We start from the raw sequence: 144,179 nt of genomic DNA, 5'->3' as shown, positions 1-144,179 counted from the left end.
CTCTAACAGGTAACTACAGAAGAAATAGAGTCCTCTGCATTCCCAGAAGTAGTGAAAACCTATCCAAGAACAGCAATCTTGATGTATGCCAAGTGGTGAAAATACAGTCGATGAAGACTTTGGCCTGAGGCAACTTTTTTGGGAACCACCATAATGAGGATTTCTCCTCATCCGAACCTGTATGACTTGCAGTCAGAAGATGGTGATCCTAGTAATGGCTGGACAGATGAGCTTGATGATGACCCAAGTCTCTCTACTTGGGATTCAGATTCAGAACTCCTAAACTTAGACAGTTGGACCTTTAGCGTAATACCAAAATCAAAATGAGAGGATTTCAAGTCATTTGGATTACCTCAAGACCATGCATCCACCCTTTGGGTCAATTCAAGCCTCCAACACCCTAGCAAGGTGGTCGAAACCCCCTTGTTGGATACAGGCCTTGAAACCTTTGATCTAGATGTCTTTTTCTCTGGTCTGACGTTTAATGCAAGTACCCCTTGTGTAGTAGAAGAACAACTATCGGGTGAAAAGGCTGACAATGGATCCAGTCAAGGGGAACAACTGGCTAGAAATACCTAGACCTCTGGATGTGAGTCTAACCTGGATTTGGGACAATACCATTTCAATATTTAAATAAAAATGAAAAATAAAAAACCCTAAAACATTTTTGTTTTTCTTTCTTGAGATGCTACAATTCTCCTCCAGATCCAAAACTTCCTTGTGTGCGAGGATGGGATCCTTAAAGTTTGTGTGAATCCTCCTTTTTTTTGTTGATGCTTCTTATTTTTATTCAAAAATCTAAAAAAATGAGAACATTTCCGTAAAACCTATAATTTTTTAAGATTATAAATAAATAAATAAATCATTTTTATCCTCAAGTTAGAAATGTGTTTCTGACCTTTAAATTTCATTTATTGATATTTTACATGCTCAATTGCACATTTCTTGCCAATAAAGGCATAATTGATATTTTTAAAATTATTTTCAACAAATAACTATTAAAAACATTTAATCTATAATGAAAACTACATATTTTAGTAAGGTATGATTTGTCAAGGTGTTTTCACATTGTTTTGAACTTAACTAGATGTATTTTGGAAGTTTGAGAAAGAAATTCTATCAAAAAAGTATTTTGGTCATAAATAATTTAAGTAGAATATTTTAATCAAATATCATTTATCAATTTAGAAGTACAAAAATAATGAACTATTTAGAGTTAGAATAGTTATTTTGTTTCAGCAAAAATATAAGATTTAAATTTGGAAAAGAAATAAACTTTTAAAATGGACCCAAGGTCTCTATGGGTTTGGACCCAAATGGATCGACCCCAAATTAGGGTTTTTTTTACGTATTTTATGATAAGAAAAAGTTTATAATAAATTCTATTTATTCTATTTTGAAATTTAAAATGAAATACACATATATTATATGGTACAATGGTTGTATTAATTCTATATATTTTAGAAATTGAATTAGGGTTTTATATCATAAAGGATCCAAACCGGTTTGGGGAGGTGGGTGGGGCCCACTAGGGCACCCCAATCCCCATTTTCCCATTATTTTATCCCCATAGAGGTTGACACCTCTTTCTTCCTTTCATTCTTTTTTAGGTTCTGAGAAAAAACCCTCTCTTCTCTTCCTTTCTCCTAGTCGACTCCCTTGCTTAGGGGGATTTGTGCCAGATTTTTCTTGAGATTGGAGCCATCCATCGCTGCTACAGCGTGAAGGTGAGTACCATCTCCTTCTTCATTCTCTCTTTCTCCTTTTTTGAGGGGTTTTCTCCTTGCTGATTTTACTTAAATTGAGAATTTATTGGGATTTGTGCCATTTTAGCCTTGGGAACTATGTTCCTAGCAAATCTGAGTAATCCCACAGTGCATTGACGTGTTGAGGTTTGTATTCATCATCTCCTCCATTGTTTTTCTATTTATTTTTTATCTTTTTTCTTGTCGATTTTTCTAAATAGAGTTTTTCTTGATTTTTATGCCTTTTCCACCATTGGGTAGCGTGCAGCCGTTGTTGCAAAGTCCTGAGATTTCCATGCAGACGCTAAAAGGTGCCTAGTTACAGTCATCCAACGAGCCTTGACGGCATGGGTGTTGTTCAGGGCTGATTTTAGGGAAATCGCCCTACCTGATTGTTGTTTTCATTGTGTATTTGCTTTCCAACACTCTATCGAATTTTGTGCTTTGTTGGAGAAGTCTCCGACAATGAGAGGACGGTCCAGCTGAACTGATTATTGTTGTTTTGTTACTTGGTGTTGCACACGCATATTGTTAATGCCCTACAATATTACAAATATCATCTTAGAGGACTAGGCGAAGAACAGGTTGTTACAAACTTGAGAAAACTATCGTACCCATTATGATCTCTCTAGATCCAGACTTTTGTTTACATTTAAATTGTTAAAAAACATTAAACGTTACTTTTCTATTCTAGATCATTACTCCTTTAAAGACTTGTAAGTACTTTGGAATGAGATTTTCTTGTGGATGATGTCCTTTATTCAATGCAATAGTTAGGAATATGATTGCAAATCTCAAACTTTTACGTAACTCCTCAAATGTCTAAGCCTTTAAATAAATTGTCTTTTGTATTTTTATATGTGATTTTTCTTAGAGTAATAACTACAATCGGGTTGTGTTTAGGGATGATTTGGTACTGCATCTGATACTGAGAGGTTAATATACATTTGCACTTGTGCTCAGACAGGTTGTCAAGTATTTGGAACGTGACCGTAGATGAACTCGTTGACACATTACCCTCGGGAGTCATGTAAAACTTTATAACAAATGAAAATTTTAAATTTTTTCAAAATTTTGGATTTTGAAAAAAGTTTTAAAAGGTTTAATTTTTTAGGGATGTTATAATTTCAAAATCCAAAAAAATGAAAAACTTTAAAAAATGTAGGCTTTTGTGTCTTTTGTAAAGGAGTCGAGTCATGCATGGACGAAGGAGAGCCAAAGTTTAAAAGAATTTTTGAAAGGCAACATAACTCATCTCCAGACATTAGGGAAGATAGTGTAGAGGTTAACCTACGCACTCCAGAAGATCCCAAAGTGGTCAGAATATAAACTTCTTTGAGTCACTAATAAAGAAAAACCTTGATAGACTTTCTAATCCAAGATAAGGATGTGTTCACATAGTAATACTAGGAGATGTTAGGCCTGGATCCAAAGCATGTTCAGCACTCCATTATTTTGTACCAAAATGCTAAGTATAACAAGCAAAAGTTTAGGAAGATTGACCCTAGGGTGGAACTCAAAGTCAAAGCTAGCTTAGAGGACATGTTTAGAGTCAAATTCATTAGACTCATAGACTATCTTGAATGGTTAGTCAGTATTGTAGTGATCCTAAAGCCCATTGATAAAGTTAGTGTTTGTATAGACTTAAGAGACCTAAAAAATAGCACACTCGAGGATGACTTCCTTCTCTCTAACCTTGACCTCATAGTGGATAGCATTGTGGGACATTAGATGTTCTTGTTTATGAATTTTTAGGATATAATCAAATCAAGTTAGCTATCTCTTACCCGCTCAAAACAATGTTCACTGCACCCTGGGGACACATTTTGTTACAATGTCTTACATTTTGTTCTGAAAAATGCTAAAGCAACCTATTAGAGGGCTATGGTTGTCATCTTCCATTATCAAATACATGATTATCTAGAAGTCTATGTAAATGATATCCTAATCAAGTCTAGGACTAGAGAGAGTCACCTAGGGTCTTTAAGAAGGGTTTTCGAACACCTAAGAAAATATAAACTCTGAATGAACCCTTAGAAATGTATATTTGGTATCAAGTCGGTTAAACTTTTTGGCATTATTGTTAGCAAAAGGTGCATAGAGATATATCTTTCCAAAATTAAGGCCATCACTAAGATGTCTCCACCGACTACTCTAAAACAACTTTAAAGTGTCCAAAAAAAGATACAGAAAATTAAAAAGTTAATCTCAAACTTATCCACTAGGTGCGAACCCTTCAAGCTTTTGAGAAAATGATGAATTTATTTGGGATAAAGAGTGTCAAGCCTCTTTTGATAGATTCAAAGAATGTCTCTTGAACCTACCTATTTTGAAACCTCCTCTCATAGTTAAACCCATGCTCATGTGCATATTCGTCAATGATATGGCCCTAAGATGTCGTCTTGCTCAATATGATGATGATAAGAGGATCTATTACATAATCAAAACATTTGTAGAATATGAAAAAAAATATAATATATTGGAGAAAGCATGCTTAGCTTTGGTTTGGGCGACTCAAAAGTTAAGACATTATATGCTAGCATGTGAGGTTAAGGTAATATCTAGGCTTTATCTGATAAAGTATATTTTTGAAAAAACTGCCTTAACTAGGAGAATTGCAATATGAAAAGTGTTGCTCATGAAATTTGACCTCAAGCATGTCTCTCAAAAGTAAATCAAGGGGCAAGTCATAACAGACCATTTAGTTAACCTAGACCAGACCCGAGTTTCTACTAAGATTCACAATTTTTCAACGTGAAAACCTCTAAAAAAGCACTTAAGGAGTATGGATCAGTTTGGTTGTGTAATGTTTATTAGATTTGTGTATGTTTTTTTATGAAAGATCTGGACATATTTGGATCTTGGATTGATAGTTGTAGACAACCATTTTGGTGGAGGTTCGACCAGTTGACACTCTTATCTAGGCATACTTGAATTTACTTTCTTGAGCATAAATATGAGGTTTTTTCACATTTTTAAACATTTCACAAAATGGCTAAAAATAAATTTTTAAATGATATTTTTATTTTTTGCACTTATTCAGGAAAAGAATTTATATTCAAAGAATTTAAAGACTATCTCAATTTACATGGCATCACACATCAAAGATCTTGCCTACACACACCACAACAAAATGGCATGGCCAAACGAAAACTTTGACACATTATGAAAACCACTAGGACTTTATTAATAACAAATCAAGTTCCAAAAGGTATTGGGGTAGAAGTTGCCTTAACTACTACCTATCTCATTAATTAAACATCATCTTCTTCTTTGAAAATATAACTTTGATTGAAAAACTTGTTAAGTTATCTCCTGACTACTCTAAATCAAGGGTCTTTGAATGCAAATATTTTGTTTTCACCAACAAAGGTGATAAACTCTCCCCTTGAGCCATACCTTGTGCCTTTATAGGTTATGCAGATAATCAAAAAGGCTATATGTGTTTTGATTTTCAAAATGAAAAATTGTATATATCAATAAATGTATTCTTCTTAGAAAATGAAAGTTTTTTTTAATTGGAAAAGCCCAAGAAAATAACTGAATATTCTTTTTTGATAGATTTGACTTCGAAATCCAATGAATATGATCATGAATACAATTTAGACGATGATCAAGGTATTATTGATTCTGAACTTAATGTTGATAATGAAGAGCAAATCCATAGGGACATTAGTTTACAATATTCAAGACGTAGAGAATCAAATCTTCCATGTGCATTAGAAAAATACTGTGAAGCACAAACCAAAAAGGTCATCCAGAATTTCTAGACCTGAAAATTTTATGTCCTATGAATCTTTTTCACCCACATATAAGGCATTTATTGCATTAATATAGTCATATGTAAAATCGTCATCCTATACTAAAGCCAAAAACCATATTGAATGGGTAGAAGCCATGAAGGCACACTTGGACTATTCAAGATATTCCTCTAGGCAAAAAATCTATAGGTTGTCGGTAGGTTTACAAAGTTAAAATCACGAGTGACGGAACTCTTGAAAGGTATAAAGTCAGATTAGTGGCCAAGGAGTATGCCTAAGAGTATGGTATCGACTACGAAAAAACTTTTGCTCTAATTGCTTGAATGACTACTATTAGGACATTGATAACTTTAGCCGCTATTAGAAAATGACTCATATTTCAAATGGATTTGAAAAATGTTTTTCTCAATAAAAATTTAGTTGATGAAGTTTATATGAAAGTTTCACCTAGTATTAGTATCCTTAAAGGTAAAGCTCTTCACTTAGAAAAGGTTCTTTATGGTCTTAAACATACATCAAAAGTCTGGTATGACAGGTTTAGTCATGTTATGCGTGATATTAGATTTCAATATTGTTTGACTGACACTGCTTTATTTATTAAGAATTCTGATGCAGAAATTATTATTATTTTTCTTTATGTGGATGACATAATTATCACCGGAGATGACAAACAGGGAGTTGAAAACATTAAAAGGCTTTTTAAAACTCATTTTGAAATGACTAATTTAGGGTTGTTGAGATATTTCTTACACATTGAAGTTGCTTATTCCCCTCCTGGGTATTTGTTATCTCCATCTAAATTTGTTTTTGATATTGTTTTCAGGTCTAAAATTACAGATGATAAGAAAGTACACTCCAAAAGTTGTCAACATCAAAATGAGAATCGATGATGGAGAACCTCTTGATGATCTCACTCCTTACAGATAGCTCATTGGAGCACTTTTCTATCTTTCCATTATTAGATTTGATATAGCACACATTATACACATAGCTAGCCAGTTTCAGCATGCTCTCACTTTTGTTCATATGAGAGCAGTTTTGTTTATTGTTAGATATATAAAAATCCTCCCTTTTACGAGGCCTCTTCTTGTCTGCTTTATTTTCATTAGATTTAATTGCTTATATTGATGCTGACTGGGGAGGTGATCACAATAACAGACACTCAACCACTGATTTTTGTGTTTTCTTAGGTGAAACTGTAATTTTGTGAAGATGCAAAAAGCAACATAATATCTCTCTTTTGTCCATCGAAGCTGAATATCGATCCATAACCACCACAACAATGAAAGTAGTTTAGCTTATACGTCTACTAGCTGACATGAGAGTTGAATTAACACAAACTCTACGCATGTGTTGTGACAACAAGAGTGATCTATATTGCCATCAACCGAACATTTCATGAATAAACCAAAAATATTGAAATGGATTGTCACTATGTCAGAGAGGAATATCTACATGAAACCATAATATCAATTAGCGAACTTCTTCACCAAACCTCTCGTTGTTCTTAGATATAATTTCCACTTAAACAAACTTTCACTCATTGTACCGTAAGTTTGAGGGAGAGTGTTAAAAATACATTATGTGTAATATATGTAATATAATAATAAAATAATATATATTTATATTTTTTATTTCCTTTTTTTTCTTTATTCTTTTTTCTTTTTATTTAGTTCACTTTGAACTAGTTAGTCAAGATCTAATTAGATCTTGACTAACAATGTAGTCGTTGAACCCAGTCCAATGGCTATAAATAGAGTCATTGAATTAGGTCTAACGACTCTTAGGAAGAGCTCTTCTCACTCCTCTCTTTTCTTGTATAAATAGGGGTGACACCCTCCTTTGTAATTCAATGCTTCTTAAGCATTTCTCATCAAAAATAAAAGTGTATTGTTTTTATCTTGTGTTTTTTCATTTATACCCTTTTGTGGGTTGTGCTTGTATTGTCTCTAGTAGACACCCATTGTGAGTTTTTTGTGTTTCGTGGGAGATCACCATTTCATTACACTATAAACAAGACTGGAGTTGTTAGTGAGACACAAAGTTCTTAACATGATAATTTTTTCTCAATGCAACATGGAGGAACCAAAGATGCATTGTGCCCATTTCCTAAATGTTGGTAAGAAGTTGTTGCCAACCCCTAGCTCAAAGTAGTATCGTGTGGACCAAGTTCACATCCATATGTTGACCTTAATCTGTAATTATGCATCCTTCAGAGCAAATCCATCTGACCGGTCTATTCAATCATCAAGAACTCCCAGCACATAGAGATGGTAATGCTTGTTCCTTTGCTTATAAGCCATTATTTTTAGTCACATTTCCTCTCTGATTCTAAGTCTTTCGAACACAATTTTAGTTCTAACACAAAATGTACCTTAGTTTCTAGTGCAGCAAGTCAAAATGAACATTTCATTTCTATGCTTATTCTTATATTGTAGAGTAAGATCCTCAGATATATCAGATTAACTTTAGTGTCTGGTGAAGGACGTAACAGTCCCTATTGGGTTCAATAGCACCCTAGAAGCCAGCCCAGTTCCCATCGAAGACTGACAACTCTGCTGAGTTAGCGCATTGTCAGTGCGTGTTTGATGCCAGAGGAGAAGAACTTCCCCTGGGAGAAAAAGTTGTGAGGGGTACCACACTACTTTTTCTCCCATATTTTTGGGGAGAAACTCCCCCCTTAAAGTGGGTGGAGTTTCTTCGGTGCTTGTTGAGCATGTTTTCCCCAGTGACTGAAAAAGGGGAGAGGGTGTTATGTATTCTCCCCAGAACACAAATTGCGTGTTCCGGTGTGTATAGAGGAATATTTTGGGACCCATGATAATTCATATGCCAATGTTGCCCATGATGACTTTATAATAAAATAACATATAAAAAAGGTAGATCTGCTTTTGACGAAAATGTTCTCCCATAAGATAGATATGTGTTGGACAAAAATGTCCTCCCGCTCCCCATAAATAGATTTGCACGTTCCGCCTTTGTTTTTAGCTTGTGTTACAACACATGGTCGCCTTCTCGTTCATGCCTTGTGTTAGATAGAAAAAATTTTCGGGTTCGTTCCTACCTCATGGAGATAACTATAAATTGAATGATTGGTTCGATCATTGGTGGGCGTCATAGGGGGATTTGTCATCCATCTCTTTTTACAGTCTTCTCTTCTTCTTCATTTTTGTTAGGCAGTATGGAAAAAAGCAATGACTCATAAACATTCTAACAAGTGCCATTAAAGCAAGGTGAGTACATTTTCATGTCATCATGCTATTGTTGAAGAACGTATGTCATCGTGAGTGTCATTAAGGCGTTGTTTTGTTATTGCAGGTATATTTTATTGTTTTAACAGTTGGAAACTTAAAAGCCTTTTATAAGATTCCTAGACCTGTTGACAAGAATGCTTGGTTACAGATGCAAGTAAAGGCCTCTACCCCCATTCGGTATCATCCATTCACTCAGTATATGCAATGTAACGCAAATCATGGTTATAGTAACACGTATATTGATTTGTGAGATATTGTTTTGTTTGTTAATATCGATTTATAATATATTATGTTGAATTATTGTATATCGGTTTGTAAAATATTATGTGTTTTCTAGTGTCGATTTGTGAGATATTGTTTTTCATGATAATATTGATTTGTAATATATTATGTTGAATTATCGTATATCGATTTGTAAGATATTATGTATTGTCTAGATTCGATTTATGAAATATTTTTTCAGTAAAAAATCTTGATTTGTAATATATTTTATTGAATTTCCGTATATCGATTTGTAAGATGTGATGTGTTTTTCAGTGTCGATTTGTGAGATATTATTTTGTTTGTTAATATCGATTTGTAATATATTATGTTGAATTACCGTATATCAATTTGTAAGATGTTATGTGTTTTCTAGTATCGATTTGTGAGATATTGTTTTGTTTGTTAATATCGATTTGTAAGCTATTATGTTGAATTGTTGTATATCGATTTGTAAGATATTATGTGTTTTCTAGTGTCGATTTGAGAGATATTGTCTTATTTGTTAATCTCGATTCGTAATATATTATGTTAAATTGTTGTATATCGATTTCTAAGATGTTATGTGTTTTCCAGTGTCGATTTGTGAAATATTGTTTTGTTTGTTAATATTGATTTGTAATATATTATGTTGAATTGCCATATATCGATTTGTAAGATATTATGTTTTCTAGTGTCGATTTATGAGATATTATTTTGTTTGTTAATCTCGATTTGTAATATATTATGTTGAATTTCTGTAAATTGATTTGTACGATGTTATTTGTTTTCCAGTGTCGATTTGTGAGATATTGTTTTGATTGTTATTATCGATTTGCAATATATTTTGTTGAATTGCTGTAAGTGTATGCGTTGGTTAATGCAAATTGATGTTTTGCTCATGACAGTGTTGAGCATATCAACTGGTTATAGTGAAGATGATGTGTTTCAATCACTGGAAAGTCATGAAGCAACGGACGTTTGTACTATCGACGCACATGAAGAAGTGAATATGTGCACTATTGATGCACATGATAAGAAGGATACAGGCATTGGATTCACTCTAGACTTGAATATTCCAGCAGACGAAATGCAATTCGATATTAATATTCCATCAGACGAAATGCAATTCGATAATGAGGTAGACGATCATGACAGTGCACTTGACAAAGGTGCAGGAAGCTCAAGTCTACATGATATTATACTTGACTTTGTTCCCATAGAGGGAATGCAGTTTAATAATGAGGAAGTTGCATACAAATTTTATAATGATTATGCCTTAAAACTTGGCTTCAGTGTTAGAAGGTATTCTTGGGCAAAAAATGCTCAGGGTGTCGTGTTGAAAAAAGCATATGTTTGTTCTAAGCAAGGTTGGAAGAAGTCAAGTGAAAATCCAACAAGGAGCAAGTCAGATTCAAGATGTGGTTGTCCGGCGAGAATGGTGTTAAAAAGACTTTCGAATGGGAAATATGTATGTCGTACTTTAATCAATGATCATAACCATGAATTATCCCCTTCTGAATGACTCCTATATTAAGGTCACATCGTAAAGTAACCAAAGTGCATGATGTAGTTGCTAAAATAGCTGATAGTGTCGGCATTGCACTAAAGAAGACATACAATTTGTGCACGCGCATAGATGATGGTCGCGAGAATGTACCATTTACACCTATGGATCTATGAAACCATTTGAGAAGAAGAAGTCAGATAACATGAAGAATGGAGGAATATGTTCTTTGGTTGATACCTACAGAAGAATTCAAACAATGACCTTGGTTTTTTTAGTGCAATGCAACTGGATGAAGATGGGTATGCTATGAATATGTTTTGGGCATATTCAAAGTCAAGATTAGATTATGAATGCTTCAATGATGTGCTTGTTTTTTATACGACAATGAAGATTAATACGGAACAGTGGCCATTTGCGCAGTTTGTTGGAGTGAACCATCACTCACGGAGTTGCATATTAGGCGGCGCTTTTTTGTATGACCAGACCAAGGAAACCTTTGAGTGGTTGTTAAGAGTATTTACACATGCAATGAATGGAAAGCACCCTGGAGCTGTACTTACAGATGGTGATCATGCAATTGCGGCTGCAGTGCCTTATGTATGGTCATATGCACATCATCGCCTATGTTTGTGGCATATCTTTCAAAATGCAGCAAAGAACATAAGACACATTTTTAATCAGAAGACAGGGTTTGATAAAATGTTTAGAAAGTGTGTACTTGAGAGCATGGACGAGGTTATTTTTTTGTCTGATTGAGAGCAAATGATTCAGATGTACGACCTTGAAAATTGTGTGTGGTTACAAAATTTATATGCAGACAAAGAGAAGTGGGAATTAGCATATGGAAGACAATACTTTTGTGTAGGTATGATAAGCACACAAAGAAAACCCTCGTCGGAGGTTATCGCTTTTACGTATTTGTCTTCGATATACTTTATGACAAATACGTAAAAGAGATTTATGATATAGCCTTTTCAAGGGGACAGTGCCTGAGCTGAAGTTTGTGAAGCATATTCTTAAGGTGCACCATTGCTAGTCTTTATCAGCCTCAGCCTGTGGGAATTGGTGCAGTGGCCTGCCATTACTAATAAGCTTATTTTCTTGGAGATGATGTATCCGTAGTTGCACATAGAATCACTTTGCAGCAGGAAATGAACTCAACGATGAGCGATACAGATGTTTTGGTGATCTCTTCTGTAAAAATGGGAGTCTCAAAAAGATAAATATGCGTTTGACGAAAATGTCCCCCCATAAATAGCTTTCCACATTCCCACACCTGGATTGTATTAGAAGCACATCAGTATTTTGGACATGGGTTTCATACTTGTCATGATATTTGTTTTCTTTCTTGATGATGGTCATGTATTGTATCTAAGTCAAACCATTGGTCATGATGTATTGTATCTAAATACTAATATTTTTTGTATATGAATGTGGTTTTAAATCATGTGGAATTGTAGTTACAAAATTACGGCGAGAACGATATGTGTTTGTGAACGAAATCGATTTGTATCGTTGAAGTAAAACCCAAAATCCTTAAACCTAAAACCTAAACCCCAATCGCTCATAAAAGCGATTAGGAAATATCGTAGACATAGACATAGCCCATAAAAGCAAATTGGGATTGCACGTAGCCTTCATACGTCATTGTGTAAATCGCAATGGTATAACGATTTACACAATGACGTCTATGTCGGCCACATCTGAATAAAAATCATGGTGCATGAGTACAAATCGCGTTTGTGCAAATCATTTCAGTTGTTTATCAAAAATTATGCAAAGTGATTCATTACTAGTATGTTGCTTTTGCGTTTCATAAGTCACTGTTTCAGATGTTTATTAACTCAAATGTGTAAATCACAATAGGAACAGCTCGTAAAAGCAAATCAGTGGCATTTTCACTGTACACAATGCTAAACGATTGTTTGATTTTTATTTACGAACGTCGATCATTACAACGATTTGTTCAGTGACAACGGTTTAGTCTATTTGCCTTTGTTACGAAAATATTGTCATAGTATAACGCAATTCGATGATCAAACATCATACAAATTGATGTGGAAATTTTTTTTGATAGCTTATAAATCGATATACAGAATCAGCATATAACTCGATATTTTGAATCATAACAATAGCATATAAATCGATATTAAGAATCAAAACAATATCTTAAATCAATATCAAGAATCAGCACAGAAATCGATATTAAGATTTAGAACAATATCTTAAATCGATTTGGAAATTCGTTTTGATATCTTAAAAATTGATATTTAGAATCAAAACAATATCTTAAATCGATATTAAGAATCAAAACAATATCTTAAATTGATATGGCATTTCCTATTGATATCTTAAAAATCGTTGTAATGTTTAGTCGATTTGCCTTTGTTACAAAAATATTTTCATAGTATAACGCAAATCGATGATGAAATATCATACAAATCGATATGAAAATTCTTGTTTATAGCTTATAAATCGATATACCGAATCATCATCATAATTGAGGGTTTAGGTATAGGGTTTAGTGTATAGGTTTTAGGGTTAGGGTTTAGGGTTTAAGGTTTAAGGTTTAAGGTTTAAGGTTTAAGGTTTAAGGTTTAAGGTTTAGGGTTTAGTAATATATTAAGGGTTTATGGTTTAGCATTACGGTTTAGTAAGATATTAAGGATTTAGGGTTAGGGTTTAGTGTTTAGGGTTAGGGTTTAGTAAGATATTAAGGGTTTAGGGTTTAGGTTAAGGGTTTAGGTCTAGGGTTAGGGTTTAGTAAGATATTAAGGGTTTAGGGTTTAGGGTTTAGGGTTTAGGGTTTAGGTTAAGGGTTTAGGGTTAGGGTTTTGTAATATATTAAGGATTTATGGTTTAGCATTATGGTTTAGTAAGATATTAAGGGTTTAGGGTTTAGGTTAAGGGTTTAGGGTTAGGGTTTAGTAAGATATTAAGGGTTTAGGGTTTAGGGTTTAGGTTAAGGGTTTAGTAATATATTAAGGATTTATGGTTTAGCATTACGGTTTAGTAAGATATTAAGGGTTTAGGGTTTAAGGTTTAGGGTTTAGTAATATATTAAGGGTTTATGGTTTAGCATTATGGTTTAGTAATATATTAAGGGTTCAGGATTAGGGTTTAGTAAGATATTAAGGGTTTAGGGTTTAGGGTTTAAGGTTTAGGGTTTAGTAATATATTAAGGGTTTATGGTTTAGCATTATGGTTTAGTAAAATATTAAGGGTTTAGGGTTAAGGTTTAGGGTTTAGGGTTAGGGTTTAGTAAGATATTAAGGGTTTAGGTTAACGGTTTAGGGTTAGGGTTTAAGGTTTAGTAAGATATTAAGGGTTTAGGGTTTAGGGTTAGGGTTTAGTAAGATATTAAGGGTTTAGGGTTTAGGTTAAGGGTTTAGGGTTTAGATTTAGGGTTTTAGGGTTTAGGGTTTAGGTTAAGGGTTTAGGGTTTTAGGGTTTAGGGTTTAGGGTTTAGGTTTAGGGTATAGGATTTAGGTTTAGGTTTTAGGTTTTAGGATTTAGGGTTAGGGTTTAGGCATTAAGGGTTTTAGGGTTTCTGCTTTAAACGTATAAATCACTGCTTCAAACATGCAAATCGATGTAGAAATCGCACCCTTTATAAGTACATATAGTTGTAATGTTTGGACTTCAACATTAAACAGCGTTATACGATTTATCAAACTTGATTACAAATCTTGGTAACTTTATAAATCATAAATCTCTACTGCATCAAATGTATAAATCGTTGTTGCTTTAAATGTGTAAGATTTAATTTTGCATGGTCGGTAGGAAGAAATCTTTTTGCCTCATAAGTGCGCATAGTTTTCATTCTCCTCCTCCTTCTTCCTTTGCTTTTCCTTCTCTTCGTCATTCTTCTTCTTTTTCTTCATTTTTAGTTTTTCCTCATCTTTCTTCGTTTGCTTTTCATCTTTAATATTTGATGGATCAGGCTCTCTACATAATAAATATCCAACAAATTGTTCATGTCTTCTCATTCTCAATGTTCTTTACATAACCCTCATATATATCAGATTGGCGGATGATTTCTCCAAGAGTCATCCCCTCAAACGGCGAAGGCTTTCTTGTCTTACGAATTATAGTCATTGATAACTTGCACAACACATAAATTTAACCGCATCATTGTATGTTATAACCGCTTTTCCAAGTATATATTATTATAAATTATCACATTCTTTACACAATCACCAATATTACAAGCCATCATAATATTTGGCTTCATAAATACACATCATAGTACAATTTAGCAAAATTAAATACAAATCGAGGTAACTTCATAATTACACATCGCTACTGCATCAAACATATAAATCGTTGTTGTTTCAAACGTATAAATCGTTGTATAAATCACACCCTTTATAAGTACATATCGTTGTAACGTTTTGGCTTCTTAAGTAAACATCGTAGTACGATTTAGCAAACTTAAGTACAAATCGTGGTAACTTCACAAATCATAAATACATATGACTACTACTTCAAACGTATAAATCGTTGTTGCATCGAACGTACAAAGTGCACCTTCAAACGTACAAATCGTTGTAGAAATTGAACCCTTCATAAGTACATATCGTTGTAAATCATAAATCGCTATTGCATTAAATGTATAAATCGTTGCTGCTTTACATGTATAAATCATGAATCATAAATCGTAAATCGCTATTGCTTCAAACGTATAAATCGTTGTTGCATCGAACAAATCGCTATTGTATTAAATGTATAATTCTTTGTTAATTTCAAACTTACAAATCGTTGTAGAAATTTAGCTTTCATAAGTACATATTGTTGTCTTTCACGACTCTTGTTTCAATATGAAAATAGGTGTTATTTAGCATGTATAGTACAACCACTTGTAAGATTTAGCATTCAGATTTACAAATCGATTTGTTTACATAACGAAAACTTACACAAAACTCACCTTCTGGGACACAAGTTTTGTTAATCCGACAGTGGAGGAGAAACACCTAGAAGGTAGATGCAGCTGATGGTGGTAACGGTGCTCCGACTACGCTCCAACGACAGCAGACAGTGGCAAAGGGTTCTCCAATAGCAGCAGACGACGGTAAAGGGTACTCCGACGGCAGCAGACGACGACAAAGGTTGTATCGTCAAAGGAAGCTCCTGTTACAGCAGATGGTGTGTCATCAAAAGGTGATCCAGAATGTTTAGGGCGACATATTGCGAGGAGCTCCTATTAAAGCAGAAGAATTTACTTCTTAGGGCGAAAACGATGATAATTTTAACCCTTTCTGATGGGAGGACATTTTTGTCCTTTACTCGAAACGTCTTTGTATGGCGCCAATGGCAGGAAAGGGTACTTAAGTATTTGCAAACTCTGGCGGGAGAGGACATTTTTGTCCTTTACGTAAAACATTGTTTCATGACGCTAATGGCGGGAAAGGGTACTTAAGTCTTTGCAAACCCATCAGACTTCGATGCTAAGTGATGCAAACACACATGGGAAAACGAGCCCCACATGCTTACATGTGTGGCGCTCATTCAGACCCGAGAACACTCGCCTGCTTGTTCGGGAGGAACATATAACCTGCTTCGGAAAAAGGGAGGGGGAAGTTCCCCCAGCAGAACTTTTCCCCCGGGCATCAAACGCACCCTCATTTAAACCACTATAACCATGTACCCCATTGCTAGTATCTACGCTCAAGGTCAGTAGACATTCTTATTCAACATGAAATATGGTGCAAAACCAACCAAAGTTGTTAAAATAGGTAAGCAAACAAACTGCTTCCCTTGTAGAATATGTTCATTCAGATGTTCTGGGCGAGGGGCTTCCCATGTGATGTGACCCTAGTCTTTCTTACATTATAAATACCTCTAGTTTCAGCACGTACATGTGAATCCATGCCATAAAGCTAGGCCAGGTACTCTTGTATCAGATTCACAAAGCATATCAGGAAGCACCAAATAGTTGTAAGGATCCTCGAGCATTTTATCAACAAAGAAAGGGCTGGTAAAGGAACATTGAAAAAATTATGTACACGGGCAGCCACCTGAATCAAGCATCGGCGATGAACCTAGTTGTTTCACCACTGATGATATGATTCACAGCATAAACTACGGAATTGCTAGAGGCATCTCTCCGACAAAAGAAATCAATGGCAATCTACCGTACACTTAATGCAGACATGAACAAGGAGTTCAGATACAAAAAAGCAACCAGAAAAAGTTGAGCTCTGTTCATCAGGACAGACCGGCAGCCATAAGAAGCTAAGAAGATCACGGCAGAGAACAAGACATAAAAACAGAGTCGACGAAAGCCAGATGAACATATAAAACCGACGGAAAGTCGTCACCACCAGTTCATTTTTGCACATATATAAGCTTCGAGTCCTTAAGCTAATATCTCATGGTAACAGAGGACATGAGTTTTTGGAAAGCAGTAACAGGTTAACAAAGTAAAGAGTTTTATTTCATGTGAACAAATCCATGGTTTAGAAAGAGCTAAGGAGGGCTCCGTCTTGAACCCGAATCGCTCTCAACCATAGTATCTACTATCTAACAGACCTTCCAAACTCCAATCGATTAAGGCATCGCTGGCTCCACTGCCGCTTCCTCTTGCTGCGGCACCAAGGGTCAGATCAACTGCCCGATCCGGCCCACTCGCCGCCACCACGTCTGACCCTCCACCGGGAGAACGGATGCACAGATGCGACATCGACGCCGTGAGGGAGGTGGAGGCAGACGGTCCGCCCGCCGGGCGGCCAATGAGGGGGTTCCTCCAGGAATCCCAGGAGAGGGCGCTCTTGCCGTAGAGGCGGACGAGATCTCCCTCCACCTTCTTCAACGTCGCCGGGTCTTTCAGGATGTTGTCCTGCTCGAGATCACGTGCGTAGAGGTAGGCCTTGGGTCCGTAGTGGCGAACCAACTCGGGTTCCACCTCCTCCTCAGTCATTATCGTGAGGTACTGGCCATAAAGGAGGCGACAGATCTGCTGCTTCAAACCATGGTGGTGGTGGTGGTGGGAACGACTCTTCTTCTTCTGCGTGGAGTGGAGGGATGAAGAAGGGTCGTGGTGGCGCCCTTCCTCTACTGATGAGCACTGTGCCATCACGCTTGCAGGGTGGTCTCTTCCGCCATGCGTTTCCGTTCCTTGGGTATCACGATGAGGGTTGCTCTCCTTCACCATCTCTCTCTCTCTCTCTCTCTCTCTCTCTCTCTCTCTCTCTCTCTCTCTCTCTCTCTCTCTCTCTATAACTTCCCACAACGAGAGACCTTTCAAGATACCCCAAAAATCCTCAAAATAAGCAAAGACCGTTCCTTTCCCTTTTCTCAGTTTCTTCGGAGGTAAATGGGTCGGATATCCGAGAGTTAGAATATTATTTCCCGATTTGGATTATGTGTATTCGGGTCGGATTCAGATCCATATAACCATACTACTTTCGGATTTTGATCACTATTTTCATTTGAATCTTTAATTGATCCGAATCAAAGTCCCACCAAGTTCTCATCTTTTACATATAAATAGCTTGATTTTCTTCTAATTTTTTTGAATCTAGAATTAGGGATGAAAGTGGACTGGGGCAGGGGACAAGGTCGCCACCCCCACCCCATCTCAAAATTCTGCCTTCCATTACTGCACAGATTTTGATTTTAACCTCCATCCCTGGCTCGATCCCCGTTTCATGTCCTCCATCCTCAGTTCAAACTGGGCGAGGCAAGGCGGGACCTCGTTTCCCTTTGATCCAATGTCATCCTTAAAGAAGGATTGGGGATGGGATGGAACGGGGCGGAGTGGGGTAAGGCGTGGATCGGAACGGAGACGGGGTGGGGTGGGGAAAAGCGTAAGTCCATCCATGCATGGGTTTTGATTTTAACTTTCATCCCCATTTCTTGTCCTCCATCCCTGGTTCAAACGGAACGAGGCGAGGCAGACCCCATTTCATCAGATCTAATTAGGATCTAATGTTTGCATTTCAGATTAAGATTAAAATGTGGCAGAATCCAACCTGACTCCTACTCTTACGGTTATCCTTGTGATAGTCATCAACCAATAGAAGTGGTATTATGAGTATCTTGTATTACTCAAAGGGGTTGTTTCATAGCTTCAAGGAATGTTGTCAAGATCAGGTTCCCCATCAAATTGCTTTTTGAAAAAAAAAACTAATTGGTACAAACCGAATTGAATTGTTCTGAATGGGCTTATTAAAAAAAATTTAAATAAACTCAAGAAAAATCAAGAACATCACAATAAGTCAAAGGATGACAAAGCCACAACCACTCCAAGATGAATGCCCTGTTCAAATGAGCCAACTCCTTAACACCAAGGCCCACTAATTCCATTGAGGCCGATGTGATTTCCCAAACAGTTGCGCGGGGAATATGGTCTCTACTGCTTTTCCACAAGAATTTCTGAATATCACCCCCTTTTTTATTATTTTATGCACCTCTTTAGGCATAGAAAAGATTTGGATGAAGTGTGGTGGGAGGCTGGTGAGAACATGCTTAACCAGAATTAGGTGACCCAGGGTAGACACTTCAATTTTGATCAATCATCATTTTATAGATTTTATTCAAATGTTTGTTTTCTTAAAGCACCCATGTCTTTTGTCCAAAATTATTAGATTTAGTTCAAATGAATTTATGTAAATTGGACCTATGAGAATTGAACCTCCCAAAATCTTGGAGTCATATCCACGTGTAACAATTTGAATCTATGTAAATTGGCAAAACTATTCTCGTTGGTTGACGAATCCTAATTGGAGGTATTTGATCGAAGCAAAGTAGTCTCTGAGAAGCCAAATTAAAGAACCGATATCTTATTGGACATGTCGAAAGTGGGTGGAAATACTACCCATGAGAAGCTGCAGGTTGATCCTAGTGCTAGCATAAGCTCGAATCCTTGGTCTATCCCAAATCCAGAACCTGACCCCTACTTGAAGGGCACCCCTACTTAAGATACTACCATGAACCTAATCGCACCATTTGGAAATAGAGGCTTCGGTCATGAAGAGTTCTTCAATCACAGGTTGGTTGGATCTGGACTGTATTGGCTCTCCAATGATCTAAAGATCCTGTCATCTCCAACTCGAAGAAATCATGTTAATGTCGGGTACCACAATTGAATCGGGTAATACAGTCTCAAAGAGTAGATAGCTTGGAAGAAAATCATCCAAAGAGAATACCAGCAAAATCTCATAAAAGAAACATGAGAACAGTATTTCCAAAGAAGGCTGGAACAGTTAACCCCAGAAGAGTTTCAAACTTTGAATGAAGGTCACCCAGAAAAGAGAAATAGAGTTGGAAATGCGATGAGAACAATATATGAGCATGATCAGCTATCTCCTTCTAAACTCCAAGAGGGTTATGAAAGACCAGAGAAAATATATGAGCATGATCAGCATCGACTGGCCTGACCTTGACCTTTGCCACCACCACCCCGAGATGTTCGAGTCTTTGGAAATCAAATTGGATACCGAGATTGGATAGGATTCCCTATTCCAAAAAGGGAGGTCGAAGAAACCTTTGAGGCATTGATGAAGCAGGTATGGAATGACTTTCAAGCTGAACCCATACAAAAGCATTACAAGCATTATCTTCAGAGGTGTCTCTAACAGGTAACTACAGAAGAAATAGAGTCCTCTGCATTCCCAGAAGTAATGAAAACCTATCCAAGAACAGCAATCTTGATGTATGCCAAGTGGTGAAAATACACTCGGTGAATTGATGATCTGGATCGCAGATATCTAGTGAAAGGAGAATATCGTGCTTGGGAAGCAAGGCGATGGGAAAGATATACCCATAATCCCATAGTGTCCACCTAGGAGCATCAACTTTGGAATGCGCTTTAGAGCTTGTAAGGGCAGACAAGTATGCATGGTCAGTCTAGCCAAGGTAACTTTGAATAAGAAGACTTTGGACTGAGGCAACTCTTTTGGGAACCACCATAATGAGGATTTCTCCTTATCTGAACCTGGATGACTTGCGGTAAGAAGATGGCGATCCTCGTTATGGCTGGACAGATGAGCTTGATGATGACAGAAGTCTCTCTACTTGGGATTCAGATTCAGAACTCCTAAATTTAGACAGTTGGACCTTTAGCATAATGCCAAAATCAAAATGAGAGGATTTCAAGTTGAGAGCCCTGTTTCAGGAAGGCGAGGATTCCTCCAAATTGAGTCATTTGGATTACCTCACGACCATGCATCCACCCTTTGGGTCAATTCAAGCCTCCAACACCCTAGCAAGGTGGTCGAAACCCCCTTGTTGGATACAGGCCTTGAAACCTTTGATCTAGATGTCTTTTTCTCTGGTCTGACGTTTAATGCAAGTACCCCTTGTGTAGTAGAAGAACAACTATCGGGTGAAAAGGCTGACTATGGATCCAGTCAAGGGGAACAACTGGCTAGAAATACCTAGACCTCTGGATGTGAGTCTAACCTGGATTTGGTACAATACCATTTCAATATATAAATAAAAATGAAAAATAAAAAACCCAAAAACATTTTTGTTTTTCTTTCTGGAGATGCTACAATTCTCCTCCCGATCCAAAACTTCCTTGTGTGCGAGGATGGGATCCTTAGAGTTTGTGTGAATCCTTTTTTGTCGATGCTTTGCATTTTTATTCAAAAATTTTAAAAAAATGAGAATATTTTTGTAAAACCTGTAATTTTTTAGGATTATAAATAAATAAAATCATCTTTATCCTCAAGTTAGAAATGTGTTTCTAACTTTTAAATTTCATTTATTGATATTTTACATGTTAAATTGCTCATTTCTTGCCAATAAAAGCATAATTAATATTTTTAGAATTATTTTCAACAAATAACTATTAAAAACATTTAATCTATAATGAAAACTACATATTTTAGTAAGGTATGATTTGTCAAGGTGTTTTCACAGTGTTCTAAACTTAACTAGATGTATTTTGAAAGTTTGTGAAAGAAATTTTATCAAAAGGGTATTTTAGTCATAAATAATTTAAGTAGAATAATTTAATCAATACTATTTATTAATTTAGAAGTACTAAAGCAATGGACTATTTAGATTTAGAATAGTTATTTTGTTTTAGCAAAATGTAATATTTAAATTTGAAAAAGAAATAGACTTTTAAAATGGACCCAAGGTCCCTATGGGTTTGGACCCAAATGGGTTGACCCCAAATTAGGGTTTTTTATGTATTTTATGATAAAAAATGTTTATAACTAATTCTATTTTGAAATTTAAAATAAAATACACATATATGATATGGTATAATGGTTTTATTAATTTTCTATATATTTTAAAAATCAATTTAGGGTTTTATGTAATAAAGGATTCAAACCGGATCTGAATTGGACCCGGTTTGGAATAGGCACCTAACGAGAGGCTGAGTGGGGCCCACAAGGGCACCCCAATCCTCATTTTCCCTGTCTTTTCTCCCCATGGAGGTCGACGCCTCATTCTTCCTTTCTTTCCTTTTTGGGTTTTGAGAAAAAAACATCCCTTCTCTTCCTTTCTCCCAGCTGACTTCCTTTCCTAGGGATTTGTGCCAGATTTTTCTTGAGATTGGCATCATCCATCGTTGGTACAATGTGAAGGTGAGTACTGTATCCTTCTTCTTCCTCTCTTTCTCCTTTTTTTTTAGGGTTTTCTCCTTGTCGATTTTACTTAAATTGGGAACTTCTTAGAATTTATGTCATTTTAGCATTGGAAACCATGTTCCCAGCAGATTTGAGTCATCCCACAACCCATTGACGTGTTGAGGTTTGTGTTCATCATCTCATCCATCAATTTTCTATTTATTTTTTAGCTTTCTTCTTGCCGATTTCCCTAAATAGAGATTTTCTTGATTTTTGTGCATTTTCCTTCATTGGGTAGCGTGAAGACTTCTGGGATTTGTGTGTAGATGTTGGAAGATGCCTAGCTACAGTCATCCAGACAGCCTTGACATTTTGGGTGTTGTTCGGGGCCAATTTTGGGGAAATCTCTCAAATTGATGGTTGTTTGGGGTTGTTTTCGTTGAGGATTTGCTTCCCAACACTATCGAATTTATTGCTTTGTTGGAGCAGTCTCTGTCAGCGAGAGGACACCCTAGCTGAACTGGTTGTTGCTATTTTTTTACTTGGTGTTGCACGTGTACATTGTTAATGCCCTACACTATTACAAATATCATCTTGGATGACTAGGAGAAGAACAGGTTGTTGCAAACTCGAGGGAACGCTCTTACCCATTATGATCTCGGGGAGATCCAGACTTTTGTTTACATTTAAAGGGTTGTAAAACATTAAATGTTATTGTTTTGTTTAGGATTATTACTCCTTTAAAGACTTGTAAGTATTTTAGAATGAGATTTTCTTGTGGATGTTCTCATTTCTTTTATGCAATAGTTACGAATATGATTGCAAATCTCAAACTTTTATATAACTTCTCAAATGTCTTCGCCCTTAAATAAATTTTGTCTTTCAGATTTTTATATGTAATTTTTTTTAGAGTAATAATCTCAATCAAGTTGTATCTGCAGATGGTTTCATATTGTATCTGATATTGAGAGGCTAATATATGCTCGCGCTTATTCTCAGGTGGGTCATCCAATATTTGGAACATGAACGTAGATGAACTCGTTGATACCTTACCCTCGAGAGTCATGTAAAACTTTATAATAAATAAAAATTTTAAAATTTTTTAATTTTTTTGTTTTTTGAAAAAAGTTTTAAAAGGTTAGATTTTATAGGGATGTTACAATTTTAAAATATAAAAAACTTAAAAAAAAAATGTAGGCTTTTGTGTCTTTCTTAAAGGAGTCGAGTTATACATGGATGAAGGAGAGCCAAGAAAAGATATCACAGAGTTGCCAAAGTTTAAAAAAAAAATTGAAAGGCAACATAACTCATCTCAAGACATTAGGGAAGATAGTGTAGAGGTCAACCTACGCACTCCAGAAGATCCCAAAGTGGTTAGAATATAAACATCTTTGAGTCACTAATAAAGAAAAACCTTGATAGACTTTCTAATCCAATATAAGAATGTATTCGCGTAGTAATACTAGGAGATATCAAGCATGGATCTGAAACACATTGAACACTCTATTATTTTGTACCAAAATGCATATATCAAGCAAAAGCTTAGGAAGATTAACCCTAGGGTGGAGCTTAAAGTCAAAGCTAGCCTAGTGGACATGTTTAGAGTCAAATTCATTAGACCCATAGACTATCTTGAATAGTTAGTCAATATTGTAGTGGTCCTAAAGCCCATTGATAAAGTTAGTGCTTGTATGGACTTTAGAGACCTAAAAAGGCCACGCTCAAGGATGACTTCCTTCTCTCTAACCTTGACCTCGTATTGGATAGCATTGTGAAACATTAGATGTTCGCGTTTATAAATTTTTAGGATATAATCAAATCAAGTTAGTTATCTCTTATCAGCTCAAAACAACGTTCACTACACTCTTAGGGCACGTTTTGTTACATTGTCTTACATTTTGGCCTGAAAAAATGTTGAAGCAACCTATTAGACGGCTATGGTTGTCATATTCCATGATCAAATCTAGTGTAAGCTTTATAAAATATATTTTTAAAAGGATATTCTCAATAAAACATTTATGCAAACCGAACACCAAATAATAAAAACGGGTTCATACTAATAGTGAGATCTGGGTCGAACATAGGGAACGGGAACGAAATCTAAGTATTTCAAACAATTTTATACCTTTATTGTCTTAAAATAAAAATTAAAATTAAAATATATCATATAAGCACGAAAACCTATTACAAGATGTTCGAGCAGAAAGGAAATTAGTACAACTCAATTAAAAGTGGCCTAAGGCCCTATGTAACTAAATAGAAAAGAAAAGTGTAAAGGAAAATGCCTTTGCTCATGAACCATAATCCTTGTATGCGGGTGTCGGGGATCTTGGTGTGTTCATCTCAATGCCAAGCACCCAACCTTGCTTCTTGCTCACGGCAGCCACCTGCACAAACACAACCACACAACCAAAACAATGAACTACACACAACCGGGTTAGCGACAAATAAAGAAATGAGAGCATTAACATAAAATAAAAGAAAAAAAATCTAAACACAGATCCCAACATGATTTTTTTAATGGTTTCTAAACTAAAAAAGGGTGTCATTTGTTTTAGGACACGACACTCACTAAAAATTTCACAAAACAATACTTAAACACTGAAAAAATGATAATTTTGCCCCATGTGATTTAGATAATCGCCTCTTCTAGACAGATTCTCGTAAAACAGCAAGACAACCAAGTAAACAGCGTCGGATCCTAATAAAATTTTGCAGAAACATTTCTAACACCCTTAGGAAGCCAACCCAATTTATGGAATTGAATAACTCTACAAAAAGTTACATAAAATGATGATGACAAACAGAAAAACATAAAACTGATAAACAGGATATTTCTAGACAGAATTCAGAAAAACAGTATGAAAGTCTGTGAAATAGCTTCAAATTCTGACAAAATTTTTCAAAAATATTCTAGAGTCGTCCAGAGACCTAACCCAATTTACGGATTTGAAAAATATTTCTGAAATCTCCAGATACTCACAAAAGAATGTCAAAAAACAAATAAATTCACAAACTCAAAACTCACAATTTTGCTATAACTCGACAAATGCTCTCACAAATTATTTTTCTGAAAAATAAATTCTAACTAATGAAATTAAAAGAAAAAATGAATGAATTAATATCCTAAAAGATAGAGAAAATAAGAATAAAAAATACAAAAAATAAAAGAAAACTAAATAGATCTACCGACGGCTTAGGTTGAACGATGGCCAACTCCAGCCGTCGGTTTCTCTTTTTTTCTATCAAAAAAATCACAAATAAAAATCCATAATATATACTAAAAAATAAGATTAATTAAACCTAATCTAATCAAGAAAAATCAGAAAATAACATAAATTAAAAACTAGATCTAACAATAGAGAGAAGAGGGGAAAGAGGTATCAAATCGGTGTCTCCCGACGAATTGGGTTGAGAAAAGAGCGAGTGTTGGCCTCGTGAAACATGCAACCACCTCTCAGAGTTGTTTCTCACGTGAACCTGCAAAAAATTGGAAAGAAAATAGAGAAGAAGGAGGAGAAAAAGAAAAGAAAAGAATAATGAAGAAGAAGAGGAAGACGTTAGGTAGAAGAAGATATGAGGAGAAGAGGGGTTCATGTGAGGGAGAAAGAGGGGGAAAAAAAGAGGGGGCGGTTGTAGAGAGGGTCAAGCTGCTCTTCACGCCCCTCTCTCTTATTATTTATATTTGCTTTTTAGGTTAAAATAAAATTTACTAAAAACTAACCTAAGTTAAAATTAATTCAAAAACATATTTGCCATGCATACTTATATAATTTTTGAAAACATTAGACAATTAGCGATATTTTCAACAAGTATATTTCATGAAATCACATTCTTTCTCATTTTTTGAATAAAAAACGCCTCTATAGTAGAAAAAAATTATCTATTTCTTTAGAATTCAAGATTATCTATGCTTTGTTCTTAGATAAACTTGCTTACTCATGTCATCATCTACTATCATTAAACAAATGTTTTTGCACAGTTTTGCAAAAAAACTCAAAGCAATATTTTTCTTTAAGCTCTTATTATATTTTTATTTATTTTTCTTTTGAGCACTGTGTCAATTTTCGGATTTCGTAACCCATGTAACGAGCTTTAGGCCAGTGACTCCCAGGTCAGACGACCTTAGAGCACTGGACACAGAGTGACTCTCAGACTTAATAACTCGAGTCACTACACCCTAGATTTTCATAGCTACTTATAGTTTGTCTCCCTGTCGTGTGCAATGTTTTCGTTGATCGGGCTTTCTAATGGATCCATGTAATGAGCTTTGGGTCGGTGTCTCCCAAGCCAGATGGATTTAAGGCACCAGGTGTAGAACACCCCTCAAACTTAATTGGTTGAATTCAAAAGGCCTCATGTGTTGGCTAGACAGAAAGTTTTGATAGTCCTAACTGCCTTATTTGCGTGAGCACAGACACTTCAACTCGTGCCTGAACCCAGCTACTATGGATCATATTCACATGAGCGTAGGCACTTCAACTTATGCCCTAGCCCAGCTATTAAGGATGATACAGCTAAGAAAATCAAAATATTACATGTGTGCTCTTTCTTTTCTTTACTTACTAACATTGCTCATTTTCTAAAAGTTAGTGTATCTACATCCGTATAAATCAAAGTAGAATCTAACAATTATAAACAAGTATTTTCTTCAAAAGCCACATAAATAACCTATTGATCTAAATCCATTTCAAAAAAATATCTACATGTGGCTTAAAAATCATCTCAAAATGCCAAAGACATGAAAAAACACTCATATATTGTTAAAAATTGTTTCAAAAATGCCTAATTTTATGAGTTTCAAAAAAAGTAATACATTGACAGAAATTTTGAGGTATGCATCATACCCTAAAATTTGAGGTATGCCTCATACCATCCCCTGATGCTTGAATGTCACTGTCATCAGTGGCACTCTCTCATGCTTAAATGAAACTATATGAATGCATGGGTGCATACAAAGAACAACTCACAAAAAAAATAAAGAGATACGACCTGACATTTATGCTGGAGCTCGCCTGATAAGATGCCTCGTTCTGCACTACCATGTGGATGCAGGATTCCTCAATGTCCTGTATTCTATAAAAAGAAAACTCATATATGTTAAAGCACATCAAATCATAATAGATGCATGACTCTATCTTGATCCTATCTAAAATAAACCAAAATCAGAAAAATCATCCTATCTACCATGAGTTGCCTCTCATGCAACGCTAAGTTTTAAGTCTTCAACTAGACTTAGAAACTGCTAGCCCTCGCAGTTGATAAGATCGATGGACTAAATGTCATGTCCCTCTCCAAGGTCTGAGATATAGGGCATCAGTCTTTATCCATTCACTTTGAAAAACCTACCCATTATAGGGTCCATTAAAGTAACTGCACCGTGAGGAAATAGCGTATGGACCACAAACAGGTCATCCCATTTGAACTTAAGCTTCTCTGGGAAGAGTTGCAACCACGCATTAAATAACCAAACTTTTTGTTCAGACACAAATTCCTTCCTAAGGATATGCTGGTCATGGAAGGCCTTAGTTCGTGCTTTATAAATTTTGGTATTGTCATATGTCGCGCTTTGAAGCTCGTTAAGCTCACTCAATTATAATTTGTGATCTTTGCCAGGATGGGCAAAATCAAAGTTGAATGACTTGATCGCCCAAGAGGCCCTATGCTCCAACTCAATAGGGAGATGGCATGTCTTTCCAATGATCAGATGATAGGGGGACATGCCAATCGGAGTCTTGTAGGCGATCATATTTGCTCATAAGACATCATCAAGGAACTGAGACCAGTCCTTATGGTCTGACCTGGTCGTCTTTTCTAAGATCCTCTTGATCTCCATGCTGGAGACCTCAACTTGACCACTGGTCTGTGAGTGGTAAGGGGTAGCTATCTTGTGTTGTACATATTCTTGAAGTGCTTTCCCCCATCACTTATTATAGCGTGTGGCATACCGAACCGACTAAAGATGTTGTGATGAATAAAATTAAGCACTACCATATGATCATTGGTCCGAGTAGCCACTGCCTCCACCCACTTGGAGACATAATCCACTGCAACAAGAATGTAAACAAAACCATACGATGGTGAAAACAGACTCATAAAATCGATCCCCCAAACATCAAAGATCTCGACAATCAGAATGGGGATTAGAGGCATCATGTCCCTCTTGGACATGTTCCCCGTCTGTTGGCAATGCAAACATTTGCGACAAAACTTGTGTGAGTCTTTGTGTAGTGTGGGCCACCAAAATTTGACTATAAGACCTTAGTTGTGGTCTTTCTGCTGAAAAAAGGCCTCCACAAGCCAAGGAATGGCAAAAGGTCAGAATGGAGTGGACCTCCTCCTCAGGCATACACCTTTGAATCACCTAATCTGCATCAAATCTAAACAGTTTTGGATCCTCCCAAAAATAATGCTTCACCTGCACCATAAACCAATCTCTCACAGTCTTTCTTAAATGTGCACGAAGCTTTCTGGTCACCAGGTAATTAACAATATCAGCAAACCAGGGAAGACGTTGAACACTCAAGATCTGCTCATCCAAAAAGGAGTCATTGATTGGCCTCAGCTAAGGGGATGACTTCACTGTCAGTCTCAATAAGTGATCTGCTACTACATTTTCACTACCACTCGAATCTCGAATCTCGAGATCGAACTCCTATAATAGCAAGATCCATTGAATGAGTCATGACTTGGTTTTCTTCTTACTCATCAAATACCGCAAAGTGGCATGATATGAGTAGATGACCACTTTGGAGCCCAACAAATATGACTAGAACTTCTCCAGAGCGAACACTACTACCACCAGTTCCTTCTCTGTAGTGGTATAATTCAGTTGTGTATCAGAGAGGGTCCTACTGGTGTAATATATCATATATGGTTTTTAGTCAATCCTCTGGCCAAGAATGGCTCTTATAGCATAATCGGATGCGTCACACATTATCTCGAATGACAATGCCCAATCTGAAGATCGCAGAATTGAGGATGAAATCAAGGTTGTCTTAAGCATAAGGAAAGTCTGCATGCAATCTGAATCAAAATGAAAGGGCGTCTCCTTTGAAAGTAAAGCACATAAGGGCTGAGAGATTTTACTGAAATCCTTAATGAATCTTCTATAAAATCCAGCGTGCCCTAAGAATGAACAGACTTGGCTTAATGAGGTAGGTCAAGTGAGTTAGGCAATGGTCTCCACCTTAGCCTTATCTACCTCAATGTCTCTCTGGGACACGATATGGACCAACACTATGCCCTGTTTCACCATAAAATGGCTCTTCTTTTAACTAAGCACCAGGTTTGTCTACATACATTGTTTCAATACTTGAGACAACTTTTAGAGACAATCCTCAAACGATGAGCCATAGGCCGAGAAGTCAACCATGAAAATCTCTAGGACGTTGTCCATTATATTCGAAAAGATGGCCATCATGCACCTTTGAAAAATGGACGGGGCATTGAATAGCCCAAATGGCATACGTCTAAATGCAAAGGTGATATAAAGACAAGTGAAAGTGGTCTTCTCCTGATCCTCAGGGTGGACGACCACTTGATTGTAACATAAATATCCATCCAGGAAACAAAAGTAACTCTGGCTTGCAAGTCACTCAAAAATCTGGTCTATAAACGATAATGGAAAGTGGTTCTTCCTCGTCATGTTGTTCAATCTCCTGTAATCTATGCAGACTCGCCACCCTGTGGTGGTTCTCATGGGGATGCTCTCTCCTTTCTCATTCAGCCACTTCACCACCTCCTTTTTTATAACCTTCTTCATATTCAGGTTTAGCCTCCTTTGCATCTCTCAGAAGGGTTTAGCGCCTTCATCCACTATGATGCTATATATGCAAAAGGAGGGGTGTATCCCTTTCAAATCAACGATAAACCACCTTAGAGTCATCTTATGCTCTTGCAAGACTTAAATCAACTGATGTTCTTGATCGCTCGTCAAGTCGGATGCAATGATGACAGAGAGTGTTTGTTGGTCACCTAAAAAGGCATTCTTGAGTGAAGTCGGTAAGGGCTTCAGCTCAAGGACTGGCAGACACTCCACTAAGGGTTTGGCAGGTAACTCTGTCAGGTCCAGGAGGGGCTCAAAAGTCCAAGCCAATCGTCTCTCGCCTGGTAAGACCATCATCACATCATTCAGCTCAGGCTCATCCTCTCGGAGCAACACATCATCCTCATCCTAAGGGTGGTCACTCGACAACTACAACAACTCTGCTTCAACCCTGTCCTGGAGACAATGTCTACCTGAAAGCAAGCATCCTCGCCTGCAGGCCCCATGGTAGCATTGATGATATTCAGTCTCATCTTCTTGTTGTCAAAGGACACGTCCATGGCTCTAGTGTGACAGTTTATGCAAGCATTCATTGTCACCAAGAAAGGTCGTCCCAAAATAATGGGTGTCTGTCGGACATGATCCACGCATTTTATGTCCAAAATAATGAAGTCTACAGGGAAATAGAAATCATCCACCTTGATCAAGACGTCATCAAGGATCCCTCACGAGACCTTGACAGATCTATTTGTTAAATGCAGGGTGATCGGTGTAGGATTCATATCTTTAAGCCCAAATGTATCATAGAATAAACCTGGCAAAATATTGACATTTGCCCCAAGATCGAGCAAAGCACGCTCAATGGTAATGTTTTCTATGGCACATAAAATAATCGGTAACCTGGTGACCTTAAGATTGGGTGGAGTCTGATGTAAAAGCATTGAACTCACCTGCTCAATCAGGTATACTCGCTTGGGTACACTAAACTTCGACTTCCACTTCTGAGTGCAAAGCTCCTTGAGAAACTTCGCATAGGCGGGAACATGTTGTATGACATCTAGCAATGGGAGGTTTATATGAACCTGCTTGAATAATTGAAGCATCTCGTTCATTTTCACTCCCTGCTTGCCTAACGACTTAGGTGTCTTTAAAGCCTAAGGAAAAGGGGCTCTAGGTATATAAGAAGTAGATATCTCAGACTGTGTGCCCTAGTCGCTTTCCTTGGGCCTAATAGGAGAACTCGACTGGTTTGTAGTACCAACATTGCATTCCTCAGTCTCCTCCTGATCTGAGTGAAGTTTTTTCCCACTCTAAAAGGTCATAACTGACTTGGTCTGCTCTTGATGTGACTCTGTCATGTGCAGGTCAGAGTCAATGGGGTCCTTGCCCCTCGGTTTGACAATAGGCTGACTGGGAAGGCTCCCCTTGGTGCGCCTGCTCAACACCTGGGTCAGGTGCCTCATCTGAGTCTCTAGCTTCGCTATCAACTGCGTGTGAGAGCTGAAGTTGGCCTTGATATCTGAAAAGGCCTCAAGGAGCTTCTCCTGAAAAGTCTAGCTCGATGTAGGTTCTTGGGGAGAAGGTTGGCTAAACTGGGGTGGAGCCTGTAGGAATGTGGGTCTTGGGTAACTTTGTTGGTAGTTATCCGGTCTAGCATGTGTCCGGGCAGGAACAGAGGGTGGGCTTTGTGGATTTCTCTATAAAAATTTGGGATGGTTTCATCTTCCTGGGTTATAGGTCTACGAGAAGGGATTATTAGCCGACCCAGCGAATCCCTGCGCCGCCTGAACTTGTTTCTAGACAAATTTAGGGTAGTGTGGCGTCACGGGATAGTCCATGATTTGATGTGCTCAGCTAGCACACAACGCATATACCTGTTGAGCTAGGAAAGAGCTAGAAAGAAGGTGATCCAATTTTTGGGTTAACATGTCAACCTTGTGATGCAACTCTAAGGAGGCCCCTACCTTGTATATGCCCCCTTTTTTGGGTTCTCCAGTCGCAGATGTTGCCCGATCTGCTCTTGAGGTTGCGGTATGGTGCAGCAAACTTTTACTCATTGTCTCAAAAAGGGCCTATGCCTCATCCTGACTCTTGAGCATAAATGTGCCCTCACACAAGGAATCAACCATCTGCATGTCTTTCTCAGTCAAGCCATCATAAAAATATTGCACAAACTGTCATTTAGGCACCTGGTGGTGGGGACACTTCTTGAGTTGGCCTTTGAGTCTATCACAAGTTTCATGGAATTGTTCTCACTTGATCTAACTAAAGTTGATAATGGCCTTTCAATACTGGTTCGTCTTGCCAATGGGAAAGTACTTTTTCAAAAATTCTTTTTATAATTGATCTCATGTAGCAATCTTTATCGTATCTAAAGACTTTAGTTAGTGCTTAGCTTTGTCCTTAAGGGAGAACGAAAAGAGGGTCAACCTAAGTGAGTCATCTCCAAAGTTATTGATCTGCACAGTGGAGCAAATCTCCAAGAATTCGTCGAGATGATGATAGGGGTTCTCGTTGCTAAGGTCATAAAATGAAGATAGCATCTGGATAACATTGACCTTAATCTCATACTAGTTCGCTCATACATCAGGTCTCGCAATGCAGGAGGTGGGAGTCAATTCAGTAGGGATGAAATACTCCCTAAGAGGACAGGTAATCTGCTGATCTTCAGCCATGTGGTCGGATTTGTGGGCTCGCCTAAGGATGGACTCTGGGTCCTCTAAAGGTTCAATAAGCTCAGGGTCTTGCGAGCGTCGTCCTTGAATACACCTTGTGTAGAGACATGCAGGAGGTGGGAGTCTATTCAGTAGGGATAAAATACTCTCTAAGAGGATGGGTAATCTGCTAATATTCAGTCGTGTGGCCGGATCTGTGGGCTCGCCTAAGGATGGACTTTGGGTCCTCTAAAGGTTCAATAAGCTCAGGGTCTTGCAAGTGGCGCCCTTGAATACACCTTGTGTAGAGACCAGTGTAGCAAACGTCTTAATGGGTGATTTGCCTATCTATCCTAACGTACAAGCGCATAAATCACACCGCGCAAGTAAGCAGAAGCAAATAAATAAACACATAAGTACGCGCTTGTACCCAAACAGTTATCTTATAAAATTCAAACTAGATGCACGATAACCTATGAAATGGGTACCCTATTAGGTAGGTCATGCAAGAAAAGTAAGATAACTCTAAGGATAACAAACAAAGTGGTCATAACAATCCTAAATAACTTGCAAAAGCAAACTAAACAATCCTAGATATCGGCAGAAAAATAAACTAAGCATTCTTAATAAAAATATAAAAAATCAAATTAGCAATCCTAACAACACGTAAACAAACATTGGGCAATAAAGTGAATACTTAGTTCTCGAGCGTCATTTCCCATCAACGGCGGCAAAAAATTGGTGTAAGCGTTATAAAATATATTTTTAAAATGATATTTTCAATAAAATGTTTGTGCAAACCGAACACCAAATAATAAAAACCGGTTCAGACTAGTGATGAGATTCGGGTCAAACTCAGAGAACGGGAATGAAATCTAAGTATTCCAAACAATTTCATACATTTATTGCCTTAAAATAAAAAAAGTAAAATATAGTACACAAGTACAAAAAACCTATTACAAGATGTTTGAGCAAAAAGAAAATTAATACAACCCAATTAAAAGTGACCTAAGGCCCTACATAACTAAAAAAAAGAAAAGTGTAAAGGAAAATGCCTCTGCTCGCAAACCATGATCCTTATATGCGAATGTCGGGAATCTTGGGGCGTCCACCTCAATGCCAACCACCTAACCTTGCTTCTCGCTCATGGAAGCTACCTGCACAAACACAAACACACTACTAAAATGATGAACTACACACAACTAGGTTAGCTAAAAACAAAGAAATGAGAGCATTAACATAAAATAAAAGAACAAAAAACTAAACACATATCCCAACGTAATTTTTTTGTTGGTTTCTGAACTAAAACAAAGTGTCCTCTATTTCAGGACATGACACCCACTAAAAAGTTCACAAAACAATACTTAAACACTACAAAAATGATAATTTTTCCTTACGCAATTTAGAGAATTGTTGGTTCTAGACAGATTCTAGTAAAATAGCAAGACAGGCAAATAAACGACATCGGATCCTAATAAAATTTTACAAAAACATTTCTAACACCTTCAGGAATCCAACACAATTTATTGAATTGAAAAACTCCATAAAAAGTTACATAAAATGACGATGACAAACAGAAAAGCATAAAATCGATAAATAGGAGATTTCTGTACAGAAATTGAGAAAACAGCACGATAGTCCATTAAATAGCTTCAGATTCTAACAAAAAAAATCAAAAATATTCTAGACTCATCCAGAGACCTAACCCAATTTACGGATTTAAAAAATATTTCTGAAATCTGTAGATACGCACAAAAGAATATCAAAAAACAAATAAATTCAGAAACAAAACTCATGATTTTGCTACAACTCGACAAATGCTCTCATAGATTATTTTTCTAAAAAATAAATTGTAACTAATGAAATTAAAAGAAAAAATTAATGAATTAATATCCTAAAGGATAGAGAAAATAAGAATAAAAAATACAAAAAAATAAAAGAAAACTAAATAGATCTACCTGACGGCTTGGGTTGAACGATGGCCAACTCCAGCCGTCGGTTTCTCTTTTTTTATCAAAAAAATCTCAAAGAAAAATCCATAATATATACTAAAAAAATAAGATTAATTAAACCTAATCTAATCAAGAAAATCAGAAAATAATAAAAATTAGAAACTAGATCTAACGATAGAGAGAAGAGGGAAAAGAAGTATTGAACTGGTCGATCCAGCGTCTCCCGACGGATTGGGTTGAGAAGAGAACGAGTGTTGGCCTCGTGAAACATGTAGCCACCTCCCAGAGTTGTTTCTCACGTGATCCTGCAAAAAAAAGAAAAGAAAATAGAGAAGAAGGAAGAGGAGAAAAAGAAAAGAAAATTAATAAAGAAGAAGAAGAGGAAGACGTTGGGTAGAAGAAGATAAGAAGCAAAGAGGGGTTCACGTGAGGGAGAAAGAAGGGGGCGGCTGTAGAGATGTCCAAGTTGCTCTTCACGCCCCTCTCTCTTATTATTTATATTAGCCTTTTAGGTTAAGACAAAAATTACTAAAAACTAACCTAAGTTAAAATTAATTCAAACTAATACCTAATTCTATCTTAATTTACACAAATAAGGGTGGCGCCTATTGTGAGGGACATTTTAAAAAATTTCACAATGGATTTGGGTTGAATGGATTGTTGAACATGTGTGGGTCAGATCAAAGATCTATAAAGTGGTGTTTTGGGCTGGATCTGGAACCGGTTCTCCTTGAAATTTGATCCAAAACCATAAAATGGCTATAACTTCGTCATTCTAGCTCTTATTTGAACAAAATTCGAATAATGACTCCTTGACACCTGAAGCACCATAAACATGGGCATCAAAACAATAATAGACACATAAATGCATGCATGAATTAAATAGTAAGTATGAATGCATTTTCATGCATTATCAAAATCCATGATTGTCTAGAAATCTACGTAAATGATATCTTAATCAAGTCCAGGACTACAAAGAGTCACCTAGAGTCAATGAAAAGGGTTTTTGAACACCTAAGAAAATATAAACTTTAAATGAACCCTTATAAATGTATATTTGGTATCAAGTCAGGTAAACTTTTTGTTTTTATTAGTAGCAAAAGGTACATAGACATATATCCTTCCAAAATTAAGGTCATCACTAAGATGCCTCCATCGACTACTCTAAAACAACTTTAAAGTGTCCAAAAAAAGATACAGAAAATTAAAAAGTTAATCTCAAAACTTAACCACTAGGTGCGAACCCTTCAAGCTTTTGAGAAAATGATGAGTTTATTTGGGATGAAGAGTGTCAAGCCTCTTTTCATAGATTCAAAGAATGTCTCTTGAACCTACCTATTCTGAAACATCCTCTCATAAGTAAACACTTGCGCATGTGCATATTCGTCAATGATATGGCCTTAAGATGTCTTCTTGCTCAATATGGGGATGATAAGAGGACAGAGTACGTCATCTATTACATAAGCAAATATTTGTGGATTACGAGAAAAAATATAATATGTTGGAGAAAACAGACTTAGATTTGGTTTGAGTGACTCAAAAGTTAAGACATTATATGCTAGTATGCAAGGTTAAGGTAATATCTAGGCTTTATCTGATAAAGTATATTTTTGAAAAGCCTGCCTTAACTAGGAGAATTGCAATATGAAATGTGTAGCTCATGGAATTTGTCCTCAAGCATGTCTCTCAAAAGTAAATCAAGGGGCAAGCAATAACAAACCATTTAGTTGACCTACCAATAGATGAGAATATAAGAGTCAATGATGAATTTCTTGATGAAAATATCTCGGCTATAGAGGAAGAAAGTTAAAAGAATATCTAAAAATTGTATTTTGATAAATCTCATATCAATGGGTCTGGGATCAGATTTTTGGTCATTAGTCAAGGAGATAAAAATTTAGTATGCTCTTAAATTAGACTTTGAATGTACCAATAATGTTGCAAAATACGAGGCTTCAATCCAAGGTTGAAGATTTTGATTGATTTGAAAGTCAAAAAGGCATGTGTCAAAGGTGATTCGATGTTGCTAATCAAACAAGTCACTGAAGAATGAAAAAACAAGCATAATAGGTTGATCCCTTTCACTGATTTGGTTTTGGATCTTGTAAAGAATTTTCATCTCATTGAATTCTCTCATATAGGAAAAGAACAACCAATTTGTTCATAACATTGTCAGTCCTGCTTCCATTATTAGAATGGGGAAGATCAAAACTTTGGATCCTTTTTAATTGGACAATTAAAAATGTCGGCAAATGATAAGAGAGAAGACAACTTCAAAAGAGGTCAACTATCATTTGTCAAAACCTGGAAAACCATGGTTCCATGACATTGAAAATTTCTTGAAAAATAGGATCTTTCTTGAGAATGCAGAGCCTTGAAATAAGAAGGCTCTTGTAAGACTTTCACAGGGATATTTTTTAGGAGGGGTCATGTACAAAAGAGGGTATAGTCAAGAACTCCTTAGGGATCTGGATAAAGTGGATGCTCCAAAGGTATTGGAAGAATATTACGATGGAATTTGTAGTTGTCACATAAGCATTTAAATGATGATCAAGAATATTTTGAAGTCAGGATACCATTGGCTCACCATGAGTTTTGATTGCTACTAATATGTCAAAAAGTATTAAATTAATGGTCATGTCATTCATGCACCTTCATCTGAACTGTATTCTATTGCATCCCATTGCAGTTTGATGTCCTAGGTCTTATTCATCCTCATGCATCAAACAAACTGTTACATTCTTGCAGCGACAGAATACTTCACCAAGTAGATCGAAGTTGTTTGGTGTCATCATTCATTTGTCAAAAAAGAATAATGTGTTGATTTGGTGTCCTCAAGGATATTGTGAGTGATAATGGTTCTTATTTAAAAAATGAGAATGTGTGGAAAGCATGTAAGAAGTTTGTCATAACCCAACATAAATAAGCTAGAAAAGGAACTCAGGTATTTGGGGTTAGATTTGTTATTGTTAGGCTTTCCTTATATGCTCATTTTTTTCAAAAATATTTGAGACAACAAGCTAGAAAAGATGGATTAAAATAGATACTGCTTTAAGCAGACTTTGCCCAGGAGAAGGGATGATGCAGGATGAGTTTAGGAGTGGTTTGAGTGAATCAATCCTCTTCCCCTGCACTTTCAAATGATATTCAACAACAATAACAAAGATGACCAACAAGAAGTGCATTTTAAAACTATTATCTTGTTGAAGCCTAAAAAAAATCAATAGGTTTTACATAATAAAAAGAAAGATCTCCGCTAGGAGATAAAGTTTCCAGACTCTCAACTCCACAAAGTTCATGCATACAAAATCGTAAAGGTTTTCTAGTACACTACAGACAGACATATTGGCAATGAAAGCAATTTCCTAACCACTTAATAAGTGAGGCATATACTTGTGATAACGCACCGCTGATTTCCAGCCGCTAATAACCGAGGCTCCTTATAGATTGGCAAACTGACCTGCCCATGAAGCTTTCTCTCAAGAGATGCTGTTCATTGAGGAAAAGAGACTTCATTTGTAAAGCTGCTTCAATCTTCGTGAGGCTTCGAGTATATTTTCTCTATGTCCAAAGGCACTGACTCTGATAAATCCTTCACCTGCAGGGCCAAACCCACTGCCAGGAGTTGTAACTATATTTGCCTTCTCAAGAATTTCTGCAAAAACATCCCATGATTTGCGCCCTGGAAAATGCACCCACACATAGGGTGCATTCTTTCCTCCATACACCTTATAACCAAGCGATGTAAATGTATCTACTATAATTTCAGTGTTAGCTTTGTAGAAACCAACCACATCACGCATAGCCTGCAAGTCATAGTGAAAAACTTCGAATTAAATCTCTATTTTCCTTTACCAAATGCAAATGAAATAATCATTTCTAGACTACATGATCATACAAAAGCAAGGGAAGATGAACATATGCAGAATAATCAGCAGGGAAGCTGAATGATAAACACTTAACAATCCTGCACCTGAATGGCAGCAGAAATAATTTGACTGGGCTTTAATTTGCCTTTAACGAGCTGAGCAAATATAGAAAATAGAATCATGGGATAAGATTGAAACTGACCTTTAATCCCTCTTCAGAAAGGCATGCCGATCCTCCAGCTTGAGAGATGTTTGACGCACCATTGAAGCAAGTACAAACAATTCGGTTGAAGTCCTTGGCTACAGGAAAACCATCTGAAAATAGAAGTTGTTTGGGAACAACTGTCCAACCAAGGCGCACGCCTGTGAACCCAGCATATTTTGAAAAGGATGTGGTCTCAATTGCAACCTTTAAAATAGCAAGTCAGATTGCCTTAACTAGTGAGTCGTCTTCAAGTAAAACAGGAAACAAATGAATCATCCGATTTAACTATTGAAGATAAGTAGGAAGCATTCGCTGGATCATGGAACAGATTCAGTCCTTGTAATAGGCTGAGTCCACTAAGGGCACATTAGTACTCTTTATTCTTTCTTTTTTTTTGTCCTTTTCTGTTTTTGTAAGGACTATTTGATCAAATACTAAATAGAGTTGAGGTCTCCCTCTCTCTTGTGTATGTATAAGTAAAGGCTTTTATCACCTTTCATTTATTAATGCTTCTCTTAAGCATTCATGCTCAATAAAATGTATATTTTTTATATTCTTGTGTTTTTTTAATTCCTTAATGTCTTGTGCACTTAGTGTTTGTGTAGTGATCCAGGAAACAAATGATTATTAATTCCTTTTTTCATATATATATATATATATATATATATATATATATATATATATTATTAATAAAATGCACATAAGATGCAAAAAAAATTATCAATCAACGTTTTTTCATATAAGTAGAAAAAGTTTAAAAATTTTATGAAGAGATTTTAAAAATCTCACACAACAAAAAGAATGATATCGGCAAATCTCAATAATAGTTCGACTACCACAAGCAATCACCTCACTAGACCTCCAAACCTCAAAAATCAAGTGTATCAGCTACTAGAACAAAAGTATAATCACAATGTCACTAATAGGCTAAAAACACACAAAAAATATGAATAAAAACACCTCTTGTCTACATAAAATGACACGTAAACAAGTGTATCAGCTACTAGAACAATAGCATAATCACAATACTGCTAATGGGATAAAAACACAAAGTGTGAATAACCAACATCTCTTGTCTACATAAAATGATACTTAAACAAATATAGCAGCTACTAGAACAAGAGCATAATCACAATGTCACATGTGGGCAAAACAAATACACAAAAAGTGTGAATAACCAATGAGTTCACATAACTCACCACACTTCAAAAACATTTGTCTATATAAAATGACACTTAAATAAGAGGCATAACACAAGAGATAAAAGTGCTTGTAATAAAACAAACCAATGCCATCAAGAAGAATAAGAATAACGATTTTAACAATCTTTCAAAACTCCATGGTTCCAAAAACATAACTACCATCACAGGAAAATCAAGATATCAAGCATCCAATATTGTAAATAAATGAATAGTAAAACACACTCATAGAAACTGAGGTCAATCACCTACCAGTTAGATACATATATATACTGACAAGAAGACATGAGGTGCACACACAACCCACCCCAATGACTAACTCGGATTTCCAATAACAATGAGTTCAGAAGCCAATCAACCATCAATCAGACCCAAGGCAAATAATAATACATCATTTATAACACCTGAGAATCTAGACTGATAAGATGACATGAGGTGCACGCATAACTCACCTCAATGACTAACCCTGACTCCACAACATTGAGATCCACAAGAAACAAACGAGTGATACAACACAGTCATATAACCAAAGGTCAATCAACTGTCTATTAGAACAAAATAATTTGGCAATCTATACTGACAAGAAGACAAAGGTACACATATAACTCATCTCAACAACTAACTTTTGTCTCACAATATAGAAGTGCATACAACTCACCTCAATAAAGCCAAACAAATAATAATGGATGTATCGAAAGAAGAGTGATGAACTTACAAAGCCAAATAATAAAAACCTTCAAAGGCACATTTCAAAGAACAAAAATTGTCAAGTCAAAGAAATCCTCGAGTAATGAAATTATAAAGCCTTCAATCACTAACCGAAATGTCCACCAATATTAAGTAGATAAACAAAAAAAATGTTCTCTAACGAACATTCTCACAAAACCCACAAAGGGAGACACAAGAAGTCTCACAATATAAAAATCGATATTTTATTGAATATCATAAGTATGTAATAGAAACATAACACTTAAAACTCATGTGAGGTATCATGATGCAAATAATTTTTAGTAAAAACATACAATCATACGGCAAGATAAAATGTCCACCAATGAGAGTCTTCAATTACTAACAAGCATATCAATAAATAATGGACAATTAATAAAGTGAACCACGAAGGAAACACTTATAACACTCACAAAGAGAAAGCACAAAGAAGGTTCTCATAATTCTCAAATTAATATTTTATTAAAACTAAGTATGCAAAAAAGCATAATATTTAAATCTCATGCAAAACATATAAGATAATGTTCATTAAAGAACCATGACACTAAGAAAATAACACAATCACAAGGACCACAAAAGGACCAACAAGATAAACACCCAATAACATAACTATTTTTAATCATTTTAAAAGAAAAACATATTTAAAAGGCATTTATAAAAGTGAATGGTTCTCATAAGAAATCATGCTCAATACCTTATGCATGAATAGATAATCTTATTCATCATGTAAGACAATCACAAGTGCACAAGGATCTTATATGAATAAAAAAATTATCTCAAAATTCAAAAATAGCAAGGTATCCATGATCACTAAGATCCTAACCATATATAATTTTTAATACTTTATAAAATATTTTATGTTTCACATAAAAATATATCAAAGAGAAAAGAAAAAAAAATCAAACACAAGTTAAGCAAAATCTCATAAAAACATACTTGTGAATGACACACAAAACCATTTAAAATTAATATTTCAAATTATTTTTAAAATATTTGACAATTTTTCAAAACAAACTAAAACAAAGTTCAATACAACAATAAATACGAGCATGATTTGACATTTGTCTCCATGAAATGTTTGGCATTTAAATGCCAACAACACATGCTCAAAATTACTAGGTCATGTACAGACATTTTAAATAAAGCGAATTCAAAAAAATCTAGGATTCAAAATAGATCTCATGGAAGTACACACATATATCATTTCACAAGATCAAACAAATATTATAAACCTTATAAAATATTTAATAAAAATAAACCCAACAATAATCTAAAAAGCATTTAGAGATTTTAGTTTTTAACAAAAATAACAAATAACTTTTCAAAGAGAAAAAAAATAAGTGTTTCCTCATGCATAATACATGAGATAGATAACTCAAATAACACTAAAGGTTCAATATATATACCGGGTCAAGATTTTCCTTGAATTCAAGCCACACAATAATCACAAATCCTTCATGGAGCACGAACTCTAACCAAAGAATCTCAAGACCCAAAAAAAAGCAAAAATACCAAGATTTTTTTGTTTTGATACCATGTAATGAAATATGTGGAAATACAAAACAAAGGCCTCTAATGGCTTCCATGATTATAAACACAAAGTGAGCACATGCACAAGTCCAACTAAAGGACAATCAAGAGCACTAAGTGCATACAAGACATAAAGGAATTAAAAGAAGAATACGAGAATATAAAAAATATACATTTTATTGAGCATGAATGCTTAAGAGAAGCATTAGAAAATGAAAGGGGATAAAAGCCACTATTTATACACATACAAGAGAGAGGGATTCCTCAGTAGAGTTGTTGGACTATTCCAATAGCTCTATTGACTAGTCAACTCTATGTTGACTAGTCAAAAAAGAACCCAACTGCCCTATTTGTTATTTGACCAAATAGTCCTTATACAAATAGAAAAGGACCAAAAAAATAAAGTAAAAGTACTAATGTGCCCCTAATGGACACAGCCTATTACAAGGACTGAAATAACCAAAATACCCCTAATGGGTATTTACCTATTACATCATTATAAATAATATATATATACATGTACAGCTTAACAAGGGCCGCTCTCAAAACCAAAAACTTTTTATAGCAAAAATTTCTCCATCTTTAAGATGGAGAAACTTTTCTTGTCAAAAACAAGGCAAACTAGAAATTTTTCCTTTCAAAATGAATGGAGAAGTTTCCACTTTTCCTTTCTGACTTGCATTTCTCCAAGCATTTTCCAACTTCCAGTGCCCTAAGTGAGTCATCAAGAGTGGTAAGCTTGTGCACAGATTTCAAAGTGTAAATATTATTTTAACTGCAATTGAGATAAGAAAAGATGAACAGATACCCTAGCAATCCCCTCCATGCTACCTTCTCTCCAACAACCCCAACATCCCCTCATAAAACAAAGAAGGAAAGCAGTGAGGAAAGAAAAAAGGATTTTGTAGGCAGTGAGAGTTGAAAGAGGTGAGAAGGCTTCTCAATAATCTGACTGCTGATTTCTGAATTGAAAAAGATAATAATGCTACCAAAAAGTTGCTATTTGATATAATATTTTAAAGGAATAGAGAAATCTTGAAAAAGAGAAATGCACACAAGTATTGCATATACCTCTTCAGCTCCAGGAATTTCATAGATAGATCGGGGACTGTCATCTGATATATACATTGCATAAGCAGAGTCATAAACAATGATAGAGCCATTTTCTCTTGCAAATTTTACTAGCTGAAGTAGTTGCTCTCTTGTTGCAGCAGCACCCGTTGGATTGTTTGGTGAGCAGAAAAAAATGACATCAGTTTTTGAAATCGTTGACAGATCAGGGAAGAAACCATTATCTGGTGTACATCTCATGTATTCTATGTTTGCATATTTCTCAATATCCTTTTCATACAGGCCAGTTTGGCCCATAATTACACTTGAATCCACATATGCCTGTCAGCATGCAGACATGACAAATATTAGTATCATATCATGGATCAAACTGGAATGAAGCACGCTGATAGGAATCATGTTAAAATCATGATTAGAACTCAGGGATAGGGAAAAAATTTCAAACATTCATAAACTGGCTATATAACAAAAATTATGACGGATGATCATGAACACGTCATAAAGGAGATACGACATACCGGATATGAAGGATCTTGTACAGCAATCTTCACATTAGATCCAAAAAGGAGCTGTATAAATGAGAAGATTGTCAAATGGCTTGCATTAGTTTAACGTAATTCAATAGAGTAACTATTGCTAATCAAGTCACAAGAAATTGAAATGGCAAAATTACAATATCATGCATAGCAACTATTGCTTATGTCACAAGCACATGGAATGGCAATATGTCAAAGTTGCACAGAATGTGTCTAGCTATAGCTCATACAGATACTCAAACTAGCCATTCTGTGATTTGTCCAAGATCTGTGTGAATCATTCATCCCTTCTATACTGAATGAATATAGTAAGTTCAGAATAAATGAATACAACCTGAAGCCGGGATATATCACATTTTGCACCATCTGACACAAAAATTTCTGATTCATCAGTTCCAAAGCTTCCATAAAATGTCTCTGCTATGGCCGCCCTCAACTTCTGCAATCCAGAAAAAAATCATGTTTTTTCTTTATTTTTATAACACAAGCTTCTTGGATGATTATTCAACAGTGAAAAATAACAAGTCAACCTCATCAAGTAATTATGTCATCATTAAGTTTGCTTAATTACAATAGAAGTGCACTTCCTTTTCTGCATTGTGAAGGTCAAAGAACTACCGCAGATGTGCATCCACTACAGCAGGCCACCACTCAAAAACATATTCTATATCCAAAGTTGAATAGGTCAAAGATAAATAACGCCTCTTTTACAACATCCAAACAGATAACAACTTAATAGGAGGTCATGTTAGGGCATGCATTTTCAGTATTCTGTATTATGAATTGGTAAATTTCCTAAAGAGTCATATACATCAGCAAATTGCAAAAAAGGGACTTCCGTAGCTAGTGAACACTCACTTTCCTTAACAATGTTGACATGGTATCACATTTACTCAGGAGATGCACCTCTTCCAAACATCTAATCTTTTTTTATAGCTTGGAAGGAAAAGATTATCATTGGAGAAACCAGTGGACACCCATAGAGAAATATTCTTGTACCTTAACCATGCCTATATACAAGAAACCTTTTGCACAACAGAATCTCCAGAAACCAAGGGTCAAATAAAAAAGGCAGCCTGTCCATTGCCAGCTTAGGCCTGAGCATGCAGCGAAAAATATTCAGGTACCTTAGTCAACCTTGCCAAACACCAGAATGTTCCTCCAACACGGTCTTAATTAGCATGGCCCCACTACTCATCAGGGTGAGACGGCATCCATTACCATTTAAAAATCAAAGTTGTTCTCATCAAACATAAATCCCCGACATCCATGCTCCCTCTGCTTCTAGGTTGAGTGGCTTCCTCCAGAAGACTGGTGAAGCCCCTTCCCTCCCTATTACCCCCTCCAAAGGAAATGATTGAAAAGCTATGGTACCCAAACACTCCATTTTGCCCTCCGAAACCATGTCGACACGCATATCCCCGTGTTGACATACATAGACACCTGGACACGCTATTTTACCCTCTGTACATACAAGTTTGTATTTAATTTGTAATTTAGAATTATATTTTCAGTTTATAACTTTATATTTTCAGTATATAATATATATTTTAGATATAGCATATATATTTAGATTATATTCAGTTTATTTTGAATTCATTTTATATTTATGTGATATTTAATATATATATATAGCTGTGTCCCCGTACCCACATCTTTTGGAATTGCCATGCCGTACCCTCCATACCCGTACTCGGGTGACATAATTGAAAAGCTTGTTCAATTTATTTCCATTCTTAGGCAGAAGAAAATAGCCATCAAATACAATGACATATGTGCCAGCATGTTTTGAACAAGAATCAACCTATCAGCTAGAGATAAGCAACCTTCTAAGACTGCAGCTTCTTAGCAAATTGGTCCTCCACCACTCTCTGATGGACATCTCCTGAAGTACCCTTCAAGACATTTTATCAATGAAGCTTCTTTTTTCCACCTCAAGGAGAAGAAACTTCAGCTTTCTATGCATTTCATGAAATTTCAGTGGAATAGTTCTAGGAGTATCTGGAAATTTCATAAATCCTATAATAGGTCATAAAAATGTTTCAAATTAATCAGACAATGAATATAAGCATTTCAATGTATTTTAAACCCATCAACTCCGTTAAACCAATTAATTCAACGTACTGATAAAATCGTTCACCCATACTTTTGGTAGATTCTCGTAATCTACTAAGCATTTCATCATTTTTTAAACCATCAAATTGTTTAAACTGGGTAGTTCAAAGTACCAATCAATTGGGTACCATACTTTTGGCAGAATAATCATGAAACTTGAATTTATTAGAAAATATGTCATGTATGTAATAAATTAGTTATCAAAATGATAGAATATGAGGTAAAACTTAAATGTTTGGGTACATAAATCAAACAAAAAGTTGAGAACCAAATTCTTCCCATGCTATAATAGTCTTGTTCAAGAAAAGCTTCAAAGGATGCTGAAAATTTATCTCAAAAAAAACAAAGATTGATGTTTCCTTAAACATTTCCATTTTGTTACTTGCAGGTCTACTAAGATCAGATCTAGTCCATGCAATCACTATAAACATCATCAAAAGTTGTCCCAAACTTTATATTTGGCTTTGATTCAAGGAAGGTATCCTCAAATAGGTTCTACAATATTCCAAGAATATATATGCAGCATATGGATGCAAGCTTAAAACAAGTATAAACTAGCAGTAGTGAATATCATATTGACAAGGCTTCCTTGCAAAACTGCACCATCTTAATGGGAAATAATTGAAAAAAATAAGAGACTATAGTACTCTGTACCCGGTCACCCTGCTCTGCACCGTAGCCACTGTAACCATCAATTGTAGACAATGCATGTGCCCGCTGCAAACAGCCACGCAATGGAGAGCAGAATTATATGATTAATTTCAAAAGGAACTTATAAATAGATGAAATTAAATGCAAAGTTTTCTTGTTTTGATCATGTTATACTAGTTTTTCCTTGAGAAATGTTACATGAGACAAGATGTGATGAGGGATTTGTCAAGAAACTCATCCTAATAGATTGTCTTTCAATGAAAAAATGTAATCATTTGGATTTACACTTAATTTTCAGATCACATAAATAAAAGAAAATAAAACATAACTAAATCAGAAAGGGAAAATTACCACAGTAGCCAAGAAGAAGTCAACTGGCATAGGAAAAACAACTGAAAGCCATCACATAATTACCTTTAAGACAGGCCATACTTGAGTTTCTGGGCTATATATCCTTATATGATAAACATTTACCACTATACCATTTTAAAATGGGACCATGCAACTGCCAGTAAGTTGGATTTAGGAACCAAAACCAAAGCTTTCAAGGGGAGTTGGATATTTACTTGAAGATGGTTTCACTTCTATGTCAAGATAGCAAAAAAATTAAGCCCTGTAGAAAGGATTGGCTATTTAGAGATATAGGTCTGGCTCTGAATCAGGGAAGCTCCATCTTCTAACACATTAGCCTACAGTTACACACAGAAGCCAGCACACATGCATGTCTACGAGTTCAGTTACGAATGGAAGGCACAAGTGAGAGGAGAAACATAACTTTGAAGCTTCATTCCTTTCTTTTAAGGTATATACCAAGTATATAGGGGTTGACTCCCCGTTTACAACAAGCACTTGCCTAAAATGCCCCTCACAACATAAGTAATACAAGAGTAAATAAAAGTGTAAAATTCTGGACAGATTTGACTCTCATCTTTTACTCTAATTATACACATGTACAACATTATATTACATTTAACCTTCAACACTCCCCCCTCATACTCGATATAATGTAAAGATAATCATCCCGAGTTTGGTGAGAAATGACCAAAATAGAGATGTGGACAAACATTTAGTAAAGAAATCTGCAACCTTTTGAGATGTGCTAATGTATGACAAAGATATAATATCTTCTAAGTATGCCCTCCTTCTGAAGTGACAATCTATCTCAATATGCTTTGTGTGCTCATGGAACCGTGGATTTTTGGCAATATGAATAGCACTTTAGTTATCACAATATAATATTGTCCCATTAGTCAACTTCACTCTCACATCTTCAAGCAACCATCTCAACCAAATTATTTCAGTTATAGTTTGAGTCATGGCCCTATACTCTGCTTTTGTAGTAGATAGAGTTATTCTTTGTTCCTTTTTACTTTTCCAAGATATCAGTGAGTTACCTAAGAAAATACAAAATCAAGATGTAGAATGACGATCCTTAGATGAAACCCCAAGGTCAGAATCGTAGTAACCACGTAGCTCCAACTTTGACGATGTTGAGAAAAACAATCCATGATGCATGGTACCACAAATATAACGTATGATTCAGAGGATGGTTGTCAAATGTAATGTTCTAGGTTCACTCATGAACTGACTTACCACATGCACTGCAAATGTAATGTCAAGTGAGGAGAGAGTCAAATAGATCAAGCTCTCCACTAATTGTCTATACACATTTGGATCCTCCCATACTTCACCATCATCATGACGCAACTTAACGTTGGGCTCTATAGGAGTATCAACATGCTTCCAATCATCTGCCAAACTTGACATGATTAACAAGTTAGTTGCACACTTGTGTTGGATTAGAAAGTAACCTCTCTTAGAATATGCAATTTCAAGCCCCTGGAAATACTTCAATCTACCCAAGTCCTTCATTTCTAATGCCTCGACCAACTTCTTTTTCACATTCTTAATGATGCAAGTATCATCACCTGCAATAATCATGTCATCCACATAGAGTAACAATAAACAATATCCAGTGTTTGACACATATACAAATAAAGCTTGGTTCAAACCATATAATGCACGTTTGAGTCTGCAAACTCTTTATTCCTGATCTACTACTCAATGTAGCAACTCCATAATACCATATATACCTCCTCTTCAAGATCACCATTTAGGAATGCATTCTTCATATCCAACTGCCATAAATCCTAATGGTGGTAATATGTGCCAATGAAGCAAACGTTTCAGCAAAATCTATGTCATATTGTTGGTTATAACCCTTGGCTACAAGTCTTGCCTTATATCCTTCAATTTTTCCATCAGCTCTTGTCTTCACCTTATACATCCACTAGCAACCTAGGTTCTCTCCTACTATAGATCACAAATCTATTTTCCTTCTCTATACCAGAATTTTCAGGAAAAGGGATAAAAACAAAAGGTCTATTTCATTCTTATTGTCTTCCTTCTCAAAACAAAAGTATGGACGATTATCTACGAACTCCACATGCCTAGATATCCACATGCCTTTTTTACACTAGATCATAGCACTTGTATCATTTTTGTCCCTCTGGATACCCCAAGAAACAACATGTTACATTCATGGGGGACAATTTATCTCTTTGATATGAAGGCACCAACACAAAACATGTACTTACAAAAACTATCAAAAGTCGTAATCAGGTTTCTTCTCATACAACTTTTCAAATGGAGATACTTTCCTGAGAATACTTGATGGCATACAATTGATCAAATATATTGTTGCTCCTGTAGCTTCAGCCCAATATATCTTAGGTACACGACTAGAAAACAACAATGCAAGAGTAGTCTCAAATATGTGTTTGTTATTTCTTTCTGCAACATCATTTTGTTCAGGAGTATATGGACATGACTTCTGATGTATAATTCTCATCTTATGCAACAAGTCATGTAACTTAAGTTTGATGTATTCTCCCCCTGAATTTGAACGCAAAATTTTAATCCTACCAGAGAATTGGGTTTCAACAAATATGCAAAAATTTTGAAAAATTTTAAAGTCACTTTTATATTTCATAAAATATATTCAATTTAATCTCGTACAATCATCTATGAAAGTTATAACATTGGTACAACCTCCCTTAGATTCTATAAGAGAAGATCCCGAAACATCAGAGTGCACAAGATCAAACGGACTCTCAGACTCAACCTCTCTAGATGGAAAAGGGCATGACCTTTAGTAAGTCTACAACTCTCACAACACTTAAAGACTCTAGACTCCCCCTGAATATCATTTGACATAACATGTAGCCTGGAACTAGAAGTATGTCCTAACCGACAGTGCCACAAGACTGTAGGATCCAAAACTCGACTACACAACTTTTTGAGACTCAAAATCAAGATGATCCACATAGTAGAGGTGTCCCCTCCTACGCCCAGTCTCAATCCTCCTCCTTGTAGACTGATTCGGCACAAAACAATCAACAACAATAAAAATGTAACAATTTTGTTTGGTAATTTGCCCAACAGAAATTAAGTTCATGGCAAGAGAAGGAGCATGATACACTCTTGAAATGTTCAATTTACTTTTGGGACCAGAGATAGGAGTGATAGAACTAATTTTTAAAACATTCATAGTAGATCCGTTGGCAGTGCAAAAATCTCCACCACTCGGTCTATAGTTGGTTAGTATAGACTCATAGGTGATATGACATGAGGCCCCTAAATCTATTAGACAACCTAAATGCATACAAAAAATACATGCAACAGCACTACCAAAAGTGGAAGGGCACAAGAAGACTGAATATGAGAAGTAGCAAAAACAGAAGACTAATGTCGAATATGTTGCATCTCCTCTAATAGTTGAGCATGGGTCGCATGCTGAGATCCAGATGATGTAGCTGCCATCAAAGAGCCCACTACCGCACCAAATGATGGAGAAGTAGCAGCTACACTAAATTTTTTCTTTCTGAAAATCGAACATGTATTCATTGTGTCCTAACTCTTTACAATAATGGCATCAAACACCACTCATATCTCTTCTAGGCATCCCAGCTGAACCTACACGAGCACCTCGTGCCCCACTCCGCCTAGTAACTACTAACACCGACTCATCAAATTATTTGGTTCCAAGAGACTTTATCTTTGTCTCTTCAGTTATGAGGTCAGAGAATGTTTGGGTGAGAGTAGGTAAAGATGCCTTGTGCAGAATGGCACTCCTTGCATTATCATACTCCGAATGTAGCTCCATCAACAACTTGATGAAATATGTCATTTCCTAAGAATTGTTGTCCAATTTCATGCATTCCTTGCAATCTTTGCATTTTGCATATCTCTCATTAGGCTCAATGAGCGCAAGAGAATCCCATATCTGTTGAATCTATGGAAAAAAACCTCCAATAGTCTTATTTTCTTGCATGAGATGCCTAAGCTTCAAAATCGATTGATACTCCTTTGCCCAGTTCTTTTGCTTATACACTTGTTCCAAGAAAGCCCATGCATCATTTGCTTCTTGGAACTGAGAAAGGTTCATGGCAATACGTTGCTCTACTGAACCGAGTATCCAAGAAGTCTTACCGGGGTCCACATAAGTAGAAACAGCCGCACTAGAGGGAAGAAGTTTGATTCTTGAATAGTGGTTGTAGTGCCTCCATTAGTTGAGCAAGTGACATAAATCCAATACTTTTGGAGCTTTCATCTACACCACTTTTCTCAAATGACGGCCCCACGAAAGTCACTCTTTTCTTTTATCTTCTTTCTTCCTCTTTGGGCAAAAGGGCTTGATGCAGCCCAGCTCATTGCAAAAATGACATGATTTAATTTATAGAATCATAGTCATTGAAAGTTCTCCCAAAGTGTGGAGGCGTGTTGGTTCTTGTGTGGTTTTCGGGTCTTGACATAACAAGAATGAAATCTTTATATTTGGTGGATGTGGGGTTTTTTAACCTATTTTCTTCCATGGTTAATTCTTCTGGAGTTTCAACTATGGAAGGCACACCTCTTCTATGAAGGAGGACAAACTTAGTCCCCTCAAACTCAAGCCTAAGTCCAATTGCAAATTGATAGAAATGCTCTGATTTGATTTATTTTTCACAGAGTTTTATGTCCATAGGACAATGTCATTTAAGCTCTAAGAGTGCTAACTCATCCCAAATGAGAGATAGAGCATTGTAATATTCTCTTATGCTTATCTCTCATTGAGTCATAGTTCTCACTTTATTTTAGAGTTATGTCATAGGGACTCGGCAAACCGGGTGCCGCACCCGCGTCGACGTGACGCGATGCGTGTGCGCGTGCGGCACCCAATGCGGTCAACTTGACCCTGGGTGCGGTCAAGACACCAGGGTCATTTGTGTCTAATTTTTAGACTTTAAAAAAAAATTACGCCTGATGAAATACACTGCGATGGGTAGGATTAGGGCAAATTTTTTTTGCCCTAATCCTCCCGACCTCTCCTCCTGAAGCCTCCGCCGGACCCCGACGTTGTCGTCGACCGCTCTGCCTCTGCTCTCCTCCTCAGGTACGCTCTCTCCTCTTCGACTCCATCTGCTCTCCTCCTCTTCTCTCTGACTCCCTCTGCTCTCCTCTTCGACCCCTCCCCTGCACAAAGAGGGTGCGGGGAGGGGGCTCGGCCCCTCCCTTGCAAAAAGAGGACGCATGGAGGGGGCTCGGCCCCTCCCCTGCACACAAAGAGCGCAGGGAGGGGCTCAGCCCCTCTCCTGCCAACAGGGAGCGCAGGGAGGGGGCTCGGCCCCTCCCTTGCACACACAGAGCGCAGGGAGGGGACTCAGCAACTCCCCTACCAACAGAATTTTTTTACATATATATATATATATATAAGCAATGTTAATGGTTAAAACTTCAAAATTATATATATATATATATAATTTTTTACATTTTTGCTCTGTCACACCCCCACACCCAAGGTTTTTTAAAGTGTCGCATCCCCGCACCCGCACCCATGTGACATAGTTTTAGAGGTTACATACATGAGCAATATCTTTTAAGGAATACATATCATGGAGATATTTCAAAGCATCGCTAGTAAAATTTGGCTAAACAAGAAAACTTTTTATATCAACACTATTAATAAATCATGCTATAATCTTGGAATGACCCATCTTCTCTTATAATTGGCAACGGCTTTAGTCATGTCATCACCTTGAAGCACCATTTTTTATTCGTTGTCATTTTTTGTAAGCTCAAACTTTGGCCCCTTCTCGGTGCAATCCACCAAACCCCATAAGCCCTTACTCCAAATTTGATGTTTCACAATTGATGCCCGCATCACATAATTGGTGTCATTGAGGCTCACGGGAATGATGACAATGGTCTCTCGGTCATCTTCCATAGTAACAAGGGAGAGAGAGTGACAGACAAAGACAAAGAAAGAGAGAAGAAGGAACAACACTCTTTTTAAACACCACGAGCCCACGATCACACGATTCACGAACTCACGTTCACACCAGTACAAGATTCAATATACTAAAGCTCAGATACCATGTAATGAAATGAAGAGCTTTCACACCTTACACAAGGGGCAAAACACAACCCAATGGGTTTAGTCACAAGAGACACTAAGGGCCAAGAGCACATATAAAATAATAATATATATTTGATGGAAGAATGTACAAAACATGCATTAAATTAGTATAATGCATGTTTTGTGCATTCTTCCATCAAATGTATATTGTTTTTTATGTGCTCTCTTGGCCCTTAGTGGCTCTTGTGATTAAACCCATTTTGGGTTGTGTTTTGCCCCTTGTGTGAGGTGTGAAATCTCTCTTCATTTCATTACATTCTGAAGACAATTAATCAATACAACTTGAGGGTGCATAATATAAAGCTATCTTTTTTTCTGCTATTTTTTCTAATACATTCTTTGTCACAGGGATTCGGCTAGCAGGGTGCCTCATCGACGCAACTCAATGCGGGTGCAGGTGCAGGTGCGGGTGCGGGTGCGGTCAACCCGACCCTAGGTGTGTTGACCGCACCCAGGGCCATTTCAGTCCAATTTTTTTGGATTTTTTAAAAAAAAAAATTGCCCTATGAAATGGGTTGCGGAATTTTAAAAAAAAAATCTGCTGACCGTGCAGCGGGACCCACCCCTTGCTGGATTTTGATTTTGAATTTGGCCTTGATAGCTTTTGTCTCTTTAGTTTAGAGTTGCCTATTCCCGGACGAGGACTTTCAAATTCTTCACCTCTCCCCACCCCTTGCTGGATCCCTGCAGGTAGTGATGAGAGAATGAAAGGACGGAACAGCCGAAGCGTGGATGCTTGCTTGTTGCTGCTCTTGTTTTATAAAAGGGCACTTGTGTCCACAACATCTGACGAGCTTTGTTGGCATCCCATGCTATTCCTGCCTCCAAACAACTAATTCGCAGTGTTGGAAAACATACTATTAACTTGGAAATGATGATCCATCTTCCTCAAAAATTAAAACCAGAATTCAAGAGCCTTTTGAAGTATTTATCCTTCAACCATCCAGATCCTTCTTCGTCAAGGATTTTCTCTCTCCATAATAAATGATAATGGTGGTGGTAGCCTTGGTGGCTATTAGTATTCACTTTTCTCCTGACGAGATGGGTGCTCTAGTTGTAGCCTTGTGTAGACCTCTCTTTTCCACACGTCAAATCCAATAAATTTCTTTTAGCTGTCATCCAGAGTCCAGACCGGAGATCTATGTGCAACTATATATAAAATGAAATTTGAAGAACCCTAGGTAGTGGTGTGGCAGTGGCGGTAGAGCCATTGGCCTCGTGAAGACTCTCTCTACAACAAACCACATCAAACCTTTCGCTTATATTTTTTTTCATGAAGACCAGGGAGTTTCAGACATGATTGAATCATGACAGTGAGCAGAACGCAGCAGGCTGGGTCAATCAGATTGCCAATCCTTTCGGTTCATCAATTTTGTCCCGTTGCACCAAAGTACACAACAAGCAGAACGTGGGTAACAAGTCTTCAAATAAACACACCAGCAAAAGAAAACTGGACCCCCGACCCGTGCCGGGGGAACCCCCGGAATATATATATATTTATTTATTTATTTATTTATTTATTTATTTATTTATTTATTTTTACATTTTTGCCCCTGCCACACCCCCGCACCCGGGTTTTTTGGAAGTGCCGAATCCCCGCACCCATGTGACATAGAATACATTACTTTAGAGAAGGAGAAGTCCCTCAGAAACAGTGGATAGAAGTTGATAGAAACACTCCAAAGGATCAAATGATCCTAAACTGGGTGAAAGAGTGCCTAAATAAAATTGGTGACTGCTGGTGCATGTGTGCTGCTCTTAAGTTCAGGCACAACATAACATGTACCCATTGTAGGTTCAAACTCAAAAGAAATAATCCATTCTCAGAATATGTTGACAGCTTACCAAGAGAAGGAGAGCACAGCCAAAACCAACGACTGTCTCTTCTGGCCCAGCGCTTAAGCCTACCAACGTCATGCTGGAGGTAGCTGACAATCGCAATCACCACATCTGATGATTGGGTATGGATTAAAATCTTAACAACCTCTAGCTTGCCCTGAAGATTTTCAGGCAGCATCTGCCACAATTCAGGCATGCAGTCAGAGAAGACATACAACTGATTAGAAACTCCCTCCAGTAGACAAAAGGTTTTGGAATAGTGCCAGCATACGTGAGACTTAGATCCTTTGGAATAGTTGAAGGCATCTTCAAGCTGCCAGGCATCCACCTTTTCAGGGGTATTCTCATTACTCTATAACATTGTGTCAGCACCACAGACTTTTCGACTGGTTTTCGAGGGGAGAAACCCATATGCCTTTTCGGTAAGTTGGCCAACATGGGCTCCAGAGAGAAGTGGTGTCTTTGGATTGGAAACCTGATCCACAAATGCCGTGTTATCCATAACCATAAACAGAAAGGAAGAAGCGACCCTTCAGGATCCTGACAAGGCTGCCCTCTTATCCCTACCCTTTAACATGGTATTCTAAGGGTCAGGGACACTTGGGGAACTCATTGAGGGTCTTGCCTCACAAGGTCACTAGCCGATTAAAGATATCCTTAAAATTTGCTACAATGCCCATGGTAGTGTAAATGCATGAAATCACCATGTCATTTTTTAGTATGTTAGGGTATAATTTGTGGAACTTTTAACATCCATAAAACGGTGTGGAAGTTAACATCTCTCTCTCTCTCTCTCTCTCTCTCTCTCTCTCTCTCTCTCTCTCTCTCTCTCTCTCTCTCTCTCTCTCTCTATCTATCTATCTATATATATATATAGATAGATAGATAGATAGATAGATAGATAGATATATATATATATATATAGAGAGAGAGAGAGAGAGATCAGTGTGTGTGGATGGATGGACAATATAAATCAAGCAATAGACCTATAGACATAAACAGATTTTCTAATAAAATTAGTGTCCAGTTGATACCAAATGAAACATAATGCAACAAAATTCAAAGTGAAATTCTCAACCATAGCAAGTCATACTTGTCTCATAGAGGAGTACTTAGCTATTCTTGGTCCTGGTTAGAATGAAGTTTATTTACTTACAAACATTCCGTTTTAAAATTAACATGCTCTAAAGGAATGTAATAGCAAGCCAAAGCAAAATGTGTGCAGAATGTATGTGAGTACACCAAAAGGAAGTTTAACTGTTTGGGTCAGCACCTTGTCCATAACTGATGTTGATCAATCTACTTGCAGCAGATGGTCAAAAGTAAATTCAGTAACAAGATTCAAACTAATATAACAACAATAACCAACAATGTAGTGCATCTGCATTACTAGATCTTCATGAAGCAAATTCTCAAGTCCTTACATGCCATCAAACACCATTGTTACCTTTGCCATGGCAGAAGTTATAACATCTGGAATCGGCTCAGTTGTGTCCCCAATCCCAAGGCTTATGATTTTAGCATCAGGATGCTTTAATAGATGTGCAGACCTTCTTCTAGCAATCTGATTTGAGGAGTGTATCAAAAACAATCATATCAACATCTAGATCAGGAATTTCCCAGAAAGGAAAAAGAATACTTCAATTTGAAACCTAGCAAATGCAAGTCAAAAAGCTTACAGGAAGAATACCATCCACCAAAAAGACATGGAATTATTAGTGACTAAATTTCAGAAAACCCCAAAATTTGGATATTCACTTTATAATTTTCCAACCATGAAATGCTTCTACATGTTTGCAAACATTTAAGGAGATTGGACAGAAAGGCACCAAATCACATATGAAAACAACATGCAATTTGTATATACATGAGAATGAGTCCTCTAATGTGCTACATTAATGCTCTAGTTAGAATTTATAGAGAAAATAAACAAATTAACTCACAATAAGTGGATGATAGAAAATGAGCTAAAGCATATAGCATACACAGGATACTTTATCACGATAAGGCCGCTAATTGTCTAAGCATGAGCAGTGAAAGAAAAAATCATCATGTTGATGCTAAAATAAGATCAATCAAATGACTTCTACACTTGTTCTAATACCCAATAAGATCATCCGCTAGAAACAAAAAGAAGAAGGATGGAAGAAGAGAAAAGGAATTATACAAAAAAAAAATTAAACATCAGATAAATTTGAAAACTAAAAATATTTCATGAAAAGATCAAAAACTATCTTGATTAACTAGTTTTCAACCTCCTATGCATCTAAATGTGAGGCATCTACAGTCTGGTCATGATTATAACTCCATGGCCTCTAAAATAAAAATATTTCCACGTATGTTAAGACATGATGTGCCCAAAATGATTATGATCATTAAATCTCCCATATCATATCACCTAAAAGATACTCTGGAATAGGTCAGTCACCTTGGCAATCATGACATTCACAGTGTCCTAAGCACCATTAAAAACCATTAATTGAACTCGTCTGAAAGTGTAATGGCAAAGAAGACAGTGCATGTCATGGAAATCAAAGATTCCTCTAATGATACCTCTGGGAACAAATAACCAGCCTGCAGCTTTGACATATTTGGATTCCGAGAAACCTTTGTCTTGTAAGCTTCACAACAGAGTAGATATATGCTATTAGTTAATTTAGCTAACCAACCTGATGGTCACAAACATGTTCTAAGACAAACAACATAGAATGTCTGAAAAATATCGTTTACTGCAATACACTAAGGAAAACAGCAGTAGCAAATGGGAGCTAATTTGAACAAAAGGTCTCTGATAGTTCATATGACATATGCACACATACTACATTTAACACCCCACTCCCCTCCCCACCCAAAACACACAAACATGCACATTCTTAAACAGAATACGTGGTTCATGTATTAGGTTTTGATTCCCTCTTATTTGTGCATATATAACATAGTATGAGTGTGCATGGAAAGAAAAACAATCTAACAAAATAAGCTTATCTGTCTTTTATATATGATTTAAAGTTTAAACCTCAAGCAAGAAAGAAAGACATTCCTAGATTAGCCTATCAATTTGATATAACAAATTCAACTGAACTGGATCACATTGAAAGGAACTCCACAGCTTCCAGAAAATCCACAGCAGCATAAAAATAATGAATTTTAATATTGCATGGATAATTTAGGAGTTGATCATACAATAGAAGAACATGGCAATAATGACATTGTTGGTGAAGAATAAAGACTGCCTAACACGAAGACTTCAACACAGATTATTCATTTATTTGCCCTGTCGCAAGGCCATTATCATGCCTAACATTTTTAGATACAAAAATGAATGTATGCCATGTTTTTTGAGAGAAAAACTTCATGTCTTTTCCTACAAAACCAACGTATGCCATGTTTTTTGAGAGAAGAACTTCATATATGCCTGTAAATCCGACTTTATTGCTTTCCTTCAGCTTTCTCAACTTGTTAAACAGGTCCTAACTCTCAAGCATTGAAGTGTTTCTCCTGAGAACCCTGCCTCTTTGATAAAAATTGCATGACATCATTTGAGGACTGGATTAATAACATATCATAGAACTCTGGTTCAACCATTGTAGAATAGATAATTTTAGTGTGTCCTAACAAATACCATTTAAAGTTGCAAACAAAAAATAGTGCCCACATATGTTTGCTGTACTGATCAGATTACAGGAACCAAGGTTTGAACAAGAATCCATCAGGAGACTGAAAAGTGAGGTTTGAATATTAATTAATCAAAACCATGATGGGTGCGCTTTGTTCCATGTGCTGTGCTGAATAAATTCTGCTTTTACACGGAAAACATAAAACAGCATTGCCATGATAACCATCGGTAGGCAGCCTTTTTCAACCTCCCATACTTAGAAAAGGGAGCTTTTTTCAATTGCAGCCTTTGAGCATATGCTGAAACCAACAAAAAAGACACTCTGAGGAAAATTTTACACAGCAATTTCAACTTTGAAAGGTAAGAAGTCCCATCTGTTCCTGCGCCTCATTCCAGCTTTGACATGGGGGAAGGAAGCATTTTGTTAACTGTGCCACCCTCTCCATCAGCCTGCCATTAAATGTCTGTGTTGGTTGCACTCGATGAAGGGCAGCTTTCTAGCACTCCCATGCACCCAAGACCAGAATGACATCAGATCAGCTAACGAGTAGAAACGCACATGGATCTTTAACATGAGTTATCTTTGGCGTAGTTCGTTCGCAAACTGCGACTTGAATAAGTGAAGATTTTCTCTTGTGCATTCAGTAGATCAATAGGAATTTCGCTCTTCCTGGTGGTCTATTGTCGAAAATAGACGAATTATTTCAGTACTGTAATCAAGCGATCCTAATAACGAAAAACGATCATTTCCCTTTCCATTGCTATGAACATTACTTTGTTTTTCCCCAAATGAGCAACAGGGCAGGCAAACAAAACAAAGACTTAAACTGTAGCATAAAGCAAAACCAAACAGAAAGGCTAAAGAAAAAGGCAAAAAAATCTGCGATCTCAATCAGAAAAGTAAGAAGAAAAACCAACCAGTGGGCACATTAGACTTCTCGATCGGCTCGGCGATGCATCTAAAGTTTCCCTTGCTCCCGTTAAAAGCCAAACTCTTAGAAGAACTGCAACTGCCAAAACAGCAGCCTGAGCCCGAGAAATCAACACGAAAAAACGATGCATTCGAGGGGTCGATGCCAACAGATGAAGATGAAAAATGAACAATCGAGAGTACCTGGAATTCAAGGCGTTGTAGCCAAGAAAAACAGACGAGGAAGACGAAAGGTTTGCGGAGGGAAACGCGAAAGACGACATCGCCGCTCTCCCTTCAGTCCTACTTCAAACCTTCGAGCTGATGCTGAAAGAAAGATATGTGCCATCAGCGACAGAGAAGGATATAGTAACATCAATGAGTAGCTTGCCGCACAAGATGAAGCTTGAGCAAACAATTTCGGGCTCGGCGGCCAGCAAACTCTCGCCGGAAGATTAAGCAAAGGTTGCTTCTGAAAAGAAGCCCCAGAGTACGAGTCCCGAGCATGATGAGACACGGACACCAGCACACACATGCACATGTCACAGAGAGAAGAGGAGGAGAAGAAGAGGAAGGCTAAAGGAGGTACGTACCTGACACGAAGGGAAGTGGGAAGAGAGCTCCGGCAAGCGAAACTGCCTAGTGATTTGATGCAGTGCTGGAGCGATTGCGGGAGACAGCCGTCGAGCTTTTGTGGAAGCAATGAGAGCACTGCAGTCTGCCTCCCCAATGCTCTCAAGTCTCGACGACCAGATACCTCACATCAGGTAGGGTTGTACATGGATCTCGGGTTCGGATCTTAGTCCGAACCGCGTAGCTAAACGAAGTAAAAAATCTTAAACCTTCAACCTATTATTTACCATGACTGGTAATCTGGGAACTTTGTCTCATATAACATATGACCCAATCAAAATTAGAGAAAAACAACCCTTTTCTTTTATCATAGTAAGCATAAAGCAGCCCACGCTCATTAGTATAAAAAATCCATACCTTCCTTTACCAATACCAACAAGGAGTACAATTAGGAAAAAAAAATGATAGTCGGTAAAGAAAAATGGTTTTTTCAATTGTTTCGATAATGGGTTCTCGTACAATTAAGAGCAATTAAAAATCATTGAAACGAAGACATCTGATTTGTATAAGCAATTGCGTAATGAAATGTTTAATGATTGTGAACAATTTTAATAGCTATCAACACACTTAATTGATCAAAAAATTGATTTGAGCAAAAAGTTTAATGATTTTTGACACTGACGCAAGTTTTTAAAAGATTATGACATTATGAATAGCTACAAACAAGTTTTTTAAAGAGTTACAATAATAAATTCATCATATGCATGAGGAAGAACACTCATATGACAGTTGATTGCCCTTGAAAAAATTATTATACAAAGGTACACAAAGCAGGTTTTTTTTAAGTGAAGAGGTATGATAGTGAGCATATATATGATGGAACAATGGGCAAGGGTACAGTGGAAAAAATGTCTTTCAAATAGATTTCAAGTATTATTTACAAATGCATGCACGATAACCTAAATATAACTTCAAGAGAAATCATGAATGATAACAGTCATGAGAAAGGTATGGATGCCACTTACAAACAAGCATGGCATATACGGGAACATACTAAGGCTGCATTATATGGTTCATTCGAACAATCCTTCAAGATGTTTTTGGCCTATTTGTATCATCTTATGATTGCTAACCAAGGATCGCTAGGGTATATTAAGATTGATCAGAATTATCAATTTAAGTACATATTTTTATCTTTTTTGTCAAGCATCAATGGTTTTTTAAAAGAATGTCCTTCAATTCTTATAGTAGATGACATATTCCTAAAAGAAAGATACACAAGTATATTGTTGTCGGCTCATAGTATTGATCCTCATGGTGAGGTTTTTTTTTAGCATTTGCAATTGTTAATAAGGAGTCCAAAGATTCATGGGCATGATTTTTAGAGGTATTAAAACATGAATTCATACACTTCGATGAGTTTAGATATATAGGAATACTTACAATTATCTTAGATAAACATATAGGTTTAAAGTCTGTTGCCCCCCACATATTGCACATATATCATATTAGATTTTGCATAAAGCATTTAACGAAGAACTTTTTGAAGAAATTTGGTTCACCAATAAGTGCACTATATTGAAGTGTAGCTTGAGCATCCACGAAACAATAATACAATTATCTTCTTGACAAAGTTAAGGAACAAAGCAACTGTATACAATTATATTGCCATTGACATGTATTCAAAATATTGAGCTAATTGTCGTTTTTTAGCAAAAATATATGGTTGCTTAACATCTAATACAACAAATAACTTTAATTCACAGATTCTCGCCATATGTGACAAACCCATAAATTCACTTATTGAAAAACTTTGTCTCATGTTGATGAAACAATTTAAGAAAAAAAAAGTTTGCGAAAAAACATATGAAAGACGTTATAGTGTCGAAGGTAAAATAAAAACTTTTGGAATTGAAGAAAAAGGCACAACAAATACATGTGCACATAGAGCATTGCTTCTAATAATTATACAAAACTCACAATTGATCTCATGGTTAAAGTGTTTATCTTTAGAGTCGCTTATGCTCTTATGAAGAGTGTCAAATTAACAAGATTTCTTGTGAATATGTGATCACATGCATTTTATATAAAAAAACCTAAAAAAAAGATTACTGTGATAAATTCTTCAAGGTTGAATTGTATCGAGTCACGTATAATCAATACATACTCTTATATTGTCTATCAAGCAAAAGTGATTTGCAAAGGAGAGCGACCTAAGGTTAATAGACGAAAAACAAAATACATGAATGTTGTGTCGTACAAGTACAATGTATATGGTGAGGTTAGTCATAACAGACAATACCATGAATAACAATATGTATATATCTAGTGTTGTTTAATGATTTGCTTCTTTGTGTATATATTCAATATTTTTTAATTTTTTGCTTCTTTATATGTATATTAGGTAGTTCGAGATATATGACCATACACGTTCTTGCAACAAAAAAAAGACTCAAAGGGCTCTAACTTTTGAAGAGCAAGGAACAATCGGTCATATATAAAGCACAAGCAATATCTTGAAACATGTGTGTATATTTGATAATTGTATACAATTTATTTTTGTTATTAAGAACCTGTTAATGAGAAAGGAAATGCTATAGAAGAGAACACTCTCAGTTGAAAGAGTATGAGTTTGGCAAAGAAATTCTCTTGCCAAGTGACGTAAGCATTAGTTTTGCATATTGATTTATTTGTTTTTTTGTTACTTTTGAATATAATTTTATTTGTTCTTTTGTTACCATACTATATTTACTATGTAGCGTATAGCAAGATTTATAGAAAGGCTCAAAGTGTCTTGTAGCAAAGATAGAGAAAGAGACAACTTGTCGAAGACCTTTTACCTTACCCCGTATTTCTCCACGAGTCCGAAAAGCGATGTTTATATTGTTTTACTACCAATTGATAAAAAAATAATTGGTAAACCTTGTCTGATCACGATAAATGATAAAAACTGAAGGGCAACAGCAAGGTGGGGCAACAAATTGCTTAAAGAGCAACGACTTGCTGTATCATTTTCTTAATGTTGACAAGACATGTTTTTACACAACTTTGCATACTTACAAATAAATTTCTATATACACAACAACGTTGCACTAGATTTATGATATTGTTCTTAATTTTTTTTAACTAGGCAAAGAACACTGGTTATTTGGAAAATGAATATGAAATAAAATGACTTTGGGCTATACAATTCTATGTTGAACACATATTTAACAGATAAAAACTCTAAACAAACAATATGATAACACAACTTACTAAAAAATATATTCATTTTTTTTTTATATGTTATCATTTTTTTTATGTTTGTTATCTCCTTTTTTGTACATTTGTGTTGCAAGTTCATTTTTTTTAGTGCAATTTGGGTTTGATTGTTACAAAGACTAGACAATGTAGATGATGAAAGTTATTCCTCAAAAATAGAACAAGTAATGACTTTGCATTCGTTTGCTAACTCATTTCATATATGTACATATTTTTTACTTAGTGTTTTTTTGTTTTACATTTATGATTGTGGTATATCTGTCAGATAATATCTACAGTACTTTGGCAGAAACTAAAGATTGAACTTAACATAGGTATATGTTTATATGTTAGTTATTTATTAGTTTGAGATGTTCACTGTAGTTATTTGTTTGCTAATAAAGGGTTATTTTTAGCAAGATGTCACATATATAAAGAATTGTATGATCAAGTTCTACAAGCAAATGAATGAAAAGATTTTCAAAGTGCAAACGACAATGAAAAGGTGAAGACATCAGTTAGAGAGGTGCTTAAAGAGTTTGTTCAACTAGCTGAGTTATGGATAATTATGCTCGTTTATAATAGGTCAAGTTAAACGTATATTTGTGATTTGATGGATCAAGTTAAACTTTATCTATAACTTTGTAATGAAGCCTATCTATTGAATGTAACTTTGTAATTGCTAAACTTAAAGTTATTTTATTTTGTGTAAACCAACTATATTTAGTTATGTGTTAATAATATTGACTTGTCTATACATGGAGAAACAATTTTATGAAAATTTTCAGTTTTTGTCGATAGGATTTTCACAAATATGCTTCACGAGATTTCAGAACATATATGAGAACCAGTATGATATACGTAAATGAATTAAAAATAGTTGTCAAAAGGAAAGCAGGTAAGTAACCACTGATTAGAGAGAAAAGATAAAAAAGACCATAGATTATGTATGATTAAAAAAAGCCATTAAAATAAAAAATATTGTATATTTGTCATAATTTCATAAATATTTAAGTACGATATTTTTGATACCTAGAAATTTGCAGATAACTTCACGGGAGAGCATGCAATATATGCAAAAAAGTAAGTTATTTACAAAATTAGTGGTAAGTATTTAACACATAAATTTATGTGATTTTAAGAAGTGTATGCGAAAAAATAAGATATTTACAAATATATTTATACAAAATATTTATCTATATGCAAAATAGTAGGATATTTACGATTTTGGTGATTTTAGTTTCACTGAAAATTCACAAATAAATTTATGCAAGTTTGTAAGGTTTAAAATCGTTGTGATTCTAGATTTAAGTGTGTGTTGGACATATTTGATAAACGGTATAATTTTTCCGCAAAATGCCTAAAATTGCAATTGCAAAGTATAAAAGGCTCTTAACGATGTTGGATATTTGTGATTTTGGACATCGAGAGAATATACAAAATTATATAGTTTTTAGATAATCTAGTCAAATTACCGATACAATACTGTTATTTTTCTTATGGTAATTCCATTACATGTAAATAAAGCACATTTGATATCTAATTTTGAATTTGTTTAGCCAACATCCAACTAGTCAAGTCTAGTACGACCATACATCCTTATTTTGTATGAAGACTTTACTCATCCAATCTAAACATATATGGACCGAATGCCAATCATATATAAAGGTCAAGAATCAATTTGGATAAAAAGGTCTGTTATTCCTTTATTTTTTCCAGGTCAAGATAAAAATCATCGTTAGCACAATGTCAAACCCTTAATTGGTAAAACCCTTGAAGTCTTCCTTACCTATAGGAAACTGCACCTAGCTTTGACTTTACAAGAGACGGTGCCTCATGGGTTTTGAAGCAGAGTCATCTCGTGCAACCACAGCCATCCCTGTCTAGGAAGGCAATGCCCACGAAGGTACTAGCTTACAAACAACTAGTAATAACTTGGGCTTTCTGTCAGATGGTAGCTAAGGATGCACTTACGCAGATGTTTGAAATACAGCTGAAAAGCTGAAATTAATTCCTGTAAGACATCTTTTGTTCTACCAAATCCCTGTAAGACTCTGTTTGGAAGCCAATGTTGGAGAAGACAAACAACAACAACTACTACACCTTCATCCCAAAACAATTGGGGTCGGCCATATGAACCAACAAAGAAAATCATTCTGGGTCTTCCACATGAATCCTTCTCCTCCATTCATTTCTATCCAATGTTGGAGAAGAGTGGATAAAAAAATGAGTGATCAGGTTGGTGTTATCTCTGCTCTTAACTCCATTCTTTGTTCCTTTTTGAAAGGCAAGCTGGTTAGGGATGACAGTGGACTGGGGTGGGGGGTGAGGGCGGGGGACAAGGTCTCCAACCCTGCCCCATATCAAAATCTTAGCTTCCATCTCCACCTCCATCTCGGCACGGGTTTTGATTTTAATCTTCATCCCTGCCTCCATCCCCGTTTCATGTCGTCCATATCCGGTCTAAAGGATCGAGGCGGGGCGGGATCTCATTTCTCCTGGGTCCACTGCCATCTCTAAAGAAGGATCAGGATAGGGACAAAGCCGGGATGAGGGCGGGTCAGGAGAAAGCTTAGGTCCATCACCACCTCCATCCCTAAGCGGGTTTTGATTTTAACTTCCATCCCCGCCACCATCCCCATTTCATGTTCTCAATCCCCGGTCCAAACAGGGCGAGGCGGGGCGGGCCCGGTTTCCCCAAGTCCACTGCGATCTCTAAGCTGGTGTTAGGCAGATCCTACCAATTATACAATTATACAAGCCTACCAATTATACAATTATACAAGCGAGATTTGAACTTCCCAACACAAGGTAATGTGCACTAGATGCTCATATCAGACCACAAAACCCGATCCAAATTTGAACTGTTGCATTTCTACGTAAAACCCTCGCTTCAAAGGAGACACCACAAAACCCTCATTTCCCCACCGCGGTCCCCACGATTTATTTTAGAGATGGTTCCGATTAAAAGCTGATGATTGCAGCGATGGGTGGAAGTCCCGCTCTTCTTCTTCCACTCTCTTCTGCGACCCCCAAACTCCATTACCCATCTCTTCATAGCACCATTCCCCACCACCCAACGCCCCTCTTCTCATTCATAACCAATGGGAAGAGAAGGAACGGTCTCAGACTCAGAGTTTGTTCGCTGGGAACCGACCCACTGCCGGTGCGGTCGGCCGCGGATTTGGAGAGCTTGGATTCCGACGAGTTCCCCGCTCTCCGAACCTTCGAGAACAACCTAGGCAGGCTCTCCGTGATCGGAGACGTCAGTCTGCAGCAAGCCCTCCCCGCGGCTGCGGGCTACGGTGGCAGCGCTGCCGACGAGCACATCGCCGCTGGATTATCCGTCATGGTTGTGGAAACGGTCTTTCCTGGGCACCCCGGCGAACACATCACGGTTGCTACAAGATTGGTGGGTTTTGCAGATTTTGATTGTTTCGTTGAGACCTCTTTCTCTATTTATAAAAATCGGGTTCAGATCTTATTGTCGAACTGTTTCCATCTGCTTCTGATTTCTCTGCGAGTGGTTACATGTTGAAACTTCTTAGTTGATCATCCTCATACTATTGGGGATGTTGGCGTGCATCCACTTGTATAGAAAAGTGGGGTAAGCGTTGGGGAGAAACCAAATCTGAGGAAGCAATTCCCCTCCATGTGAATCTCTTAGGAAATTCAACAAACACTTGGTAGGAACAATCACATAAAGCCAAATCCAACCCAACAATAAGTTGGGTTTTTTGCGTTGTGGAGGTTGATACAATTACACCAACTTGTCGAGAACAGTGGGATAAATTGGGACATTCTAACATTAAGTGTGATACGACTTCCTCTGTTATCCCGTTATTTTTGGATAATTGGGTGGCATCCCAAACACCCACTAATTGGATGGTAGTGTAGTGACTTCTTAGTTTTAGGTGCTAAGGCTATGTTGTCATCAGTTTTTGCCAGCTAGGAAAGTTATAGAGAAAGTGAAGGAACTGAGGAGTTCTCTCACTGCTGACATCTCATCGGGTTTGACCTCTAATACCATACTGGCCATGACATTCAGGCAAGTGGTCATTCAGCGTTTGTGGAGTTTTGAGCTTGCATTGTTCCAACCAGGAAATGAGCGCGGCGTGAACGAGCTTGGCAATCCCAGAGAGGTGTTTAATTATCTGAATTGTCCATTGGCATTTTTGTTCAAAGTTCTGGCTTGTCATCTATAGTTTAGTAGGTTATGTATGATTTGCTCACATGTAATTTTATCCTGTTACCTCAGCAGGTTCCGCTTTATTGTACTCTTAGCTCCTCGGATGAAAAGGTTCTGGCCGTGCTTGCTGAAACAATTTGTACATGTGCATTAGAAAACACTAGAAGTCTATAAGCAATTTTATTGGCCACAAATTGGGCATGTCCTCCAGTAATGCATTTCATTGGTTCAAAAAGCGCGGGAAGATCACCTCTATGGATTTATCAGTTTCTCTGTATCAGTTTTCTTATAATGAAATGGCGGACAATGCCAGGACACCGGCAAAAGTATTCGAGTCAAGTAAGTGGAATTGTGTTCTCAAGGGAAGGAAGTCACGACATGCATGGTGGCCTTTGTCAACACATTCAAGAATGGGAAAAAAAGATGGTCCTGAATTTAGCACATGGGTTCAAGAGTATGTACCATCTTACAAGTTGCAAATCGATGCTAACAAATTTAAAAGTGTGAAGTTTGGTGGGTGGCAAAAATTTCAAGATAATAGGTGGGAAATTCTTTTAAGTCATTATCAAATGGTATGTTATTGCCCATTTATTTATTTCCGATATTCCCTAGAAAACATAATTGATTTTTTTTCCTGTATGCATATACTTACATGAGACATGTAAGATTTTGTTCTAACTCTTGCATGAAGCATTGCACTTGAGGGCTTTCTGAGGTTCCATGGTATTTGAACATGAACTGCCAATGATGCTACATATGCTGTCAACCCTTCACTTATTTGCTCCACAAATGAAGTTTTCTATTCTTCCATTTTTATTATTCATGGTTATGGAGTCATTATGTTCACGAATGTTCTTTTATTACTTTGACTCTTAAAATGATTCGATCTTCAACTTTCTATTTCTTACTCCATTGTTGTTTAGATTTCAACAAAGCCCACTGATTGTGGCATTCACATGGCAGGAATGTGCATACTGAAATGGTATGTTTACTCCACTAGCCCCAAGTGGACTTTGTACAGATACTGCTCATTGGAACTAACGATATTCGGTGTTAATCATTTGCTTGACTCACTTCATGTTTTAGAGTATGTAGGAATTTTAACTAAGCTTCATGTTTGATAGGAATAAATATGAACAATTATTTGGGCAGTGGTAAGAAAAAGAGCCTGTTTCTTGGAAATCGAGTTCCTAGAGTAAATAACTTCCATTTTTTATGATTTCCTTGCATTATGATAGTTTCTGTGCAAAGTTTCCATTTCTAGCTTCTGTTCCAAATGCTCAAGATTCTTTCATATGGTCTTCTTGCCATCCAATACTGTGTCATTTAGAAATCCTATGACTTTTATTCTAGTTTAAGTAAATGCTCTTTTTATAAACCTAATGTTCAAGTTGTGATGTTTCAATTAACTCAATTATTTTGAAAACAAAGATGTCATTTCTCAATATTTTGGAATGTTAAATATAATGTTTTCTTGTCAAATTCAATTTGATAAAAAGATGGATGAGAAGGAATTTTTTTAAATAAGCATTTGTGCCTTTGTTGGTTTAATTGAGAATATTGCACATCGATGTGAACTTTTCCCCCCTCTTTCCAGGTAGAGTTGGCTGATATTCTAGATATGTATTATGAAGATTTATATGCCATTCCTTTCATGAATCTTCAGTATAAGATGGACACAATATCTTCTAACAACTTGAAGAGTATGGTGCAGTCTTTGCTGAATGATTTTTATACTTTTATCTTCCAACAGTCTCACTTATTGGGTTGATTGAACAGTATGTCCCAAATAATTTGTTGCTGTTTTTTTAAACTACAGAGGAATTTTTCTTTTTGGCGAATTCTGTCTGCCACAGTTGCTACTGGATTTGTTGTGGTTATCATCAGTGTTTAGGGAAAACTTTATTTCCGTGGCTCCTGGAAGTACGTGGAATCGTCTATTGAACCTTGTTCATTATCAGTGCGAGATATTGACTCTTCTGAGCATCAACCTTCGAGCCATACCGATGTATGTATTCGGAGTGATTCCATCATACTCATTCTTTGTTGCTGCTAGTGTTTGATGCCCCACTTTTGGCATTATTGCCATTTATACACGGGGGAAATGCTATTGAATATTGTGAGGGCAGTCGCAACTGATATAATTTGTTATTTTGTGAAGTTTTATGATGTGCAGTGGGCTGTTGAAAACTTGCTTTAGATATATCTCAAAGTTCAAGTGATTCCAACTTGCTTTTCAGGACTTTTAAGAGAATATTACTATTAGCCTAAAATTTTAAAGTTTGGCCTCTTTGTTGGATATCTATTTACTGCATATTCACTAAATATTCTTTTGTTGTATCTCTATTTTCCAAAGGGAACCTCTTTTTGTTAAATGCTAGGTCTAGTATCAGTGGTTTTGAAAGAAACTAATCTTTTTCTCTCTTTCTTTTTTTCTTCTCTTGTAGCCTATGTTTCCATCAAGTATAGAACTTTCTCCCATGGAGATGGAAACTTTATGTGTCTCAGCTCAGTCATGGAAAGGATTAATGATGGTCTTGGCTGCTCTGATAGCATAGAATTTAATGCTGATGTTGGTGCATGGACTGCGGAAATTCCACCATACTTGGGCGCATTGAACAACACAGAGGTTGTTCAGGAGAGTGTTGCTCGAAATGATGGGTCAGGTGCAAACTAATCCAATTCTACTGTTGATTTGACAGATCCTCATGTTTCTGAGAGCAGGTCATCTCCTGACAAAGTGAATGAAATAAATCAAGCTCCAACTGCACAAGATATTGCAAGCTACGAGGTAATTCAATTGTGTTTTGATTTTTTCCCTGCTATTATATTTTCAACTCTCTTGATGTAGATAGTAGATAACAGATTTTGAGTGGTTGCTTTCATTTTACTGATGGTTTCTTGCTATTTGAATTAGGTGAAACTAATCTCAACATTCAAAGAGAATCCAACTGATGTAACATACTGAATAATGTAAACCTAGTCTGCTATCTTCACTCATACTCACAACATAAACTGAATAAGCATCAAATTACATGGTATTTTACTTTCATCCTCATGCTGTTGATATGCTCACAATGCTTTGTCATATATTGTGATACTAAACAGCATGCATTATGAGCAATATTAGCAGCAAGGGAGTTTAACATTTTACCCCCATTATAAGTTATGTTTTGTTACAAGTCAAGTCATAAATATGGGTTCTTCCTTTGTCTAACTTGTTTTCTTAAAGGTTTTGATTAAAAGAGGCCCCAATGGTGTGGTATCCGACACAAGGAAACTCCAAAGTTTAGTTCCTCTTTCTAAGTAGCCATCTGATTTCTGGATAAACTGCATATGCCTTGAGTTGGAAGCTCTCAACTCCTTCAATTGGTAAATGCTACCTCTAGCGTAGGATTTATGGATTCCAATTTTGGATGCAAAGACAAAGGTATAAATGCCTCAACTGCATCCTCAATTCATTATATGCCTTCTCAATTCCTTTGTCCCAAATAATCAGTGACAGAGTAGTTTGACTGAATTTCAACCAATTCCTCAATTCTTGCATCAATTACCAGCCACCTGACTGAGCCTTATTGATGTTTTGGTCTGCTCATCAATGCTTATTTTTTCTTTTTTGGTTATACAGCTTCTGTTATCGAGGGATGGGAAGGTTATGGGTCTTCAGCCTACAAGCCCTGTGGCAGTCAACCATTGGGCAAGAAATCCATTAGCCAGTGGTCTGTACAAGGGAAGAAAACTTTCCCCTGGTAAGCATACTTGGAGACCTATCCTGTACTGCATTTCATGGCTGTCTATTGTTAAGTGATTTGATGTTATCTGATAACAGGTATTTTTGAACCACGCCTCAAGATTCAACATCCAGACAGCGCCATCCTGATGGAGCTGTTGATATCAGTTAGCTCTGCTTCACATTTTGCATTACTGAGGCCTCTTTGCACGGTGAGATGGTCATGACGATTTTCTGTTCATGACACTAACATCGGAATGAATGAGCACTGACCTATAACAACAATGAAAGTAGACTCATGCATCATGACATTCACTGCATTACTGAGGCCTCTTAGAACTGGGTTACTTAATGAGCCCGCTCCTCTATGAGGTAAACCCTGGGTGGGGTCACCGACACTCAGCCTTTATGGAGCCACCAGTTAAAGGCACCCTCACACCCGATAAGAATTGAACCTGGGATTAACAGGTCAGCACTTTCTCCCCGTGCCCATGGCAACCCAGCTGGTGTGAGAGCAGGTGATATATCAAAACAGATTTTTTTTTTTTTATGTTGTGAAATCACCACCATACATTGTATAAACAATGAAGCCCACAAGAAAGTACCGATGTTATCGTTACACAAAGATGGAGGCCAGGAATGGTGGTGATTTCAAACCACAAGGGTTTTGACCAATGACCAAATCACCTTGAAAAGGCATCTACCTTTTGCAAAGTGAAACTTTGGGATGGGTGGATGCCATTGCAAGAATATGATTCTCCTTACCAGCGGCTCTGCTTGTTTGGTAGGGGCAGCTAGTGCACGTTATCTTGTGTTGGGAAGTTGCAAATTCAAATCCCAATGGTATCGTTGTAGGTCTGCCTAATCCCAACTTGCCTTAAAAAAAAGAAGAATATGATTCTCCTCAAAAGGGCAAAAGCCTCCACAGCTTTGTCATCAAATTGACCTTGTTTAGGATGTGACACTTGATGATTTTTTTGCTATTATTAGATTACGAATTTTTGAAGAAAACTCTGTGAACTTTTACTGTGCTCTTTTTTCTTCCCCTTTTTTGTGCTTACTTCAGTGATGGTTAACTTATCAAGGAAAGCATTATTCTAAAAAAACTTATCAAGGGAAGCATAGTATATAAATATGAACATAAGGTATATATGAGTGTATGTCATTACTTCCACTTGCCTGTGTTAAAAATAATTACATCATCACATATAAGAACAATGTTTTTTTTATTAATTAAGTTTGAATCAAAATAATGACTTCTTCCTGTTAAAAAAAAGAAAATAAATATATTTATGTCATTTGTGCAATCATTCATCTTCCAAGTTATCTGAAATGTAGAGAATTTTCTATGTAATCTGGTAGGGTCTGCCTAACCCGAACTTGCCATCGAAAAAATACTTCCTCTGTTTTTTCCTTGGCAAGCACGGCTGCCAAGAATGCTGACTTGGTTTTAAGATTCGATTCATTGTCATCCTATTTCTCTAATTAGGAGATCACGTAGGGCTGTAATTGGGTCGGATCTAGAGATGGCACCGACCCATTTTCCAAAATTTGGATTTGGCATGGGAAATAGAATACGGGCATATGACTATTTATTCAAACTGGGATCAGATTCAATTGGAGATTTGATAAAAAAAAACATGTTAAATTGTAACACCATGAGTTTGTGGGACCAAGCCACTGGTGCACACTTTTTTTTTTCTTTGATAGGCAAATTGGGGGATAACCCCCATGAGATACAAATATGAGACCCCTCAGTCCTGATCTAGCTATCTCAATTGATTCCACCAATGTGACATGTTGGTTGATCAAACCAATGTTGTCAGTAGTATCATCAGAAAATAGATACGCGGTACTAACCTGAATCGGCTATTTTTTAAAAATTATAAAAACTTAAATTTAATGTTTAATATTATTTTAACGTTTTAAACATGTGTCACGTTCTCATTGACTTGAAATACTTTTGAATTGTTTTTTATCCGATTCTTTCTGAATCGGTATCGGCCAATTCACCTGAATCGTTGGCCAAACGATTCAGGACCGATACCGATACTGACAAGATTGGGTCAAACAATTAAAGATAAACTAGAGTCTGGATCAGATGCAAACGTATTGCACAAATGCAATGTGCCGCTCCCTGTCAAGAATTTCAAAAAACGTGGGTCATTTTTAAAATTTTAGATAAAAGGTAAATCCCTAAATGGAAATCTCCCAATTTTCAATGTATAATGTAATCAACACAAAAGGTACTATTTTATCATGGGTATGGTTTTGCCTATGGAAGGTCCGATTAGACCTGGATCCTGACATAGTATCCGTGGTCCAGCACCTCTTAGCTGGATCCTGGTTTAGACCCACCGAATTCTGACAGTGTTCCAGTCATTGACACCCCTAGTGAAAACATGTAGGTTGAATCAGGTCTCTTATTTCTCATCTGCATTCCATTGCATCGGCATCTTTCCCACGTAAAACCCTAGTCTCCAACCATCTTTTCCTTTGACCCCATATGACAATGATACAATACAATTTGGATCTGGATTCAATTTTGTTTCACTGGACATAATACTAGACTCGACTTTCAGATTCAAACTTACAGAACATAAGCATCCATCCAAGATCTGGATCAACCATAAATTGCTTCTGGAACCCCGTTGGCCGATAGTGGCATTTATAGGGACGTCAATCAATTGGATTTTATCCGATATCTGGCCAAGTTCGATTTCATTTAGTTGTGTTTGGTAAGCCAAAACCATATCCGATTATGGTCGGATGCAGATATGGTTTTAATTTTTTGCTACTGAATCGGACAAATATCCAGATTTGATGGATAACTGAATCCATAAAAAAGTGGATCTGATATGAGATTTTCATCACCTGAATCCGAATCCAAATTCAAATCCATTCAAGCCACATCTGATTAATGAGATATAATATTGGCTACATCCAATCCGAATCCAATCCGTTTACATCCCTAGGGGTAGCGGTGCAAAGAGGTCAGATTCACACTGGATCCTGTCAGATCTGAGTCCAAATCCTAAATGCAAACAGTATATCTAAATCTGGATCTAGATCCAAGTCAGTTTAGAGGAGTCCAGATTGAATCCAAATCCTAAATGCATGTGGTAGAATTGGATTCCAAAAAAAAAGAACAAAACTAGCTATTTACATGTAAAAAATGCATTCGGTTCATATTTTGGTTTGAATCAACTCCATAACCAATTTAAAATACTGATCCAAATCTACATTCGGATTTTACTTGAAGGATCCATACAAAAAACAATACATGTCAGATTTGAATAGGATGTCTGACCATGTCCGATCCGTTTGCAGCCCTAACAAGTCAACCAACGCTTATTTGGTAGGACCAGTTAGTGCATGACACCTTGTGTTTGGACACTGCAAGTTCAAAACCCAATGATGCGCTGTATAACCGGTGGGGGTTGCCTAATCCCAGCTTGCCTATATAAAAAAAACCTACAACAAGCACAGTGACAAATCTAGCACAAAAAATTATCGGAAAGCTAAAAACTGTAATTTCTCATGATATTTTTCAATTTCTCATTAGCTTTTCATAAAAACACATAAATATCGTGGTTTAAACACGATATTTGTGTTTTTATCGGCTATTTATCATAAAAAACCTCGTGGTTATTATTTTTAAATATTTTTTACTTATATTTCCATATACAAATAATTTTTAGTATTTCTAAATTATTTTTGATTGCCGAGATTTTGCCAAAAAATACGAGCTTTAAAAAAAAAATTCAATTTCTCTCAAGTTTTTTGGCTGCCTATATTTTACCGTTTTTAACTTTTGCCACTACGGAAACAAGTAACATCGTCCTTGTCAGGGACTCGGGACATAAAGACCTGTCACGCCAAATCAATTTGTAAGACTTGTAGTAGGGTCACTATAAAAACAGAGAGGCCCTAAACAAAGCAGAGGCCAAAAAGGAGTCTCTCCCTCTTTCCTTCTCCGGTAGGGTTTGCTAATTTTGCACTACCGCACGCGCTCGAGGAGAAAGAGAGAGCAGCGAAGAAAGAAAAACGCATCCCATCATCCACTGCCATTCCATCCATCGATCGATCGAGAGATAAAGAGAAAGAGGGAGAGAGAGGATGGGGAGGGGTAAATTCAAGGGCAAGCCCACCGGCCGCAGGCACTTCTCCACGCCCGAGGAAATGCGTGAGTCCCTCCCATCTCTCTCCCTACTACAAATTTCGATATCCTTCCTCTTATTCCTCTGCATTAAATAATGTTTCCTCTTAGATCTTCTGCCTTCTGATCGGTTGCTTTAGAAGCGGGAAAACGCCTAAACCCGTTTATGGCCATGTTCATCAATTTGTTTTGTTTTGAGGATTGCTATGATCTTGAATAGGAAGTATTTCATATGGGGTTTTGATCGATCAGTATTAGTCTTCAGGTATACTGTTTGATTAGTTTGTGGATGGTTTTGTCGCGAAATAAATCGATTATAGTGACTGTTTTTTTTTTGTTTGTGTAGTTTAGTATCTGTGATTCCTGATTGATGCCTTGGAGTACTTTTCAATCTTTCGGAATTGATGATGCATTAGTTGTTGCGTTTGGCGTTCCCTTTTTTTGCTTTTGTCCCCTTCTAAATATTGCTGGACGTTGCTAGGTGTAGCGTACATATATTGTTATGAAGTAGAAATATTACACTTAAAATAGCTAAGTTAGTTTCCTATGTTTTGAGGAAGAATGAACTGCTTGATTTTGGGGGCCTGGAGCGAGGTGATGCAATCATTTCTTTGGTAGGAATCTCTTCAATAGAAAGATTCTATAGGTCGAACTTGGCTTGATATAAATCACTCCAGGTTTTAGGTAGCAATCATTCAACATGCCCCGGTTTATAGAATCCTAGATCTGAAGAATCCAGTTATCCAACCATTTGAGGCTGTGAATTTATGATTTGTATCTCAACTTGAGACCTCAAGATTCATTTTACCAGGGGTTAGAGCTTCTTGTTGAGTTGTCAGGTTTTTGTGTAAGTGAGAATAAGATGATCGAGTGAATTTGTAGGAATGCCTAAGTGAATTGTTTTTGCATGATTATAGGTTCTAGAGAAGAAATCCCTGTCTGACTTATCTCGTGGAATCATCTACTGGGATATGTTGGTGCATGCACACACATGATGGGTGCTCACCGTAGCGACAAATATTGCTGATATTTTATTTACAGGAGAATGGTGTCAGCTGATATTAAAGGGGAGATATCACTATATTTTTAAGGGGTAAATATTGGCTACTGATGAAGGTAACTAATGAGTAGTATAAATCATTTTTTTCTTCAAAAATTTTCAATTTTTTGTAGATCAAATGTTACTGATGTGATCTACATGGTTTGTTTAGTAGGAAACTTGTTTTGGATCATGTGATTATGCCAAGTAATTAGGTCTTTAAAGGGGTCCAAAAATCAATGACCCACAATGTGCCAAAATTTCATAACTCAAAAGATCACATTTTTACATCAGAAAAGCACGATCCGAGGCTTGATCCTTAGCAAAGAAATCATGCTGAACACATCTATGTGGTTTGATTGAGTTGATGCAACTTGCACCTATGATTTCTAGATCATTAGTTCCTTACCTGCACCTATGATTTCTAGATCATTAGTTCCTTATCTTCATTAGTAGCAAATATTTTCCCCTTTTTAAAATATCGGCTGTGACATAAATACCACGTTGTATCATAATACTATTTTTTTTTATATCTTTAACTGTGTATATATTTTCCTGATTCTTTGTTTATTTTATTTTTAAATACTTTTTCAATTATTTGTTTAAATTTTCATAAAAACTACTGCTAAAACCTATTATTTTTTATCCTTTTAAAATTTTCTTTACATTTATTTTTTTAAAGCATCTAAGAACTTCCTGTGAACCACTTTTTAAAAAAAAAAAACTCCCGAGAAGCATCTTGCGGAGAAATTGCCGATAACATGATTTGCTCCTATGATGGTAACCATGATATTCTGTCATTGCTGATTTTAAATCTTTTGTCAAGCTATGTTATTTTATGCTCAAAAAGTCATCCTTATGTCTCTACTACTGAGTACTGATGGTAAGATCCCAATATACATATTCTTTGATCGAAATACTGAATGGATTAATAACCATCGTCATGTCATGTCTTTGTAGCACATACATGCTAGGTGCAGTGTCCATGTGATGTTGATCTTAATATAACAGAAACATGTGCCTTGGGGTTATTTTGTAAGAATATATCTGCGTGTCATAAGGAATTCCCATGCTCATCCATTTGAAATATTGGATTCATAGGCTTCTTGCACTGAGTTCCTTACAGCCAAACTTTTAATTTGCATGACTGGTGCATCTACCCATCATGTCAATTTAAGTTTTAGTATGAACATGCTATCTCTTAACTGCTAATATGGAATGCACAAACTCTAAATTGAAGTTGTCTGATGTTTTTTTTTTTTTTTCAAAATTTCAGTTGCTGGCACCTCCACACGCCCTCGCAGTTTTAGACAGGTATGCTACATTATGGTGTCAAAAAAGTATAAATTGCCCACTAGTGTTACTCTCTTGTTATTGTCTTTTAATGTCTATAGTCATTTGAATAAGTTATGATTTGTTAGCATCTTATTTAAACTTCTAACTCCACAGTGTGAGGCATAATGCTGATCTCATGTGTGTTCATTTTTTCTCATGTGGTGGTAACATAGATTTTGTTTCTAATAGAACCATAAGCTACTAATCTTTTTCAAAATCATGGCAAGGCTTATGGATGTTTTTGGATTGGGAAATACATCTAGTTTTACTTGCGAGATGAATAATTTACACGTCTCATATAAGACAAATGAAATTTTAAATATTGCACATGATTAACCTGGTCCATTGAGGGTTTTGAGTTGCCTCACCAGACTGGTAGATTGACTGTAGAGCAAATTGAGTTTTCAAAGTATATCTATTTTTCTTGTTTTCTTTTCTCTTTGGTAGGTGACAGGAACACAAAATGAACATGCTTGATGCAACATGACTCATGATGCGGACCAAGTCTCGGGTGAGCTCGATCCAACTCCAAATGTCTGAATATTGCAAACGTATCCAAGCCAAGCCGATCCAGATTCGTTACCTGAGCTCCATTTGTTGCAAGCTACCTCAGCCACATGGAACTCCAGCCAAGAGGATGCCACCTCAGCCATGCCATCACCTCATCCATGTGGGACCCCTTTGGGCGCCCCTCATTAATGACAAGTGAGACCCACATGGGGTGTCCCCTCTAGAAGCCTCTAAAGACATGTGTGCCTAACCTGGTTGGTGCCACCCAAGAGGACTTCAAGGCCCTCCAAAGAAGTCGTGTAGACCCTTGGGCTTCCCTCACTAATTGCCTTGGAAGCCAAGAGCCTCTTGTGAAAGTGGGCCCTCATTAGTGACTTGGGTAGGTCCTACCTAAGTTTAAAAGTAGGTTCTATCTAAGTAGGGTTAATTAGTTTTAATTATGCTTTGATTTGTGTAATATCATTATCAGAGTTCCCTTGGCCTATAAAATGAACTCATTGTGAAGTTTGGATGAATAGAAATTTGGAAATCCTTCTCTCAAAATCGTCTCACACTCTCTGTCCTCTCTCTCTAGTTAACGTCCCCCCCTCTCTCCTTGTGGACATCTCTCTCTCCTTTCCTTACCCACGTGAGTCCCTACCTCCTGACTCGTTTACCCTAAGGGCTCTTCTCTTGGTCAACATAAGGCGGTACCAACCCTATCTAAGTTTGGAATTGCCTAAGTACTAAGTAGAACCAATTCTACTTAGTGTTTGTGGATTACATCAACAAACATGGATGACTCGACTCAACCAAGTAGTTTACGTGGATTCCTGGCCAACCTTGGACGGACCAAACACTTCCCCAACCTTATGACACTTCCCCTAAAACGTGTAAGTCGTCAGAACCTATTCGCTAAGCCTCTCACAAGCCTTAACCTCTCCTAAACCACAATTTGTCTAAAATCTGTTTGCTGACGAAACAGAATTTTCGTCAGACTTGCAGAAGCTTCCCAACCCAGACAATTATTCATTTAGACCTCAAACTTGGACCCGAACACCCTTAGGATATCTATATCAAATCCTCCAAGAATCAAGATTTTATCGTATCTCTGCACGAAGATATTGATTTTACAATTCAGGTTTGTTTTCCCCAAACCCAATCCAGATTCCAGCCTACAGAAAAACCAACCTATAGCTTTTTTGATTTTTAACTCTCAAAATATAAATCCTCTGTCCTTAAAATTTGGCACGTTCATTCCTTAAGGTGTCTAGAATCGTTCCCTAATTGTTGAGATTTTTCTATCGCACCATTTGAGTATAGCAGATTTTCTACCAAAATATGTCAGAGTTTGCCGACCTTGTTATCCTAAACGACTTTTGACTTGACCCCCTAAATCTAATCTAACATACCTAAACTGCTAAACCTAACTCAGGCCCACCGGAATGCACCAAGAGTGGTATCATAGCAACATTCCTATGGCTCCCAAAAAGCCCCAAGACCAAACCCTACAGTTGACACTAGAGACCTTTAACCAATTCATGGAAGACGCTAACTCCAAACTTGGAGGAGTCGAATCCTGAATGACCACCTTAGAGTCTTAGTTGTCAAAAGTTGTGCCTAGGTCGCCTGGGCTGGCTAAGCGTAGGGCCACCACCTAGGCTTATGGGTTTAGCCGGTAGGGCCATGTTTTTTTGCCTAGGCTGTCCATGCTTAAGCTGCAGGGACATAGGTGTCATGTTTTTATAATTTTTTTTTGCCTCTTTTCTTTTTCTTCTTCCTCCCACCCCAAAATCTTTCTTTTTTATTCTCTTTTTTTCCTCTTGTTTTTTTACCTTTTTTTTTCTTCTTCCTCCTCCTTTCACTCCTCTTCTTAGTTGTCAAAGGCCTAGGTGCTGCCTAGGCGGCCTAGCCGAGGTTGTCTCTCGGTCTGATGCGCAGTTGCACACACATATATATGTTTTTTGTGCAATTGTATATAAGTATATATATTGACATATCATAAACATATATTATAAAATTTCAATATTATGTGTTTATATTATATATATACACATTTGTGTACTTAATTCATATATAATCTATAAGCTCATGAGTTATTTATTTGACTTTTTGTATGTAATATAATTGTCTTACATGTTATTATTTGTTTATTGCTTATTTTTGATTGATTTTATGATGTATACATGTTTGTTATTAATTTTAGTAGTTTGTTTACATATTTTGTATGTTTTTTTTAATTTTTTATTTGGGGTGCCACCTAGTGCTCCTAGGCCTCGCCTAGTCTTTTTAGGGGCTCACCGCCTAGGCTTCACCTAGCGTCTTTGACAACTAAGCTTAGAGTCTAGCGTAACAAACCTCACCCAAATGGTTCATCAACTCTACACCACCATTCAAGACGCCATCCGTATGCAACAACACAATATCAAAGGTGGAGGCAACAACAATCACGAGGAGCGTAAGGATTAGGATGAAGAAGAGATGCACGAGTCCATCCTCAGTCAGCGCTCGAGAGATTTCAGATTTGATTTGAGAGCTTCCCAACTTGGCGTCTCTCTACTGCGACCCGTGAAGATTCCTTTTCCTATGTTTTCAAGGAAAGATCCCCATGACCGGTTGTACAAAACAATACTATGTAAACCAATGAATTTCCTGCAAGAATAGATTAAAATGCGTCATTGACCACCTTGAAGGTGAAGCAATCCGGTGGTACTGTTGGCGTGAGCAACGCTACAAAACACCGACTTAGATAGAGTTTGAAAGAGAGCTTTTGAAAAGGTTTGGACCTTCTCCATATACAAATCATAAGGTGGAGATGAAAAATTTGTAACAAATAGGGGCCGTTCAAGAATATCAAGCCGAGTTCGAGGACCTAAGCATGTTATGTGGTGATTGTTCTGAACCTGCCTTAATAGGTGTATTCATGGGCAATCTCAAAGAGGAGATTCATATTGCGCTTATGACACTAGATCCCCATACTTTGGAAGGGTGCTTTTTTAGAACACAAATTGTTTAAGAAAGATGAAAGAAGTTCAAGCACATAAGGAGACCTACTCAACCCCTTGATAGGCTGAGAACTAGCACCCAAGTCAAAGAAGAGGGTGCCAAAAACAAATTAAAACCCCCTGTGAAAACTAAATTTGTTAGTAGATCTAAAATTGCGGATCAGCGTAACAAAGGATTGTGGTATAACTGTGACGAGAAGTGGAGCCCGGGACATTGATGCAAGGCCCTTAAAATGTATATTGTTGAAGAAAGCAAAAAATAGACACGTGTGGATGAATCGGTCTACACTTTGGGAGAATCAGAGGAGGAAACATATCAAGACCATGAAATCTCTTTCCATGCCTTATCCAGAGTCTTGATTTTCAACTCCATGCGTGTGAAGGGAAGGTTGTCCTAACTGCAAGAGGAGGTGTTGGTTGACACCAGATGGACCCATAATTTTGTAAGGAAAAATCTCGTTCAAAGCCTTGATTGTGATGTGAAAGAACAACCTTTGGTCGAGGTTGTTGTGGGAGATGACAACTAACTTCAATGCATGAGCATGTGTTCTAATGCGAAGCTTGAGATGCAAAGATCCGTATTCAATGTTGACCTTTACGTGCTCCCTATCTAAGGGGTTAACGTTATCGTAGGGATGAGTTGACTTCGATCCCTAGGAGAGGTCCATTGGAACTTCGGGAAGATGAAAATGGATTTCAAGAAGGATAGTAGGAGTACACACCTCAAGGCCCATAGGCCTAAAGGAAGTGATGAGATAGACTCGAAGGAGGCTCTTAAAGTTTTTAGAGCAATTAGGGTAGCTTTGTTGTGTATGGTGCAAACTACCGAGCAAGCGGAAAACGAAGAAGAGGTCCCTCCCGAACTCGAAGAAGTTTTAAGGGAATTTAAGGAAGTGTTTGCAGAATCAACATCCTTACCCCTGAAACGGTCCCAAGATTATCATATCATCCTCATTATGGGGTGCGGGACACTTGAGCGTTAGACCCTACTGATATGCTAATTCTCAAAAGGATGTGATAGAAAGATTGATCCGAGAAATGCTTGATAGTGGGGTGATTCGACTAAGTTCCAGCCCCTACTCCTTATTGGTCTTGTTGGTGAGAAAGAAGGATCATACTTGGCAATTTTACATCAATTACCGTACTCTCGTTGCGGTGACCTTGAAGGATAAACACCCATACTGGTTATTGCCAAGCTATTGGATGAATTGCATGGGGTGCACGTGTTCACAAAGATCGATCTTAGAGCTGAGAGATGGTGGAGGAGGACGTTCCAAAAACGGTGTTTAGGACTCATGACGACCAATTTGAGTTCCTAGTAATACCTTTCAGATTGATGAATACTCCAACCACCTTTTAAAGGGTGCTAAATGATGTCTTGGGAAGGGCTAGGACTAGGGTCTCTCACATGACTTGCTTGAGCTTCTTGAGAGCAAGCTCGGCTCCATTCGACCAATAAAAAGCATTCTTCTTTAACATTGCCGTCAACGGGGCAACGATGATCCCGTATCTCCACACAAACTTCCTATAATAACTGGTGAGACCAATGAACCCTCTCAAGGTTTTGATGGAAGTTGGTTTAGGCCAAGAGACCATGGCTTCAACCTTCTTAGGGTCTGCGCCCACACCTTTCTCATCCACGATGTGGCTAAGGTAGTACACACTAGGTTGTCCAAATTTACACTTGGTTAGTTTGCCCACAAATTGATGCTCCTTTAGTGTGACATCAGTATTGGAGGGTTATTGATGCAAAAAGGCCACCCCTTGGCTTTCCTTAGAAAGAGTTTCACAAAAAGAGCTAAGACGTTATCAACTTATGAGAATGAGATGCTTGCAATCATCCTAGCCCTCGAAAAGTGGAGGCCCTACCTCCTTGGCTGGCACTTGGTGGTCAGCACCGTCCACAAGAGTTTGAATACCTCACGGAGCCGCACATCACAACTCCACTCCAGCACAGTGGGTTACGAAGATGATGTGGTATGATTTCGAGCTCCAATATTAGATGGAGCTTGAAAATCGAGTCATCGATGCTCTATCCCTATGAATGGAGGAGTCTAGGCCGGAAGTCTTCAGAATCTATTTCCTAAGACTCTCACAAGCCTTAAAAGTAGGTCCTATCTAAGTAGGGTTAATTAGTTTTAATTATGCTTTGATTTGTGTAATATCATTATAAGAGTTCCCTTGGCCTGAAGTTTGGGATGAATAGAAATTTGGAAAACCTTCTCTCAAAATCATCTCACACTCTCTCTCCTCTCTCTATAGTTAACACCCCCTCTCTCCTTATAGACATCTCTCTCTCTCTCTCTCTCCCCTTTCCGTACCCCTGCAAGTCCCTACCCCCTGACTCGTTCACACTTTCTCTAAGAGCTCTTCTCTTGGTCCGCATAAGGTGGTACCAACCCCACCTAGGTTTGAAATTGCCTAAGTACTAAGTAGACCCAACTCTGCTTAGTATTCGTGGATTGCATCAACAAGCATGGAGGACTCGACTCAACCAAGTCGTGTACGTGGACCCCTTGCCAACCTCGGACAAATCAAACCCTTTCCCAACTTTAGGATACTTCCCCTGAAACGTGTAAGTCATCAAAACCTATTCCCTAAGACTCTCACAAGTCTTAACCTCTCCTAAACCCCAACCTGTCCAGAATCTGTTGGTTGACGAAGCAGAAATTTCGTTGCAAAAGCTGCCCTACCCAAACCGTTCATCATTTAGACCTTAAACTTGGACCCAAACACCCTTAGGATATCTAGATCATACCCTCCAAGAATCAGGATTTTATCATATCTCTGGAAAGAGATATTGATTTTACAATCCTGGTTTATTTTGGCCAAACCCACTCCAACCTGCAGAAAAACCAAACCTGACGTATAATTTTCCCTATTTTAAATTCTCAAAATATAAATCCCCTGACCCTAAAATTTGGCACGTTCATTCCTTAAGGTGGATAAAATCATCCTCTAATTTTTGGGATTTTTCTGTCGCACCGTTTGGGCGTCCCAGATTTTCTACCAAAACCTGTCAGAGTTAGCTGACCCTGTTACCTGAATCCGCTTTTGACTTGACCTTTACACCTATCCTAGCCTACTTAAACCTCTAAACCTAACCTAGACCCACTGGAACGCATGAACTTAAAAAAGTTTTGTAAAGCTAGGACAAGTGAATATGGAAACACACACACACACACACACACACACATATATATATATATATATATATGTATGTATGTATATATAGGAAAATGCGTAGGTGCATGACCACTTTCGAACATGACCAAAATGAACTTGTGCCGACCCAATGGATGCTCGGTGCAAGTTTGCGTCAAAGTACACCTTTAGCTGCGACAAAAGTCGCTGCTAAAGGTCCCAGAACTAAAAGTCCATTGCTCAGTGCAAGTTCGGAAGTGGTCATGCACTTATGCAATATATATATATATATATATATATATATATATATATATATATATATATATATATATATATATATATATATATATATATATATATTGGAAGGTGCACCTACTGCCTAATAGGCTGTGGGATCTTTTTTGATCCAATAGTTGTGCTAATGCAAAAAAGAAAAAATATGTTGCATTTAGTAACATGAAGCTTTAAGACCCAATACCTCATGGCTGTTTGGTGACCACAATAAATGCAAATAACATGGCAACCCTCATAAATGCAATGCGTGTTCTTATTCTAAATTAGCGCAAACTGTTGGATCGAAAAAATGCTATGGTCTATGTTAGGGATTAGGTACATCCCATGGGTAAACACATTCAAGATTCTTAATAGAAAGCAATAAAGCGTGGATATCATCTGAAGTACAAATTTTTGAACAATAATTCTGAAATTGTTATGTTCAAAACACTAAATAATATGTCTGTGAATAAATGCAATATATTTTATAATAAATTTTAGGAGAAAAACACACAAATTAAAAAAAAAATAAACTATCAAGATCATTAAAAGAAATGGATAAAGTTAATGACAAGGTGTTGATCATGTCTAACATTACTATAGGTTTGACTGCATCCATAAAATGTCATGTCGTGTTGACACAAGACACACATGCTAAGTGAAGTGTTTATAACATAGCCATGGGAGCTTTGGAGGATTTACAGGTGCTTCAGATACAATGCTTATGGTTATTGAGGTTGTGGGCAAGGAGAAGTGGCCTGCTAGGGATTTGAGCTGGATTGAAGCTTGCCGGGTTGTCACCCTGAACCCGGGCAGGAATTGCTCTTTTTTCTTTTTGTTCCTTTTGCCTTTTCATTGTCAATAACTTGTCGTCTTAGTAGTTCAATATACTGATATTCTTTGTTAATTCATTCTTTATTCTTCTTCTTCGTAAAAAAATGCCTATGCTCAACAACAAATATATAGCTGCATCAACGTGCATATTTAGCAAATAATTTTGTTTAACATATATGTGAGAGAGCATATGCATGTGTGTGGTGTGTGTGGACTTGGCATTACATGGTCAATGGATGACAAAATAACTATCTATAAACATGTGTTCAATATTTATTATCAGTATGATTTTGTTTGTGCTGCGTTTTAACACTGGAAGTAAATTGTTAACAAGGTGGCCTTGATGCCTTATCAAAAGTGGCAAATTTATTTTATGATCTCTTCCTGTTTATTGTTCATTAAACTATTTAAATTGCATCTTCATGATTCCTCTGTATGTTGTCAGGAAAAGGAGGAGGCGGAGGAGGAGAAGGAAGAAGAATCTGAAGGGGAGGAAGAAGATTCTGATGAGGAAAAAGTTAGTTTGTCTCAGTTAGCTGTTGCTAATTGTACTTTTTCTTGATGTTTAGGCTAATAGATTTCTATCATTTATAGTGCATCCTATCCCATCTTTTGCATTTTTTGATGTTATTGTTTATGATTCTCCAGAAGAAGAAAGGGACACAAGGCATTATTGAGATTGAAAATCCTAATTTGGTCAAACCCAAAAATTTGAAAGCAAAGAATGTTGATGTAAGTTTGCTTTCTTCATATTTATTCATTCCTTGGCCTTTGATCAATAATTGAGCATGCTTCTGAATGACCTTTTTATATTGTGGATGTTTATTACCATGAGCATTTATCGTCATACCGAAGTCTGTATGTTTGGAATGAAAAAAACCAAGCATAAAGGAGTCATTCATTGAGAAGATTTTCAGCAACTAAATATGGAAGCATTGGTATAAGGAATATGAGGTTACAATGACAGAGAGGAAACACATTATGTAGCTTGATGTCAAGTATTCATATAGCTTCCTTTATCTGGATATGTCAAATGCTACAAAAATATATTGTGCAATAAGAATAAATAGAACAAGAGAAGAAATTATTAGTGTATATTTAGGGCTGGTAAACGAACGGAGCAGCTTGTGACTCGGCTTGGTTCGACTCATCACAAACCCGTTCGTGATCGGTTTGTATAGCTGCCGAGCCGAGCCACGAGCAGCTCGTTTAGCTTAAACGAGCTGAACCCGAACACAGGATGTTCAGCTCGACTCAGCTTGGGATAGGTCGTATAGATAAAAAAAATCTTTTATGTATAATATATATTTTAACCGTAATGTATAAAAAAGAATAATGCATAAATTATAAGTGAAGAAAGACCGACCATCAATTATCTATATGCTGTGATGAACAAATCAAAAGAAGCCATCAGATATTATTGAAAAGTAAGATGAAAAAATACATGCTTATAGGGAACTTCATAGATCAAAAGTGGACTACATAACTTCGTCATCCTCTTCATGATGTTGCTTATTAACAATGTTGCACATTGTGCATTGTAACACATATTTTATCGTCACATATTGTAAACATCACAAACTTAAATTTAAAATAAAAAAGAATAAGCTATATTGCAATAAATAAGACTATAATCTGAAAAATAAAGCCAATAAAAAAATAACAAGCAATGATCAATCACATGCATATCAAACACCCACAAATTAAAATAGTAAGTTAGCAGTAAGATTCATGAGTAATAGGAAAGTGCAAATTAGTTGGTTTCCAGAAGTCTCCAATAGAGTAACTGATTATCCAGTGGACAACCAAGTTGATTTCCAAATGCCTCCAATGAGAAGTGGTAGGGAAATGAGTCCATAGAGGGGAGGTTTGAGAGGAAGCTGCATCTTGTGGGTTTTGACTTTTGAGTCTTTGACTGCTACAAGTTTATTCCCAGAGAGAGAGAGAGAGAGAGAGAGAGAGAGAGAGAGAGAGAGAGAGAGAGAGAGAGAGAGAGAGAGAGAGAGAGTATTTATAGTGGCCACAGAACATGAAATATGTCCTAACTGCTACGATGGACTTACCTTTACCTTGCCCAACATGAGGGTTTCTCCTCCATGTCCATGCATGAGAGATGTTTCGCAAGTTTGTGTTTGTCTATGCTTTAGCTACACTTGCATCGATCAGTAGCCTGGGCATATTTTACTTTCACATACACCAAACATAATGTTGTTACCTTTAAAAGGAGTTCCATATCGTGCACTAAAAAAAATTTACTGGTTTCATTGATCACAATATCTGGAACCATAACCCTAAAAGCCTAACCTGTTTCTTTCTTTGGAGGGCAATTAAATCATATTAGTATATGCCCCTATCTCCTTATGGGTCCACTTCCATGTAGTTTGGAGATGATACATGCATCCCAATATGCCATGCATGACTTAGTCTACAACGAGGGGTGGATCTAGGTAAGGGCCAGGTTTGGCATGTGCCTACCCTGGCCTGAAAATCCACAACAGAGGGGTTTGGGCCAAGGTGGGCAGTGCCCACCCTAACACTATTAATGCAAATCAAAAGATACCATTATATCACAAGTGTGTGAATGGGCGTGTGATTACATGGGTTGGTTAGAAGCTACTTTGTTATCTTATGTCTCAAGCTTAAACCTCTTTAGTGACAATTTTTTGAAATATGTTAAGGATCCGATCAAATCATGTTTAAAAACACTGCAAATCCGCATCCGTTCGGATAAAACCGTACTCGACCGCATTTCTCAAACAGATTTAATTTTTTTTACCAAACCCGAGTAAACGGTTCAGATATCTGACTCAAACCCATACCATTTACATCCCTAGCCTTTGTGTTCACCTTAGGTTAGATTCTTGGCTCCACCCTTATCTACAACAATGGTTTCTATATGTCACCAACTTAAGTCTTCTGTTAAATATCATCTCATAATGAGATGTCAGGCTAATTATCATGGCAGATGGCTCCTAGTTGTCTGCCATTACATTTATTTTATAATTTTTATTATAATATACATAGGGCTGGTAAATGAGCTGAATGAACCGAACAGCGCATATTTGGGCTCGGCTTGTTTACCAGTGGAGTGAGCTTGTGGCTCTGCTCGCGTTTGTTTTTAGCTGAGCCGAGCTTGAGCTCGGCTTGTCCTTGAATGAGACAAGCTGAACACGAGCTGTCTCGTGTAAAAACATTCATTGTTATTTATACATGGAATATATCTTTTTATATACTACACTTGAAATATATATTTATATATTACACTTAGTACTTTATATTTTATGTATATATTTTTCATTCAAAACTGTGATGACTTTCAACAACTTCACACATGATTCCAAGAGCTGCTCTTGAAAACAATATCTACAATTCTTGAGCCTATTCTGTTTAGCTTATGTAATGCATTTACTGGTTTTGACATCTAATTGTTGTAACCAAAGTAACTTATATTTTGTCCATGCAACCTAAAAGTACTTTTGATTTGACCTGAAAGGTGTTTTCCAGTACCTTCTTTGAGTTTTTTCATAATCTTTTAAGCACTGTTATAATTTGAAAAGTCTAGAGTTAGCATAAAGAGCAATAAGAAGTCACATTGAAATGCTAATAAGGGAAATGACAAAATCAAACTACTAAAAGTAACTGTCTATTTCATGGATAAGCCTGTTCATACCATGACGTGTCTTGCCTTGATTGTTTTGTCCTGGCAGATTGGACAAAAGCTCCCGAAATTGTCATTAGCTGAAATGTGCTGTGTGCTATCATATATGTACTTATGCTTGCCATTTGGATAAATTGTTAGAGCAGTCTGCATATAACCTACAGGTTAGGGTGCAGGAATTGTTTGGCCATTCTTCTTGAGAGATATCGTGAGTTTGTGGCAATTTATAGGTTGATTAGCATTAACATTCTCTTATGTTGTCTGTAATAATTTGCTTTTAACTCTCTCTGCCATGTGGCCTTTGTTTACCTTCAATGCCTCAAATTCACGTTGTAGGTTATTTCTGTTTTTGTGATTAAGATCATTTTTACTGCCTTTGAGTGTGGTTTCTGACTTCATCTGTTTTGCAGTTGGAGAAAACAACTGAGCTATCAAGGCGTGAAAGGTACGTGCGTTTGATAGTTTTTTGTGTTGTGTTAGTTTTTGTTTTCAATAGAATGATGCCAACTTATTTTCAAGGCTATAAGGAACATATGCAACTAGTTATACTATAAGCTGTCATTTGATATCAAAATCATGGCTTGCAATTTCTTCCAAAGATAGTTTTCCATAGTGTTATTTACAAAGAGGTGCCTGTTTTTTCTTAAATTCAAATTGATACTCAAAAAAATTATAATTCAAAATAATACCTAGTTTTATCTTCAATTGCAAAAATTCATACTCTTGGTAACAATTCTCCTTTTAGCCATGGTTAATAGTTAATAAATTCAAATCTAACCATTTTTAGCCTCATTAAATATTCCTCTCCCTTTGTCCCATTTTACCCTCATTAATCTCTCTCTCCCCCCAATCTTATGACCACCTCTTGCTACTACCTTCATTTGGTTCACCTCCTATGATCCTTTGATTTGGTGACCAAAGATGGAGGGTTGTGCAGTCTAAGGAGATGAATTGCATGTAATCTCCAAAAAGGTCTCTTTCTTTCCATTACGAATGACATGCTTCACCTACTCCTTCCCCATGTCTATTAGTGCTCCTGTCCAGAACGAAGAGAAAGAGAAAAAGAATTTTCTTCATTTTGGAAGCAGAGAGGAAAACATACATAAGGGTAAAAATGATTTTTTAAGGAAAAAATCGTGAATTTTAAATGAAAATTGGAAAGGCCAAGATAGTGGGAAGTAAACACTGGTATGCTTTAGTTCACAAGAAAATAGATGAGCTATGCATTTGATTTGTCAAATTTTTTGGGTATGAAACTGAATTACAAAAAAAATTGAAATGGTTTTGTAAATAGCACTTTTCTGTATCGGTCATCTTCAGCCATTCAGGGTTGCAATATCAATAGTGTCGGATTGTGCTCATCCTGTTGGAAAATAGGGAAATGCTGTACTTAGTGTTGTATATATGTGAAGTTGTTGGCTGTTTACTTTCAGTTATAAGCCCTACTTTGCATGATTCTTTTACACTGAAGTATTTAGGGGCTATTTTATTAAGTTGGGAATAGACAAAAAGAATTAGTGTGAAAATAATGTTTTTTCTATGCGTTTCAATTTGAGGATATTGTCTCATTAGGCGAGGATGTTGTTAATAAAATATTAGATGTTTTAACTTTTGAGTTACTGGTTCTCATTATGGTTGTTTGGATGAATGGTTATGTTTATAGATGTGAGAGAAGGGATCAGTTGTTGTAAAGATGTATATATATATATACTTGAATATATGCATACTTATGCATGTGTATGCATATAGTATATATGTATGTATATACTTATTCATGTATATACCTTTTTGCATATATCCTTTTGGTATTTATTTATTTATTATTTATATTTTATATTTTATATTTTTTACATTTGCTAGGATTACTAGTCGTTAGGACTAGTCTAACCGCTAGTATTCCTAGCCGTTAGACTAGCCTAACGGCTAGTTTTGGGCTGTTGTGGTCTATATAAAGGGGACTCTCACCCCTCTTGTATTATGCTTGCTTTAATCATTCTACTCATTAATGGTATTGATTTTTTTAAGTTTGTATGTGCTCTCTTGTGATGCTTGTCTTGTGCCCTTTGGTGGATCTTGTGATTGTGCTCTTTGTAGCACATTTGTGCACTCTTGCACTTGTTCGTGATTTTGGTGGACTTATCCTCTTGGTGGCACTTCATTACAATTGTGACCATTAATGGAGATAGTGGAAGTAGTGGGCCACTGGAAGAAGATGATGGTGGTGGTGGGTAGGGAGGAGGGGATGGTGGCTATGGCTTCGTGGTTGAGGAAGCGTCAGGGCAGATAGGATCATGAGTAGTGGCAGTAATGAATGTAGGAGAAGGAATGATGATGGTGGGGTGTGAGAGGGAGGTGGATTTGTCAAGGTGGGGGTACACAGGTGGGAAGAGGAGGGAAGATGGGTTCATGGTTGGTGGCGATGGTAAAAGTGAGTAGAGAGCAGAGGAGGGGGATGGTGGCTCTGGGCTGGAAGAGGTAGAGGGGGAGGGGGAGGGGGAGAGTGAGTCATCGTTGGCAGAGCATACCATATCAATGAGTTTAATCTAAACTCATGCATTTTCAAGTGGATCGGACTGGATGGGCTTAACTTCCATAGTTACAGTTAAGTGCATTATGAACTATGTCACAGGGACTCGGCCAACTAGGTGCCGCACCTACGTCAGGTGCGGGTGCGGTCAACGCACTTAGGGTCATTTATGTTCAATTTTTGGACTTTATATATATATATATATATATATATATATATATATATATATATATATATATATTTTGCTGCACCCTCGTACCCAAGTTTTTTGAAAGTGCCACACCCCCGCCCATGTGACACAGATTATGAACTGTTTATTGTTATTTTTATTTAAAATATATTTAAGTATTTAAATTTATTAATTCAAGTATGTTCTAAACTATGTCACACTGACTCTTTTAATAGGGCACCGCACCCACGTCGCACCTGCACCTAGGTGGGTGCGACACTTGGAAAAAACTTCTTTTGTGTTAGGTGAAGTCCACCACACGGAGATCCATTTCTATCTAAAAGTAGATTCAGTCAACCCTAATCAAGTCCATTTTTATCTATATTATATATATATATATATATATATATATATATATATATATATATATATATATATATACATAAATGCACACACATACACTGTGTTAATTGAAAACTGTTAAGAATTTTATATATATATATATCCTCCTTGCACCCCCTCACCCAAGTTTTTTTAAAGTGCCGCATCGACACATCTAAACCCGCACTAGCATCTGCACCTGCACCCACACCTATGTGACATAGGTGTGAAAGTATCTCTAACAAGATACTAGGATCAAGACCTTAATATTCTTGATAATAAACTCGGCACACATGCACAATAAGAACTCTTTAGAACACGTGCACAAAAGCACAAACCACTAGGGATGGCAGTGGACCGGGGGAAAGCGGGGCCCCGCCTCGCCTCACCCCGTTTGGATCGGGGATGGAGGGCATTAAACGGGGATGGAGGCAGGAATGAACTGACACTTTTCCCTGCCCCATCCCATCCCCGCCCCGCCCCATCCCATCCTCACCCTTCCCTCTCCCGATAGCACACCTTAACCCCGATAAACCCTAACACAAACCCCCTTTCCCCATTTCTGTTCACCTCCCCTCTCACGCAACCCAAGTTTCCCCCCTTCTACCTCCCCGCGTAAGCTCCTCCTTCCTTCAGATCCTTCCCCATTTGCAGATCGGCCGGAGCCGCGCCACCGTCGTGACCACCACAACCTCCTCCATTGTCGCGCCACTGTCGGAAGCCAACCGCTGCTGCGAGCCCGCGCCACCGTCGGGAACCTCGATTATCGCTAGGTAACCTTCTTCCTCTCTCCCTCCTCTTCTCTGCAACCCCCATTTTTGGGTTGCCGGGGGTGCTAAGAGCCACCATTACCCCTTCTTCCAACGCCAGCCATCAAGTGCGCACCCCCTACTTCTGGTTTCTATCGGGAGCTGCGCGAGTGTCCAGGCTCTATCGAGAACAGAACCACCACCCGGGTGTGACTCTCTCTCTCTCTCTGGGCATTTCCCCTTCCCTCTCTTGTTCCAGCCAGGTGGGGATGTGGCGGGAGAGGGGACGGGGCGGGGATGTGGCGGTCGCGGTGGCGGGGCGGGGGTGGAGGTCCAAAGTCTCCCCCGCCACGGGGATGGACCGGGGATGAAGGTTAATTTTCTGAGATGGGGCGGGGGTGGAGACCTTGTCCCTCGCACTGCCATCCCTACAAACCACCAAATCTCACAAATGAACGACATAAAAAATATTGAAGAAACTTTATTGAGCACTTTGGCTTATATTCAAAGCCATAAGAAATATAAAGGGGAGAACCCCTATTTATAACAACACAAAAGGAGCCTTGGAGGGGCTCCACTCATAGACGTTGGAGCCCCTCCAACGGTCACAAATGTGACCATTGGAGGGGCCCAACGTCTATTTGAGTGACCCCCAAGGTACCTTTTAGGTACTAATTAAAAAGAAAATAAAAAATAAAGAAAAAGAAAGAACAAAAATAATTACAATCACATTCGTAAATTGAATTTGCGTAAAATAGTGGAAATGACTAAACTACCCCTATGACTAAAATAAGGAAATATATATATTATATATATAAATAGATAATACATATATATATATATATTATCCTTTATATATGTAAAATATATAGGATTAGAAGGATTCATAATACAATTTAACACCCCCCTCAAACTTAGGGTAGGATGACCGAAAGTTTGCTAAGGAGGAAATTGAATCGCGGAGCACACAAAGCTTTGGTGAAGAAATCTGCCAACTGATATTCAAAAGTTACATATGGAAGATCTATAACTCCTTTTAGATATGCTTCTCAAATATATTGACAGGCCATCTCAATGTGTTTAGTCTGCTAATGAAAAATATGATTTTTGGCAATGTATATTGCACTCTTGTTATCACAGCATAGCTTGGTGGGCCCTTCTATTGTGATCCCCATGTCTTCTAATAGCTGATGAATCCATACAATTTCCATGGTAGTAGTTGCCATGACACAATATTCAGCTTCGGTTGAGGATAAAGACACTTTTTGCTGCTTTTTATATCTCCATGAGATCAGCGAGTCTCTTAAAAACACACAAAAACCAGTGGTGGAGTGACGGTTCTTTGGGTCACTTCCCCAATCATATAAGCAATTAATTTTAAATCAGAAGAAGAGGACAGAAAAACTCCCTTATTTAGAGTACCTTTTATGTCATCTTACGACTCGTAAGATGACACTCATGTGGACTGATGTTGGTGCATGCTGAAACTGGCTTGGAGTATGAACTATATGAGAGATATCTGGTTTAGTAATACTCGGATACATCAATGATCCTATAAGATGTCGGTAGGGAGTAGGATCCGAAAGAGGAACACTATCATCAATCTTCATTTTAGCTCCTACTATAGCAGGAGTTTCACAAACCTTTTCATCTATAATACCTCACCTGTCAATGATCTCAGAAGCAAGCTTAGTTTGAGATAAAAAATACCCTCTATGAGATTATGCTACTTCAATGCCCAAAAAATAAGTTAGAAAACCCAAATCAGACATTTCAAATTTATCCTTCAAAATTGATTTTATACTCTTAACACCGTTAGATTCACTACCAGTGATGAGCATATCATCCACATACAACAGTAAGATCACAATCCCTGCATTGAATTTTCTAACAAACAAAACAGTGTCAGTAAAACAGGAAGAAAAACCATTTTCTATAATTACAGAATTAAACCTATCATACCAAGCCTTGGGGGCTTGTTTTAAACCATAGAGTGATTTTCAAAGACGAAACACTTTCCCTTTGGGAGTCTCCATTCTTGGTGGAGCATCCATATATACTTCTTCATTTAGATCTCCATTTAGAAAGACATTTTTAACATTCATTTGATAGATGTTCTACTTGTTGATGGAGGAAACAATTATAAGACATCAGAAAATGACCATTCGAGCTACAGGAGCAAAGGTTTCCTCATAATCAATCCCATATTCTTGACTATATCCCTTTGCAACCAATCAAGCTTTATATCTCTCAAGCGATCCATCACTCTTAGTCTTAACCTTAAATACCCATCTACACCTTATTTTTTTCTTACCTTTAGGAAGGTTTTGAAATTCTCACGTTTTGGCTCTTCTCAAAGCTCCGAGTTTATTTTCCATTGCTACTATCCATTCAGGGCACTTATGTGTTTCTTCAAAGTTTTTAGGTTCTATGTAAGAATGAATGACACTAAGACAAGCTCTATATTTAGGTGAAAAAGAGTTATATGAGATGGACCTAGAGGGAGCTTTTCTACTTTCGGTTTTACGAACTTTGAGGAACACTCCTACTAGCATCATCATATCTCTCAAGAGCACTTCTAAAGGTGTTTCTATCTCTGTGAATATAGGTGATGAGATCTCTAGGTGGTTCTTCATCAATATGTTAATGAGATGGGGAGATCATCGGAATGATTTCCTCAGTTTCAATATCACTTGAGTCATTCTGATTTGACTCATCATCACTAGTATCATCGTCTTTAGCTATTAGCTCAAATAGAAAGGAATAATCTACATTCTCGACATGAGATTCAAGTTTTTCGAAGTCACTAAGATTTTTCAAAAAACTCACATTACTGGAAATACGCAATTTGTCATTCTTAACATCATAATAACGAAAACCTTTTTGGGTTTCAGAATAGCCAAGAAAGGCACAAGGAATGACCTTTGGAGAAAGTTTGTCATTTTTATCAGTCTTGACAAAACATTTACATTCAAAAACCCTTAACCTGCTATAATCAAGTTCTTTTTTGTATAATTTTTCAAATGGGGGAAATCTTGTTTAAATTCTTTGATGGAAGTCTATTTATGAGATAGACTGAAGTAAGAGCTGCCTCAACCCAGAGTTTCTTCAGAATATTTTGCGAAATGAGCAAGGTTCTAGTTGTTTCAATGATATGCCTATGCTTTCGTTCAACTAACCCATTTTGTTGAAGAGTTTTTGGACAAGATTTTTGATGGAGAATACAAAAACTTTCAAGACAACTCTTGAATTCGTTTGAAAGGTATTCACCTCCAGAGTCAGACCTAAGAATTTTTAAACTTCCATTTAATTGATTTAAAACCATTATATGAAAAGTTTCAAATGTTGAAAAAACTTCATGTTTATGTTTAAGAAAGTTTATCCAACAAAACCTAGTGAAATCGTCCACGAAAATCACATAATATGAGAATCCTCTTTTAGATATCACAGGAGCCGGACCTCATTCATCGGAATGAACAATTTCAAAGGGTTTTGTTGTAAACATGGATCTTTGAGTAAAAGGTAGACTTTTCATCTTCCCAATAATACATTCATTACATAAAAAATCCCCTTTACAAAGATGTTTAATAAAAGACAAGAGATTTTAAGAATGTTGGGATGTTCCAATCTCTTATGCCATACATGAATATCGTTGTTTTTAACAACATTACAAAATTGATTCTTGGGAACTTGGAGAAAGTCAACGTAGTAGAGGTCTCCTCTCCTAGAGCCTTTCCCAATCAACCTCCCGGACTGACGATCTTGTATCCAACATTTATTAGACGAGAATTTTATATCTCAACCATGGTACGAGGGTTGAGAGACCGAAAGTAAATTTAAATTTAATTTTGGTACAAGATGAATTTTTGGAACAAAAAAAATCTTGTTTTTCAAAATTTGCCTATTCCTTTAATTTCAAGAGGTGTTCCATCAGCCGTTGAGACAAACGATAAAAGAGTATTTTTAGAAAAATCGGAAAGCCAACAAGCACTTGGGGTCATGTGGAAAGATGCAACGGAATCTAAAAGCCAAGATGTCTTACCGGGAGGAGAAGAAGTTGACATAGCCGCTCCGAAAATGCCTCCCTTTAGAAGAGGTTGTAAAGCTTTCACTATTTGTTGAAGAGAAAAAGACCCATTTGATGATGATGGTCATTCCTCCGGTTGGGATGTCATAGCCATTGCAATAAAATTTTTTCATTTTGGGCAAATGGGTTTCATATGCCCGGACTCTTTACAAAAATGGCAATTTAATTTGCTATAGTCTCTTTTGCCATATTGATCGTTTCCTCCTTGACCTTGATTCTTGAAGTGATGAGGTTTGTAAGCCTTCACATTATTCCCCGGTCTTGACACAACATTTACCCCTTCACAATCTTCTTGAGTAGAAGAGGTAGCAAGGATGCTAGAATTACTCTTACTAATCCCCATACGGGTTTCCTCACCACTTAACTTAGTGATAACATCTTCAATTAAGGGAGATGTGAAGGCGGAGAGAAGAGAGACCAAATTTGTTCAAATTCGGGTCTAAGTCCATTTAGAAAGTTGAAGAACCGATCTTCCTCTAGTCGTTTATGTCTTAATTCGATCGCTTCTCCACTCCATTTTGGTTCAAGCATAGCTAGCTCGTCCCAAATAGAAGATAACTCGGCAAAGTATTCACGAATAGACATCTCATTTTGTTGGAGGGTCAATGCCCTTTTTGGAGATAGTACTTGTGAGTCAAATCTCTTAAAGTATAAATTTTCTCAAGATATATCCAAGCTTCAGAAGCTTTTTTGAACTTAATGATGTTGGCGTTTATCTTGGTTTCAACGGATGAAAAAATCCAAGATAATATCTTGAGGTTTTTCATCTTCCATTCGTCATGCTTTCTTGAATACTCTTCCAGAGCCTTTTGCCTTTCTTCCCCTTCAAGGATTTTAATATCCCCCTTTTCAACGATTGTAATTTTTGGTTCGGGTTCCGGTATCGAACCTTGAACATACCCCCAAAGCCCCTTTCCTTTAATATAGGCTTCCATATTACCGGCCCAAACATGATAATTTGAACCATTAAGTTTGAACCCAAGGGAGAAGTGAGAGTCCTTTTCGCCCATTAGAGAGTATAGAAGTAAAAAATAACACGTACCTCAAAAGATTTTCAAGTCTTTCTTGACAAAAGGGGCTTCTAAAATATTGCCCGAAGAAGATGAATCACTTCAAGCTCCAATAGCTTGAAGGCACATTTTTCGAGGCACTCAAAAATGAAGAAATGCCCAATCCTCCTTTAACGAGGCTCTGATACCATGTGAAAGTAACTCTAACAAGATACTGGGATTGATAATAAACTCGACACACATGCACGATAAGAACTCTTTAGAACACATGCACAAAAGCACAAACTACCAAATCTCACAAATGCACAATGGCATAAAAAATATTGGAGAAACTTTATTGAGCACTTGGGCTTTGATTCAAAGCCATAAGAAATACAAAGGGGAGAACCCCTATTTATAACAACACAAAAGGAGCCTTGGGGGGGCTCCATTCATAGACGTTGGAGCCCTTCCAACGGTCACATTTTGGAGGGGCCCAACGTCTATTTGAGTGCCCCCCAAGGTACCTTTTAGGTACTAATTAAAAAGAAAATAAAAAATAAAGAAAAAGAAAGAACAAAAATAATTACAATCACATTCGTAAATTGAATGTGCGTAAAACAGTAGAAATGACTAAACTACCCCTATGACTAAAATAAGGTTATATATATTTTACATATATAAATAGATAATACATATATATATATATATCATGCATATATATATGTATTATCCTTTATATATGTAAAATATATAGGATTACCAGGATTCGTAATACAATTTAACAATAGGTTCTAAAATAAATAGACCATGTTAACTAAATCCATATGATCAGACGCAGTCAAAATGCATGAGTTATGAGATATTACTCAATGATACCATTTTTTCAAAGTGCACATCCACACCAAAAACTTGTCCTCTCTCTCTCTATATATATGTGTGTGTGTGTGACACTAGAATATGAGAACTAGATTGTGAACCGAGAAGCCCCTCCCCCCGATCTTCCTCTAGTTGTTTATGTCTTAATTCGATCGCTTCTCCACTCCATTTTGGTTCGAGCATAGCTAGCTCGTCCCAAATAGAAGATAATTCGGCAAAGTATTCCCGAATAGACATCTCATTTTGTTGGAGGGTCAATGCCCTTTTTGGAGATAGTACTTGTGAGTCAAATCTCATGAAGTATAAATTTTCTCAAGATATATCCAAGCTTCGGAAGCTTTTTTGAACTTAATGATGTTGGCGTTTATCTTGGTTTCAACGGATGAAAAAATCCAAGATAATATCTTGAGGTTTTTCATCTTCCATTCGTCATGCTTTATTGAATACTCTTCCAGAGCCTTTTGCCTTTCTTCCCCTTCAAGGATTTTAATATCCCCCTTTTCAACGATTGTAATTTTTGGTTCGGGTTCCGGTATCGAACCTTGAACATACCCCCAAAGCCCCTTTCCTTTAATATAGGCTTCCATATTACCGGCCCAAACATGATAATTTGAACCATTAAGTTTGAACCCAAGGGAGAAGTGAGAGTCCTTTTCGCCCATTAGAGAGTATAGAAGTAAAAAATAACACGTACCTCAAAAGATTTTCAAGTCTTTCTTGACAAAAGGGGCTTCTAAAATATTGCCCGAAGAAGATGAATCACTTCAAGCTCCAATAGCTTGAAGGCACATTTTTCGAGGCACTCAAAAATGAAGAAATGCCCAATCCTCCTTTAACGAGGCTCTGATACCATGTGAAAGTATCTCTAACAAGATACTGGGATTGATAATAAACTCGACACACATGCACGATAAGAACTCTTTAGAACACATGCACAAAAGCACAAACTACCAAATCTCACAAATGCACAATGGCATAAAAAATATTGGAGAAACTTTATTGAGCACTTGGGCTTTGATTCAAAGCCATAAGAAATACAAAGGGGAGAACCCCTATTTATAACAACACAAAAGGAGCCTTGGGGGGCTCCATTCATAGACGTTGGAGCCCTTCCAACGGTCACATTTTGGAGGGGCCCAACGTCTATTTGAGTGCCCCCCAAGGTACCTTTTAGGTACTAATTAAAAAGAAAATAAAAAATAAAGAAAAAGAAAGAACAAAAATAATTACAATCACATTCGTAAATTGAATGTGCGTAAAACAGTAGAAATGACTAAACTACCCCTATGACTAAAATAAGGTTATATATATTTTACATATATAAATAGATAATACATATATATATATATATCATGCATATATATATGTATTATCCTTTATATATGTAAAATATATAGGATTACCAGGATTCGTAATACAATTTAACAATAGGTTCTAAAATAAATAGACCATGTTAACTAAATCCATATGATCAGACGCAGTCAAAATGCATGAGTTATGAGATATTACTCAATGATACCATTTTTTCAAAGTGCACATCCACACCAAAAACTTGTCCTCTCTCTCTCTCTATATATGTGTGTGTGTGACACTAGAATATGAGAACTAGATTGTGAACCGAGAAGCCCCTCCCCCCGATCTTCCTCTAGTTGTTTATGTCTTAATTCGATCGCTTCTCCACTCCATTTTGGTTCAATCATAGCTAGCTCGTCCCAAATAGAAGATAATTCGGCAAAGTATTCCCGAATAGACATCTCATTTTGTTGGAGGGTCAATGCCCTTTTTGGAGATAGTACTTGTGAGTCAAATCTCATGAAGTATAAATTTTCTCAAGATATATCCAAGCTTCGGAAGCTTTTTTGAACTTAATGATGTTGGCGTTTATCTTGGTTTCAACGGATGAAAAAATCCAAGATAATATCTTGAGGTTTTTCATCTTCCATTCGTCATGCTTTCTTGAATACTCTTCCAGAGCCTTTTGCCTTTCTTCCCCTTCAAGGATTTTAATATCCCCCTTTTCAACGATTGTAATTTTTGGTTCGGGTTCCGGTATCGAACCTTGAACATACCCCCAAAGCCCCTTTCCTTTAATATAGGCTTCCATATTACCGGCCCAAACATGATAATTTGAACCATTAAGTTTGAACCCAAGGGAGAAGTGAGAGTCCTTTTCGCCCATTAGAGAGTATAGAAGTAAAAAATAACACGTACCTCAAAAGATTTTCAAGTCTTTCTTGACAAAAGGGGCTTCTAAAATATTGCCCGAAGAAGATGAATCACTTCAAGCTCCAATAGCTTGAAGGCACATTTTTCGAGGCACTCAAAAATGAAGAAATGCACAATCCTCCTTTAACGAGGCTCTGATACCATGTGAAAGTATCTCTAACAAGATACTGGGATTGATAATAAACTCGACACACATGCACGATAAGAACTCTTTAGAACACACGCACAGAAGCACAAACTACCAAATCTCACAAATGCACAATGGCATAAAAAATATTGGAGAAACTTTATTGAGCACTTGGGCTTTGATTCAAAGCCATAAGAAATACAAAGGGGAGAACCCCTATTTATAACAACACAAAAGGAGCCTTGGGGGGCTCCATTCATAGACGTTGGAGCCCTTCCAACGGTCACAAATGTGACCGTTGGAGGGGCCCAACGTCTATTTGAGTGGGCCCCCAAGGTACCTTTTAGGTACTAATTAAAAAGAAAATAAAAAATAAAGAAAAAGAAAGAACAAAAATAATTACAATCACATTCGTAAATTGAATGTGCGTAAAACAGTAGAAATGACTAAACTACCCCTATGACTAAAATAAGGTTATATATATTTTACATATATAAATAGATAATACATATATATATATATCATGCATATATATATGTATTATCCTTTATATATGTAAAATATATAGGATTACCAGGATTCGTAATACAATTTAACAATAGGTTCTAAAATAAATAGACCATGTTAACTAAATCCATATGATCAGACGCAGTCAAAATGCATGAGTTATGAGATATTACTCAATGATACCATTTTTTCAAAGTGCACATCCACACCAAAAACTTGTCCTCTCTCTCTCTATATATATGTGTGTGTGTGTGACACTAGAATATGAGAACTAGATTGTGAACCGAGAAGCCCCTCCCCCCGATCTTCCTCTAGTTGTTTATGTCTTAATTCGATCGCTTCTCCACTCCATTTTGGTTCGAGCATAGCTAGCTCGTCCCAAATAGAAGATAATTCGGCAAAGTATCCCGAATAGACATCTCATTTTGTTGGAGGGTCAATGCCCTTTTTGGAGATAGTACTTGTGAGTCAAATCTCTTGAAGTATAAATTTTCTCAAGATATATCCAAGCTTCGGAAGCTTTTTTGAACTTAATGATGTTGGCGTTTATCTTGGTTTCAACGGATGAAAAAATCCAAGATAATATCTTGAAGTTTTTCATCTTCCATTCGTCATGCTTTCTTGAATACTCTTCCAGAGCCTTTTGCCTTTCTTCCCCTTCAAGGATTTTAATATCCCCCTTTTCAACGATTGTAATTTTTGGTTCGGGTTCCGGTATCGAACCTTGAACATACCCCCAAAGCCCCTTTCCTTTAATATAAGCTTCCATATTACCGGCCCAAACATGATAATTTGAACCATTAAGTTTGAACCCAAGGGAGAAGTGAGAGTCCTTTTCGCCCATTAGAGAGTATAGAAGTAAAAAATAACACGTACCTCAAAAGATTTTCAAGTCTTTCTTGACAAAAGGGGCTTCTAAAATATTGCCCGAAGAAGATGAATCACTTCAAGCTCCAATAGCTTGAAGGCACATTTTTCGAGGCACTCAAAAATGAAGAAATGCACAATCCTCCTTTAACGAGGCTCTGATACCATGTGAAAGTATCTCTAACAAGATACTGGGATTGATAATAAACTCGACACACATGCACGATAAGAACTCTTTAGAACACATGCACAAAAGCACAAACTACCAAATCTCACAAATGCACAATGGCATAAAAAATATTGGAGAAACTTTATTGAGCACTTGGGCTTTGATTCAAAGCCATAAGAAATACAAAGGGGAGAACCCCTATTTATAACAACACAAAAGGAGCCTTGGGGGGCTCCATTCATAGACGTTGGAGCCCTTCCAACGGTCACAAATGTGACCGTTGGAGGGGCCCAACGTCTATTTGAGTGGGCCCCCAAGGTACCTTTTAGGTACTAATTAAAAAGAAAATAAAAAATAAAGAAAAAGAAACAAAAATAATTACAATCACATTCGTAAATTGAATGTGCGTAAAACAGTAGAAATGACTAAACTACCCCTATGACTAAAATAAGGTTATATATATTTTACATATATAAATAGATAATACATATATATATATATATCATGCATATATATATGTATTATCCTTTATATATGTAAAATATATAGGATTACCAGGAATCGTAATACAATTTAACAATAGGTTCTAAAATAAATAGGCCATGTTAACTAAATCCATATGATCAGACCCAGTCAAAATGCATGAGTTATGAGATATTACTCAATGATACCATTTTTTCAAAGTGCACATCCACACCAAAAACTTGTCCTCTCTCTCTCTCTATATATATGTGTGTGTGTGTGACACTAGAATATGAGAACTAGATTGTGAACCGAGAAGCCCCTCCCCCCGATCTTCCTCTAGTTGTTTATGTCTTAATTCGATCGCTTCTCCACTCCATTTTGTTTCAAGCATAGCTAGCTCGTCCCAAATAGAAGATAATTCGGCAAAGTATTCCTGAATAGACATCTCATTTTGTTGGAGGGTCAATGCCCTTTTTGGAGATAGTACTTGTGAGTCAAATCTCTTGAAGTATAAATTTTCTCAAGATATATCCAAGCTTCGGAAGCTTTTTTGAACTTAATGATGTTGGCGTTTATCTTGGTTTCAACGGATGAAAAAATCCAATATAATATCTTGAAGTTTTTCATCTTCCATTCGTCATGCTTTCTTGAATACTCTTCCAGAGCCTTTTGCCTTTCTTCCCTTTCAAGGATTTTAATATCCCCCTTTTCAACGATTGTAATTTTTGGTTCGGGTTCCGGTATCGAACCTTGAACATACCCCCAAAGCCCCTTTCCTTTAATATAAGCTTCCATATTACCGGCCCAAACATGATAATTTGAACCATTAAGTTTGAACCCAAGGGAGAAGTGAGAGTCCTTTTCGCCCATTAGAGAGTATAGAAGTAAAAAATAACACGTACCTCAAAAGATTTTCAAGTCTTTCTTGACAAAAGGGGCTTCTAAAATATTGCCCGAAGAAGATGAATCACCTCAAGCTCCAATAGCTTGAAGGCACATTTTTCGAGGCACTCAAAAATGAAGAAATGCACAATCCTCCTTTAACGAGGCTCTGATACCATGTGAAAGTATCTCTAACAAGATACTGGGATTGATAATAAACTCGACACACATGCACGATAAGAACTCTTTAGAACACATGCACAAAAGCACAAACTACCAAATCTCACAAATGCACAATGGCATAAAAAATATTGGAGAAACTTTATTGAGCACTTGGGCTTTGATTCAAAGCCATAAGAAATACAAAGGGGAGAACCCCTATTTATAACAACACAAAAGGAGCCTTGGGGGGCTCCATTCATAGACGTTGGAGCCCTTCCAACGGTCACAAATGTGACCGTTGGAGGGGCCCAACGTCTATTTGAGTGGGCCCCCAAGGTACCTTTTAGGTACTAATTAAAAAGAAAATAAAAAATAAAGAAAAAGAAAGAACAAAAATAATTACAATCACATTCGTAAATTGAATGTGCGTAAAATAGTAGAAATGACTAAACTACCCCTATGACTAAAATAAGGTTATATATATTTTACATATATAAATAGATAATACATATATATATATCATGCATATATATATATGTATTATCCTTTATATATGTAAAATATATAGGATTACCAGGATTCATAATACAATTTAACAATAGGTTCTAAAATAAATAGACCATGTTAACTAAATCCATATGATCAGATGCAGTCAAAATGCATGAGTTATGAGATATTACTCAATGATACCATTTTTTCAAAGTGCACATCCACACCAAAAACTTGTCCTCTCTCTCTATATATATATGTGTGTGTGTGACACTAGAATATGAGAACTAGATTGTGAACCGAGAAGCCCCTCCCCCCGATCTTCCTCTGGTTGTTTATGTCTTAATTCGATCGCTTCTCCACTCCATTTTGGTTCAAGCATAGCTAGCTCGTCCCAAATAGAAGATAATTCGGCAAAGTATTCCTGAATAGACATCTCATTTTGTTGGAGGGTCAATGCCCTTTTTGGAGATAGTACTTGTGAGTCAAATCTCTTGAAGTATAAATTTTCTCAAGATATATCCAAGCTTCGGAAGCTTTTTTGAACTTAGTGATGTTGGCGTTTATCTTGGTTTCAACGGATGAAAAAATCCAAGATAATATCTTGAGGTTTTTCATCTTCCATTCGTCATGCTTTCTTGAATACTCTTCCAGAGCCTTTTGCCTTTCTTCCCCTTCAAGGATTTTAATATCCCCCTTTTCAACGATTGTAATTTTTGGTTCGGGTTCCGGTATCGAACCTTGAACATACCCCCAAAGCCCCTTTCCTTTAATATAGGCTTCCATATTACCGTCCCAAACATGATAATTTGAACCATTAAGTTTGAACCCAAGGGAGAAGTGAGAGTCCTTTTCGCCCATTAGAGAGTATAGAAGTAAAAAATAACACGTACCTCAGAAGATTTTCAAGTCTTTCTTGACAAAAGGGGCTTCTAAAATATTGCCCGAAGAAGATGAATCACTTCAAGCTCCAATAGCTTGAAGGCACATTTTTCGAGGCACTCAAAAATGAAGAAATGCACAATCCTCCTTTAACGAGGCTCTGATACCATGTGAAAGTATCTCTAACAAGATACTGGGATTGATAATAAACTCGACACACATGCACGATAAGAACTCTTTAGAACACATGCACAAAAGCACAAACTACCAAATCTCACAAATGCACAATGGCATAAAAAATATTGGAGAAACTTTATTGAGCACTTGGGCTTTGATTCAAAGCCATAAGAAATACAAAGGGGAGAACCCCTATTTATAACAACACAAAAGGAGCCTTGGGGGGCTCCATGAAATGAAATGGGGATCTTCGAAACACGAGCTTTGATTAACAAGAGCAAGTGTCAAGAATGACACTAAAGCATAACCCTTAAAAAGGGTATAACTGGAAACAAAATAAAAATAAAAATGTATTCTTTATTGATATGAAAAACCAATTGCTTAAGAAGCATTGGAGTGAAATACAAGAGGGGCTGCACCCCTTTATATACACAGCTGAAAGAGGACTCAATAGAGCTGTTGGACACAGTCCAACAGCTCTATTTAGAGCTGTTGGAATGTGTCAGTCCAACAGCTCTATTAAGAGCTGTTGGACTGTGTCAGTCCAACAGCTCTATTGCTAGTCAAGTCTGGACAGGACTTGACTAGCAACAGTCATTCTAGTTCAAACTGAACTAGATGACATAAAGACAAAAAATAAAAATAAAGGAAAAAAAATACAGAAAAGAAAGAAATTAAAAATGTATTTATATATATATATATAATAATATAATAATATAATATTATTATATATACATATATGTACAGTTTTACATTTTAACACTCCCCCTCAAACTTACGGTACAATGAGCGAAAGTTTGTCTAAGAGAAAGTGAAATCGGGGAGCAGCGAGTGGCTTTGTAAAGAGGTCTGCTAACTGATATTCTGAAGTGACATATGGCAGATCAATTATCCCGTGTAGATATTCCTCTCTGACGTAGTGACAATCCATTTCGATGTGTTTGGTGCGTTCGTGGAATGTTCTGTTACTGGCAATGTAGATCGCACTTTTGTTGTCACAACACATTTGTGAAGCCTTTGTTGCTTCAACTCCCATGTCAGCAAGCAGTCGTCGGAGCCAAACTACTTCCATGGTCGTGGTTGCCATGGCTCTGTATTCAGCTTCGGTGGATGAGAGATATACCTTCTGCTGCTTTTTACACCTCCACGAGATTAATGATTCCCCTAAAAAGACACAAAAGCCAGTGGTTGAGTGTCTGTTTTTGGGATCACCTCCCCAATCAGCATCAGTATATGCAATTAAATCAAGAGAAGATGAGGAAGATAAGAAAAGTCCTCGTGAAAGAGAGGACTTGATGTATCTGATAATACGCATGACTGCTCCCATATGAACAGAAGTAGGAGCATGTTGAAATTGACTTGCTGTATGAACAGCATGTGCTATATCTGGTCTGGTAATGGATAGATAGGAAAGTGCCCCGACAAGCTGTCTGTAAGGAGTAGGGTCTGCAAGAAGTTCTCCATCATCAATCTTCATTTTAACATTAACAACTTCTGGAGTGTCAACTTTCTTATCATCAGTAATACCAGACCTGAAAACAATATCAAAAGCAAATTTAGTCTGAGATAATAAATATCCTCTAGGAGAATAAGCAACTTCAATGCCTAAAAAATATCTCAACAAGCCCAAATCAGTCATTTCAAAATGAGATTTAAGAAGTGTTTTGATTGTTTCAACTCCCTGTTTATCGCTTCCGGTGATGATCATATCATCCACATAGAGAAGAAGCACAATGATCCCTGCATCAGAATTCTTAATAAACAAAGCAGTGTCAGTTAAACAGAATTGAAAACCAATATCAATCATAACACGACTAAACCTATCATACCAAGCTTTTGGTGCTTGTTTAAGTCCATAAAGAGCTTTTTCTAAGCGAAGGACTTTACCCTTAGGAATACTTAGACCAGGAGGGGGTTCCATATATACTTCTTCAACTAGCTTTCCATTTAAAAAAGCATTTTTGACATCCATTTGAAAAATAGACCATTTTTTGATAGAAGCTAAGGCAATTAAGGTTCGGACAGTAGTCATACGAGCCACCGGAGCAAAGGTTTCTTCATAATCAATCCCATATTCTTGGGCATAACCTTTGGCTACTAAACGGGCTTTATATCTTTCAAGAGTACCATCACTCTTGGTTTTAATTTTATAAACCCATCGACATCCTATAGTTTTCTTCCCTGGAGGAAGATCTTGAATATTCCATGTAGAAGCCTTTTGAAGTGCATCTAATTCAGCTTTCATGGCTTCTATCCATTTGATATCATTTTTTGCTTGAAAATATGTGGATGGTTCTTCATATGAGTGAATTAATGCAATAACTGCCCTATATGTGGGTGAGAAAGACTCGTATGATACAAACTTTTCTGGAGGCCTCGAGATTCGGGATGATTGTCTAGTTGGAATGTTAGAATATTTCTCAAGTGCACATGGAGTATTAGACTCTTGTCGCCCGGAATATTGAATACTAGTATTTCTATGAACTTCTTCATTTTCAACATTAAGATCAATAATTCTTTGATCATCATCAAAGTTACAATCAAGGTCATATTCATCAGATGTTGATGTTAGATCTAGCAAAAAGGAGTACTCAGTGACGTCTTTTAATTTTCTAAAATCAAAGAAGCTCTCCTTTTCAAGAAAGGAAACATTTCTAGACACATATAGTTTATTATTTTTGAAGTCAAAACATCTATAACCTTTCTGGTTTTCAGCATATCCTAAAAAGTCTCAGGGAATCGCACGAGGGGAAAGTTTATCATTTTTGTCAGTAAATATGAAACATTTGCACCCAAATATTCTTAATCTAGAGTAGTCTGGAGAAATGTTCATAAGTTTTTCAATGGGAGTGATATTTTGTAACGAAGAAGATGGCATCCTATTAATGAGATAGGTGGCAGTTAAGGCAGCTTCTGCCCAAAAGTCTTTAGGGACTTGATTTGCTATTAATAAAGTTCTAGTGGTTTCTATAATATGACGATGTTTTCGTTCTGCCAGTCCATTTTGTTGAGGTGTATAAGGACAAGATCTTTGATGTGTGATGCCATGCAATTTAAGATAATTTTGAAAATCTGTGGATAAAAACTCTCCCCCTGAATCTGTGCGAAAAATAGTAATATCATTTTGAAATTTGTTTTTAACCATATTATGAAAAGTTTGAAAGTATGAAAATACTTCAGACTTATGTTTGAGAAAGTACATCCACGTATGTCGGGAGAAATCATCGACAAAAATAACATAGTAAACAAATCCTCCTTTAGAAATTACTGGTGCAGGACCCCAAACATCCGAGTGTATTAATTTAAGTGGTCTTGAAGAGAAAAATGTTCTGTTCTGAAATGGTAATCTTTTCATTTTGCCGAGAATACAATCTTTACAATCAAATGATTCAGAGTTACAAAATTTCCCTAGATTTGGAAAATGTTGGATTTTGGCTATATGTGGGTGACCAAGTCTCTTATGCCACAGTTCCAACTCTATTTTTTGAATATTATAACAAAAAGCTTTCTTCGGCATTTCCAAAAAATCCATGTAATAGAGTCCTCCTTCTCTATGGCCTTCCCCAATCAGCTTGCCTGACTGGCGATCCTGTACCCAACAACCATGAGAAGAAAAAGAAATATTACACCCATAATCAGAAATTTGAGATACAGATAAAAGATTTAAATTTAATTTGGGAACATGTCTAATTTCTGGAATAAAAATTTTTTTTGTTTTATAAATTTTTTCAAAATCTCCTATTCCTTCTATTTCAAGAGAAGTCCCATCAGCAGTAAAGACCTTTGACACACTTGTTTTATTTTTAACACATTTGGATAGACTTTGATTATTTGGGGTCATATGAAAAGATGCACCAGAGTCAAGAAGCCAAGAAGTTTTACCTAAATCAGGAAAAGATGAGGCTGCTGCGCCGGTTGAAGCTTCAGATGAGGAAGAGGCACCTTTGATGAGAGGCTGAAGGATCTCCATTAGTTGGGCCAGGGAAACTGGTGCATCCTGATCTTTAGGCTCCGATCCAGCAATTGCAGCTCTTTTTTCTCTCAGCTCCTTAAGTTTGGGACATTGTGGCCTGTAGTGTCCCGGTTCATGACAGTGATGACAAATAACTTTCTTCTTATCATAGTCACCATTTTGTCGGTTAAAGTGAGGAGGCCTATATGATCGAACATGATTCTCTGGTCTAGACACGGCTAAAACAGAATCATCTTCAATTTTTAAAGAACCTTTCCGGAGACGATTTTCTTCCATTGTTAACTCTTCAATAGTTTCAACAATAGAAGGAATTTTTCCCCGGTGAAGTAGGGCCGATTTAGTGGTTTCAAATTCCGGCCTTAATCCAGTGATAAACTGGTAAAAATGTTCAACATCGAGTTGTTTCTGACGAAGCTCGATGTCTTCGGCACAATGCCACTTTGGTTCTAAAAGGGAAAGTTCTTCCCAAAGTTCGGACAACCCATTGTAATATTCACGAATAGTTTTGTCTCCTTGTGTCATCATTCGAACTTTTTCTTGGAGGTTGCACACGTGTGCAATATCTTTAAGGGAATACATATTCTTAAGGTATTCCCATGCCTTATCGACATGATCAAATTTGGCAAGACTTGAGCATTTTTTAATGTCAACGCTATTGATAAGCCATGACATTATCTTCGCATGAGATATTCTCCATTCTTTCCATTTCTTCTCGTATGAGGCAATAGCCGTGATTTTCTCTTCTTCCGATAGAGGGACGTCTTTATCTCCCTCCTTTTTAGTAAGAGATAGCTTAGGTTCCGAATCGGAACCATCCACAATCCCCCATAAGCCTTTTCTCCATATATGGTGCTTCATGATTGAAGCCCATGTTACATAGTTCGTATCGCTTAGTTTCATAGGCATGATGGTGACTTTATCATTGTCATCCATCGATTACAAGGAGAGAAAGAATAGGGATAGAAGAGAAACAAGAAGGAAAATGAGAAAGAAAGAAAAAAAAACAATACAACAAGATGTGAAATCTTCTTCAATGAAGTGATAAAACACTTCTCTTCAAGTGGCGAACACTTTTGCAAACGGGCACGGAAACCGAGGCAGCTTTTCCTCAAGATTTAGTACTTCCGCGGCTATGATACCATGAAATGAAATGGGGATCTTCGAAACACGAGCTTTGATTAACAAGAGCAAGTGTCAAGAATGACACTAAAGCATAACCCTTAAAAAGGGTATAACCGGAAACAAAATAAAAATAAAAATGTATTCTTTATTGATATGAAAAACCAATTGCTTAAGAAGCATTGGAGTGAAATACAAGAGGGGCTGCACCCCTTTATATACACAGCTGAAAGAGGACTCAATAGAGCTGTTGGGCACAGTCCAACAGCTCTATTTAGAGCTGTTGGAATGTGTCAGTCCAACAGCTCTATTAAGAGTAGAGCTGTTGGACTGTGTCAGTCCAACAGCTCTATTGCTAGTCAAGTCTGGACAGGACTTGACTAGCAACAGTCATTCTAGTTCAAACTGAACTAGATGACATAAAGACAAAAAATAAAAATAAAGGAAAAAAAATACAGAAAAGAAAGAAATTAAAAATGTATTTATATATATATAATAATATAATATTATTATATATACATATATGTACAGTTTTACATTTTAACACTCCATTCATAGACGTTGGAGCCCTTCCAACGGTCACAAATGTGACCGTTGGAGGGGCCCAACGTCTATTTGAGTGGGCCCCCAAGGTACCTTTTAGGTACTAATTAAAAAGAAAATAAAAAATAAAGAAAAAGAAAGAACAAAAATAATTACAATCACATTCGTAAATTGAATGTGCGTAAAACAGTAGAAATGACTAAACTACCCCTATGACTAAAATAAGGTTATATATATTTTACATATATAAATAGATAATACATATATATATATATATATCATGCATATATATATGTATTATCCTTTATATATGTAAAATATATAGGATTACCAGGATTCGTAATACAATTTAACAATAGGTTCTAAAATAAATAGACCATGTTAACTAAATCCATATGATCAGACGCAGTCAAAATGCATGAGTTATGAGATATTACTCAATGATACCATTTTTTCAAAGTGCACATCCACACCAAAAACTTGTCCTCTCTCTCTCTATATATATATGTGTGTGTGTGTGACACTAGAATATGAGAACTAGATTGTGAACCGAGAAGCCCCTCCCCCCGATCTTCCTCTAGTTGTTTATGTCTTAATTCGATCGCTTCTTCACTCCATTTTGGTTCAAGCATAGCTAGCTCGTCCCAAATAGAAGATAATTCGGCAAAGTATTCCCGAATAGACATCTCATTTTGTTGGAGGGTCAATGCCCTTTTTGGAGATAGTACTTGTGAGTCAAATCTCTTGAAGTATAAATTTTCTCAAGATATATCCAAGCTTCGGAAGCTTTTTTGAACTTAATGATGTTGGCGTTTATCTTGGTTTCAACGGATGAAAAAATCCAAGATAATATCTTGAAGTTTTTCATCTTCCATTCGTCATGCTTTCTTGAATACTCTTCCAGAGCCTTTTGCCTTTCTTCCCCTTCAAGGATTTTAATATCCCCCTTTTCAACGATTGTAATTTTTGGTTCGGGTTCCGGTATCGAACCTTGAACATACCCCCAAAGCCCCTTTCCTTTAATATAAGCTTCCATATTACCGGCCCAAACATGATAATTTGAACCATTAAGTTTGAACCTAAGGGAGAAGTGAGAGTCCTTTTCGCCCATTAGAGAGTATAGAAGTAAAAAATAACACGTACCTCAAAAGATTTTCAAGTCTTTCTTGACAAAAGGGGCTTCTAAAATATTGCCCGAAGAAGATGAATCACTTCAAGCTCCAATAGCTTGAAGGCACATTTTTCGAGGCACTCAAAAATGAAGAAATGCACAATCCTCCTTTAACGAGGCTCTGATACCATGTGAAAGTATCTCTAACAAGATACTGGGATTGATAATAAACTCGACACACATGCACGATAAGAACTCTTTAGAACACATGCACAAAAGCACAAACTACCAAATCTCACAAATGCACAATGGCATAAAAAATATTGGAGAAACTTTATTGAGCACTTGGGCTTTGATTCAAAGCCATAAGAAATACAAAGGGGAGAACCCCTATTTATAACAACACAAAAGGAGCCTTGGGGGGCTCCATTCATAGACGTTGGAGCCCTTCCAACGGTCACAAATGTGACCGTTGGAGGGGCCCAACGTCTATTTGAGTGCCCCCCAAGGTACCTTTTAGGTACTAATTAAAAAGAAAATAAAAAATAAAGAAAAAGAAAGAACAAAAATAATTACAATCACATTCGTAAATTGAATGTGCGTAAAACAGTAGAAATGGCTAAACTACCCCTATGACTAAAATAAGGTTATATATATTTTACATATATAAATAGATAATACATATATATATATATATATATATCATGCATATATATATGTATTATCCTTTATATATGTAAAATATATAGGATTACCAGGATTCGTAATACAATTTAACAATCGGTTCTAAAATAAATAGACCATGTTAACTAAATCCATATGATCAGACGCAGTCAAAATGCATGAGTTATGAGATATTACTCAATGATACCATTTTTTCAAAGTGCACATCCACACCAAAAACTTGTCCTCTCTCTCTCTCTATATATATGTGTGTGTGTGTGTGCCACTAGAATATGAGAACTAGATTGTGAACCGAGAAGCCCCCCGTCCTTTAAATCTGACTGTACGGATGTGATCTACAAGCTTGCTTTTAAAGGGCCCAGATCTTGAATCATCTGATTGCAATACGTAAGCAGTATTTTTTAAGGCTTGAAAATAGATGACTCAGAATTTTCATAAATAGTCAAGCATCCCAAAACCATGTTTTTTGACAAAAAAAAAGCATGATCCAACAGTGGATTCCTAGCAAATGGACCATGCTGAACACATCTGCAGGGTCGGATTTGTCAAAAAAAAAAAAACATAAAAAATGCTAGTTCACACTCTTGTTCTCATATTCTAGTGTATATATAAAAACAAATAGAAGTGCACAATCATGCTCCATTTCATCAAGTGCTTTCGACAGCTGTGATTCAAAGGGGCTTGATCCTTGCCTGTTACTCATCTCATCAACATTAGAAAATTGTTTATTTGGTATGCCAAACTTATATGATAAGCCTATGAGGCTATGAATTTTTCATATGTAGTCATGAAAGATATTCCTGTTGTTACTTTCTTATATACCTTGACTTGATTAAGCATTTGATCTTTGTTATTATTATTTTTTAATAGTTTGCAGTTAGCAAGAATGTCAGACTAGCATGCGCTGTGTTGCTGTTATTGTTATATACTATCTTGAGGCTTTAGAAAGATGTATACATTTAAAATTTACAAGTGATTTTCCATGTGACTTGCTACTTTTTATTTGCATAATGTATCAAAGATGAGAGATAGGAAATCGAGGGATTTGAGTATGGTTAGATGTATCAAAGATGAAATGCAAAGGGTTTTAGTCAAAGATGAGGAGATTAAGGAGAGATGGAAAAATTATTTTGATAAGCTATTTAATGAAAGTCATGCTCAAGATCTTGAAGACTTCTCCATTCCTTTTCATGAGATGAATCATGATTTCATGCGCAAGATTCAAAAGAAAGAAATTGCTGAGGCTTTGAAGAAAATGAAATCAAGAAGGGCAGTTGGCCCAGATGGTATACCTATCGAGGCTTGGAAATGCTTGGGAGAGAAAGGTTTAGAATGATTGACAAATCTTTTTAACAAGATTGACAAATCCTTTTAACAAGATTTGGCGGACAAATAAGATGCCTAATGAGTGGAGGAAGAGTACTTTGGTGCCTCTATATAAGAATAAGGGTGATATACAATATTGCACAAACTATCGTGGTATAAAACTCATGAGTCATACTATGAAACTTTGGGAGAGGGTGATTGAGTCTAGGTTGAGGAAGGTTGTCATGATATCGGAGAATCAATTTGGTTTTATGCCTGGAAGATCAACTATGGAAGCTATACATCTTCTTAGACAACTTATTGAGAGAAATAAAGAGAGGAACAAAGATTTGCATATGGTTTTTATTGATTTGGAGAAGGCTTACGATAGAGTACCTAGGGACGTTCTCTGGTGGACAATGATGAAGACATGTGTTCCTCTCAAGTACATTAGTATAATTAAAGATATGTATGAAGGAGTAGTAACCAATGTTCGCACTTGTGGAGGGGTGATAACCAATTTTCCTATAACGGTTGGGTTACATCAAGGATCTGCTTTAAGCCCTTTCCTATTTGCTATAGTGATGGATGAACTTACGAGATCAATTCAAGAAAATGTGCCGTGGTGTATGTTGTTTGTTGATGATATTGTTTTGATTGATGAGTCTAGAGCTGGGGTTAATGCTAAGTTAGAATTATGGAGACAGACATTGGAAGCAAGATGTTTTAAGTTGAGTAAGAGTAAGACAGAATACATGAAATGTTGGTTTAGTAAGCAACGAAGTAGTGATGGGAGTGTAGTGAAGCTTGGTAAGTAAGAAATACCTGTGGATGATTGTTTCAAATATTTGGGATCTATCATTCAAAAGTATGGAGAAATTGATGGGGATGTAAATCATAGGATAAAGGTTGGGTGGATGAAATGGAAAAGTGCAACTGGAGCGTTGTGCGATCGTAGAATGCCATTGCGGTTGAAGGTAAAGTTTTATAGGACGACTATTAGACCCGCTTTACTATATGGTACGGAATGTTGGGCTGCCAAGAGACATCATATTCAAAAAATGAGTGTAGCTGAGATGCGTATGTTGAGATGGATGTGTGGAAATACAATAAAAGATAAAATTCGGAACGAGGAGATACGTAAGAAGGTAGGCGTTGCACCCATTGAAAATAAGATGAGAGAGAATCGTTTACGATGGTTTGAACATATTCGGCGAAGGCCTAATGATGCTCCAGTTAGAAGGATGGAGAAATGGGAAAATATATTAGTTAAAAGAGGTCGGGGTAGGCCTAGGAAGACATGGATGGAGGTGATAGGAAAGGATATGAATGCTTTGAACCTCACCGAGGACATGGCATTGGATATAAATGATTGGAGGAGAAGGATTCATGTGGAAGACCCAGAATGATTTTCTTTTTTGGTTCATATCGCCGACCCCAATTGTTTTGGGATGAAGGCGTAGTTGTTGTTGTTGTTGTATTCTACCTGTTTTTCTAGCCTAACTTGGATGGGGTCGAGGGGCATTCCCCAAGGTTTGTGTGTGTGTGCATGCACACAAACTTCTGTTGCAGTTGGGGGTGAACTGCTGCTTATTAGGCATTCTGCCAATTAAAAATTGTTCAAATATTATGTGAGGATCTTCTGTAGTCGCTGGATGTAACCTCTGTCATATCTTCTGTTTATGCTAAGCAGTTGTCTAATTTATGTTACATAAGATGATAATTTTCTATGGTCACTACATGTTGAGTTGCTCCATTTTTTAAACTTTTTCTCTTGTTATTCAGGGAAGAAATAGAGAAACAAAAAGCTCATGAACGTTATATGAGGCTACAGGAACAGGGAAAAACAGAACAAGCTAGAAAAGATTTAGGTAAGATTTTCGGGAATAATTGTCATGCTCTTAGTTTTCCAACTAGATGTGTATGCATGATCAAAATCGGCTAGTCATTCTCCATCTTACTGTTGCATGAGATATTTTGTGGTTGGGTGTCTGACGGGCAGCTCTCCTTGGTCTTCATCATTGAATATATGACAATAGCCAAAGTGAGATATGTCCATCTGACTATTAACCTTGTCCAATATGTATTATGCTTTCCAGATTTTGTTTATCATGCATCAATATGTAGGCCTAGATGCATTAGTTTTTCCCAACTTTGAGGAAGAACATCATTGGTTGAAGCAAGGCTGTTATGGGGATCATGGTGACAAATATCGCGAAAAAATGCGAGATTTTTTGTAAACGTTTTAAACGGTGAAATCTCGCGAGATTTACAAAATCTTGCGAGATTTTTGGTTTGTGACATTTTCTCGCGATAATATCGCTAGTTTTTTGTCACGTTATTTTCCACGGTCTTAACGGTTAAGAGTCAGACTTAACTCTTGAAACCCTAGACTCTACTCTAGCATGTTTGCAAAAACTGTCCGACTGCAAAAACCCTTGAAACCCTTCCCACTTGTTTGCAAAAAAAACAACGCTGTGAACAACCGTCCGACTACAAGTCTGCAAAGCCAACAGGTTCATCTCTCTCTTAGTTTTTTTATGGTTACGTTTTTTGCAGATTAGTTACGTTTTCTGTAGTTTTTCAGGGGTTTTATTGTTTTGAGCCTACAGATTCTTAGGGATTTTCAGGGGTTTTATTGTTTTATTGTATTACAGAGAAGATACTAATAAAATGGTGGGATGATACTTTCTAAATCCTTTTTGCTTTTCAATTTCTTCTTTCAATAACGAATTTAGGAAATGGTCTCTATGATCCAGAAATCGATTCTTCTATAATTTCATCTTGTGGTAATAGAGGGTTGTAGTGTTAAAATCTTGACTCACTTGATGCTCAACAGAGTATTCCATGACAGCAAAGGGTTCAGAACACCTTTCAGCATAATGGGCATCGATTGAGTGGTTTGCAGTGGAGGTGAAAATGATAGAAGCTGATCTTGGGTGTTGAATTATTGGACAAAATGATTGATGCAGCTTTCTTGTTTATAGATGCTGGATAGTTTTTGCATCAGTAGTGAGCATTTTTTCTTTTTGTGACTGTCTTGAAGAACACTCGGTCATTTATTTGATTTTTTTATTTTTTAGATTTTTTTGAGAATTTATTTGATTTTTTAATTTTTCCCGAGATTTTGCCGAAAAAAACTCGAGCAATATTCAAAAAGTTGAAAATCTCCCGAGAAATTCACTGCCGAGAAATTGCCGTTTTAAACTTTTGTCACCATGATGGGGATACTATTGGCAATTCATATAGGTCAGCACTTTAATTCTCTAGAACAATCAATGGATCCTTTTACTGTAACATGATACACCAAAGCGGGAATTGTGATAAGTAGATTTGTTTGGATAGTGATCTGGATGTACCTAATCTTGCAATGTTTTGGCACCTGCAATTACCAGAAATTTTAACCTAACCTTCAATCCTCTAGGCTTGTAGGGGAATACTCAGAGATTGAAAAGTTGGAATTCAGATTTATCTATGTCACATGGGTGCGGGTGTGACACGGGTGTGGCGCAATTTCAAAAATTTTGGACACGGGGACTCGGCTATATATATTTATATATATTTTTAAAAAAAGTGTAGTCTGTGACTGTGCACACAGCACAGTCTGTGCACTGTGCTGTGCACACAGCACTGTCTGTGACTATGCACTGTGACTGTGCACACAGTATATATATATATATATTCATTTTTTTTAGTTTTTTGCCCTAAAAAATGGATGAATATAGACTCGGTCAATGTTGACCAATTCCAAAACGTGGACGGACTCGGCCCCGGTGCATTGACCGAGTCCGACTCTTCGTTGACCGTGTCCGCCCCGTGTCGGGGCTTGTCGACGTGGGTGCGTCGACCCGCTAGCCGAGTCCGTGTGACATAGGTTTTATCCCTTTGTTATGGTGTCATCATCGTTGTTTTCCGCCAATGCTTTTTATGCATCTATGTTGGTTACAGAAATGAGACTTGTTCTAATTATCTTATTGTTGTATACTCTATGTCTATTTTTTTTTTTAATAACTGTTATTTAGGCTATGCAACATGGGTACTTCCAGAATGGTTTTGTATCCATGTTGATATGGTATGACACAGGTACTGGTACTTCATGGGTATAGGTCATACCAGTTTTGGATCTCAGTCCAGACCTGTACCTATTATGTGGGATCATTTTCATCCATCTTTAAGGTGCATAAGGGGCTGTTTAATTCATTCTTGCATGGTGATACACACACACACATTCATTCTTGTTGTATAATGCGACCATGACCATCCATTTTGTGTTGCATCTTTATTTTCTCTCTTTGTAATTTGTCATGGACATGGCTTTATTTGCATCTCTTCAGTATTTGACTGTTAGAACTTTGGAAGATTGGAAGATAATTTATGCTTCTAATGTTAGGGCTTTGGAGTTCTTCACTATATTCACTCATTGATATTCTACTATGTACTATCTTACATATTATAATTGTCAATAATTCATCTAAACATCGCACTAATGTATCTTGGTATCCATACTTTCCATGAAATTGCTGCATCTATCCTGTATCTTTATCATATCCATACCTGTGTATGTCATAAAGATAAAACATCCTTTCTTTGAACCGTGCAATTCTTGATTTGGCTATGAGAAATTTCCTTTCATACATTTAACATTCTTTAGATATTTTGTCATGTTTTGGCTTTCTACTCCAAGTTTGCATTATCTTTTGGTACTTCAATGGTTTTTGCGTTTGAGCATATTAATTTTGAGTTAGTAGCCATGATTCAAGTACTTATATATAGTTGGTGTTAGTGCATATATTTTGACATGATAATTTCTCTTTGTGGTATTCAGAGCGATTACAATTAATACGACAACAAAGGGCCGATGCAGCTAAGAAACGAGAAGAAGAAAAAACTGGTATGTCTGCATTGTGCATTTCTTTTGATACCATTCTATCTGGATGTGGTCTTAAACTTAATTTCATATGTTCTTTCAGCCAAAGAATTGAAGAAAACAGAGGCTCGCAAATGACAACTATGTCATGGACGCGAAAGTGGGGTCAAAAAGCTTAGTTGTAGGAGGAAGGATATGCATTATTTAGCGGCACTTTGTATTTTATTGGACTATCGACAACCATTCTCATGTTTAAATATGCACAAAGGGAATTGCTCTCTCTTCTTTCTACTAGCACATCTGCCTGCTTCTACCTATCATCCCTCCATGTAGGGCTGAGAAACAAGCGGAGCTGCTCGTGTCTCAGCTCATGTTCAACTCGTAAGGCGGCGCTCGTTCAAACTCATAAAATATGCTCAGCAAGCTGAATATGAACAAAAGGTACTTGGCTCGGCTTGTTAACTAGTGAAAGTTATATATGATCGAACTATTTGATTTGCAAAAAAATAGGTTTAATGATGAAATCTTGTTACTCCTAGCTCTAAAACAATGCATTTCTTTGTAATCCTATTTCTTCAAACTCTTAAAGTATTATTTTTTTCTTTAAACAAGCCAGCTCGAGCTCTGCTCATTATGCTCTCTAACTCAGCTTGGCTTGTCACAAGAATGAGCCAAGCTTGAACACTTCAAGCTCGGCTCGTTCAGTTCGTTTTCCAGCCCTACCTCCATGTCAGTGTCCTTGATATCCTATTATCCTTATTTTTTTTGGCGGGGGTGGTGGTTGTTATTTTCCATTTTGGAACCTTGCTTGATCTTCTAAAAACGATCCGGTCTTTGTGAAATGATATCAGGGCCTATCTTTTCAATGAAACTGTCGGAGACCTAAAGTTATTTTCATGGTTAATATTCATATAAAGTATCATTGTTAACCTTTGGTTTGGGAAGGTATGTTTTGCCTATTTTATTATGCTCGGTTAACCTTTGACTGAGGTCTCAATTTGACAGTTTTGGGTAAAGAATAGGTCCTAAACTGTCTTCATAAAACATGTGACTCTATGAACAGTCCGAAGGTGCGACACCAAATGAAAATATCCATTTATATTTTTTATGCTTTTGTCAGTATTTCTTTGGTTAGTGAGTTTCCTTTTTCTTGGTAAGCGAGAAAAACCACCTTATTTGCGGGCTCGAAATCTCGTTTGCCCACCAGAGAGTAAACACAGCTTCAGCCTCATGGCAAGTGTTATGCACCTGCGGATTTTGAACTTGTGATGTCCTTTCAGCTTGGTAATATTTATAAGTCACCCTTGCAAGATAAATCTTACAAGATGAGCCGGACCGTGGTGGGCTCTATGGTTAGTGATTATTCTTTTTTTAAAATGCAATATTTGTCTGTTCGGTTAGTCGATTAGTATTAGTTGTGATACCAAAGCAAGCTACCAAATTAGATATAATGAAGTTTCGACACCGATGGGTCCCCATGTAGGAGCTGTCAGTGCACTTCTCCTTGTGGTGGGACGTTGCAGATTCAAAACTCAGTGGTACGTTGAATAATAACTGGTGAGGGTCTGCCCAACAGCAGCTTGCCTTCAATTTTTTTAGACTGAAGTGGAGAATACCTTTTTTGCCCTGAACTGTGTTTGAATCCATGGAGTCCGAGATTCAAGTGATTTTGACTGGAGTTCCGAGGATCTAGTACGACCCCTGGCCATTAGACTTGAAATCGGAGGATTTGGGGAGGTTTTGGCGTAAAACTAGAATCTTAGATCTTGGGTGCTTAGATCCTCCATTTGCATGGAGGTTGGATCCTTGTGTTCAAGGATCTCCTAAGAGATATCGGGGTAATCAAACGCCCCTTCAGGGAATTTCAGAGTATTTTGTACCTTGTATTGGTTGACACCGTCAATGTTCTTTATATTGGATTATGAAAATCAAATAAATTCAGTAAACTCAAACTGAAAGCAAATCAGTCTATTAGGTCAGTTTATATAAGGGGTCAAAGGCTAGTAAATCAGTATCCATGGATAGATAAGGACGTTACTGGCTTGGGTTTGCACCGAGTCTGCAGTAAATATCATCCAATTAATAGATTTGTATCCTATACATTATTTTACAGCCGGATCTGAATCCAAACCTAAACTTGAATCTGAATTTGACAGATATCTGAACCTGGTTACATGTAAAAGCAAATCAAATTAGATATTTAAGCTACTTGGATCCAGATTCAGTATTTGCATTTCCCACCGAATCTGAATCTGACTTTACTCCAATTATGCAACATCCTAAATGCATCTAAACTGTTCACGTCCATGAATTGAATGCTACAACGGGTGCATTGCACCTCATTATAGCAGTAAGACCGCTATCTATCAGGTCCCTCCAATAGAAATAAGTAAGGGTGTAAACGGTTCGAATGATCAGATGTTGGCTAAATGGATATGTTTTTTTCCATGTAAATGGATTTTGATATTAATCAAACTCGGATATTTGTCAGATTCAATAGTAAAAAATCAAAACCAGAGTTACCAGAAGCTTTATAGATAGGTGGGGGCACACGCTTCCCTGAAACTAGTTTCAGAAGCGCGAAACTCACTTCTGAAACTTGATAAGAATCTCAATTTTCCAAAGCTTCTCACACTATTACATTATTTTTACACTTCTCTCACGCTTCTTTTTATGTTTTTCAGGCGCTTCCCTTCATGCTTCCCACTCACTTCTCATGTACTTTTTCTAAATTAGCAACCTTCATTTTTAGATTTTGAAAAGAATTTAATTCTTATACTATGAAATCACAAAATTTAAGAATAATCATTTTTATTTTTCTCTTTTGATTTGTATTTTGCTTACCATTTGACCCTATATCACTTCCTCTTTTATTCCTATTTCGCTTTTAAATTGATTCCTCGATTCCCCGCTTCTTATAAATTTTAAAATATCTCCCTTCTCGCTTTCACTTCTAGTTTTGTTTCTCGATTCCACTTCTTAGTCTGGTAACCTTGATCAAAACAATGTCTGCATCTGATTTCAGTCGGATATGATTTTGGCTTACCAAATGCAACTAAACAGAATTGAATCCGGTTGGACATACGGATTCATTGTATCAAAGGTCTTTTAGTTTCTGCAAGGAAGAAGAATTGGAGGCCAAGTTGTTGAGTTGTGAAAATAATCCATGCAAGCAGTCTGCTGCCATAAAAGCAACGATGACATCTTCCCCCTAAAAATGTGGGTAGTTTTTCTGACATTTCATAAAGGATCCTGGTTTCCATGAAAGTACTAGAACAAAATGCAGGCTTCATTCGTTAGGTCTTACTGTTTGCCACTCTAACATCATTCCATGTAGATGCGGCAAAAAGAACTTTTAATCAAAGTTTGCAGCATTGGTCCTGACAAAGGATCCAATTAGATCTCAAAGTCGACCAAAAAGATTGCCCGTGAATGAAGAATTACACACTCAGTGGCAAGGTTGTGTTCAATCATCATCTAAGAATCAAGAATTAGTGCAAAAACACATTGATAGCGGTCATTCGTTCATGAATTAAGGGAATCAGTCAGAGAATCCCTACAACAAACAAAGCCCTTTGATCATACAAAATAGTTGAAGCAAAACAGAGTAATGTGTTTCGAGCCAGTAATATACCCAAATAAAGGGCTTCTCAGTTATCCAGTTTCTTCCTATGAGTTACTTGGCAGGTATTTTCAACAGTACCGAGTACAGGACAGCTAATCATTATGTTCAGCAAGTTTTCTCTGCCTGTCCTTTAAATGCTCAAGATTTGCATTATCATCCAATTCATCTTGTTCAATATAAAGGCTGTCTAAGCTTTCTGAGTCTGTTTTTTGGCAGTTTTACGCTTCTTTTGCTTCCTTTTGAATCTCCATTGCTCCTTGACATGCTTTTCCCACTCCTTCCTATGCTTCTGGTACACAAGCAGAGCAGCCCTGGCGTCCTCAATCTGCAAATTAGTGTATTACTCGATCAGAATATCAATTATATACAACAACAACAAAAGCAATTCCATGGTAAACACCAGGATAAGGAAAAAAAGTTTCCTATGCACGTTGTTGACAACAACAAAAAAGGGAGTTTCTGAAGAAACAAAGACAGATTCAGAATCGATATTCAAAAGGGGAATTTCAAAAAGAAATGAGCTATATCGTGCAAGGAAATATTTCCTTCTCAAGAGAAAGATGAGACGGAAAATGCATAGCATATGCAAAGAGGTTCTATCTGAATTTTAACAAACCATTTTACCAAAATGCAGTGGCTTGTTATTTTGTCAAACATCAAAACTTTATCAAACCAACTGAACTTCAGCTTTGGGACCATCGAAGGAGTTGTGGCCAAAGTCACCAATAATTTGCCGTGACTTAGTCTGGGACTCAGTGCACTCAGGATTTGTACATACCTATCAAACATCAGAACCCAACTGGTCCAGGACACCCTAGTACTAGCAACTTCAGCACAAAAGCAGGATCAGACAGTCACAAAGCACATAGTTGGTCTGTTGCATTAAGTTATCATATTTGGGTTGTTAAAGCTCTGTTTATGAGCCAGTAGTCGGGATAGGAGTTCAGAATTTGGATTATAGATGGCTCAAACTCCTCCAGCAACAGTTTTTTGAGACAGGTTTGAAGAGGAATTTGAGAAATTTAGGAGATAGTTATGGCATTTACTCCATATTTGCTCCCAAAAGTGGAGTTGGTTAATACCTCCTTTAAGATGCATATTTGCCAATTCCAGGAATGAGAGGGCTTTCACATTACCAATCCTTCCAACTTCTTTTTGATACCTAACTTCCTACCTAACAGAGCTGGAGAACAATTCTGAAGAAAGGAAAAAGAATAAAGCACAAAGAGAGGAGATGTAATACTGTAAAAACTGAAGATCAACTTAGAAAAGGGAGGAAGAAAAGAAAGCCGCATGCGCAATATGTAAAGTGTGTGTCACATACTCTCTCTCTCTCTCTCTCTCTCTCTCTCTCTCTATATATATATATATATATATATATATATATATATATATATATATAGGATAAGTCTCTGGTGTGGATGTGCATAAGGTATCAACGAGTTGAAGCGAGCAATATCTTATTGCTTGTGTTCTTTTAAGTGAATCTAACCTTATAGATATGATCTACATGGTCTGTTTGGTGGGGATAGACTTTTCGATCACTGGAATCCAGTGTATGTACAGGTTTTCTTGATGATTAAAAAATCAATGGTCATAAATGCACCAATTTTTTACAGCTCAAAAAACATTTTTTTTTTGTCGAAAAAATGTGATCCAAGGGTCAATCTATAACAAATTGACAATGCTGAACACATCTGCAGGGTCAGATTGAGTCAAAACAACTTGCACCTATGAGTTTCAACTCATTGACACTGTATGCCATCATTGAAAAGACGAGTCCAACAATGAACACATCTCTTTTCTTTCTCAGATCTTCATTTCTTTTAAACCACTTAAATCTTCCATCGTTAGAATTTGGACAAATCATCATTAAAAACACATCTAAGGTATCCCTACTATTTGAAATCTTAGACAAATTTATTGTGGGAAACATCAAAGGTATGTTAATCACATCTTGAGAATTACAGTCAGGCTTTCCCTTACTAGAGTCAGAAGAAACAATATAATATTTTGGAGAAAGTAATCATTAGCACATTCTCTCTTTCTAAAAACTAGGTCATGATACTTATATCCTTTTTCACCTAGAAAATAACTTACAAAGTCTCTACCAGGTCCGAGATTTGGAACATAACAATCACAACCACATAAAAAAAGACCTCTCTTGAATGATGATCAGTTGCAGCCTCCAAAAATCCTCTGTATTTGCATTATGATGCACTTGTCAAAGATATCTAACATATGATTGCACCTTGATGAATTAGAACATGAAATAACAGATGAATTAACCTACTTTGAAAAACGAGTGCTCTGACACTATGTTAAGTTCCTACATTTTGATGGCCAGAAGTAGGGATGTAAACGAGTCGGATTTGGTTTGGATGTGGGATTACCGAATAAGTTTAATCGGATGGGCCCTATTTGGAATCAGTTTTGGATTTGGACTGGAATATAAATAAACTCAAACCAAATGCAAATCCTACTGCATAAATTACAACCAAATCCGTTTTTGTATCAGATCCCTTTGTGGTCTTTATCAGAAAAAAAGTTCTCATGTTTATCACAAAATTATAAGCGGGTGGGAAGTTATGCTCGTTGAAAGACACAAGGCTTCGGGACATCTCAAGTTCAAAGCTGATGGGTGTTAACTTTTTGAAGAATTAGGAGAATCCAATCGGATTGCACTAAGAACCCAAATCCGATTGGATACTACCATGAGTAACTGAATCCAAACTGATTACTTAATTGGATTCAATTCTTTTCACCAAACCTGAGTAAACAGGTTTAGGTCAGTCACACATCCAACCTGAACCCATACCATTGACATCCCTAGCTAGAAACAATTGCAGGAAAAAGAAAAAGAAAAAAAGGAACTAAAAAAGGAGATGTAACAGATGTAAAAGAAGTTGAATTAAATGAGGGTAAGAGAAAGAGCCACAAAATAATGCATAAAGGTTGTCCTTACTTCCATCTACACATGACAAGCACCTACATATACCTCACTATTAAAAGGACAACTATTACGCCCCTTGTATATCTAAAATAACCCAATAAGAAACTAACAATAACAAAGACATTCTTACGACATGCTGCATCTTTAAGCATCAAACTAAAAAACTAAGTCACACCAGACACTCGTAATAGAAGATAGCTCACAGGGCAATGTTGTTTTTGCTGAATTTCTACTCCAAGATGTTCAAGTGCAAGATCACGAAGTGCTCTCGTCTTCCCTTCCTTGCTGAATGTAGCCAGATAGCCAGCAATGTCAAGATAAGAGTTTAAGGAAAACTTGAGAATCAAATGAATATACAACCTTTACCTTTTAAAGGGCAAATAATGAGAAGTATCTCTTGTGTCTTTTTTAATATGACTTAATAGCAAGGCCTGTGGCACATAAAATAAGCAATAGTTTGAACTTAAGAGAAACTAGGAAAAATTCCTTCAGAGACTGAAAATCAAATGCTTCTACCTTAAGGTCATGATGCAAAGCATGGCCAACAAGGATCCTGCCTTTAATTAATGCAGCCACATCCTTTTGTACAGTTTGGAAATCCTTTGCTGAAATGGCACATTTTCCGATCCATATTGGTGAAGAATTCCACAGTATTGCGGTCCATCAATAAAAATCCATAGCACAAATACGACATGGTATAAGAAACAAGGTTTCAAAATATAGCAAATTAACCTTTTTTAAGGTTATGGGGTCGAATTCCACTTATTTCTGAACGGAAATCAACAACATGTTCCAATGGGCGGACATACTCGTCATATAAAATGTTACCCCAGCTGTTCACCTGTAGAAGAGCCAAAGCACTAATACTCATCATTTTGACTACATAGTTAACCAGCTAAAACTAGACATAAGAAAGCTATCTTGATCTTCCTTAAACAAAACTCTCTCTCTCTCTCTCTCTCCAGACACACGCACATTTATGTGTATGTATATATGCATGTATTTGTGTGCAAAATCGTGTCTCATTTCATGGGAGTTATAATTGCCACCCTCCTCCTTTATTCATGCTTGGGATAGGGCAAAGCTCCACTAATACGAATTATTTAGAACATGCATGCTAATGCTAAAAATAAAATAAAAAAGAAGAAGAAGAAACTAAGATGAGACTTAAGTTATAGAGCCAAAATTCAATACAGGAACAAAATGAAAGAATGACCTTGTTAAATATCCTTATTAACAAATCCAACCAATCAATCACTTTCGCATCCAATGGCTTATATTAGTTGGCCTTTATACATATTTATCATTTCAAGTAGATGTAATATTTCTATGCACCCCTCTAGTAAAATTGATAGCTTCAATGGAGGGGAGAAAATACCTCCCTATGCAGAGAAGATCCAAGATGGAGAAATCACTTATCTACAAGGGCCCATTTGTTTCACTCAAAATGGTGGGGAAGACCCATGTTAATATGAAAATGGATCCCACCATGGGTGAAACAAATACCCAAATGATGTGTCCAACCAATTTCCTAGGAAACACTAGGTTTCCTGCCAAAACGGCTTTGTGGAAGCACTTTCTCACTTGATAGTGGGAGATTTTTGAAGAATGTTAGAACGTCCCATGCAACAAAGAAGCCCAAACTTTTTGACATACTTTTTTGTTTCAATTTAGATCCTCTTGCTTCTGTCATGTCCATCATTGGATAACAAGAGGGAGAGAATCTAAAAGAATACTCTCAACCAATTGTAGTTGACACAAATGCTGATAAGGTTACACAAACATCAGACAATAGTTTACAATGGCCACTTGATCATAAGAGAAAAGAGATATAACTAAATATCCAAGAAACATGGCATTCACACTGTCGAGTAAATGCAAGCTTCCCATGGGATATATAAATACAAAGCCAAAGTTAAAAGAGAAGAAAAGGGACAAGCCATTCAGATCAAAGATAGAAGTGAATACCAGTGTGACCCTTCCAAGAGCACTCTTATTTCCTTGGGAACTGACACCAACCATCTCACAATCCATGGCAACCACATCTGTCAAACTAAAGCACAACAAAAAGCAAGTTAAGGTGTTTCAAACAATTGTATCCTCGTATTCAAACAGAATGTGCTGACAAATAGAATGTCAGTTATACTCCAAACATGAATATTTGATATCTTGACATGGGAAACTCCTCATTCTGTAGAAAAATACTTGGAAAGAGGTATAGCTTCAGCCGTGGAATCTCAAAAGGAAAGATTGCATATAAAATTATTCGAATTGCACAGAAGTAGAAACCAACTTCAAAAAATCAATAAAGAGCAACAATATGTAATTGGAAAAAGAAGTTTTACGGATCATCATCGTTAAGCAATTCAATGTTTCCAAAATACGGGGGTCAACCTGCAATCGGAATTCTTGGGGGTTAGGACAGTCGCTGCTGATAACGAGGCTTCCTCATCTGATCTTTCTTTACGTTTACCTACGAAAACAGTTTCCCCCAAAACAAAAGCTTGGCAAATTAGAACGTCTTAAAGATTACTATCTGCGAAATGGACTAAAGGAAAACAAAGACGGAAGAAAGAAATAAGGGAGGTGGGGGGTCGTGTTCGCAGTCCATTGTTACCTAGGAGAGCGTTTTCTTGGGTTCTATTGGAGGATGAGGAATGAATGGAATGAGTGATTGGTTTATGCCTTCTGATTTTGAGTCTCTGAAGCAGCAAAGTTTATACACACACAGTTTAACTCACCCATCCACATAACGTACTAAACAGAATCAAACCAATACGTTTTCTTCAGAGAGAGAGAGAGAGAGAGAGAGAGAGAGAGAGAGAGAGAGAGAGAGAGAGAGAGAGAGATGGCTAACCGCTTGTAGCTGTGCCCAGTTGGGATTAAGGGAGGCTGGTGATGGTTTTGCTTTGGCTTTGGTTTGAGCGACGCTTCTTCCGTTCCCAACGTCATCGCCACCGCTACCCATTTGGTGAGTTCCTCCGAGAGGCGCTATTGCTATTGGTGGTCGTGGTGGCGCCGCCGCTGCTGAATGCTGGTGCTTCTCTCTCTCTCTCTCTGCTGCCTTCTTGCCCTCCACGGATGTTTCAACAAAAGGGCGGACTCCACTTGGACCCGGTTAGAATTGTATGAATGACAAACTTTTTTTGTCTAAAAATAACCTAACGTTTGGAGATTAATAAAAAAGCCACTTTAGTTTTGGAAAATTTAAAAAATGCACCACAAAAAGATCATGGTTAATTAAAAAGGCCCATGAGTTTACTGCATCCGAGTTTGCTGTTAAATGTGATGTGAAATCACCATTTTACCTTTAATATCATATTTTAAAAAATACACCTAAAAAAGAAGACTTGAGTTTTTAAGGGTTAACTAGTAAATTAACTCTCTTAACTCATCTTGGGTAAGAGATAACTTAGGTTAAATGGATGAATGTTTGTTTTTTATTAACGGTGCAAAAATTTAGCTGATTTTTTTTAAAATTTCAAAACTTAGGTGTGTTCTTATTAATGCCCAAACTTTAAGTGTGTTTTTAATTATTTTTTCATTTTTGTTCATATGAAAAGTTCTAAACTCATGGGTGGCCTCTCTTGCTGCTAGGTCGAAGCCCAGTGTACTACTCGATGGGCAGGGGACTTCTAAGAGTTTTATCAAATGGAGGCCAGCCAATGTTAAGTAGATGATATTTTTTTCTTGAACAATTCTTAAAAAAGAAAAAAAAGTTGTCTTGCTCTCTTCATTTACTAGTCAATCTTGCCTACCAGAAAGTAGGCTCAATTTTAGTCTCCCAACAAAGGACGTACATCCGTGGTTTTGAAAATCATGACATCCTGTCCATTGTTTTTGTGTTTTAGATAAAGAGAAAACATTTTTTTTATAAAAGATTCAATATATTACATATATTTTTTTATTTATAACCTAAAAAGTGGTCGCACTGGCTCAAACTGCCATACCTGAAAGCTTAAAACTTCGAGGCTAGGACTCCTGCCCCCCAGGCCTATGCTAAGCCTTGGCTAGCACAGAGGGGCAACACCCATCGAAATCGGCCCGCCTAGCAGCCAAGGCCCCACCCCCACTCGAACCCCCCTTGAGGCAGGGTGAAGAGATATCCACCCCCAATTTTATCAAAGGCTGTGAGCAAGAAGAGAAAATTTATCTCAAGATCCCTATCAAGCCCCTTGTTCTCCACCTGCAGGAAAAGGGTGCTGACAATGGTTCTTACTGTAACATAGACAATATTTGATTTGCTCTGGAAGATTTGCATGTTTCCTTGCAAACCATCCACCAAGAGGTGAAATTCCCTCACATCAGAATTTTCTAGACTAAAAACTCAGATCACATGCGAATGAGAAATCTCACACCCACAGGTTTAGTTGGCTCCATGAAGCGCAGTAGTTTTTTTTTTTAAAGGCAAGCTGGGGTTAGGCAGACCCCTACCAGTTATACAATGCTATAGGATCGGGTGCAATATGATTGCACAAAACTTTGTGCATTAAGCACTCTATCTCCCTTGGGTTCCACATCCCCAAGATGGAGGATGATCAGGTGCAATATGATTGCACAAAACTTTGTGCATTAAGCACTCTATCTCCCTTGGGTTCCACATCCCCAAGATGGAGGATGATCAGGTGCTTAATGCACAAATATCTGCGCAAACATATTGCACCTGATCTTTCCACTTGGGATTTGAACTTACAACATCCCAACACAAGGTGACGTGCACTAGCTGCTCCTACCAGACAAGCGGAGCATCCAATTGGTGAAACACGATAGATTTGCTGGAAATAAGGTCAGTGACAAAGTATGTGGGGAGTAGTCTCTAAATCTGAATTACAGAGGCAGCAAACACTGACTATTTGTAGGCCACACTTCCTAAAATATTCATGAGTGAGGACCCCCATCAAGTAGGACAAGCCAAGCTAAGAGTTTTAAACGCAGGGTGTGGCATGAGCCCCATAAAACTTTATCAGGAAGCATGGTGACACCGGGGTCGATCATGGAGAAATAAAAGGATGAAACTGAAAATTCTCCACTGCTAGAGCATCCTCATATACATTTATCCTGAAGCTGATCATATATGATACGATCTCTAAAGAAACACCAGGTTTTTATCCATTGAGACCGGACGGCCGCCGCCACCGATCACATCTAGGTCCCTAATCACAAGGTTGCTGCAAAAAATAGGCCGCCAAATCTCTCTTATTCTCGCATATTGACCACCACCATTTAGATATCAATGCAATATTATCCACATCTCATCTCATCTCTTAACACGGGTTTTGAATGCAACCAAACCCAACAAATCTTGTAGGAGCAAGACTCAGGTTATGGCACCACCGAGGTGGTATCCCATGTGGTAAGCGGGGTTATGTGTCAAGCTGGAGGCCCAAGATCGAATCCCTCTGCCACATGGGGCGGCTGATGTTTTGGTAGGGGGTCCAACTAACCCAGCTTGCCTTTCAAAAAAAAAAAAAAACAATGACTTGGGTTATGATAATGCGACCAATCCACCCAACTATCTCATCTCACCTCCTCCTTAGGTTTAGTTGATTTCAACTTGAGCCCATGCAAACCAAACAAAGCTTGTTGTATGTTATGTTTGAGCAAGACTTGCTTCAATCCTGAACCTATATAGCCCAAACATCAAGCACAAGGCTTAATTGGGTAAACTCCCTGCCTGGGGGCAAGGGGTAAGCTCACCGAGTTTTATGCTGACCATAAGTACGGTAGGCAAAGCCAGCACGGCTAGGTCTCTGATCCTGGGGGTGGTTTCTCCATGCAAAAAAGAAAAAAAAATAGCAACTAAATTCAGCTCCCAAACTAGTTCATCAGCTGGTGCATAGCCATTTTCATGACTACCCTTACCACAACTGGTCCTACCCTTACCCCACAATGATAACAGTTTTAAAAAGCAAAATAACGGCACATCTTGTAAGAAATTGAAAATTTCCATTTTTTCACATTTTATTGACAAAACGTCTGCTTAAATAAATAATTCAAAGAACTTAAAAATCACATGTAAAAGGAATAAAATATACAAATATAAAAAGGCTTTATTTGGATGTATAACCAGTAAAATTGTAATACCATAACAATTCTACATTATCTAAAAAATATTGCTACATTTTCTGAATAAGTTGGTTGGCTCTTTAAAATGGTTAACAGAATTTATGGAATTTTTTACTATATTTTAAAAAATATCTCAATATTTGTCATTTTGCACTTACCACAAACCGTTTACTAACTAAAGGCCGAGTGAGAAAAGGATGTAGCAAGACATCGCTAAAAAAGTCAGATTTCAAAGGAATCGAAGGGAGAGCATTTCATGTCTTTGATGGTAAAGCGAATCATTTATTGGTAATCTAATAAACCTTGATTCATTTCTTTTTCTTTTTTTTTAAAGGCAAGCTGGGGTTAGGCGGACCCCTACCAGAGCCGCCCCATGGGGCAGAGAGATTTGATCCTGGGCCTTCAGCTCGACACATGACCCCACTTACCACATGGGATACCACCTTGATTCATTTCTAACAAGGGAGAAAGTGCATAACAACCTACATTAAGGGTAAGCCCACGGAGTTTTATGCTGCCAGGACAGCGATACTTAAGGCAAAGCCAGGACAGCTAGGTCTCTGATCCGGGGGGGGGGGGGGGGGGGGGTTCTCCATGTAAATATAAAAAAACCCAACATTTAGGTATGTTTGGTTCTTAGATTCAGGAATACTCTCACTCTGCTTTGTACGAGGAATCTCATATACTTAGTAAGATCACACACTTGAGAAGCCTTAGATCTAGGCATGGGGTCTGTGCCACATCAGTGTACCTGATGGAGGGCAGCATATCCATAATATTCTAGATCCTGAGGAGTAGTTGAAAGTCAGAATCCGGATCCAAATTGCTAAGATGATTAGTGTAAAACCTGTAAATTTTTAAAATAAAATAAAATAAAATAAAGGAATTGACTCTTTTCAAGTTAAAATTTATGTTTTTATCTTTTATTATCAATTTTGTGTGTTTACATGCTCAATTTTATCTTTCTGACAAAGAAGGGTAAAATAATCGTTTTAAATTATTGCGGTAAATAAAATATCAATAAAATAGCCAATTTAATCATTTTAACCAGTCACAAAACCATTTAAACATTTTTGCGGCATTTCAGACTTAACAAGATACATTTTATGGTTCTAGAATAATTTTGTAACAAGATAAAAAATTAGTTTAAAAAATATTTTAATTTAATATATATAATATTAACCTTAAAATCAAATTTTTGTCTAAAATGAGTTTATGAGATGAATTGAGGAGTTTACACTAATCTAACTTATAGATTTTGATATGGTAGAAAAAAATAAATTTACCTTAACTAATCAGGTTTGGTTTAAATGTTTTTTTTTTCAATTCTCTTATTAGTAATTTTTTTAATTTTTATTTCACCTTATTTTTATTTAACTTTGGTTTGGACCAAACCGGACTCGATTCAGACCCGACCCGTTATCGAGTAAAAAGGGGAGAGGTCGGGCCATTAGGGCACCTGTCCCCTCTTCTCCTTTTTATTCTCTTCCTCACCCAAAACCCCCTCCCTCTTCCTTCACTCCATTTCTGTCGTAGCCGTGAGCCCCGTCTACGGTGCCACCTCCTACTTTTTTTTTCTTCTTCCTCTTCCTTTTTCTTTTCCCTCTTTCCTTTTCTCCCGCATTTCCCCTCCGCCCATCGGCCAAAGGCTGCCACCACCCATTGCTGTCGGCCACTGCGTTGGCCACCACTGCATGACCTTTCTACTCCAACATTAGTTGCAACCAAACCTCACCCTCTCTGAGCAGCAGACAAATAGTCTCTACTGCGTCTCCACCGCCGATGCCGGTGAACCCTGGTGCACCGCTGCACCTTGTCCAATGCCTTTGTTCTTTTTTTTTTTCTCCTTCGTTCAGCAAAGCACGCCCGTAATCGTTGTCTTCTATTTTTGGGGTTCGATTTTCTCTGATTCGAGCAGAACCCGAACCACCGTAGGTGGCAGGACCTTTGTTTTTGTCGAAGAAACGACCCCCAACCGTGAGGGGGGGTCTTGCCATTTTGGAATAGCATCTTTTTTTTTCTTTCTTCTGTTCTTTTGTCCATTTCCATTTTTTTTCTGCCGCGTAGTATTTCTTTGTTCTTCTTTCTTTCTTTGTCTATGCTCGGTGTTGCCTGAGTTATCGACTACGTGACCAACATACCTTGCTTTTTCCTCTTTTTCTTCACTTTTCAAAAATTATGACCCTGATTTTTATTGAAAGTTAGTCCATATATTTTGATTGATGTTTTGGAAATTGGGTTTTTCTGTGATTGATCAAACGAGGTGATTCACATTTCGGTTGGGCCATAAATCAGATTTAAGTGACAAGTTAAATTTTTTTAGGGATGAATTGTTTTGCTTAAAATAATACCTATGTGCCTTCTTTTAATTTTCAACCATGGATTATGTATTGTTTATGTATTATTCCAGCCGATCTTCATTAACATCATTGCCTCATTTTGCATGCCCGATTCTTAGCATTGAGAATCATGATGGGTTGTTGTCGACACCACTGCCAACCATGACAACAGGTATCCTGCGTGCGTGCTAGTATTCTTTTCTATGTATGTTTCATGTTTTGCTTTCGTTTCACAAGAAGATATAAAAATTTTCCCTCGACAAAGAGTACCTCGATGTTTATGTCATCACTGGGGTGATGCGCTGGGCAACGTGCAGCCCATGGAGTTGCACCACACGGCTATCCAATCTGATTTGGACTTGTCAGGGTATTGCTTTTCGATTTTCGCCAATTAGGTATCGATTTGTGTTTTGATTTTTTTTGTCGCTCGCGAGCGAAAGCGTATTTAGAATTTATCATTTTTGTGTGCAGCTGTAGCACTCTCTCTTTGTGATAGGGACAATTAGATCATGTCGTGTGGCAGTTGCACTGAACCTTCAGGATCTCGAGTTTCATTTTACTTTTCGTCGCATAGAAAAGGTAGGATTCCCAAACTAAAATTATAGAATGTTATTTATGTTGTATGATAGAATCTAAAAGTTAGTTAATATGCACAATGAGTTCGTAGCATAGCCATATTGCTAAAAAATGTTAGAAATGTATTATATTGTCTATATAATTGTGCATTGCAGGTGCGTAGCTGAGTAAATTGCGCGATGCTTAATGCTAAGCATTGCATGCAACTAAAAATGTCATGCAAAAAGAAAAAGAAAAATGCAAATGCAAAAGCATGCAAATCGGGTAACTACTCGTGGTAAGTAAGTGGTGCAAATACATCATAGGTTAATTACTTTCTTGAATGCAACACTCTCCTGCTCACACACTCACTTAGTTGTGGATATCTAGGACTCTTGATAATTGTAGTTTGGAGACCATGATGGTCATGGTTGTAGTTAGCGGGATATTGGAGTATGTTTGTTGCAGGTACATGTTTGATATTGTTGTGAAATGAATGGTTAACTGTATTGTTGTACTTGAACTGACAGCATCAAATGCTTGCATGACATTATTTTTTTTACTGAGCTTGCCATGCATGTGAGAATTCTATTATAAAAACATGCCTAGAATGAATGTATCATGCTAGTGTGAAATAATAATTATGTAATCATGTACGCAAGCATGAACGATAAAATCATGTTCATGATAGGATTATGTAAATACCGTTATGTATATACTGATACATCTCATGCTCTCATGAACAAACCATGATTTGTGTGAATGCTATATATATATATATATATATATATATATATATATATATATATATATATATATATATATATATATATATATATATAGACACACACACACACTATGCGTGATACACATTATGCATGAAATGCTTGCTTTGTATAGTGATTAATGTAGTGAAACAATGCATATATGACTTGAATCCTGTGTGCATAACTCAAACTACGTAGGAGTTACGTATGTTAAGGTTTAGTTGATTCGTATTATGAAATATACATGTTCACGTATGCATGCATAAAACTCATGTTTTGTTTATGCATGCTTGAAAGTTCAATTTACGAAATACAATATTCCTTGTGGCAATAAGATGATGCGTATGATAATGCTTCTGTATGATATGATTTTAAATGCCACATGATATAAAATTATGAATGCTTGCGATAAATGTTTAAGTTCAATAATAAACTATGGTTCATGAAACCTTATTGGTTAAATGTGTAATTTTATGATTTAAGGGCCATATGGATGTATGATGTGATGCATATTGATTGTATACATGCTTGTGCCTGTGTTGGTGGCTATTTACACTGAGAGTGATCAATTGTATTGATGCATGTATCACAATAGTTTACACTGGATATGATACCCATTGAGGAACTGTTCCCAAAAGATTCTCTGCGAGAGTGTGCATGACCAGATCAGGTAATTCGACTAGAGCGGTAAGTCTTTGTGATGAAGTGCATTGTCTAATAACGGGTAGCTCGCAAAGACGTTATCTTCCTACAAGGAAGTGCATTGTCTAAGACCAGGCAAACCATCTGTCTAGGGCGGTAACTCCTTGTGAAGTTATACATTTTCTAGACCAGGCGATCTGGCGTGGATCTTGTGAATATTTATATGATTAAATGAAATGTTATGATGAATTACAATGATTTTCTAAGTTGATTGAGATAGCCAATTATGAACCTATAGATTTGGCTTTTCTGTTGTAACATGATTATATACTAAACTCAAATGTGAGAATCTGATCCTTATTAATTTTAGATCTTGATATGAGGTTTTCTCTATTCTTTTCCTGTTTGGATTTATCAAATCTATTTAGTTGGGTTTTGGACTTTTTGCTTTGGTTTCGATTGTTTGAGATGAGATCCATCTTGGATCGATCTATATTTGCTTTGGTTTGCACTGGATTGGATCCACACTAGACCTGATTTGGCCCTGGACTATTTAAGGAGGACTTAGTCCCATAATGAAGGTATCTTGTAAGTTTTTTGGGAACTCTCATCTTTGAGATCATGTTTTCTCTTTTCTTCTCCTTTCACACTTTTTAAGGGTACAATAATCAAGATTGATGATCTTCCTTTGATTAAGCCCACTACTTTTGATTGTTGAGAACATGTTTTTGTAACAACCAAATTTTTTGATAGATTTTTGAGAAATAAAGATAAAATTCTAGTTTAATTTTTGTTTGAATTTCAAATTAGATAATTATAATTTTAATACCTAGATTTTAATAAATGGATCTTAGATATTCTAATAAATAGATCTTGAATATTAAAAAAAATAGGACCCATAAGGTGGGACGTCCCCACCTTCCTTATGTTAGCGTATATGTGAATGACACATCACACCTACAAATGATTAGTTTTGACTTACTAGGTGAATGATACGTCATGCCTACATAGTTTTATTTCAAATGATTGCATTATGATTGTCTGAGTGAATATATCATACTTATGTATCAAGATTGATGTGTATCATGAATATCTAACTAAATTACTTAGACGGCATCTGTGTGTGTTTCATGCTAGAATGGTCAAATGTGATTTCACTTATTGTTTATAAGAATTATGAATGCATATGAAAATGATGCAATTATTTGAATGTCTTAGTATATATATATATATATATATATATATATATATATATATAATGTTTATGCGATGACTTGTATGATTTGAATGCATATAGATTATGTTTTATTATGTGAGTTAGGGTTGAATAAAATATTAAGTGATGAAATGCTTTATGTATGAATGCTTGAAATGAATGATTTATAGGACATTGTTCTCTTGTCTATCAATTGACGATTGATGAATAATATATCATGTATTTACCTTTAAATGTTTGATATGTTTCCTTTAAGTTAGAGTTAGGGATGCATGCTCGATCTTTGTCAATGATTTTGGTTTGGCGTAGGCTAAGACCTAGGTCCATGGGTTCGTTCTCCATTGAATACTCTTAGGGTTATTTCTGAATGTCTATACCCTCTTTTGTACTAGATGGGTTTGAATAAACAAGAGAAACAATTAATTAGATTTTCAGGACAACTGCTTATATATATAATTATATATTGTAAACATGTAGAGACTTTTAAGGTTTTGCATGATTATTGCATATGAATTTATTACATGTGAATAAAAAAGACACGTTTATGATTGGTCATGTGATTTGACTTGTTGATACAAGTCAAGGGCTTGGTTGATCCACATGAGGTGCTTGTATGTGCGAGGCACATGTGTTTTATTATTATATTTGAATGTAAAGTGCATAAATATTTTGATAAATAACATGTGAATTTGTAATTGAAATAATGCATGCCTTAGTCATAAGATGAACATGAGCATGTTTCTTTTGAGCATAAAGAAAGTGAACGATGACATTGCATGATAGAATACATTTTTACTTCACTTTATAATATGCTATGAATTGTTAGTTTCATACATTTAAGCAAATGATTATAATGTACATGAATGATTATAAAATTGAATGTCATGAATTAAAATGAGGACAATTTTGAGTTTCCATGCATATAAGTGATACAATTATGTATGCCATGAAATGAATGATGGTTTATGTGATTGAATATCTTGTTCTTATTATGATATGGATTTCCTTGACTCTCATTTCTAAAAATGATGGGAATTACATTTAATTGCATCATTTTAACTTGAATTGCATTCTTCAAGTTTAGTTTTGGTTTCCTACGGGCATGTGGTTGATGCCTTACAATATTTACAAATGACCTCATGGAGGATTAATGCGAAGCGCAGGTTGTTGCGTTGTTGAAGGCTCCACTCTTACCTACTACGATTCCTGAAGGGATAAGGCAAAAGTTTAAAATTGTTAAAAACTTGTGTAAATTTTACTTTTTGTTTGATCCTTACATTTAAAGAAGTGTAATATTTTGGAATGAGAATATTTTTAAATTCTGTCATTTTCATTCCTATAATGTTATTGCATATGGTTTAGAACTTTAAATCTTTACGTAACTCCTCAATTATCTTAAATTTTGATAGGTTCTGTCTTCCGCATTTTCTTTTTCACATATGAGAAGCTTTTAGAGTAATAGTCTCAATCAAGTTGTGTCTATAGATGATTCTATATTGGATCTGATATTGGGAGGCTAATATACACTCGCGCTCAGGTGAGTCGTCTAGTATTTGGAACGGTTGAAATATGTTCATAGATGAATTTATTGGCATATTACTTTCGGGAACCATGTGAATTGTTTATATAATTAAAAGGTTTTAAATTTTTCTCAAAATTTAGGGTTTGGGAAAGTTTAAAAAGGTTAGATTTTTTAGAGACATTACAATTAGAACTGAAATCCTGTACAAGCTTAAATCCTAGCAAAAGGATGCTAGTGTGTGCATGTCTTTTAAGCCAGCAAAAAGGACAGATAAGGTAGACATATAGTCTTTCACCACCTTATTGTGGATCTAACTGAGATATGACTCAAATAAGTACTTTCATAGGATCCATACAACTATCCAGATCCCCTATCTTTATCTAGTTTTGGCCATAAATACTTTAGAGAGGAGGACGAGATAACTCATTGGAGATTGAAAACCTTACTTTCTTTTTTTGCTTTGTTATTTACTTTATTTATTGAATTTTAATTTCTAGTTAAATTAATATTAGTTTCATAGTAGAACTATGTTTTGGTATCCAGGATTTAGCAACAATCCTCTTGTCACTGCATTAATACCTCAAACCATCAGATCTAAGATGTAAGACTCTCAAATGCCCCTTAAAACAATAAAGATTTCTTGTCATGATGGAATACCATTTTAGGTTGAACAAGGACTCATATAACCAAAAACTCCTAACAAGTTTGACCATAGGCCAATAGCTTAGCTTTGCAACAACAATACAAGGAACCAACGGGGGGCTCCGCTTGTCTGTCAAGAGTAGTTAGTGTTGGATATGTCGGATCAGATTCAACCGTGAGTGACCCAGTTTGACGCAAGACACTCTTAATGAAGGACATTAGTGGGGAGGGGGTCACGAGAATATGAAGGGTTCACATTAAATATGGCATGTGAAGGGTTCACATACATGTAATCCCCACTCTCCTCCCACTATAAATAGAGAGGCATGATTGCTTGATGAGATCAACCAAGGTGCTATCTCTCTCATTTGGGTTCAAGGGTTCTACTCACCTTTGACTTAATGGCTTAGGCTCATCGTGGGCATTGATAAGCTCAGGAGAATGCTGAGCACCTGCTTCAACGCTCCCTTCGCCCATTTCAACTATGACGACTTCTGGTATGTTTAGTTTTTCGTGCTAGTTTGCGCCAATAATGGGTTATGGGCCTACACCTCACAGCCACTGCGCGTGTGGGTGCATTGGTACGCTCTTTCGGATGCCTGTTGGAAAATTACTTATGGTTTTCTTTTTCCCTTGCCGAACAATCGTTCGGTCTTTGAGAAGTCGGCGATAATGGAAGAGATGTTGTTCGATGATCTACCACTTGCGGGTCGACAACAACAGATGTTGTTTCTTTATGGAGGATGGCGATGGTCACCGTCAACAAGATGGAACATTGGAATCCTGGTTTCTGTCGCATTTTTGGAGTGCCCGCATTGGTTTTCCTGGTGTGTTGGTCCCCCCGTAGCTGAGGCAATAGCCAACTTTCTGTTGGTTGTTTTATGTCACCAGTGATGGGGTTGGCCGCCGTCATCAACGATAGTGTGTCCGGTTGATGCAAAGGGGTTTGCAGTGGGAAAAATCCTTTTTTTTTCACAGCTCGCCATTGCTACAGCCACCGACGGTCGGCCCAGGGCACCAATGACTGACCGCCACTGGCTGGTAGTCTCCAGTGGCATTTGGGAACAACCGTCAGAGGCAGCTATTGCCAAGGGGATCACATGGATAGAGTAAAACCCCATCCTTTACAACCCTCCACCGCTGCAGTCATCGGTGGTCAACCCAAGGAGTCATTGGCTGGCCATTGACAGCGGCATCTGAGACTGGCCGCCGGAGGTGGCCGCTGGCAGTGGTGGGTATAACAACAACAAGAACATGGAACTACATTCCCTACAAGGTCTCCCTATGTCTTTGCAACCATCAGCAGATGACGACTGGTTATCGTTAACTGACCATCGTCGTCAGCTGCAGTGGCCGATCGTCAGTGGTGACGACAACCGATAGAGGTTTCCTGCAAAACAAAAAAAGAAAATTTTACGGTTTCGGGTGGCCATCGGGATTCCACTATAGCAACTACAGTGGATCCCAACTGGGTCTTGTACCCGATCCAAACCCAGATCCAAGAATCCGGGTGGATCGGGTTTATGCTTATCCCGGGGGGACCCCATACACCATGATCCGTTGAGTACTAGGTGGATCGGGTCTGAACCCATTGTCAGGGACTCAATTCAGAACCAAACCCGTTTAGGTTCCAGTTTTGGATATGAACTTAACCTAGGATCTGGTGTCATGTTTGGATCAGTTCTAGATTTGGACCCGATCTAGGATTCAGATCTGGCCCAAAATTCTGTTTGGATAGAGTCTAGATCCAGATCAGGTTTGGGTCATAAGATCCAACCTATGACTGGATCTGGATTTAAATTGAGTTTGGATCATAAGATCCAACCCATGATCCAGTTTGAACCAATTTTGGATCCAAACTAGATCTGGATCGTGGGATTCAACACCAGACCTAGTTATGACCGGGTCTGGATCTATTTCAGATTGGGATCATGGGATCCAACCCAAGATCCATTGGAACAAGATATGGATATGGATATGGATCTGGATTGAATTAGATCAGGTTTGAAATATAGTCCATATAGTGTTTAAACCGTTTTTAAGAACTGAACCGGTTTTGTGATCGATACGAGGTATTTCGAGACCGGTTTAGAGCCCTTTTTGACCACTTCCTATCAGTTTTCATCAATTCCTGAATTTAGAGACACTATTTTCATGAATCAGTGAAGGAACACAAACTTTCTCATTCAATTTTAGTGGTTTATAGGCTTTTGTACATGTTTCAGACCGATTCGACTGTTTTGGGATCTGTTTTGGGCCTTGGTTGACTAGTTGACGGCTATTTTATACCAGTTTAGAATACTTTATGTTTTATCATGGGGACCCCGTGTATTGCCTATAAAAGCATGTTATTTTCTCATGCTTTACGTGTAATTATTATCATGGAAGTATGACTTTTTCATGACTCATGCATGCATTTTATGTTAGATTATAACTAAATTCATAACATATGTGATATGTTTTCTTCAAAATTTTATTTATGCATATGAGTTGAAGCATGAATTTGTGTTTTTGATGATATAATACGTATTTTGTCATGAATATGCATGCATTATTATGTGTGCATGGACATGCTTTACAATACGATTATGTTTATAATAAAAGATCTTAATTAACTGACTCATGCAATCACCAAAGTGATTTGAGTTGTGTTGATTGAGGATTCATTAGACCATATTAAGATTTGGTATTGTGATTGTGTGTGACTTTATGCAACAATGATTCTACAAAAATATAGGTCTTTGTATTTCAAATTCACATAAGGCATAATAATAGATTTGTATACCAACCCATGAAGCATGTTCATATCCAAATGTATAATGTTGAATTGCCTCTCGCTACATGATCTATTAGTTTCACAAATTGAAGTTAATTCCTTGTTTATTGAGGAGACAAACCAACTCTGAGTATTGTCGTTTTCACCAAAGTGGAACGATAATTATACAATTATGCTTGTCTTAGAAAATGTGAATAATAAAAAGTCTCAATTTTTACCTTTTCAATATGAGTCTTGTTTGAGAATTTATACGGTCTTTACCTTTCATTTTTGTAGTACCCGATTCTTTGATCATTAATAGTTCTAGTACTATCCCCATCTTAGATGAATCCAAATTTTCACATTGGAAAGAAATAATGTTATTCACTCTGCTGCCTCTGAGAAGTGAGAGTGCTTGAATGAACTTGACATATTGCTTTTGCAATCACGAGTAGCTAAGAACATTTGCGGCTCCATTCCTCGCTACAGAACAGTGAATGAATTTCTTGAAACCATTGATGCTCAGTTCATCAGTTATAATAATGCTAGGGCAAGTACCTTGATGTCTAAGTTGGTGTCTATGAAATATAGTCATATCCAACATCACATCGTGGAAATGAAAAATATTGTATCCCAGTTAAATGACATGAAGTTCGTCATTTCAGACTCCTTTCTAGTCTATCTGATTTTAACCTCATTGCCTATTGAATATGGATCCTTTAAGATCTTTTATAACACACATAATGATGAGTGATCCTTTAATGACCTCTTGACCAAGTGTATTGAAGAGGAAGAAAGACTGAAGGGTGAAAGTGTCGAGCACACATATGACCTCCCATAAGAAAAAATATAGGTCGAGGGCAAAGAAGGGTTCCTTTAAGAAGAAGAACACGAAAAAACCCCCGGGGAGAGTTTCATCTCTGAGGCGAAAGCCAAATCCCAACAGGAACTTCTTCTATAAAATATTTCTTATGCAAGAAAAATGGACATAAGAAGGTAGACTGCCTGAAGCATAAGAAATGTCTCGAGAATAAAAGTAATGAGTGATTCGTTTCTCACGAGTGCAATTTAATTCACATTCCGTTAAATAGTTGGAAAATTGATTCTGGTGCCACAATGCACATTACCCACTCTTTACAGGCATTTATGAACAAAAGAGAACCAACATAACATGGAAAAAACATCTTCTCAAGAAATAAAATGCGTTCACATGTCAAGAGCGTTAGAACCTGCAGAGTTGTGTTAGAGTCTGAATTTATTTTGGATTTGGTTTATACATTTCATGTTACATCGTATTGTCGAAACCTCATTTCTATTTAAAAGCTTGATAAATTTGATTTTGCTTTTAAATTTGAAAATTTCAAGCTTATTATTGTTAAAAACCTATCTCTGTAGGTTCTGTATATGTGTGTGATTGTTTGTATCGTTTGAAAACCAAATTTCAAATTTAAGAATCTTACTCTATTGAGAACACAATGATTGACAATAAATATGACATAAAGGATGATCAAACCTATTTGCTTTGGCATAAAAGGTTAGAACATATCTCAAAAGAGAGAGTTCAAAGACTTGTGAAAGAAGAGATTCTTGGATTCCTTAATTTCACTGATACTGAATCATGTGTTGACTGCATAAAGGCTAAGTAGTCTAACACATATAAGAAAGATGCCAAACACAATAATAAAAATTACAGATTGTGTATACGGATGTTTGTGAGCTTTTTTCTTTATGTTATATAAGTGAAAAATATTTTGTCACCTTTATAGATGATTACTCACGGTACATGTATCTCTACTTATTATTTAAAAAATATGAAGTCTTTCGAGTTTTTAAGGACTTTAAGAAAGAAGTAGGAAAACAAACCGGTGAAGTTATTAAAGTGGTTAGGTTTGATAGAGGTTGTCAATATTATGATCGTTTCATTGAGATGAGGCAAAAGAAAAAATTATTAACAGAGTTT

The 144,179-nt window shown here is 36.9% G+C and overlaps 4 protein-coding genes and 1 long non-coding RNA gene across 7 annotated transcripts; 2 read left to right on the top strand and 3 right to left on the bottom strand.

Annotated features, from left to right (window-relative positions):
* Positions 1-30,528: 30,528 nt before the first annotated feature.
* LOC149843655 (uncharacterized) lies at positions 30,529-30,915 on the bottom strand. Its single transcript, XM_090000949.1, has one exon. It carries the CDS (start codon positions 30,913-30,915, stop codon positions 30,529-30,531), a length of 387 nt encoding a protein of 128 aa, XP_089857075.1.
* A 6,676-nt stretch (positions 30,916-37,591) lies between these two features.
* AGD2 (Pyridoxal phosphate (PLP)-dependent transferases superfamily protein) lies at positions 37,592-59,870 on the bottom strand. 2 transcript variants are annotated; one of them, XM_089999985.1, is made up of 11 exons: positions 59,727-59,870; positions 59,338-59,460; positions 59,142-59,233; positions 57,161-57,228; positions 56,055-56,171; positions 46,315-46,377; positions 43,880-43,984; positions 43,528-43,578; positions 43,010-43,330; positions 38,481-38,687; positions 37,592-38,215 (listed from the first exon to the last, which is right to left on the bottom strand). In XM_089999985.1, exons 2-11 carry the CDS (start codon positions 59,415-59,417, stop codon positions 37,922-37,924), a joined length of 1,398 nt encoding a protein of 465 aa, XP_089856111.1. In that variant the 5' UTR covers positions 59,418-59,460; positions 59,727-59,870; the 3' UTR covers positions 37,592-37,921. The 2 variants fall into 2 exon arrangements, with proteins under 2 accessions (XP_089856111.1, XP_089856112.1); XM_089999986.1 differs by having other exon boundaries at positions 59,142-59,227; positions 59,727-59,863.
* Positions 59,871-66,781: 6,911 nt separating this feature from the next.
* LOC149843653 (uncharacterized) lies at positions 66,782-70,051 on the top strand. The gene is made up of 4 exons (XR_016431146.1): positions 66,782-67,088; positions 67,205-67,707; positions 68,955-69,143; positions 69,583-70,051. It is a non-coding gene; the product is annotated as an uncharacterized LOC149843653 (long non-coding RNA).
* A 4,755-nt stretch (positions 70,052-74,806) lies between these two features.
* On the top strand, positions 74,807-119,428 carry LOC149843652 (uncharacterized). The gene is made up of 8 exons (XM_089999996.1): positions 74,807-75,051; positions 77,340-77,377; positions 85,589-85,660; positions 85,792-85,875; positions 89,212-89,246; positions 116,056-116,141; positions 119,096-119,161; positions 119,241-119,428. Exons 1-8 carry the CDS (start codon positions 74,985-74,987, stop codon positions 119,273-119,275), a joined length of 483 nt encoding a protein of 160 aa, XP_089856122.1. The 5' UTR covers positions 74,807-74,984; the 3' UTR covers positions 119,276-119,428.
* Positions 119,429-122,631: 3,203 nt separating this feature from the next.
* Positions 122,632-128,777, bottom strand: LOC149843651 (uncharacterized). 2 transcript variants are annotated; one of them, XM_089999994.1, is made up of 9 exons: positions 128,573-128,777; positions 128,333-128,417; positions 128,110-128,188; positions 127,684-127,768; positions 126,448-126,556; positions 126,232-126,320; positions 126,082-126,146; positions 125,919-126,000; positions 122,632-123,087 (listed from the first exon to the last, which is right to left on the bottom strand). In XM_089999994.1, exons 1-9 carry the CDS (start codon positions 128,681-128,683, stop codon positions 122,950-122,952), a joined length of 843 nt encoding a protein of 280 aa, XP_089856120.1. In that variant the 5' UTR covers positions 128,684-128,777; the 3' UTR covers positions 122,632-122,949. The 2 variants fall into 2 exon arrangements, with proteins under 2 accessions (XP_089856120.1, XP_089856121.1); XM_089999995.1 differs by lacking the exons at positions 128,110-128,188; positions 128,333-128,417 and having other exon boundaries at positions 122,806-123,087; positions 128,573-128,775.
* Positions 128,778-144,179: the final 15,402 nt, after the last annotated feature.

Source organism: Nuphar pumila, chromosome 3 (genome assembly GCF_984573655.1).
Source record: "Nuphar pumila chromosome 3, dmNupPumi1.hap1.1, whole genome shotgun sequence".
NCBI classification, from domain to species: Eukaryota; Viridiplantae; Streptophyta; class Magnoliopsida; order Nymphaeales; family Nymphaeaceae; genus Nuphar; species Nuphar pumila.
This window is presented reverse-complemented; position numbering and strand designations above follow the sequence as displayed.

What these genes read in the sequence shown, in the direction of transcription:
- LOC149843655 (XM_090000949.1), bottom strand. Translation starts at nt 30,915, where the DNA reads ATGAACGAGATGCTTCAATTATTCAAGCAGGTTCATATAAACCTCCCA.
- AGD2 (XM_089999985.1), bottom strand. Translation starts at nt 59,417, where the DNA reads ATGTCGTCTTTCGCGTTTCCCTCCGCAAACCTTTCGTCTTCCTCGTCT. An exon ending in CTGGTTATTTGTTCCCAGAG is followed by an intron (nt 56,172 to 57,160) that starts GTATCATTAGAG and finishes TCCTCAAATCAG; the next exon opens with ATTGCTAGAAGAAGGTCTGC. An exon ending in TTTCTGAAGAGGGATTAAAG is followed by an intron (nt 38,216 to 38,480) that starts GTCAGTTTCAAT and finishes TATGACTTGCAG; the next exon opens with GCTATGCGTGATGTGGTTGG.
- LOC149843652 (XM_089999996.1), top strand. Translation starts at nt 74,985, where the DNA reads ATGGGGAGGGGTAAATTCAAGGGCAAGCCCACCGGCCGCAGGCACTTC. An exon ending in GCCCTCGCAGTTTTAGACAG is followed by an intron (nt 77,378 to 85,588) that starts GTATGCTACATT and finishes GTATGTTGTCAG; the next exon opens with GAAAAGGAGGAGGCGGAGGA. An exon ending in TGAAAGCAAAGAATGTTGAT is followed by an intron (nt 85,876 to 89,211) that starts GTAAGTTTGCTT and finishes TCTGTTTTGCAG; the next exon opens with TTGGAGAAAACAACTGAGCT.
- LOC149843651 (XM_089999994.1), bottom strand. Translation starts at nt 128,683, where the DNA reads ATGGGTAGCGGTGGCGATGACGTTGGGAACGGAAGAAGCGTCGCTCAA. An exon ending in ACCCCATAACCTTAAAAAAG is followed by an intron (nt 126,321 to 126,447) that starts GTTAATTTGCTA and finishes GTGCCATTTCAG; the next exon opens with CAAAGGATTTCCAAACTGTA. An exon ending in CATTATTTGCCCTTTAAAAG is followed by an intron (nt 126,001 to 126,081) that starts GTAAAGGTTGTA and finishes GGCTACATTCAG; the next exon opens with CAAGGAAGGGAAGACGAGAG.